The 120,171-nt window shown below is 39.1% G+C and overlaps 5 protein-coding genes across 14 annotated transcripts; 1 reads left to right on the top strand and 4 right to left on the bottom strand.

Moving 5' to 3' along the window:
* Nucleotides 1-13,492: 13,492 nt before the first annotated feature.
* Nucleotides 13,493-43,017, top strand: sptan1 (spectrin alpha, non-erythrocytic 1). Of its 8 annotated transcripts, XM_053478232.1 has the most exons (56): nucleotides 13,493-13,632; nucleotides 16,935-17,174; nucleotides 18,393-18,518; nucleotides 19,681-19,821; nucleotides 20,113-20,393; nucleotides 20,523-20,667; nucleotides 20,760-20,914; nucleotides 21,040-21,175; nucleotides 21,283-21,384; nucleotides 21,563-21,700; nucleotides 21,781-21,891; nucleotides 21,992-22,069; nucleotides 22,168-22,323; nucleotides 22,422-22,626; nucleotides 22,759-22,940; nucleotides 23,257-23,500; nucleotides 23,606-23,728; nucleotides 23,904-24,121; nucleotides 24,470-24,562; nucleotides 24,665-24,799; nucleotides 24,921-25,069; nucleotides 25,825-25,884; nucleotides 27,008-27,206; nucleotides 27,363-27,467; nucleotides 27,841-27,873; nucleotides 27,976-28,011; nucleotides 28,215-28,262; nucleotides 29,725-29,816; nucleotides 29,943-30,087; nucleotides 30,361-30,542; nucleotides 30,770-30,869; nucleotides 30,959-31,156; nucleotides 31,606-31,752; nucleotides 31,834-31,937; nucleotides 32,035-32,197; nucleotides 32,593-32,607; nucleotides 33,948-34,079; nucleotides 34,231-34,368; nucleotides 34,451-34,555; nucleotides 34,658-34,866; nucleotides 34,952-35,072; nucleotides 35,166-35,287; nucleotides 35,944-36,076; nucleotides 36,242-36,340; nucleotides 36,418-36,577; nucleotides 36,669-36,745; nucleotides 37,414-37,623; nucleotides 37,960-38,256; nucleotides 38,353-38,465; nucleotides 38,834-38,851; nucleotides 40,778-40,832; nucleotides 40,964-41,160; nucleotides 41,265-41,318; nucleotides 41,652-41,798; nucleotides 41,878-42,025; nucleotides 42,549-43,017. In XM_053478232.1, the coding sequence occupies exons 2-56, from the start codon at nucleotides 16,938-16,940 to the stop codon at nucleotides 42,672-42,674; spliced, it is 7,443 nt and encodes a 2,480-aa protein (XP_053334207.1). In that variant the 5' UTR covers nucleotides 13,493-13,632; nucleotides 16,935-16,937; the 3' UTR covers nucleotides 42,675-43,017. The 8 variants fall into 8 exon arrangements, with proteins under 8 accessions (XP_053334207.1, XP_053334213.1, XP_053334210.1 ...); XM_053478238.1 differs by lacking the exon at nucleotides 25,825-25,884; XM_053478235.1 differs by lacking the exon at nucleotides 27,841-27,873.
* An 85-nt stretch (nucleotides 43,018-43,102) lies between these two features.
* Nucleotides 43,103-51,011, bottom strand: dync2i2 (dynein 2 intermediate chain 2). The gene is made up of 9 exons (XM_053478246.1): nucleotides 50,628-51,011; nucleotides 49,096-49,356; nucleotides 48,875-48,984; nucleotides 47,809-47,966; nucleotides 47,281-47,390; nucleotides 45,430-45,597; nucleotides 44,294-44,526; nucleotides 44,057-44,214; nucleotides 43,103-43,755 (listed from the first exon to the last, which is right to left on the bottom strand). The coding sequence occupies exons 1-9, from the start codon at nucleotides 50,703-50,705 to the stop codon at nucleotides 43,523-43,525; spliced, it is 1,509 nt and encodes a 502-aa protein (XP_053334221.1). The 5' UTR covers nucleotides 50,706-51,011; the 3' UTR covers nucleotides 43,103-43,522.
* A 2,645-nt stretch (nucleotides 51,012-53,656) lies between these two features.
* LOC128507390 (calcium/calmodulin-dependent protein kinase kinase 2) lies at nucleotides 53,657-87,086 on the bottom strand. Of its 2 annotated transcripts, XM_053478254.1 has the most exons (17): nucleotides 86,920-87,086; nucleotides 69,189-69,838; nucleotides 68,730-68,777; nucleotides 67,204-67,257; nucleotides 66,859-66,910; nucleotides 66,624-66,757; nucleotides 66,497-66,533; nucleotides 65,863-65,884; nucleotides 65,393-65,481; nucleotides 65,104-65,303; nucleotides 64,805-64,858; nucleotides 64,600-64,673; nucleotides 63,022-63,109; nucleotides 62,615-62,746; nucleotides 61,424-61,524; nucleotides 61,120-61,170; nucleotides 53,657-59,187 (listed from the first exon to the last, which is right to left on the bottom strand). In XM_053478254.1, the coding sequence occupies exons 2-17, from the start codon at nucleotides 69,762-69,764 to the stop codon at nucleotides 59,115-59,117; spliced, it is 1,785 nt and encodes a 594-aa protein (XP_053334229.1). In that variant the 5' UTR covers nucleotides 69,765-69,838; nucleotides 86,920-87,086; the 3' UTR covers nucleotides 53,657-59,114. The 2 variants fall into 2 exon arrangements, with proteins under 2 accessions (XP_053334229.1, XP_053334230.1); XM_053478255.1 differs by lacking the exon at nucleotides 61,120-61,170 and having other exon boundaries at nucleotides 86,920-87,085.
* Nucleotides 87,087-88,914: 1,828 nt separating this feature from the next.
* snrpd3l (small nuclear ribonucleoprotein D3 polypeptide, like) lies at nucleotides 88,915-92,728 on the bottom strand. Its single transcript, XM_053478935.1, has 4 exons — nucleotides 92,614-92,728; nucleotides 91,922-92,056; nucleotides 90,576-90,768; nucleotides 88,915-89,229 (listed from the first exon to the last, which is right to left on the bottom strand). The coding sequence occupies exons 2-4, from the start codon at nucleotides 92,045-92,047 to the stop codon at nucleotides 89,162-89,164; spliced, it is 387 nt and encodes a 128-aa protein (XP_053334910.1). The 5' UTR covers nucleotides 92,048-92,056; nucleotides 92,614-92,728; the 3' UTR covers nucleotides 88,915-89,161.
* A 14,045-nt stretch (nucleotides 92,729-106,773) lies between these two features.
* Nucleotides 106,774-118,304, bottom strand: adora2ab (adenosine A2a receptor b). 2 transcript variants are annotated; one of them, XM_053479100.1, is made up of 3 exons: nucleotides 118,025-118,304; nucleotides 112,755-113,444; nucleotides 106,774-109,385 (listed from the first exon to the last, which is right to left on the bottom strand). In XM_053479100.1, exons 2-3 carry the CDS (start codon nucleotides 113,084-113,086, stop codon nucleotides 108,452-108,454), a joined length of 1,266 nt encoding a protein of 421 aa, XP_053335075.1. In that variant the 5' UTR covers nucleotides 113,087-113,444; nucleotides 118,025-118,304; the 3' UTR covers nucleotides 106,774-108,451. The 2 variants fall into 2 exon arrangements, with proteins under 2 accessions (XP_053335075.1, XP_053335076.1); XM_053479101.1 differs by having other exon boundaries at nucleotides 112,755-113,334.
* Nucleotides 118,305-120,171: the final 1,867 nt, after the last annotated feature.

The raw sequence follows: 120,171 nt of genomic DNA, 5'->3' as shown, positions 1-120,171 counted from the left end.
GTAAAAATCACAACGTGTTTTTATTACTGGACTAAGTGTACTAATTTCTCTTTTACATGATTTAGTTTGGTTTTAGGCCCTGACCTGTTTCTACTACTACTGTTGGATAGAGATTTAAAAAAGCAGTTTTGTAGGTCCCATTGGATGAGGGTGTGTGCTAAATGTTATAAATGTAAGTGTAATGATTTAAAGAAACCTTCATTATCTGCTATTTGATTTGTAAGTGAAATGAAGACCTGAAGGTAAAATACTTGATACTACCTAAAGAAATTCATTTGTTCGGAAAAAGAGACATTTTCTCTTTATTCTTTTATACTCTGTGTGGTAAACAAGGTCGCTGTGGTGGATATGAAAATCTTTATAGGGTAAATACTGGGGAAGTGTTGTTTGTGCCCAAGTAGGCTTTTATTAAGCCACATTGATCAATTCCATTTTTTTCTTTTTTTGTCAGATGGGATTTGCTTGTCATGACGGTTCACATTTATAATTACAAATGACTTTTATCTGACTTTAATGCGTTTCTTCTCTGAAACGGCATATTGGTGCGTCATCATTCGCAACATTTGGGTTAAAAACTATCACGAGTTTTAGCAAAAATATGCTTGGGAATTTTTGGAGGATGGCAAACAGGTAGTTGGCTGTGTCTGTTGAGGTCCTGAATAAGGAAGAAATCTAGGCATCTCACATTAGCTGTTTTAGCACTGCTATGTAAAGCCTGCAAAAAGGTAAAAATTTACATTCATTTTAATAAGGAACCCTGTCCAGGAGAGTGAGGCAGTTTCTGGAAATAGTTCAGTCTGTTGAATTCTATGGTTTTTGGCTATTTGCTAAAAAACGACAGTGTAACTGCTGTATTTATATTTCCCCCAAGTGCTCTCGTCTCATTAGATTGTATGGATTATTTGGAATTGATATGATTTGAGCCATTTACATGTACGTGCATGTTATTCACAAGTTCTGACGCGTGTCTTTTTTGTTACACAGTGTCACTCACGACTCCAGACATTCGTTAATTTCTTTGTCCCTTGTTTTGTTTTCAACATCAAAGTACAACGGTTGTTACAGTTTCTTGCATAAATCCACTGGAGTCACGACAAGTCATTTGCTGTGTTCTGTAGCTTCGACAGATTACAGTTACAACTTATTTTACTGTATCTTTTACCTTACAGTCTCACGATATCACGGTCAAAAGCTTGTGTACTCCAAACCTTTCTGTATCCTTCTGTGTCTTAACAGCAACTAAACCTAAAACCAACTTTAAAAAGACAAACAAACAAACACTGTTAAAGATCCATACAGGTAAATCCATATTGTCTACATGTCAGATACTGGCTATATTGGTGCAGTTTTAGTCCAAATTCTCTGGTATGGTTCTAAAGCGGGTTCTCACATTACAGCTTTTATAACCTCTCTAGAGGTTGAACACTTGTCTGCAGAACCATCTACTAAAGCTGCACCAATATAGCCAGTATCTGACATGTAGACAATATGGACTTACCTGTATGGATCTTTAACAGTGTTTGTAATTCAGCTCACACAACCACACATATGTATTTAATCTAGGACTACAAATGAAAGTGACTAATCTGAATTAAGTCATTTCAGGTTGGTACTGTAAACATATCCTAGTGTCTTTTGCAATCACCATTTTTCACCAATAGGTTTAATAATAACTACTGAGCAAAAATTGCACATTGTCTACAAAAGCAAGCAAGATGAATGAAAAATCTGCTTACCTTTTAAAGTCTTTTTAATTAAAAAAAATAGTTAATTTGTATTTCAGCCAAAAATAAACATATTGAGGTTTGAGTGGGGCGGCACAGTGGCGAAGTGATTAGGACGGTCGCCTTGCAGCTCCTGGGTCGAGGTTTCCATTCTTGTCTCGGGTCTAAAAGCGTGGAGTTTGCATGTTCTCTCTGCGCTTGGTGGGTTTCGTCTGTGTACTCCGGTTTCCTCCCACAGCCCAAAGACATGCAGATTAGGTTAATTGGTGTTCCCAAATTTCATGCTGTGTGTGTGAGCATGCATGTGTGCCATGTGATGGATTGTGACCCTGTCCTGAGTGTTCCCCACCTTGTGCCTTCCTGGTCTTCTCGATAAACCCTGTACAGGATAAGCGATATAGAAGACTTTTGAGTGAGGAATTTATGAAGGTACAAGTCTCTCTCTGTAGATGACTCACAATTGCTTACATTACCCACTAAAAATAGGCATGTGAGATGTTTTTTTCTTTTCTTTTTTCTTTGTAGACCATGGTAGTGGAAGCAAGTAGGACCATGTGGGTAGATCATTTTTCCTCAAAGGCAGCCGAGAAACAGCACACAGACGGGTACAGGGAATGTGAGCCCAGAGCTAGAATTGAAAAAAAAAATCCAGTTTAAATGTCCAGCATATAAAGCAGTGTTTGCCAACAAATTCATTTTGAGGTTCATGCTACTTGGGCCAGGGCTACAGTAGCCTAGCGGTTAAAGCAGTAGACAATTGATTGCAAAGTCCCAGGTTCAAACACCACTACCACCAATCTACCACCGTTTGCCCTTGAGCAAGGCCCTTAACCCTCAACTACTTAGATGTATAATGAGATTAAATATAAGTTGCTCTGGATAAGGGTGTCTGCCAAATGATGTTAATATAATTATATTTTTCTGTAAACCATTAAATGTATTAGTATAAGTAATATCTATGTACAGTATGTTTTTAAACTGGTTGCATGGTGGCGTTGTGGTTAGCACTGTGGCCTCACACATCCAAGGTCAAGGGTTCGATTATGACATTGGGTGGAGTTTGCATGTTCTCCCCGTGCTTGGTGGGTTTCCTCCGGGTACTCCGGTTTCCTCCCACAGATTTTCCAGGGTGTGTGTGTGGCCTGTGATGGAGGCCCTCTGTCCAGGATGTACCCCACCTCGTGTCTCCTTGAATAGGCTGTACACAGGATAAGTGGTTTAAAAGATAAATTAATTGTTTTTAAATTATCAGATTGTTTCTGTGGATGAAAAAAAAATGCAGGGGAAACAACCACACACACACACACACACACATATCTTTGGATAGACTCCAGATCCAACTCCTGACTTGGAGTTTCCATCACAGAACAAATACATTTTTGTCACAAATTCAACAGGACATTCTGGTTCAGTAAGGTCAAGGACTCGAACCTAGCACTAGAACCTGAGCGTCGGCGATCTTCGGTACCGCTCGGTCTGTCGCTGCGGCGGTGACGTCACCACCTTCCCCAGGGCTCCTCAGGCAGAGCGACAGCAGCAGCGTTACTTCACTCAGAGACGTGTTTACACCCTGCATTGTGATCCAGTCCCGTATACAGCGGAAAGTACGACTAACGAGGTATGACGCTTTATTATTTGCATTGCTGTGCAATTTGGACAACATAAAACTGTAATTTAAACGAAGGTGTTTTATAGTGCCTGGTTTTTCGATTGAATGGAGTGATCTCACTGTCCTGCCTTCTGCATAGCACAGCTACACCTCTCACACACACACACACACACACACAATTTAATCACATTAACCGCATGTCTGACTAATGTTTTGCAGAGTTTAAAAAAATCCTCAAAAATCTCACCAACATTTTGCAAATAATTACACCATTAAAGGATAAATATGCTAACGGTAATTATTTTGCTGCTAGCTAGCGGGCTAATCCTGTGGGACGGTTACCACTCGACGCTATTTACACATTTTACGTCTATTAAACCAGTATTTGTACAATATTAACCCTTAATATGTTCGTAAAGGTAAAAAAAAAATGCTTAACCATGTCGTCAGTATAATCTAAAGTGGCTCTTATATAATGTGACCGTGTGTGTGTGTGTGTGTCGACAGGAGAGCGAGCTAGCTGGATTAGCTTGTATAAACCACACAGACATTAACGCGCATATCTGTAATAAATCTGTAATATTACAGCTGCACTTCTACAAACGATATATTGTTTTTTACGAATTTGTACTGTAGCCTATGATAAGTACATCTTTGGGTTTTTTAGTTGGTTTTGTACGACCCCCAATATGTCCTCATTTACTGCAGGAGCCGCCCTGCTCATATGGCAGGGAGTCGACACTGAACGATTCGGAGTCGGTTCTACACTTCTGAAACTGATTCGGATCAAGTTCGTTGCGAAAAACGTCATGTGAAGCGACATACTGTTTTAATCCTATTTTAAACAAACACACACACACACGCACACATTACCAGTATTACATTTTGTAGCAGTAAAAAGTTAGCAGTATTGTGCGGAATCGATTTTTACAATTGTGTATTTTCCCAACACCAAGAACTGGAATCGGACAGGAGTCGACTCAGGAGTCGAATAGCAGCTCTAGGTTCTGTATATAATAAAAATATTTAATAATAAACCAAATTGAATGGTTTAGAAAAGCTGTTAAAACGTTTTTAACAATTTAAGCTTTTTAATCTGCATCTATGCTGCTAGACCTGTAAATTTCAATATCATTACATATTTCAATGTTATTTTTAAGAAACAAAGTAGTGTGTCAAATAAAATAATGTCATAAATCTAAATATTATTATAGGTCTGGCCTAGCGTAGATATTATACCACAGTGTGTGTTCTACTGTCTATGTGTAATAGTTAATAGGGTCATAATACAATATAGACAATATAATACACATTACTATATGTTGTGTTATACAGTCTATTATCCAGGATAGGTTTAGTAGTTTTAACGCATATGATGTTTGATAATGTACCACCATAAAAATTCTTTCTGTTGTGCTTGGTACGGAATCATTTATATCTGATGCTGATTGAACAATCACCAGTCACAGACAATCAAACTGAAAACTATCTGGTCACTGATTAATCGACTTGTTCATCTCTATTATAAATGTAAAAACAGTTTAAAAAAATGTTTTATTCATTGTGGTGATACATGAATTGCCACAGAAAATAATCACTACATATATAGTACTTATGCATTGGTGATCTTTGTAAATGATTAAAAAAAGTTTTTACATTTAGTAAAGATTTGATTATAATCTTTATCACCTTTAGTGTATTTGTAAAATGACTGTAAAATGTACTGGTATAATCAGTCCACACAACCTTTAATGTCAATCCTCATTATACACTCAGCAGCCAATTATGTGCATCAGCACAATGTATAAAATCATGCACATACAGGTCAAGAGCAATATTTAGGCCAAAGATGAAAATGGAAAATAAATTTCATTTTGGTCAACAACCTGGGATTGAAGGTGGGGATATTTTTCAATTTGGGCTTGACACCAATATGGTCCGCTGCTGTTGTATCTTATCCACCTGAATGTTATGTGTGTTGAAATGCTTTTCTTTTTACCACAATTGTAAATAGTAAATTTAGTTTTTGTTTTTGGACCAATGCGCGTTAAACTAGTGAATGTTTAGCCTGATCATCCCACGTAATCTGCAGTTAGAGAAATACTCAAACCAGTCCCTCTGCCACCAACACACACGCTCTAATGATTAATGTTAACATTAAGTAAAGCTCTCTAATTGTATAAATGAATGATTTTGTTAATTGTTCTGCTCTTATGGTATAAATGAGCAGGCGTGAAGTTGTTCTTATTAAAGTGGCTGGTGTCTGTACAGTCGTGCACAGAACAACAAACTCGGCCCATTATGTGAAATACTTCTTAGTGAAATTTGATCCAGGCTTTAAAGGATCCTCTCCAAGGGTTGCTTTTCATACACTCAGCATGTTGCATTTCTTTACGTTAATGAAGCGGGGAAATGTTTTATGCTTAGCCATTAGCATGCAAAGTGTGTTATGTGTGCACTTAAAGCTCACAAAGCTGTTTGCTTCTCGCTTAGTGAGCACCAAAGAGCTTGAAATGAACAATCATCTGCTCTTCCTTCCACTTAAAGCAATATAAAAAATATATATACACACACATTGCAATGGACAATCCTCCCCACACTTTTCCTATGTAATAGTTTTGCTTAAGTAAGAGCTCTGAGGAAGGGTGTGGTGGGTAAAGTTGTCCATCTAGAACACAGGGTTCTCAGCAGAGCTCCTGTGGGGAAACAGTGCTTCCTCTACAGCTGTGTAAAGTTTAACCGCTTAATTTTAACACACAGCCTTCCGACACGCAGCATCACAAACATCAGGTGGTGTATAATAGCATTTCATTTTAAACAAGTTAAACAGACTCTGTGCATTCCTACAACCTCTGTGTAGTGGAATGCAGATAGAAGAGTTAATGGCGTCATGTGACGTCACACTGTAACACAATCCTGCACCAGTGATGTCCTCGTATTGAAGCGAGAAGACTCCCTGATGATGTCTCACATCTGTTTCTAATGAGTATCACACTACATCCATATGAGCACTTCCAACATGAGTTAAGCTTGCATAATTCAGCTGTGGCTTTAGTATGGCTTCAGCTCTGCCTAGGTTATTGTGTGTGTTATGGCATGGTAAAGTGTGTTTTAGTGTGTGTGTCAGGTGATATTTAAACACTGTGTTATTTCACTGACTGTTTACTCTAATGCCCTGTCATGGACACAGGCAACCATGTCCAAGTTTATTAAGCCCAAACTGAAGGTAACTTGTGTGTGTGTGTGTGTGTGTGTGTGTGTGTGTGTTTTCTTATTGTGTGCAGTGTGTTTACTCTATGCACAATATTTCCTGGCTAAATGAATTCTATGCATAGCACAATTGAAAGGAATTTCCTTCCTCATTCTTGCATCTTGCGTATCAGGACTGGATCCGACAAGGAAACATCACTGGAAGTTGGTCTTGAGATAACATGCAAATCTGCTCATTGTTCTCGTGTAAAACAGCAGACAGGTTTCAAGGTCTGACTGGTGATACGGTTAGCTACAAGTGTAAAAGCATTGAGGTTGAAATCTTTTCAGGATACAGTCCAGATACCTAATGCATGAACTGATGTGGTGTGAATTTCAGCTCTCTAGAGAACTCCATCTGTCTCTAAGTTTCGGTAATTTTTTTGTCTTATGTTTGTTTGTTTTGAATAACTTCACACATAAATGCAGTTTAACAGTATAACTTGTGTGTTAGTTGTCAGTGCAGCCAGTCCATTAAAGCTTTTGGTCAACTGTTGGACAGCAGAGACAGTGACAGGTTACAGTTTCAGTCCTTAATTGTAAAACAACCATCAACAAATAATGGTCAGAGAATCCAGAAATGTGAGACAAGATCAGGGTCAAGAACAGACAGAGGGTCACGCAATGAACAGACAAAAAATCCAAGACACAAACAAGATTGAGAACCAATAATACAAACCGTTAACCTCAGGTTTCAACAACAAATCAGAACAGACTTCAACTTGTAAAATGGTTTACCAGATGAGGAAAAGATAAGTGCACCCTTCCTACCCAGTTGTGATGTGACTTCCTTGAGAGAATAGCATTTGGCAATTTGGGGTTCTGCAATACTTGAACACATCGTGCCAAGAAGTAAGGATATCTGCAATGACCTCGGAGGAGCTGCTCATCAAGCTGGGAAGGGTCCATATATTTAAAAATTTAGGATGGAGAAGGATCATTCACGAATGGAAAAACCGAGTTTTTCAAGACAGTTGCCAATTGTCGTAGGAGTGTGAGTCACCAGAAATGCAGCCCAGGTTCAGAATTTCTGTTGCTCAGTGATATAATGAAAACCACAAGCTGCTTTATGATCTTAAACCTTAAATGTTTATACTCATGACAGAACAATACTTTAATAGAACTTTGACAAGAACCTCCAACGTATCAATATGGAGAATAATATTTCTGTGACGTCTGATCAAACCACAGACTTTCTGGAACGGTATCTTTTGAACTGATGATGCCAAAGTGGACATGTCTGGGAAAAAAAACAATAATAGCTTAGTACCAAAACGCACATTATACCATCTATCAAGCATGGTGGTGTTACGGGTGATGATTTGGGAAATGTCTGAGACCAGGATCAGCTATTTATACCAGCATGTTCTTGCCACTAATGTGAAGCCATCAGTCAACCAGCTTAAGCTTCACATCAACATCTGAATGCCTAATAAAAAAAATCAAGGTGTTGGAATGCCCAAGTCCAAGTATGGATTTTAAACCCCAGCACCACAAAGTTACCACTGTTGGGCCCTTGGGTTATGGCCCTAAACCCCTTAACTGCTCAGATGTAAGATGAGATAAAAACTGTAAGTCACTCTGGATAAGGGCGTTTGCCAAATGCTGTAAATGTAAATGATAAAAAAGAGAGCTGTGCATAAACAGACGCCCTCCAACAGTGAACAGGAAGTAAGTTTTTTTTAGAATTTCTGCCACAAAAAAAAACATTTACTTTGAGTTATTGTTGCTGACGGTGGTTCACATTACTGAATTATATGGTAGACCTTTTTCCCCCCCACCCGTTTCTGACTGATAAGAAAAGCAATACCAGAAGATATTGAAAGTAGAAAAAAAAAATGGCAGGAACATCAACAATCTCACGTATGCCGATGACCCCACCCAATCAGCCAAAAGTGGAGAAGATCTGGAGTGACTCATACTAAAAGTGCAAGAAGAAAGTGAGAAGGTGGGGTCGAGCTTGAACATCAAGAGGACAAAGGTGATGCCGACCTCTGAAAATGGAGGATGCAGCATAAAAATCTACAATTAAGAAATCGAGCCAGTACAGTACTTTATATTACAGCGAAAATCACTAACAAAGAAGTCCTAGAGGACATCAAGCCAGAGACCTCAGTGGAGGATAAGCAGAAATGATCCTGTTTCAGCCATGTTGTGCACAGCAGTTCACCTGAGATGGCTAGGGATGGTCAGTGAATGTAGAAGAAAAGGTCACACTAGAACTCGATGGCTCGATACTGTGAAATCTGATACCAACACGAGTATGAGAGAACTTAAAGACATGATCAATAGAAAATATGTACATACATGCGTACATACTGTATGTATATATAAAAAAATAGAATTAAATAAGGTTGTACTTCCTGTGCCTGAGGATAAGGTGTGTGCAATCAATAAATGGGGGACCGTGAACGACTGTGTATGTATGTGTGTGTGCTGGGAAATGGAGTTTGAGGCAGCCATGTTTGTAGGCCAGAAAGGATGTTAATTGCAACAAGCCGGATATATTCTCGCTAAAAACTGCTGATTCATAAACGGTGTGTGAAAGCTAAAAATATATAGATTACCATTTATGACGTCATATAAATTTTGTGTCCCTGATGCAATGTTGTCCTTTTAACAGGAAAATAACCTTCTATAAAGGTTTGTCTCCCTAGAAGTCCGAGATACATAAAGTACATGTCTAGGTTATTCCCGATAGAAAGAGCAGGTCGATAAACTGCTTACCAGCATTTTTGTTCAATCAATGTAGTAATAATTAATGGAATATTGTCTGTTACAAAGCCGTGTTTTTTTTTTTTTAAACTTAATCTGTACATCTGGGACACAAACAAATATCTACATCAGTGACGTTTCGAGGACAAAATACGAATAATTTGCTCATTGTGATAAGCCATCTCGTCTAACTTTATCTGTCCATCCCTGACAGAGTATAAGTGATGAGAATGTGTGTGTGATATGTGTGTGATGGGCGTGGAGCGCAGTGCGGTCACTGGGATGTAAAGAGCTGCGCGAGACTGATGTTTCCTCCTCGGACAGAGCAGGACAGCATACAGGGCCAGGACTTGGCTGCGTCCCCACATGCGTTTATCACTGCAGTATTCCTGCGTCTATAAACACCGCAGAAATGGAGAGAGAGAGAGACGGACTTTTTGCCTAGTCATACCTTTCGAGAGGTTCATGTAGCTCTGGAATCACTCGGACGGAGTGCACTTTACAGCTAGACCCCACAGGGGCTGCACGGTCCTTTCTTTATTTTAAAATGATTAGATAATTAGACAAAATAATTGAGGTAAGTCTATATAATCCGATGTAATGCATGTGTGTGAATGTAAACTGCTGCATCTTGTGTGTTTGTGTTTTTCCCTGCATGACTTTGCAGTGTGATATAAAATGAGTTGGATTTAACCACTTGTGTTGATCTGCACCTTGATTTAAAAGCTCTATGATCAAGGACGTCATTTAGAAAAATAAATTTATAGTTTCTTTAAATTAGTAAGTTTATTTTAAATTAACACAAAACAGGCTTTTCTTTTTATTTATTGTATACATCATGTATTTATACTGATGGATGAAGCTTTCCATTTAAAGATCATCGCTCATTCGATAATGCAGGATTGGACCACAATAAATAATGCGCTCGAAATTTCAAGAAATGCATGTTTTTTTTTTAATGTGCGTGTTAATTTTAACATCTGGAAAAGAGGGGAAAAAATTGTGATGATTCATCCTGCACCCAGGGGCGTATGCGCTGCTCGAGTCCTCTTTGCCATTAATATTAATATTTGCTCAGTGCGGGATGTGCGCTATACGGAATGCGGTTGTCTGTTGTTAAAATAAAACAAGCCCGTCCCTCACTTCTTCCTGTTTTAAAAGAAAATACACCAACAAGCGGGGGGAAAAGAACAAGCTTTAAGATGAGCATAAAACTTTTAACAGCCCAGTGTGCATAAATCAGAGTTTATGCAGATATTTAGTCAAGTGCCTCGATTCTTTTAGCAATTTAATCTAAAAATTTTAGTTTTTTGTGAGAGAATTTAGAAAGAGCTTATGGACCAAACATACTTTGGATTAGATTAGATTAGATTAGATTATTGTCATGTGCAAAGTGCATGTACAGAGCCAATGAAATGCAGCAACTCCATTTCCTCAGTGTTTATATAGCCTCTATCCTCCATGTTCTTCCTCCGCACGGTTAGCAGATGTGTTTCCATGGAAACTTGCTCGTTTTCGGGCAATTTCCCAGTGGGAGTGCTGCTCTCGGAGAGATGTGATTCGCTGCGTCAGGATGTTATGATGGAAAAGAAGACACCTAAACAGTATAAAAATGTATAGATGAATAGATGTATAGTGTGTGTGTGTGTGTGTGTGTGTTGTTGTTGTTGCCGCTGCTGTTCTGAGGGAGGTCTTACTTACAGCAATTAACTTGAGCTTGATCAAGGCAAGTGCTAACCAGCAATTACCGTAAAGATGAGTAAATGATGGGATAGGAGCGTAGACTCTGATTGGCCGAGGCAGCCGCTGATTGAAGAATTACATCATAGATGGCTTTTTATATATATATATATATAGTAAAAATAAATAGTGAAGTAATAGTAATAAATAGTGAAACATTACATAAATAGTAATCGTAATAGTAATTCATATCCATATGACATATAGCAAGTGAGTTATCAAGGAAAAGAGGGTTTCAAAAAGGGCCGTGGCATGTCTCGAATCACGTTGGGGCCAAAAATCAAGATGGCTGCCATTTTTTAACGAGCGGGAGTTGAGACAAAAAAATTTTTTTCCTTTCCATGCCAATACCAAAAATTCAACAGTGGCAGTGGTGCTGCTCAAACCCCAGACCCTCCTCCGATCAGTAACCAAGAGCCGTAATCATTTGAGCCAGTGATTTAAAAACAAAAAAATATATTTAGAGTTGGCACTAAAACACATGTAATGACCAATTAAATGCTGGCAGGCAAATGCTTTGGTCATTGATTTGAGCCATTTGATTTGTTGCACCCCAGTATCACAACAACAAAAAAACATTTGCTTTATTGACAGGAGATAATGATGTCACAATCACAGCAACAGTTTGAAAACATGTAAAGGTTGGCATTGGAGTGATTTAGTGGTAAAGCTTGTTTGGACCATTTTATTTAAAAATCATCACAATTTAAAGTGAATCGAGTTAGAGATTAGTGAAGGTAAATTTAGACAAACCAGATTAACCCAGTTTTCATTCATACAGTACTTTCTTTTTTTTCCCCACCAATAAAAAGCACAGTTTCACAAATCAAGCATGCTCACTACTCACTAAACAGTAAAAGATGTCACGCGTGCTGGTGAGCTTCTATTCTGCGACACACTTGTGCAGCGTGGTGTATAAATAGCTGAACTCGTCCTCTCTCAGAGAGGTCATGCAGGACGTCTTTCAGAGGACGAGCTGGTTATCAGGTCACTGTGGGAATAAGAGTCGTCTCTCTTTCTCTCGCTCACACAGGCCTGATTATCTGACAGATGGAGAACATGTCACATGGTGTTAAGCGACTGAGACGTGTTTTTTTTTAAATGCATATAAACTGCAACAGAATCACAACATTGGTTTCAGTAATGATGACGAAGAGTAAATTATAATAAAGTGGAAAATTGGAAGTTGAGATTTGGAAGGCTACAACATAGGATGATGTTTGTTTATTTATTTATTTATTTATTTATTTATTTTTGCTCTATGTATAAGACTAAAATTTAATCTGGAGAATTTTCTATTTTTGCCAAATTTCGACTTAACGAATAGGATGAATTTGCAAGGCTGTAATTTTTCCCAGCTTTCCCCATCAAGTATATGTTAACATGAACAGATAAAATTCTGTTCGGCTAGTCGCTCATCGGCGTAATGGGCTTCCCTCGGTGTGTAACTGTGGGCAGCGTCATCAACGACTTTTACGTCATACTGAGTGTGGCACAGGCTTTTTTTTTTCTTTCCTTTTTTGCCCCTTCTATAAAGGGTCCTCACTGGATATTAAAGCAGGCAGCAGCATCATCGTCAGCTTTTATGTCAAACTGTGGGCATGTCACAAGTGTCCCTCACCACATGTAACAGTAGGCAGCACGTACGACAGGCAAAATTAAGAGTCGATGAAACAATGGAGCAGCGTGAGGAGTGAGTTGACCGGAGTGTGCAGGCGTCATGATCGGGAAATGTCTAGTGAGTAAATGAATGAAATGACTGGACACAAGGTGGTCAGTTCTCAAGTCTCAGTCTGTGGTCTGTTTTAAATTGTGTGTTTAATCAAGGAAACTAGAGGAAAAGACAACTTGATCGTCCACAGCAATAAGTGTGGTCTTTAAAATACGGGCATGCGTAGAAAACACGAACACACACACACAGGAACATCAGTTAGCATAAGCGGCGTGTTTTTGGACTGTGGGAGGAAACCGTATTACACGGAGGAAACCCAACAAGCACGGGGAGAACATGCATGCACACAGACCAGAGTTACGAATCAAACTCGTGATCCTGGAGGTGCGACGTCCCAGTGAAAACCACAACGCTTCTATAATTTAGATTTTTTTTTTTTCAAAGGTAAATTTCAAAACTTTAGGAATTTTCAAAAATTTAGGTATTGTGGTGAAGTGCGTGTGTCATTAAAATATACCTACAATTCATATTGTCGGCTTCCAGCTCTTTCAGTTTAAGCTTTAGGTTTAGATCTTTTATTATTATTTTAGCAGAGGTTATTGTGAGCAGATGGAGGGCGTGGTGTTGGACTTTGTCTCTGTCATCATGGAGCTGGAATGTGAGAGAGAGAGTTATCAGACTGCGCAGTACAGAGAGAGAGGGAGGAGAATATTCTAGAGCTGCAGTGTGAGGCTCTCTAATGGAAGCGAGAGTGAGTGAGCGAGAGAGAGAGAGAGAGAATGAAGGTGTAGGGAGCGAGGGAGAGTCGGGCGAGTAGGAGGAACAGTGTGAGTGGGTGTTATCTGGATCGTGCACACGGCTCGTTATCTGGCTCTAGCTGCAGCTCTTCAGCGCTCCGAAACCAGTTTAAGCAGCGTGTGTCCGTGAGTTTCTCCACACATTTTCTTTTTGCATGTTTCTATTATCATTGCCTTTTTAAGAAACTAATTGTATTATGAGTTTTGAGGTGTATTAGTGATGTTTAACTGGCTCGGAGAAGTTGCAGCAACGTGAGGCGTTTCTCAAGTGACCGTTAAAATGTGTCTCGTCATGCATGTCTCCATGACGTCATTTCAGCTTGAGCTTGAGTGTATTAGTGATGTTTACTGTATTTATTGTTTATTGTGTATTAGTCAATGTTATTATTGAGCTTGAGTGTATTAGTGATGTTTAACTGGCTCGGAGAAGTTGCAGCAACGTGAGGCGTTTCTCAAGTGACCGTTAAAATGTGTCTCGTCATGCATGTCTCCATGACGTCATTTCAGCTTGAGCTCGGTAGGACGGGGTGTGGCGTTTATCTGCATTCAGCCACATTATTAATGCACACAGTTTTGTGTCTCTGACCCTGATCTTTATACGCACTGCGAATCTTCAGCACGAACTGAGTCGAATCCAGGCAGAGATGTGATAAATTCACTCGGTGAAGCGCCACCGAAGATCAACATTATGACTTAAAGCTTGTTAATGGTTTTGTGTGTGAATTTAGCTTTGGTACTGGTGTTCAGTGTTTTAAGCTGATTTTGTTTTTTTGGTGATGTCAAGGGTGTGTCAGGCTCCCAAGTGGTGTGATGGTAAGATCGTAATCATGAAGGATTCTACACAGGGTCAGGAATCGAAGGAAAAGTGAAAATCGACCGTGCTGTCTGGGTGGGAGGTGCTCTCTTTCACCTGTCAGTCATGCTGAGACGAGCCAATGTGGACATCTTTAAAGTCTTGTATGTGGAAGAGGGCAGATAGCATGTTAAGTTGAACTGTGTAAAACAGATAAGTTGGGCTGGATTAACATGTCTTACAGGAAGCATGTGATAGCCTTCACCTTCGCCATTCTGTTATGTTATTGGCTAGGTCAAAAACAACCCCCCCCCCACCATCGCCCTATGCAAGCATCTGTCCTCAGCTGGTCTGAACATTAAACTTACTAAACCATTAGAGTGTGGCGAGATAGACATGCAGGCTCGTCTGATGTCTGTGTGTTTTTACGCTGTGCTGATCACGGGTGTGGCCTGACGCCGTCGTTCTGCAGCTCCATCAAATCGACTGATCCATTTCCTCCATTAGGGATTATGATGCGCTGTGCTGTTTATCTCTGCTGTCTGTCTGACAAGGCTGTCTCACTCTCGTTGCCTTGACAACAGTCCCTCTTTTCATGTACATCATTCCATGTCTCCTCAGCCCTCGTCTTGAATGTCTGCTGGCTGGTTGACTGCTGTAACAAAGCCATGTATTGATTTAGCACAGCAGTGTCACGCCGCTGCCTTAGCTGTGTATTCGTTCCCCTTGTTAAGGATGTGATGTCACATGACTTGTATGCTTCACGCCCTTCCCGGCATATTTCAATTAGGTTGATAGAGAAATATCGTATACCCCACTTGACTTGACTTTAAAATCAAATTCTGGGAAATGACAACATTTCATAATAAAAAGTGCAAAGGTCCAGATGCATCAAGAGTATCTAGAGGACCAGGGACCGGTTCACGCAACAGATTCACACTCCAGCAGATAACTGAAAATGAATTAAATGACTGTTTCTGTTTCTTTAAACTCTAATGTAGCTTTATGTTTAATCTGAATCTGAAATCCGTGTTGGTGAGTACATGTGAAAGGCTAAGGTGGATTTTTCGTGATCCATTTGTCACCATGACATCTGTGGCATTCCTCTATAAATAGTCCTGCAGAGGCCCTGCATTCTACAGCATCTGCTCTGTCTCAGGCCGGGGAGGAGCAAAATATCTGGGATACCGAGTGCAATTTGTGTAATGCAGGCGTTGGCCTTTTCTCTGCTCCATAGCTGCAGCTTACTTGCAGATTTCCTGCTTTAAACCAGAATAAAAGGGGCAGCTGATGGAGTGGTTTGATGGGGGGTGGTGTCAGGAGTAGTATAAATATGTGTGTGTGTGTGTGTGTGTGTGTGTGTGTGTGTGTGTGTGTGTGTGTGTGTGGGAGAGGGACAGGATTTTTCCCAGGGGCCTGACAGCAGCAGTGTCTTTGTGCTGTTTGTTCAGAGTCATGTGGAATTTCCGCTCACACTGCTAGTATACTCAGCTGTTCACTGACCCATTTGGGTTTGTGTGTGTGTGAGAGAGAGAAAGAGAGACTCTGAGGGTGTTTTCACATTAGCAACCCGGGATCATTTCCGAGAATACCTAAAAGTCTGCTTCATTTTGATCAGTGTAAATATAACCGCTTCAGTTACGCATTGCGTTACCTTTGCATCACTGTAATAGAACTGAAAAAGTTTTTTTTGTTGTTGTTGCAAATTGTGATACAGTTTTGCGATATAAATCGAATCAGCAACTAGGTATCTTGATGATATCATATCGAGTGGGCCGGTGATTCCCGTCACTAGAATATATGATTAAATTGTTTTCTGGATATGAAGTAATTTACCGATGCTGTATTTCACACTCCTGAGTAAATCACAGAATAAAGCATGTTAATGCCTTATTCCTATTGCCTTATTTTCTGTTAAGAAGGTGTTACCCTATTACAAAATACAAAAAAAAAAATAATAGTGTTGTCAGTGCTTCAGTAATTATTATTAGGCCCACTTTAAGAGATTTGATTACAGAGCTGATGAAAAGAAATAGTTTGTCTTGTTCTTTTGGCAGGTCTTCTAGAAAAAATTCTTATTTATCATCCAGTGGGGCGGAGCCTGACAAAATTGATATCATGATTTTTTTTTTTCATTCTTTAATAACAATTCTATAACATTTAAATTGTGACATTTTTGTACGTATTTTTTGTTAAATTATGTATCTTACTTAAAACAGCACATATTCTTTAACCCTTCTAGCCTTTATTTATTTATTTGTTGTTGTTTTTTTAATCAAGGGATACGTTTAAAATAAGGAGAGCTATTAGATAACTTTTCACTTGTTCTATGTTATTGATCAGCTCCGTCTCCTTAGCAACATTGCGTACAAGAGCAACGTTTAAGACGAATCAGAACTGGGGTTATGTCTGGGTTTATTTATCGTAAAAACTCTTTTAGTCTAAGTCAGTCAGCTTAACTGAAGAAGTCTTAATAAAAGTAAGTGTCAGTATTACATTTCGAACTGCAACCAAAATATTGCCCTAAAAGATAATATAAATTCCTTTTGGGATTTACAAATATTGGTCTATATTGAGACACGCAGCTTGAAGTAGTGAACCATAGACATAACCACTTTGTGTGTATTTTCTTTAGAGAATGGATACCAGTGGCCTAAAAGTTCTCGAGACGGCCGATGACATCCAGGAGCGTCGTCAGCAGGTCCTAGACCGTTACCGGCGCTTTAAGGAGCTGTCCTCCGTGCGCAGGCAGAAACTAGAGGACTCCTACCGCTTCCAGTTCTTCCGCCGTGATGCCGACGAGCTGGAGAAATGGATCCAGGAGAAGCTGCAGATTGCCTCAGATGAGAACTACAAGGACCCCAGCAACCTTCAGGTGTGTCCCTACAGGGTCCGGGGCAAGCAGGGTCTAGTTTTTTAACTTACAGTACTTACTTTTGGCAAAATGATGAACATTTTCATCCTGTAGTAGTCTTTTATTTGTTCAAGTAATCTCTCTCCTTCCCATTTTTAATGTTATTTATTTATGTATGTTAATTGTAAATATTTCACTACTATTTAGGCCGTCAGGTTTGTTAAGATTCGGCGTGTCGAATACAGTCAGCTGACATGTAAATCCGTTGAGCAATTCAGCTTGATTATAACGCTTTTTTAAAATTGTCAGTATAAGGACTCGAACTCCACGTCAGTTCATCTAGTCTTACAAGAAATATTCTCAACTGGACCTGAGCCTAGTTAAATATTACAGTTTCCTCTTTAGCACATAATAACCTTTGTCCTGTAACCACTCTCGATTTTGCTTCAGGAAAAAGCCTCCTGGGCCGTTTGGGTGCTGGATTTATTATAGAGCATGTGACAGGCAGCCAGTAAAACCTCACAAGAAGACTTTGTTCATTCATATTAAATCTCATTACTGTAGTGGAGATAAAACTGGTTATTAAATATAAAGCATGTATATGTAAAAAATATATATATATATATATATATATATATATATATATATCCTAATGTAATAAAACTATCTTCTATTTTTCCTCGAAACGTCAGTATTTTGTTTTTACATTTTTCGGTTTTCAATCTGATCGGCCCCGGCTGGATGTTCCTCTATTCTGTGCCGAGTGATGTAACAGAAAAGCATTCTTATGGCTTTACATTATAAAAAGTTGCACATGTTAGAAAGCCTCTGATCTGCCTTATTCTCCAAACTCATAAACTAACTCAGTAAAACACTTATTTAACATTTATATCTATAAATAATAATTCTTATTAATGCTCAGTAAAGATTTTTTTAAATTAATGAAATTAGTTTAAATGTTAAACTCTTTTATGTAAAGTATTTTTGTATTGCTGTAAATGCTGCTCTTTATTCTTAAGTAAGAAAACTATTAAGTATAATAATATAATATAGAATAACATAATTACTTGTGGTTACTTTGATAGTGAAGCTGGTGAATAAAGATAAGGTATAAAACTTTCAAGTTCTGCCACCATTTTTCTTTTGTCTTAAGATTGTGAAATGTGATCTCTAGGTGTCGTGATATCAGGTGTTCAGTGGTGATTCCCATCCTTATATAATGTTGTCTGTCTTTCTCAGGGAAAGCTCCAGAAACACCAGGCCTTTGAAGCGGAGGTTCAGGCCAACTCTGGCGCAATTGTCAAACTGGACGAAACTGGCAACCTCATGATCTCCGAAAGCCACTTTTCCTCCGAGACCATCCGGGTAATTCCAACCGCCGCTGTTGTCCTGTGTTGATGTTAATGTGAAGCTCTGCATGCTAATCATTTTAATGTTAAATCATGCTGGTGTTAATCCTGATGATGTAATCCTGATGATTTTAATCAATGCTAATGATTTGGCTCAGTCCTTCACGCCATACCGGACCGCACAGAGGCCAATTGTGAAAAGTGTAAATTATGGAACTTATATCCAAGTAGGTGTCTGGATGCTGTGAAATTTCTGAACCTTCTGGTGAAAAATTTTTTTCTCTCTTCACTGGAAGTATGTGTGTGTTTGTGTGTGCAGTGATCTTTATGGCTGGCTTATACTTTTGCATTTGCATGTATTTGAGTCTCGATATAGAGAGGGTTTATGGGTAAGCATTGTACACAGAGGTGTTCTGTCTAAAATAACCAGATGTGTCATGTAAATATAAACTGCATCTGTAGCCCAGAACAACTTTTTTTTTACTAAGTTAATTGGACGTATCCACGTTTGCTCTCAGATACATGGCTGCAAATGATAATAAACCAGGCTTTACTCTGACTTCTCTGACTCATAGGTAGTGAACACTCCTGTGCTAGTTTCAGGCTTCATATTTATCTCTATATAATGACACATTCAAATGTTTAAATACATATAACTTTTTATTAATATTATTATTATTATTTTTATATAAAAATCTTACACAGGTCAAGTCATTTCGACCTTGATCTCTACTAGGTCTTCCCACTGCTAGTCGCTAATGGTTTCATCCAGTTTTCACACACCTGATAAGTTTCAACAGGTGGCGTCGCTGTGACAACTGTGTGCCTAAAAACTATCTTGAAGTTTTCCTCCTCTACAGGCCATAATAATGCCAGTTTGATTTGTGGTGACGGGAGATGTTTGAGAGATTAAATGCCATAGTTTTATTACTCTTTTGCGTAAAGCTAAACATGACTTTGTCACTTCACCTGGATCCACCCAGTTTGCTAAAACTCATCATTCAAAATGAACAGTCTGCATTTATAACCACGTGTCACCGCTGGTGGTCTAAACTGCTGTGGTAAACTGCTGGGGTAAACTACTACACCTTTTCTTCCTGGTCATAAGGATTGGATGAAGATTGGTCCTGACTTTCCCTCTCTTTCCCGCTCTTTCTGTCTCTCCGTCTGTCTCTCAGAGTCGCTTAGAGGAGCTTCACCGGCTGTGGGATCTGCTGCTGCAGAAGACGAAGGAGAAAGGTGTGCGTCTGCTTCAGGCCCAGAAACTGGTGCAGTACCTGAGGGAGTGTGAGGATGCCCTGGACTGGATCACTGACAAGGTCTCCCTCTCTCACACATTGTTTATACTTTAGTATAATAACGGTACATTTTATTAGAAAATAGACGGGGAAGACAGACATATGGGTGTGTTGATGGATTAGTTGATAAAAGGATGAAGATGAAAGGATACATCAGTAAATAGATTGATTGACGTGATACAGTTGGTTAAAGGATTTGCTGGATGGATAGATGAACGAATGCAGGGGGTGGAAACTGATTTTTCCTACTTAAATATGATAAATATAAACAGAGAGAAGGTATAAACCAGATACACATACCCACTGTTACAGGAAGCCATTGTGACATCTGAGGAGCTGGGTCAGGACTTGGAGCATGTTGAAGTTCTACAGAAGAAGTTTGAGGAGTTCCAGACAGACCTGGCAGCCCACGAGGAGCGTGTGAATGAGGTGAACCAGGCCGCAGCTAAACTGACGCAGGAGAACCACCCAGAGGTCGAGCTGATCAAGAAGAAGCAGGAAGAGGTGAACACAGCATGGCAGAGGCTGAAGGGTCTGGCCCAGCAGAGACAGGGCAAACTGTTCGGGGCCGCTGAGGTGCAGCGTTTCAACCGGTATGTTGCTTAGAAAAGAGCAGTGCTGAATTTAAGGATTCTCATGGCTTCGTATTTTGTTAAGTAATGAAGCATTAGATCTAGCAGGTATAGACTGAAATCAGTGACACTTTTTTTCTTCTTCTGTAGGGATGTGGATGAAACCATCAGCTGGATCAAAGAGAAAGAGCAGCTTATGGCCTCTGATGATTTTGGACGCGACCTGGCCAGTGTTCAGGCTCTCCTGCGCAAACACGAGGGGCTCGAAAGGGACCTGGCTGCCTTGGAGGATAAGGTGTGCATTTCAGCTGCGACGATCACGAAAGCGGCTTATTACACGAACGCACCCGTCGCTGTTTCTGTCTAACCGGCTGTGTGTGTTTTCAGGTGAACACTTTGGGTGGTGAAGCTGAGCGCCTGCAGCAGACTCATCCCCAGAACGCCACTCAGATCCAGCTCAAGAGAGACGAGCTCATTACAAACTGGGAGCAGATCCGCACTCTGGCTGCTGAGCGCCATGCCCACCTCAATGATTCTTACAGGTCTGCGTTTTCACTGAGTGAATAAATACCTTGTCATTTTCATATTTCACACAAGTAAAAATAGTTCACAGGTGAGGAGAAGTCTGAAGGCCAGCTTTGATTGGTGATTGTTTCCTGCTTTCCAGGCTTCAGCGTTTCACTGCAGATTTTCGTGACCTCACCAGCTGGGTGACGGAGATGAAGGCTCTGATCAACGCTGACGAACTGGCCAACGACGTCGCTGGGGCCGAAGCGCTGCTCGACCGACATCAGGAACACAAGGTGACCCCCGTTTTGTTGTTTTCAGCTACATCTCAAATATCTATGTCTTCCTTTTCCAGGAAATATTATAGGCCATATTGCTGATGTTGATGCTGCTGTGGTTTTAGGGCGAGATCGATGCCCATGAGGACAGCTTTAAATCCACAACTGAAGCAGGAGAGGCTCTTCTGAACACTGGACACTATGCCTCAGAGGATGTTAAGGAGAAGGTAGGACCAGCATCACAAATCCTGCTAATGTCTGATCTTAATCCTGCTGTAAACGTCTGATTTTAATACCGTTTTTTTTTTTTATATTCAATGAAATCTACACAAAGGTATTTTACTTAATTGTTATTTGGCTGATTCATTACACATCACATAAACACAAAAACATTTGTGTGTATAGCTGGGTATTCTAGCAGAGGAGAAGGAGTCCTTGCTGGAGCTGTGGGAGCTGCGCAGACAGCAGTACGAGCAGTGCATGGATCTACAGCTCTTCTACAGGGACACTGAGCAGGTCGACAACTGGATGAGCAAGCAGGAGGTGTGTGCACTTTCATTTAAACCAATGAGGAAAGGTTTGAGTACTGAGATGTTAACGTAATTCTATTGTCGTTCTGTCAGGCTTTCCTCCTGAATGAGGACCTGGGTGACTCTCTGGACAGTGTGGAGGCCCTGCTGAAAAAACATGAGGACTTTGAGAAATCTCTAAGTGCCCAAGAGGAGAAGATCACTGTGAGAAACCACACCACCGTTTCACTCAGTCCTATATCCGCAACTGTTTTGAACCTTCATCCTTCATTTTTTATGTTCTGATCTTTCATTCTGTCATTAGGCTCTGGATGAATTCGCCACCAAGCTGATCCAGAACAATCACTACGCCAAGGAGGATGTGGCCACGCGCAGAGATGCAGTACGCCAACCGCAGCACCACTTCCTTATTTAATGATCTCTTATAACCCTCTTATTGTATTTTTATTCACACTGATTCCTGAATCTGAAACGTTTCAGTTGCTGAGCAGACGTAACGCTCTGCACGATCGCGCTCAGTCCCGCCGTGCTGCCCTGGAGGACTCCTTCCACCTGCAGCAGTTTTTCCGTGACTCTGATGAGCTCAAGAGCTGGATCAATGAGAAAATGAAGACCGCCACGGATGAGGCCTACAAGGTGCGTTTATGATTAAGTGCTGTTATCGCCGTATTTTATTTATTTATTTATTTTCTGCAATAATTTTCTCTCTTTCATACACACACATACACACACAGGACCCCTCCAACCTGCAGGGTAAAGTACAGAAGCACCAGGCCTTCGAAGCAGAACTTTCTGCCAACCAGAGCCGTATTGACGCTCTGCAGAAGTCGGGTCAGGAGCTGGTTGATAGGAAACACTACGCCTCTGCCGAGGTGGCCACTCGCATGGACGAGGTCAGCTCTCAGTGGAAGAAACTTTTGGAAGCAACCGAGCTAAAAGGTAACAAGTTACCCGTATGTTTATTAGAACTGTAGTAAGTAGGTTTAAATATTTTGTACTATTGCTGGTTCATTATTGTTAAACTGCGTGCGGTGATATCCTTAAGGATCTGTGTGTGTGTTGTGCCATCAGGCATTAAGCTGCGTGAAGCCAACCAGCAGCAGCAGTTTAACCGTAACGTGGAGGACATTGAGCTGTGGCTCTACGAAATGGAGGGACACCTGGCCTCTGATGACTACGGCAAAGACCTGACCAGTGTGCAGAACCTGCAGAAGAAGCACGCTTTACTCGAGGCTGACGTGGCTGCACACCAGGTGAGTAGTATTTGGGGAGGATGTATTGTGGACGGTTTTAATAAAACTAAGGAAACGTTTTGATTTTAACAGAGAACGCTTGCTTGACAAATCTGTCTTAAGCATCTAAACACACTGTTAGCAAACTAGATTGTTTTCATGTGATTAGCTTAAGTCAAGAGAGACCCAATCTTTTACTCGTTATGTGAGGTGTCTCTCATCTGGTTAGTTTTTAGTACCTAGTTAAACCCTGTCTTATCTGGTTAGTTTAGACTCTTTTAACCAGGTAATTAAAGCTGTGTGTGCCAGAGAAGTGACATCTCATTCTTCTCCACAGGACCGCATCGATGGCATCACCATCCAGGCTCGGCAGTTCCAAGAAGCCGGACACTTTGACGCCGACAACATCCGTAAGAAGCAGGAGGCTCTGGTTGCACGCTACGAGGCTCTGAAGGAGCCCATGGCCGCGCGAAAGCAGAAGCTCTCCGACTCTCTTCGGCTGCAGCAGCTGTTCCGTGACGTGGAGGACGAGGAGACATGGATCAGAGAGAAGGAACCCATCGCCTCCTCTACCAACCGGGGTAAATTTTGAGAATCATGTCGGCGCTATTAGGATCAGGAATAGACTGAAAGTTAAAAATAACAATGCTAATAAAAACTGTGCTTTGTTTCTGTTTCTCCTTCAGGGAAAGACCTGATCGGTGTGCAGAACCTGCTGAAGAAGCACCAGGCCCTGCAGGCAGAGATCACCGGGCACGAGCCCCGGATCAAGGCTGTTACACAAAAGGGAGAGGCCATGGTCGATGAAGGTATATGTCGGTCTTTCTTCTCAAACCGTGCTTGCAAACACCTCGTTCGGTGTGACTGTTCATGTTCTCAGTCTGTTAAAGTTTAATTTTCATGCTAGACAGAACTATACACGTGATGCTGGAAATATGAAGCTGCCGTTCTATTACAAAGTAAAACTGTCCCTCTGTTCTCCAGGACACTTCGCCGGTGAGGATGTGAAGGCTAAGCTGGCGGAGCTGCACGGCCGCTGGGAGACTCTGAAAGGGAAGGCAGCTCAGCGCAGGCAGGATCTGGAGGACTCACTGCAGGCTCAGCAGTACTTCGCTGATGCCAATGAGGCCGAATCCTGGATGAGGGAGAAGGAGCCCATCGTAGGCAGCACTGACTACGGCAAGGACGAGGACTCAGCCGAGGTAAGTGTGGAGAGATGTGTGGGTTTTTGGGGGTTTTTTTTGCTCTTTTTTTTGCTGTTATTTTAGATATTTACATTTTTTGTCTCTTATATATGCGAGATACAAGGCAATTTAAATATCTGCTACCGAAAACATCATAACGGTAGGAAGATTACATGACAAGCCTGCATATTTGAAAGACAGAAGTCAGAGGTTTCTTGTCCTCCAAAGCAAAATTGATGTATAATAAAATAAATGAGATACTGTTGACTGAGACTGTACATGTGAAACACACTACAAACAGTGAGATGTCTGAATTGCTCCTGAGGTGCATAAACTCCCAGTGATTCTGACTTTCCTGCTCCTCAGGCCCTGCTGAAGAAACATGAGGCACTGACGTCAGATCTGAGTGCTTATGGAAGCAGCATCCAGTCCCTGAAGGAACAGGCTCAGGCCTGCAGGGTGAGTAGGTCACCATGTTGTCAAACCATCCGCACATCAGGTCTTATTCCCCAGCCTCAGTCTGTCTAAACCTGATCATGCCTTTGCTGATCTGTCCTACAGCAACAAGTTGCTCCTACTGATGATGAGACCGGTAAAGAGTTGGTGCTTGCCCTCTATGACTACCAGGAGAAGAGTCCCCGTGAAGTCACCATGAAGAAAGGAGACATCCTTACCCTGCTCAATAGCACCAATAAGGTTAGACCTCAAACCACTTCTTGAATGCATTTTGAATCACTCAAGGTTTTTTTTTTTTTAGAGAGACATGAGTGACATAGCTGAGACTGTCCCGTCACTGTATGCCGTGTCTGCTCCTCAGGATTGGTGGAAAGTGGAGGTGAACGACAGACAGGGCTTTGTGCCGGCAGCATACGTTAAAAAGCTGGACCCGACTCAGTCATCCTCCCGCGAGAACCTGCTGGACGAGCAGGGCAGCATCGCGCTGCGCCAGGAGCAGATCGAAAACCAGTAAGGAACCCCTTAGTGCTTTGGAATGAAAGCGCATGGAATTTGATCTAACAACTTAACACTAATTTCTTTCTATAACCTGAGGAAGCTTTCACATACACAGTGTTTTAGTCCTGTTGAATGTTTTTCCTTCTGTTCTTTAGACAGATCACAACACTGCAATCATACTCCCAAAGAAACGAGATCGAACTCTCGAATGGTTCAATTACAGTAAGAAAGGAGGCTCAACTTGAGTGCAAGAAATTAACTAAAACTGTTTTGGGTTGCAGCATCTTTATTTATTTTTTTAGTGGTAGCTGCTGTGTTACAGAGAGTTAGTGCTGCAGAAATAAATGCCATCTTTTCTGAGCATCTGCATCAACAAACAATAAGAAAATGCTGGATATGATGCATAAATGCAACTTATTTACTGCATGTAATTCTCAAGTTAATTAGGCTTGTCTCAAAAAAAAAAAACATCTTTTCAATGCCACACGCACCGTAGCTAAGGTTTGTTCACTTTTTGTGTGCAATAAAAAGCCAAACCAAGAGTTACATTTCTCTTTGACCCAGGCTTGGACTAACAGGTGTGAAAGTCTCCTAAAACTTTTTAACTTCCTCTACTTATCAGCTCTAATCAGCCAACCTACGCAGCCAGGGCTGTGACTCTTCTTTCAGTTTAACTAATGTCTCTGCCTTTCTTTATTCCTCTCCTGCTTCCCCTAATCCCTCCCCTAACGCCTGTGTGTGTGTGTGCTCGGCCTGCCCTGTGGCAGGAATGTGGCCACCAAGGAAGCGTGCAGTGTGTCTGTGCGCATGAAGCAGGTGGAGGAACTGTGAGTAGGACCCAGGCTTGTGCTCTTTCAAATCCATCACACCACATCTTTAACCCTTCATCATCTTCTCCTTCTTCTTCTTCTTCTTTCATTAGACACCGATGCTTCATGTCATGAATCTTGCCTCTATTAACATTTCTATTTCATCTCCTTTTCTTTCCTGTGAGGCCATCCTTCTGCTTAACTTCTATCCATAAAAGGAATAGAAGGCGTGTCTGTTTTTTCGTGAAGTTTCTCTGCTTTTCATCATTCTTTCACTCTTCCCCTTCACCGCTCTGTACATTGTGCATTTTAATTCTAGATTGAAGTAGATTGCATGGAGGGTTATGGCTAAGGTAACCAAGAGGTCTCAATGGAGTGTTAGCATGTCAACTAACTCCTTACTCTGGCATGAAACATTCGGGTGTTTTCCAGATTTCTTTAGATAATGACTGATGTCTTTGTAATAGTCTCTGGGTAGTCTGATTAAGCCGAGACATTGTGACAACTACGACAGCGCCTCATTTATTGCTTTATTTTTCTTTATGCTGTAGTAATTTTTAGTAGTTACAGCTGAAGCTGGAGATGCCTTCAAAAATTTTTTTTAATTTTTCCCGCAGTACATTTGCATCTGCACTGAAAGTCCATGTGAATAAGCTGTAACTAAAGAAAGAGAGCAATTTAGTATAAAGACACTGAAATAAACCTTTGAGTTTGCAGCTGCTCTATCGTCAGGATGCTGTTGTAAAGGATAAACAGCTTTTGATATTCAAAATCTAGAACGTAGAATCACATGTCCTGGCATTTCCCTCTCACGGGGGCCCAGCATCTACATTCTGTACCGTTTACTGTTAAATTCATAGAAGCTCAGATAGTGTTGTGTTACCTTAATAGTAGCTAAAAGCAATCAAGCAAATGTGTAATAAATTTTTTTTTTACTCAGAATACATTTTTTTTTTATAGTTTTTGTTATGCATCAGTAGATTAAATGTAAAACTGCTAATGAAGCAGTAGTGAAACATCCAGTCAGTGTGGAGGAGGAGGACACAATAAATCCAATTCACAGGATTACCTTTCAGCCATAACATCTAAAGATCTGGTTAAGTCCTGAGTTCTGACCTCTGACCCTCCTTCCGTGCCCCAGGTACGGTACCCTGCTGGAGCTGGGCGAGAAGCGGAAGGACATGCTGGAGAAGAGCTGCAAGAAGTTTATGCTGTTCCGTGAGGCCAACGAGCTTCAACAGTGGATCAACGAGAAGGAGGGAGCACTGACCAACGAGGAGGTGGGGTCTGACCTGGAACAAGTGGAGGTGCTGCAGAAGAAGTTCGATGATTTCCAGAAGGTGCGTTCTTTCTTTACCACGTGCATCCAAGTTGTTAAACAGTTGGATAAAATCTGCCTAAATAATACTGAAAAATGTGACTTAATAAAAAAAAAAAATATATATATATATATTTTTTTTTTTTTTTTTTTTTTTTTTTTTTTTGTCCTGAATCAGGATCTGAAGGCAAACGAGTCTCGTCTGAGGGACATCAACAAGGTGGCGTCCGAGCTGGAGTCGGAGGGATTGATGGCTGAGGAGGCTCCCATGGTGCAAGCTCAGGTGATCAACAAATTTGGATTTTTTTTTATTTTTTTTTGCCATCTTGACACTGTCTTAGTGAACACATCTAAGATATCAGGAAATTAGGTGGAATAAATTATAATTAGTATGAAACATTGAGTTAGTGACTTTATACAGTATTTTATGTAATAAATGGTCTGTGGTCAGTAGCGCACTAGACTTGCACTAGATTTTCTCTGGCACGGATGTTGGAGATCATTTTCTATTGGACTAATTCTAAATATCTTCATAAAAGAGTGAAAGTGTCCGTGTCAGAGTGCACTACTAAATAAAATGAACGTGTGTTACACATGGTATCCAATAAAATAAATTTTAATCTATAACTTTCTCTCTCCCTCCGTTCCTGCTACAGCAACAAGAGATGTTGGGTTCAGCTCCTGGCAAGGTCCTTGTCATTTTAGCACCGTGTACACTGCATGCTCAAAGTAAATCATCATTTCTAACAGTCATAAAATTCTAATACAAATATTCACTCCTTTTTTTTTAGGATGAAGCTGACTCTAAAAGTGCTTCTCCGTGGAAGGTAATGTTATTTATCCTTAATGCAGTGTGTGTATTTATCACAAATTTGGCGAATAGGAAGCGAGATGTTGAGTGTGCATGATGTGATTTAGAGTGTAGGGTGGAACTGTGTACATGAATGTGGTGCCTTTTTTGTTTCTTGATTGGTGTGATTTTTGTGTCCTCCTGTTTTTACTCTCCCCTGATTTTTCCAACTCGGTGTAGTCTATTCGCGTGGCTGTCCAAACGACGGCTAACTTTAATACTATCAAGGTAAGAAACATGTGTCCTCGTCGTAGAACATCATCCCATCCCCTCGCTCCGTCATCCTGTCCTCACGCCTGAAGGACTAACCCTGTCCCCCTTCACCATCGTCCTGTGCTCCCACTCTGCTACATTGGCTGTTTCTGTCCGTGTTCGTTACCTAAAACACCACACGCTGATGTTTAAAAGCGTCAGTTCAGCGTGTCTCCAAAAGCTCACAACCTGATCACTTTGCTTGTTCGTTTTTTAAGTCATTTGTTGTCCTGTGATGTCTGTTGCTGTATATGGTGATTAATGCAAGCATTAGAGCCCTAGATAGAGACTGTGTCACTTTGGAAAATGTTCCCTATAGACGTACTGATGACGTCATCAGCTATCTAGGGCTCTTAATATATAGAGCTGTTTGGATGTCCTGTTTTTATCTTATCTGTTGTCTGTATTCAGTCGTCCTTCTCCATGAACCTATGTTGTCAAGCATCGCCTCCTTGTGTTTATGTCTGGAATTGTGTAATCATTACGTCTTTGTTTACACGGGCACCAGCGGTTTAGGGTTTACCTAAAATAAAATTATGGTTTGGTTGTCCTGCTCTGAATGACTTGACAGAACCATTCTATAAATCCAAGCTGGTGTATTAGGAACATTCTTACTGATGTTCTGAAAATTTCCAGCAGGTTCCTAGTGGTCAATGCTAACCGTTACAATATATTATAAAAACTATGAAGTAGAGTTCTTTCCAATAGAGGCAACTAGGGATGGGAATCTTCAGGGACCACCTGAAACTATATTATCATGATGCCTAGGTGCCGATTTAATTAGTATTGCTCTTCTGTTTCTCCCACAATTTTATAAATATCTCCATTTTTTAAAAATATATACATTTTAGTATTTATTAATTTTTTTTTCATATATTTTTACAATTTTGCAACAGTTCTAAACAAAATTAGCAAATGCTTAGGTCCTACCATACATAATGCTGTGCTGCTTGCTATTGTGTGAATAGTTTAGAGCATGCTACAAATGCATCATTTATAAATAAAAACAAAACAAAAAAATTAAAAAAGAATAAAAAAAAAAAAAAGAACATTTCAACATTTGCAACACAAACGATTCACCATATGTAGATTAATCCATTTTCCCCATCTCTAGAGGCAACTTAGTTTTACATTTGTGGCAGCATGATCTTTATCAACAAGATTAATCACCAGGGTTTAAAATAAGGTTTAATGCAAATTATTTGAGGGGGGAAAAAGAAGAATTGCAATTTTGGCACATTTTTGGTTTTAGCAACAAGTGCACTAAGTAGACTTAATTTTTAATTGTAGCATGTAGCTTTGGAAAGCCTGGAATTATTTTAAAAGACAAAGCCTGAACCCTTACGTCTGGTCAGCATGCTGTAACTGTTTTGACTGGGTTGTGTGTACATAAATAGTGTTAAGTGGATACTGATGACTGCGTTCTGGGTGTTTACAGGAGCTGAATAACCGCTGGAGAATGCTGCAGCAGCTGGCAGAGGACAGAAGCAACATGCTGGGAAGTGCCCACGAAGTGCAGAGGTTCCACAGGTACAGTACCAAAGAATCAAGTCCTTTAGATTTTTTTTTTTTTTTTGGAAGATTTGGGTGGACGAAAGTGGAGCTTTCACCAAAATGTTAAAGAAACATGAACATAAGATATTCTGTGGTTTTCAGGGATGCTGATGAGACCAAAGAATGGATTGAGGAGAAGAATCAGGCCCTAAACACTGACAACTATGGTCATGACCTGGCCAGCGTTCAGGCCCTGCAACGCAAACACGAAGGCTTTGAAAGAGACCTGGCTGCTCTGGGAGACAAGGTCAGACTGTAACTCTTTTGGTTGGTTGGTTACATTGATAATAGTTTCTCTAATTAGTCTCAGCGAGCTTTACTTTCTCGTCCTACTCCCTGAGTAAGAAAACTATGGTAGTCAGTCACAGAAAAGAAAAGTCACAGAGTATATCATTACACAAAAAGTACATTACACTTCAATCATGGGTTATATTTTTCACCATCACACACAGTGTCTCCACTGGTTTCTTTAGATAATCTGCTTGTGCATTAAAAAATCTCTCTGTGTGTCCTGTGGCAGGTGAACTCTCTGGGTGAGACAGCCGAGCGTCTGATTCAGTCCCATCCTGAGGCCGTGGATGATATTCAGGAGAAATGCACTGAGCTGAACACGGCCTGGAGCAGCCTGGTGGGACGCGCTGATCAGCGCAAGGACAAACTTGGCAACTCGCACGACCTGCAGCGCTTCCTCAGTGACTTCAGGTGAGGGTAGAGAGCGGCTACATGCTACAACGGCTACGACTTCTTGACTGAACTGTTTTGTTGTAGCTTATAATATAACCAGGTGTTTTTGAGGAGCTCTGAGTAAAGCAGGATGTCGTTACTCCACAATTATTTATGATAGATTTTTTTCTCATGATGTTTTAAGCTTTAAACAGAGCCAGTAAGATGATTGCACTAGAACTTATCCCTGTGTGTCGCTCCTGCAGGGATCTGATGTCCTGGATCAACGGTATCCGTGGACTGGTATCTTCTGAAGAGCTCGCCAAGGATGTGACCGGAGCCGAAGCACTGCTGGAGAGACACCAGGTACCAAACTCGTCGTTATAAGTCTTGTCAGCCGAGACTTAGTGGCCGCATCGTTCACATCTTTAAAAACATTTCTCCTTCTCCTGCAGGAGCACAGGACTGAGATTGATGCACGTGCTGGAACCTTCCAGGCCTTTGAGCAGTTTGGGCAGCAGCTGCTGGCACGTGGTCACTACGCCAGTCCTGAGATTCAGCAGAAACTGGAGGCTTTGGACCGCGAAAGGGAGGATTTGGAGAAGGCCTGGGTGCAGCGCAGGATGATGCTGGATCAGTGTCTGGAGCTGCAGGTGAGGGGGAGACACCACTTTAGTTTATATTCTTTGCAGTTTAAGCATGTAGGCATTTGGGAAAGGGGGATGCAGTAGGGTCCAACTAAAATGTAAAAAAACATCATAATTTGGCTGTAGTGCCTTTTTTTTTGGTCACCAAACAACTAAATGCTAAAAGGTGTAATTCACTTTTTGAACATCTTTTGGTACGATGCTACTAAGAAATTACATTTAAAAACAGGAATTTCACTTTTTCCATTTTTCTGCGTTGTGCTTTTATGGTGTAATGTTTTAAGCTAAATCCCACGACACTGAATATAAATGCTAATTAATAATATTTGCGGACTATGCCACCACTGGTTCACCTCATCCACCAGCGGATAGTGAATATCTATCCATATTTTATATCTATATAATTAGTTTTTCAAGGTCCAGAGCTGTAATTTGTGTTCTTGTGTTCCCTGCAGCTCTTTAACCGTGACTGTGAGCAGGCTGAGAACTGGATGGCAGCGAGAGAAGCTTTCCTGGCCACTGACGAAAAAGGCGACTCCCTCGACAGTGTGGAGGCTCTCATTAAGAAGCACGAGGACTTTGACAAAGCCATCAACGTGCAGGTTAGCAGTGTAACGTGAACAAATCTTAGTAGACACATGCTTTGTCTGTTTTGTCTGGCTGACCCCACACCGTCTCCACAGGAGGAGAAGATCGCCGCACTGCAGTCCTTCGCAGACCAGCTCATTTCTGCCGATCATTATGCCAAACCTGACATCTTTAACCGTCGCAACGAAGTCTTGGACAGGTCAGGGATTTTTTTCTTCCAACCAATAGAACAGGAATCTAGTGGAGCTGCTAGTAAAGTAGAAGTGTTAAGTGTAAATGTGTGTCCTGACCTCCAGGTGGCGCCGGCTGAAGGCTCAGATGATCGAGAAACGCTCCAAGCTGGGTGAGTCTCAGACCCTGCAGCAGTTCAGCAGAGATGTGGACGAGATTGAAGCCTGGATCAGTGAGAAACTGCAGACGGCCACTGATGAATCCTATAAAGACCCAACTAACATCCAGGTACCTGCTGACCTCATCGGCCTAAATATAATCTCAGTCTCAAATTCTATACGTCATATGTTTACCTAGAGCTGGACAGGTTTCGGTGTTTTTTTACAAACCTGCCTAACTTCACCATTACTGTAACTTTTTAACTCTTTTAATCCCATTCCCATGTACTCGACAGTTCTTATTGTTCATGTAGGACTACAATATAATTTATTTATCTATCTGTAGCAGGATTTTTGGATATAGTTTTTACAGACTTGAGTTTATTCTAATCCTAACGATTAAATAATTACCGATTATCATTGTGCTTTTATTTACATGGTAATGCTCCCTGTCTCTCCTGTAACCCCTGTCAGTGTGTACTGAATCAAACTGAACCTCTCTTTGTTCTCGTGTCTTATTTTTAGCTGTCCAAACTACTGGTAAGTGGAGTAGCGTGTTTGCTTGCTAACCTCAGTAGGGTGTCATCATACCCTGGGGTGTGTGTGTGCGTGTGTAGTGGACGTGTGGTAGAGCTCCAGCAGTGTCCCTGCTCCGTGTCCCCAATTCATGTCTCCTTGCGCTGTCTGTCTGCCTGTTATGAACGTATTTTATTTCAGCATCTTCTGCACTGTAGCGCGTCTGTTCCGTCACTGAAGCAGTTTGTCAGCATCTTGTGGTCCGTGTCAGTTTTGGGCTGATTTTGTTCCGAATTTTTGTTCCATACTGTTGATGTGGTGAGGGTCTGCATAACAATTGCAGGGTTAAACTTGCGGAGTGAGGAGAGGATGAGAGAGAAAGGTGACCTGCATTCTGCTCTGCTGTAGTCGTTGTGTGGGTGTGTGATGTGCGATGCTGTAGCTGCTTCATAATGTGTGTCTAAAATATTTGAGCTTCTCCTTCCCTCTCTCTTTAAGATAGTATGGAACAACGACTACATTCACCTTGCAAGCCTTATAGCATATCTCTTTATTAATCTATAATTCAGGGTTTAATTTTTCGTCAGCTGTGAGTTTGTGGAAAATATAAAGTAAATTTTTTTTTTTTCCCTTTTCATTTCATTCCACGAACTTTTTCCATTCAGATAACATAGATGAATGTATAGGTAAATAAGTATTGGGGTTTAAGGTTGTAAATTAGTTACTTTTATATATGGGATATAGTTTCATATTAATTACCGGAAAGAATGTACTAATAATAAGATTAATAGCTAGAAAAATGATGACTAAAGAGTCCCTCTCGGGGATGCTCAGTTACTGTTAGTCGCCATTTTTAGCTCTCCACGAACATTTACTTTTATGGTGTTCTGTGGGTCTGATTTGGCATTTATTACATGAATATAAATACAAAAATCTGTTTTACTAAAATGTTTGTAATCTAACGGGGTTTCTTAGCATGTTTTGCCCCATGGGAACATTGGGAACCGATGCCTGGACGTACACTGACGTTGAATGTCTCTGCCTTTTAGCTGTCAGTCCTGTAATGTGAATGTAGTCCACAAAACAGCTCAACTTCTCTGACCGTTTACAGAGTCACATCTCGTCTTGTTTGCTGTTCAGTAGACTTTCAAATATTCCATCTGTGCTGCTATCCTGCGCGTAGCAGCAGCAAATAGTTTTTCATTTATCAGTCCTGTCTGATGGTGTATTTGTTTCCCCGTCACCACGTTTCATCCATTTACATTTATTTATTCATTTAGTTATTTATTTTTTTTGCTTTACAAACATGAGCAGCATAAGATTATGAAAGTTGTGAACTTCACTCTGATCATCACTGCCTTCAGAGCAAGCACCAGAAACACCAGGCGTTTGAGGCAGAGCTTCACGCCAACGCTGACCGTATCCGTGGTGTCATCGATACAGGAAATGCCCTCATCCAGCGGGGTGCATGTGCAGGAAGTGAGGACGCTGTCAAGGTAAATATGGGTCCTGTTTATGCTCCAGAATGAAAGTATGATGTTAAATGCATTTTAATTTCATCTCAGCTTATGACTAATCAGCCAACAGTGCTCTGGTAAATGTGATTGATCAAGCTGTGTGTGTGTGTGTGTGTGTGTGTGTGCCCAGTCTCGTTTGGTGGCTCTGGATGAACAGTGGAATTTCCTGGTGAATAAATCAGCTGAGAAAAGTCAGAAATTAAAGGAGGCCAACAAGCAGCAGAACTTCAATACCGGCATCAAGGACTTTGACTTCTGGCTGTCGGAGGTGAGAACGGTTTCACAGTGAAATGGTCTTATAACTAAATCACACAGGGTCATGTTTTTTACTCTTTACTCTTTGTCTGCAGGTCGAAGCTCTCCTCGCCTCTGAGGATTATGGGAAGGATCTGGCCTCGGTCAACAACCTGCTGAAGAAGCACCAGCTTCTGGAGGCTGACATCTCTGCACATGAGGTAACCGCACTCACTGAACAACTTTTGAATATTTTCACAGAAAGTCTCTCACACAGTAAACAGTAGAGATCTTCATCACTAACTTTCATTCTGCTGTTCCAGGATCGTCTGAAGGACCTCAATGGCCAGGCTGACAGCCTGATGGCCAGCAATGCTTTCGACACCTCTCAGGTCAAAGATAAACGCGATGCCGTGAATGGACGATTCACTAAAATCAAGAGCATGGCTGCTGGACGCCGAGCCAAGTTGAATGAGTCGCATCGTCTGCACCAGTTCTTCAGAGACCTAGACGATGAAGAATCTTGGATCAAGTGTGTATTATACTGTAGCATATATTGCTATGTTTTCTATTTTTTTCTTTTATTTAACGCACATTTTTCTGATGTGTGCTGACAGGGAAAAGAAGTTGTTGGTGAGTTCGGTGGATTATGGACGTGATTTGACAGGAGTACAGAACCTGAGGAAGAAGCACAAGAGACTGGAAGCTGAGCTGGGAGCTCACGAGCCAGCTATTCAGGTGAGATACTGTGACTCTTTCTCACAATGTCATCCTTCATTGCTTTAGTTACTGGTAGGTCATGTTGAGGTACTCGATGCTTGTCCTCTTCAGTCTGTGCTCGACACGGGGAGGAAGCTGTCTGATGATAACACCATCGGGCAGGACGAGATCCAGCAGAGGCTGGCGCAGTTTGTCGAGCACTGGAAGGACCTGAAGGATTTGGCCGCTGCCAGGTCAGACCGAGCATCCTTTTTATTTCATTTTACAATAACTGTAGCATTTCCTTTGATGTTTTTTTTTAAGTGATTCCACTACAGTGCTCATTTCCTCACACTCCTAAAAAATGACACATGCCTAGTGTATGTTCAGCTGTTGAACAGATGATGTGAAACCAGATCTGGATGTGTAAAGCAAACTGTGCTGCGTGGAAAATATCAAAAGGACACTACAGCATCTTTATGCGATAATCCGGTCATCTGTTACAAGATAAAATTCATCATGAGTTCTTTGCTAGGAGCACACAGCATCAACTAACACGCACAGAGCGATATATGTTTGCAGAGATCAATTAAATCATGGTTGATGGTACTTTTATGTTTGTATCAGTATTGATACAAAAAAAAGGTATTAGTGCATCACCATTACAGTAACAGGGCCGGTCCTCTGCTGTGTGAGACACAGTCAATAATGTTTCAGGGAGTGTAATGTACTGGTATCACTGTCCTGTACATTCATTAGAGCAGAACCTGCTGTCTGTGGAGCTTCACTGTGTAAATGTGAAGAATAAGGCAGACCTTCAACATTTAACCAGTCAGACACAACATTCCCATCAGTTTTACGCCCGTATGGACCAACAGTGGGTAAAATGCTCTGTGTGGTGTGTTTGCAGGGGGCAGAGGCTGGAGGAATCGCTGGAGTATCAGCAGTTTGTGGCTAATGTCGAGGAAGAAGAAGCCTGGATTAATGAAAAGTTGAACCTGGTTGGAAGTGAGGACTACGGTGACACGCTGGCAGCTGTGCAGGTACCAATATTCCTCTCTATTACATTCACCATTATTACATAAAATCAGTTTTTTTTATTAGTGCCTGTTGTACGTCTCCGATACGAGGGACTTCGCCCTTGTGATTGGTGAGTTTATGTTAAAACGGGAATATAAATATAAACGTACCGACGTCTTCTGTCTCAGGGCCTGCTGAAGAAGCACGAGGCGTTTGAGACGGACTTCACCGTCCACAGGGACAGAGTGAACGACGTGTGTGCTAACGGAGACGAGCTCATCAAGAAGGTATTTTAACCTTCCTTTAATCTGTAGTTTTATGTAAATGTTTGTAGCATCGCACTGACACTGAGTCGTGACTGCAGGAGAACCACCACGTGGACAACATCACGGCCAAGATGAAGTCGCTGAGAGACAAAGTGTCTGAGCTGGAGAGAGCCGCCGCGCAGAGGAAGGCCAAGCTGGACGAGAACTCCGCCTTCCTGCAGTTTAACTGGAAGGCCGACGTGGTGGAATCATGGATCGGTATGATAGTACAGTGTGTGTGTGTGTGTGTGTGTGTGTGTGTGTACAGTACTTCAGGTTGATAATCTGCACCTGTTTTGTGACTGTTCAGGTGAAAAAGAGAACAGCCTGAAGACAGATGATTATGGACGCGACCTGTCATCAGTTCAGACGCTGCTCACTAAGCAGGTGTGAGACACTGAAGTTAACTTTGCGGCAGAAATGACACGCTGTAAAAATGGAATAATACAATTGATTACTATATTTAGTTTGACTTTTTTTTATCACAAAATTTTAAATAAGTAATGAATATAACAGTAAATTTGGATGCAAACACCAAAGCAAAAAGCAAAAACTTAATTTTTGAGTAAAAAATTATAAAATTGCTAAAACAAATTTAATTAAACAAAATAGGGATGCACCGAAATGAAAATTCTGGGCCGAAAACGAAACCGAAATTTTTGGATGCACTTGGCCGAAAACCGATACCGAAACCGAAAATGGCTTCATTAAAAAACATGTTTAAAATATTTTCTTTTTGTTTGTATTAAAAAAATGTTGCATATTGCAACTTTGCTGTCCTCATCTGAAACTTTGAAGTTCTTCCAAACCGCCGACATACTCCGTGTTTGATGCGTAATGACAGCGCGAACGAGACGGGAGGATGGGAGAGGCGTGGCGACAATTTCGGCTTTTATTTTCAGCGCTTTCTTACGTTTCGGACGAAACCGATAATGCTATTTCGGCCGAAAATTTTCGGCGGCCGAAATTTCGGTGCATCCCTAAAACAAAATAGTTTTTCCTAGATAATAAAGGATATTTATCTGTACCTATGCACCTTCTCTCCCTCAACATAGGAAACATTCGACGCTGGACTTCAGGCGTTCCAGCAGGAGGGCATCACCAACATCACGGCGCTGAAGGATCAACTCCTGGCAGCCAAACACGTGCAGTCCAAAGCCATCGAGGCTCGTCACGCTACACTGATGAAACGCTGGAACCAGCTGCTTGCCACATCTGCAGCCCGCAAGAAGAAGCTGCTGGAGGCTCAGGAACACTTTAGAAAGGTAAAACACACACACACACACACACACACACCTTGCAAAATACCTGAGTCTGACCATTAGCCATCTTAGACAGATATCACCCATACAGTTCCAAAAATAGCTAAAAGCAAAAATCTTAGCCGCCAAGACAAGTTTGGGTAAATTTAAAAAATCTTTGGGCTACATGTGAGTGTGACGTGTATTGATTTTAATTTGTTACTTTGGTAAAGCAGCTCTCTATTAAAATAACTCTACTAACGTTAAATATTTCTACAGTACGGACAATGAATCCTCACACGTCAGTAATGTTCAGTGAGACGGTTCACGTCAGTAAGTTTCCTGCGTTGTCTCACCCAGGTGGAGGATCTGTTCCTGACCTTCGCTAAGAAAGCATCCGCCTTTAACAGCTGGTTTGAGAACGCTGAGGAGGATCTGACCGACCCTGTAAGATGTAACTCTCTGGAGGAGATCAAGGCTCTGCGCGAGGCCCACGACGCCTTCCGCTCGTCCCTGAGCTCCGCCGAGGCCGACTTCAACCAGCTGGCCGAGCTCGACCGGCAGATCAAGAGCTACCAGGTGGTGTCCAACCCCTACACCTGGTTCACTATGGAGGCTCTGGAGGAGACCTGGAGGAACCTGCAGAAGATTATCAAGGTAAGGAGCTACCAACACACCTGACTGATTTATTACCTTTGATGCACGTTTAAATCTGAATTTAAGCTGCATGCTGTCCGTTTTTATTTCTTGTAGGAGCGTGAACTGGAGTTGCAGAAGGAGCAGAGGAGGCAGGAGGAGAATGACAAGCTGAGACAGGAGTTTGCTCAACATGCTAACGCCTTCCACCAGTGGCTACAGGAGACCAGGTAAAGGAAGAGCACACAGTCGTGTCGTCCTACATTCAGCAAACACGGATATTATGCATGCACTATGTGTCGATGTGTAATCATGTTTCTGCTGCTCATATGTTTCATCGTCAGTGCATGCTTTGCCAATTGTGTGTGTGTGTGTGTGTGTGTGTGTGTTTTGGGAAGTGGGAGAACTCTGAGCTTTTTTTTAGTCATATTAGCGCTAGGTGTGTTTACATGTGGGTGCTAAATGCTGATGATGTCACTGCTCGATGATGTAACTGTTTGTGTGTCTCTCTCTCTCTCTTTTTTCTACCCCTCCCCACTTTGCCCCCTCCCGCTCTCTCGCTGCCTGTCCTGATGCTTGGGATCACTTTTCTAATCAGGACATATCTTCTGGATGGGTTAATATCACATTTTTTTCTCCATATCTTCTATAGTTTTTTTCTATGCCTATGTGTTTGAATGAGATTGTGTATGTAGGAATATTTGTAATAAGTGTTTAGTATGCAGGTGTTTTAGAAAAACATTCAGGAGTAGTTCAGATGTAAAACATGATTAAACAAAAAAAAAAAACGAAAACATAAACAGTACTTTGTTTACTAAAGCCTGGATCAGTTACGACAAGTTTTTTTCCAGTTGCGCTGGATCTTACAGCTATTTTAGCGCATCAGGCTAAACTGGAGACTTTGACCCCGAGGCTTCTGTTACAAATGAGTTACATCGTTTGCCTCATTGCTCCAGCAAACATGTCTACACTGAGCAACTACATTTTAAATAATGTGACATTATGTTTATTCACTTTTAGACAGATCAGTTGTATCTGTGTTTCATGTTTGATTTCTTCCCCTGTGTTTTGTGTTTCTCATTTCTCAATTTGTTTATGCTATATTATTTTTGTCATTTTGTTCCTGGTCTGTGAATAGCATAGCCTATCGTCGGGTTATCCAAGTCTATCAGTATGAAGTCGATGATGATCTTTCTGGAAGGTTTTCTTTCCATTTTGATTCCCTCATCAGTCCCACTACCCCCCCCCCCCCCCCCACGCCCTCCCCACCCATCTATTGGGTTTCCTCATCATGCACTTTGAGTCTAAAACCCACCATTTGAGCTGTGCGTGTGCTCAGTCTTCTCTACTAACCCACCGTGATGTGGCCATGAGGCAAGCAGATGGACCGTTCAGCTTCCTAATCCTGCAGAGCGTGGCTCGACTCCAGCACAGTCACAGAGCATTATTACACCTTTTTTTGTTTTGTTTTTTGGAAAGGGGTGGAAAAACCTTCACACACTAGCTTCAGGGCTGGAAACTGCAAAAATGACTTCAAAACATCGATTCAACCCTAGTGAGATCTGTATTTAAGGCATCGTATTTTAGAGATCTTGTTTGTTCTAACGCAAATTCATCAATTTAATTTCCTATTTTTGGATTATACTGCCTTCTTAATGAATTTAAAATTTACGCTTTCCTGTATGCTAACTATGCAAATGAGAAGTCATCAAATGGAGGTTAGTCAGATGTTTAGTGTGGCATTGGTCCTGTCACATCTGCAGGACAAACTAGAAAGGATACAGTAAATATAAGGTAATGTTCATTATAAGAACATGTGGAAACAAATGAAGCACGAAAGAAGGTTTACATCTTGTTGGTCGTCATTAAAAATGCGATAATTTAATGCTTGAACAAAATCTTGTAGAAAATCTTCCTCAGAAGAGTAAACGGTATTATAACAGCAAATAATGGGATGTTCAGGTGTCTGCAAACTTTTGACTCTATAGTGGCGGTATGTTTTAAACATCATGCCAGTTCTTCACTGTAGAACAGAGCACAGGGACTGTAGCAAAAACAGGAGAAACAGTAAAACCTCTTTACACCTCTAGAGGGCACCATTTCATTGGGAAATAAAACCTCCTGCTACACTGTATATTTTATAACAAAGCGTATCTTAAAACCCGTAGTGTACTTTTTAATTACAGACATTATTGAAAATTTTTTATCAACAGTCTTTAACACAATGAGTTTCTGGCCCTGCTGCCTGTGGCATGGATACGAGCACAGATATGAGCCTCCATTAGCATGACCTGAGTGGCTGTTCTGGGTGCAGTAGTCTGGAATGGCTTGATGGTGTGGGCAAGAGCTATAAATATAGGACAACTGACAGGAAATGACTTTTGTGTCACCAGAGGTTTTGTCAGTAGTATTAGCGTTTCTGCTGTGCTAACAGTGTACAGACTTTAGGGTTACACTAGCAGGAGGTAGTGATGATGGATGTGACGTTGTATTGAGAATCTGCGGTTGTGGCCTCCTCTCATTACCATGTGTATTTGGGTAGGTCCTGTATGGTGGAAGAGTCTGGAACTCTGGAATCTCAGCTAGAGGCCACAAAGGTGAGTGTTGTCATCAGTGAGGTTTTGATATAAAACAGGATATGAGCAAATAAAATTATTTGATTTAAAATCAAAGCATTTTCATTCTCATTACGTCTTGACACTCGCGTGTTTGTGTGTGTATATAATAGCGTAAGCACCAAGAGATCCGTGCTATGCGCAGCCAGCTGAAGAAGATTGAGGATCTGGGTGCGGCCATGGAGGAGGCCCTGATTCTGGACAACAAGTACACGGAGCACAGCACGGTAGGCCTGGCGCAGCAATGGGATCAGCTGGACCAGCTGGGCATGAGGATGCAGCACAACCTGGAGCAGCAAATACAAGCCAGGTATTACACATGCACACACTGACACTGTTCAGGATAGTTTATGTAGAGCTGTTCCACACTTGTGAATGTCCAAGTACTGATAAACACACTTAATTCCTTCACAGAAACACGACAGGAGTCACAGAGGAGGCGCTCAAGGAGTTCAGCATGATGTTCAAGTGAGTACAAAATCAAAAATAAAAATAAAAAAACATTAAAAATAATAATAATAAAAAACAATGTTAAAACAAATGCAATGTTTTAGTTAAAAAAAAAAAAAATTTAGCTGAATATCCATATCCCAGTGTTTATTGACCAGTGTTTTACTTTTATTTATCAAAAGCCCTATTGTGTTACAAACATTCTTACTCATTTGTCAATTCAGATTTGAACAGAGTGTTTAGTTAAAACAATTGGAACACAAGTCAGGTAGAATTTAATGTTTCAGTTAGAATTTGTAAATTTAGATTTACTAAATCCTTTTCCTCTCCGCTTCTCATTTCTCACCCCAGACACTTCGACAAAGAGAAATCTGGTCGTCTGAATCACCAGGAGTTCAAATCCTGCCTGCGCTCGCTGGGCTACGACCTGCCCATGGTGGAGGAAGGAGAACCAGACCCAGAGTTTGAGTCCATCCTGGACACAGTGGATCCCAACAGGTGAGCGGCCGAGTGCCAGCCTTCTGAATCCGCCACAACACGCGTGTTCACTCAGCTCACCTCGTTTCTGTGTTTGCAGGGACGGCAATGTGTCCTTGCAGGAGTATATGGCGTTCATGATCAGCCGCGAAACAGAGAACGTCAAATCTAGTGAGGAGATCGAGAGTGCTTTCCGTGCTCTCAGTGCTGAGAACAAACCGTACGTCACCAAGGAGGAGCTCTACCAGGTACGTCATACACCATTTAGTATTGTATGTCAATGTGACTGGATCTCCAGCAGCAGTGCGCTGATATTAACAGATGATTATGATGATGATGTGACCCGGACTGTGAAAATCAAGACATTTTTGTGATTCACGATTCTCTCCATAAAATCATAGTTATTAGACTGGGTCACATATGATCAAACTGCACATCTGTTAGCCAGGCAAGCGTCCTTATTGTGTTGTATTATTTAACTGTCACTAAGGCAAGTCAGAGCCCGTACATGTGTTGTTTACAGTTAGTTTTATTAATGTAATGTTTATAACAGAAATGCATTTCAAAAAGCTGTTTTTATTGTAACATAAATATCCACATAGCACCAGTGTTACAGTTACGGGTTTTCTTGTAAATGCTTGAAGTGAAAGCTACTGTAAATACATGGCTATATTTTACTTTTTAATCTGTTTGCAGTATAGAGTCAGTGTTAATGTAATTAAATAACCAGATTGATTTAATGTTTTTTTCCTCTCTCTTTCTCCACTGCAGAACCTAACCAAGGAACAGGCTGATTATTGCATCTCACACATGAAACCATATTTAGACAGTAAAGGTCGTGAGCTCCCATCCGCGTTCGACTTTGTGGAGTTTACGCGCTCGCTTTTCGTCAACTGATCCCTGCCCCTTTGCCTGCCAGTGACCAATCGGGATGCGTTTCCCCTCGAGCACCAACACGGCTGAATTGCATGAATCTAACGTTAGCCTTCTCTTTAGCACTCTGTATCTTTATCTATAGAAACCTGATTCACTTTGAGCTGATCTCACACACTCTTTGTCTGTGCTTCACTCACTCTAGTGTAGTGTGTGTGTATGCGTGTTATTCTGTGGTTGTGTTTCCTGTTTAAGTGCTTTGCTTGATTTAGAGAAATCTATACACTCAATGAGCTCTGCTGTAACACCGCTCGTAATTCTGCAGTGTGCATTAATAAACGCTACTGGTTAGAACTGGTGACCATGATGTGTGTCTTGGGTTTTTTTTTTTTTTGTGTGAGACATGTTAAAACATAAGTCATCATATTTCCAGAAAAGGAAACCAGCATGTGTAGAACAAATAGTCTGGTTTTAATTTTAATACGATCTTATCTTCAGTTAAAGCTGATCAACAACGCTGTGAAACACCACAGTAGTTGGCATTTGTTCTTTGGGTCAACATGAATGTTTAAATACAGGCTTAATGTTCGCTAAATAACCTCAATCCCCAATCTATTACATCAGCTTTCTTTTTAGCTCATGTTTTAAAGGCCTTTTTTATTTATTCTAGTCTTAAATAAATTATTGAGCATAGTTTTCTGTCCAAATACAAAGATGTACCACAAAGTGTGGTGTGTGTGTGTGCACATTGTTGTCACTGTTAATTTAAAATTGAAAAAAAATCAACTTCATGTCACGAGAGGATTTGGTATCCTCTTGATTTGTTTAGCATTGTTGTCTCCATTCTGGATTCCACCTTGCAGTCTTGTGTCTCACTCGGATGCATCATCGACAAGCTGTTGCAGCACGGCGCTCTCTCTGACCCGCTGCTCTGTGAACTCGGCACTCAGCTGCCAGATCTTAACCGTACCGTCTGCGTTCCCCACTGCCAGGAGCTGCTGCTGGTTGAACTCCACACACAGAGCGCACTGACCCCCGGTGTCCTGCTCAATGCTGGCCACGGGTCTGAGGCACTTCTGACCCAAATCAAACACCTGCAACACACCTGTGGTACAAACGAGTAACAATATAAGTTAACATTATTGTAAACCTTGTTTTTTTTTGTTTTTTTTTAGAAAAAAAAAGAGAAAAATGGTTGATGAGGAAATGATTTGTTTAAATCTGCTATAATATTAGTTACAACAGGTATTAACAGTTTTATCATCCACAACATACATTGTAACTATAAATTAATAAGGAGGACAACACTTACTAATGGATCCTAGCTACTGTAACAGCTAATCAACATGGATCACCACAAGTGATCTCTTGCAGATAACATCACTCTGCTTCCCAATTTAACCAACCTTGCCCAGTGACTGCAACGAACACTAGGGGCCGAACAGGTGACCACCGCACTCCAAACACATACGAGTCAGAAACACGCAGGGACATCAGGGGACCAGGCTGCAGGACACTGTGGACATTTGCCAAGCCATCTGTCCCCACACTTACAAACAGGTTCCTAAAGTGAGCAGAGGAACATGATGGATGTGTGTTTTTATTAATAGAGCTTTATTAGGTCATTAATCACTAAAGCTGACCTGTGGAAGGGCGAGAAGTGGAGCGACTGGACCGGACCGGCTCGTTGAGAGAAGGAAAACTGTGCAGGAGCATGTAGTGTTACACTCTCACCATTAGGGGGCACAGCTGCCACTGTCTGACTGCTGAAGGAACACTTGAGCACCAGACCCCCCTCTGTGCCCACCAGGAACATGTCCGTGTCCCAGGTTGAGAGCGCCAGAGAGGTCACACCTACAGCCGTGTCACCTCTTACCTGTCAAATAGAGACTAGAGATGTTGTACTATCACAAAAAGTTGCATTGCCCTAAATTTGTTGTCCAAAATCAGTTAAATCAGTTGTGCCCGATAACTTCCTTAAAAGAAAAAAAAAAAAAACAGTCTGACTTTAAAATCAAAAATACAGCTGACGATATCAGAATGTTTCATTTCAAGTTCGGTCTAGTTCAGTACACATAACCACAATCATAAAGAGGACAGATGATCTTAGAAGCCCTTCACAAGGAGAGTAAACCACATTCAATACAGTGCTGTTTTGAAGCATATTAACATAAAGTTGACTGAAAGTGTGATAGGAAACAGTGCATAAGCAACAAAGATTCCCACAAGATGGTCAAGCAAAGCCAATTTAATATTCTCTCTCTATTACTCTTTATGGAGATGCCAATTTTCCAGAAGGACAAAGTTCAATTTAATATAATTAAATTTTATTTATATAGCGCTTTAAACAATGGTCATTGTCTCAAAGCCGAATGAAAAGAAAATGTGCCAAAACTACCACAGTGCGAAAACTATGACTAAGTGGTTTGGTGACCATATTGCTGATATAACTGCTTGCTTGACTGGCCAGCCAACTCACCTGACCTGAACACCACAAAGAAGCTATGAGGTATTGTCAAGAAGACGATAAATGCTGCATTGATGCAGTATTTATTGCTAAAGAAGCTTTGACAAAGTGTGCATAAATTAACATACTTTTAAGAAGTTGGACATTCCACTGTTGTAAATCCTTTTTTTTATATAACTTACATAAGACCACATCTGTATTGTTTATCCCTGAACTACACGACAGCTGACCACCATACATACGCAAATAAATGTCTCGTATAATAATGATGATGATGATAATGATTTGTAATAATTTTTCTATGACACTTACTCTGCTGGCTGATTTGCTCAGGGGGAGCTGCTGCCTGACGAGAGCAAATCCAGCAGTTAGGGTCAGTTTACCTTCTGCTTCACCTACACTCCATCGCAGAATTCGGCCTCCTGAACATGCACTTACAACTGCCATCTCTCCTCGACGAGGCCCTGGGACCCACTTCACCTACACACATTACACACACTTTTTCATCAGTTTCATGAACTAAATCTAAAGGGATTGTTTCTGTTCTGTTTAAATGACAGGTAAGGTTACTTAAATCAGTAAGTCAAGCCTGCATTCGTAAATCAATCATAAGTCACTTAAATCAGTAAGTGAATGACACACCAGTAAATAAATGACATACGCTGAGTATGCATATGTCATGTATACAGTTAGTATGCAGTAATGCATGTTCGCATTGAAGAGTCACTTAAATCGGTGAGTAAATCATAGATGTCATTTAAATAAGTGAGTAAATCGATACGATGCGGGATAGAAATCACTCCAATAGGTGAGTAGATGAATCACACACATTCTTTAGTGTTTTGGATGAAACAAAAAAAAGTCTGCTCCTAATCATAAAATTTACTCTTTTAATTTTTTTTTCAGATTTGTCACACTTAAATTATTAAGATCATCTTCCCAAACCTGCCCTCCCCATGTGAAAAGGTAACTCCCCGCCCCCTTGCTAAATCTTAAATGAACTGTGACTTTTGGAAAGCTGAGTTAAATTTCACTTGGTTACTGCCAGACACGTCAAATCAAGAAATCAAATAAGAACCTGTCTGACTAAGTGAAGCATGCTAAAGGATCTACAAAAGCAACACAATCTAAATAAATTCAAGAACTGTTGAGAAACGTATCTGACCTGTATCAGTTTGGAAAGGGTTACAAAGCCATTTCTAAGAACTTAGGACTCCAGCAAACCACAAATGGAGAAAACGTTAGAGAACAGTGGTGAACCTTTAAGCCTACCAAAATTATTCCAAGAGCACAATGACTCATCCAGGAGCTTATAAAAGAACCTGAAACAACATCTAAAGAAGAACTGCAGGCTTCACTTGCCTTAGTTAAGGTCAGTGTCAATGATTCAACAATAAGAAAAAGACTGGGCAAAAATGCCATCCATGAGATTCTTCCCAAAACCTTTTTTATACTGTGGACTGATGAGATAAAAGTTTTTTTTTTTTAAGGTGAGCGCCTGTAACATCTGGCGTAAAACTAACACAGTGTTTAATAAAAGGAACATCATACAACAGTAAAACATGGCGGTGGTGGTGGTGGTGGTATTATGGTCTGGGGCAACTTTGCAGTTTCAGTGCCCGGAAACTTGCCATAACTGATGAAACCATGAATTCTAAGCTTTACCAAAAAACCCTGAAGGGAAACATCTACCCATCAGCTCATGACTTCAAGCTCAAGCACACTCGGGTTCTGTAGCAAGACAATAACCCAAAACACACCAGCTAGTCCACCTCTGAATAAAGGTTTTAGAGTGGCGCAGACAAGGTCCGGACTTAAATCTAATTGAGATGACCTTAAATTCTATTGCAGGTGTTGCCGCCAAGGGTAGCAATTAGCAATTAGGGGCAATTACTTTTTTCACATAGAGCCAAGACAGTTTTCTCCCCTTAATGAATATAATAATAATTAAAAAACTGCATTTTGTATTTACTATGGTTATCTTTGTGTAATATAAAATGATGATGATCTGAATCATTAAATTGTGACAAATTATTAAAAAAACAGAAAGGGGGCAAATACGGCTTCAACGCGGCATGGTATTGCGTTAAACCTTGAGCTGCTTTTAAAGTGTTTTTCATACTGTAAATATCCTATAATCCATGGTGAAACAGAACTAGTTACCTCATATACTGGCTCTTTGTGTGTATCTGAACACATCCCTGTTTGAGCCAAAACAGGATCCTGAGTGTGACTCGTATCCCACACCATCACTTCTCCACTGTACAGCCCTCCTGCAGAATGAACACAAATGTATTTTTCTTCACCCCGTGTTCCCATCAGCAGCCATCTGGTATTATATCATTATAACGCAATGTTGCCTAAGTTATAGAATGAGTCTCCAGGCAATAACAGTGCCTCAACAGGTTTTTTACAAAATTGGTGTGTATACAAAATTACAAGTGTATTCCATCGCACATTGCTGTAAAGTTATGTAATAGGAAAATAATCAAAGTAATAAATACATAATGTACATATTGTTCAAAACAATTTTGTGATGTTTTTTTGGACCAACCTGAAACAACATGAGTGATTCATCACTTGCTAGTGTGACAGCACAGAGTGTGTGTGTGAGACAGGCTCTCAGCATCATCTCTGGTCTATCAGATGGAATTGCTGTTCAGACCTGTGAAAATGGAAGTGAGGTTTTACCTGCAATCAGAGATGGCCTCAATGGATGGAAGGACACACTCATGACTGGTGTTGTCGTCTCCATGACGAGGTCGGGCATTTTTGGGTTTACTCTCCTACGGTCTAGATTCCACGTGCACACATATGACCTTTCATTGCTCCAGTCACCATCATCGACACTAAAATAGGAGCACAGCAAAAACCATGAGCGTGTTTATGAGAAGACATTTTCAACTTCATGACATAAGTACAATGACAGGTTCTAAATGTGTTGTTTAAATATTCTCCCTAATCTCACGTTTAGGGAGAATATTTCCCTAAGCTCACATTTTCTCGATGTTGAATAATAGTGTCATATCTGTTTAATGTGTAGCTGGTGTTTTCTCAGATATACCCTAGTGTCAATTATAGTTTAAACAAGTGTAAATTGTTAAATGTATTAATAAAACATAGTCCAAATGAGAATTTGTGACCACAGCCACAGCATATTCACTATTTAGTAAGCAGTGAACTACTGAGGAGTTTTCATGACGTGTTGTTTTTCTGAAACCTGCATGAAAGCCTAAAGGTTACAATATTTCCAAAAATACCCATAATGGATTTTGAGATCTGTGGGCACCAGTTTGGAAAAAAGGTTGTTTGTTTAAGGTTGCGTCACGAACACACAATTTATAATTGTAAAAGTAATTAAAACTTCACATAGTGATTATCAGACTGTTTTAACAGACAAGGAATGTGCAGCAACGCCACTCCAAGCTATTAATGTAGCTATAGTAAGGTCTCAGCTCCAACACACTTACTAAACCTGCTTTGGGCAGATAAAACTGTGTGGGTCTTTTGTGTTGCATACACTCGCATTAAAAAAGTTCATGTAACAAATAAAGGACTTTCTTGTCTAAAATAATCTTAAATTAAATGACAAACAGTTAAAATAGAATGTGTTTATTATCATGTGTGATTATTTAAGAATGAGAGAATAGACACTAAGATTTGTATATACACATCACTTTACACTTCAAATTGGGACTAATGTCATTGTTTTGGAGACTTTTAAATTCCAAGTTAGTAAATTTTAAGTTTGGCATACCGTCCATAAGCACACGCTATAACAGAACCAGTGCAGTTCCAGGACACACTGGTGACCTGCAGCCCCCTGTCCTGAGCTCCCGGGTACCCGAGACTAAATAAACATGACACCTGTACAAAAACAAACAAACAAACAAACAAAAAAACATACAGTTTTATTATGTCAGAGCACTAAATATCACACACGGGTGACTGAGCTTCTTCTGTGTGTCTGATCCTCACCGTCTCAAGCTGATCATTCCAGTTCACCTCATATCCATCAAAAGCATGGCTTTTTGAGTTCTTCACCAGCTCCTGGATGACCATGTCCTCTATACGGTGCAGGAAATCCCTCAGCCCGGGCGGGTCATCTGTCAGATCTGAGCTGAGTGTGAGCTGATCAGCAAGGCTCTCTGGAGGATCAGTCTGCGTGCTGATGCTGAACACACTTCTGACCTGCGTCTCAGCCTCAGCTGTGTGAATTGGGATGGTCTGACACGTTTTCTGACAGCAGAAGCAGCAGTTAACAAGCAGTCTTATACATACATACTTTTAACACAGCTAACAAAACATCATGTAATATTTATTCAATAAAATTTCATTTGTATAGCGATTTTAACAATTATTGTAACATACATTGTCGCAAAGAATCTTTACACAATCATAAGAAAATTATGAAAATTTGTAGGAAATGTGTATGAATACAATGCGAACATTAACACTACTCTTCAACATTAAATCTTTCACAAACCCGAACACACCAAAAACTAGAACGGCACCTGCCAAGAATATTTATTAAGACTAAATACACAGTTTTTTCTGCTTTTCTTCTGTACTTATTTCCTTTTCTTTACTGGGACAGACAGAATTCACCAGAAAAACTAATTTTTGCGGTCACAATTTCAACTTTATCTAACTAATATTTTACATATATATATATATATATATATATATATATATATATAAAATACATAACAGAACTACACATAAGCAGCAATCTCAATATCACATCTCAATATCAACTGCCTGCCTACATATACACATCCAAAATTCGCAAAAAAATCTCCTTTCAACAGTTGATATTGAGATGCGCCTGCTATGTATGCTCTGTAAAGCCTTTTATAACAGCTCTAACTTGAGATGCTGTTACAGTAATGGGTCATTTCTGAGGCTGGTAACTCTAAATGAACTTCTTATCTGTAGCAGAGGTAAGTTTCGGTCTTGCTTTCCTGGTGTGGTCCTCATGAGAGACAGTTTGATCCCGGTGCTTGATGGGTTTCATAAATGCACTTGACAATACTGTTCTTGAAAGAACTATTCGAGAACAGCTTAACTTACTAACTGTAATAACAACTGACTGTTGTTGTTGTTACTTAGTAACCTAATTACATATGTGTGATTTCATAGTTTTTTAAAAATCCAGTATTGTCCCAGAATGTAAAAAGTAATTCCAAATGCGTGTCCAAACTTTAAACTGTCACTGTATTGCAAATTGTCCTATTTGTGTACTTATACAAATATGACTTTTTTTTTCATATTTGATATTTTCTTAATAGGTTTCATAAATAAGTATGTTGTTAATAATAATGTTGGTAATTCTAAATTACTACATTAAAGCATGTAAATCAGTATAATGGCTTTATTGTGAAAAGTCTTTTCCAAAACTAAATATTGTGTATTTGCATTCGGCAGTAGACGAAAAAATCATTTGTGAGATTATTTATTATTTATTTATTATTGTTATTTATTATAGTTTTATGATAAATACCACATACCGAGTCCTGAGTGTGTCGCTGCGACTTTTTCCACGATGACTGAAAACTGACAATATCGAGGGATTCGTCCGTGAACATTTCACCGAATTCTAACTTCAACACCTCGAAGCCTGCACTGGATTAGTGCTCACACTACCTGCATACTACACGCTATTAGCTAATTAGACAAACAATGCTATGCAGTTACGTTGCTAATGCTAGCTGGTGAAAAAAATGTTAGCTTTATTGTACTGACGTTATACCTCTCTAACTAGCAATTATACATATTTTATTATTTCCATATAAAATTATTAGTTTCGCACCAAATGCAACTTTTTATTATTATAAAATACTTGCAGTGGTACGCTAAAACCGCTAGCTGAGATGCTAAGACGCTTCCCCGCTACGCAGTGATTCACTGGTTGCCCTGGAAACTAGTTCAAATGAGTCGACTCTCTGAACTGACTCTTTCGGGTGAACTTTGAGAGCCGCTTCACATATGTAAATGCCCTAACATGTCCTCTAGTTAAAGGTTTAGCAAAGTACAACAGGCTCTTTAAGCTAATAATTTCGTATTTTATCTTTAATATTAAATATTAATATAATGGAGGGATGAGTATAATGATTCGTTAGGGAGCTTAAGGAGACGGCTTTTTTTTGGTCTGCTGAACCGATTCATCCGACTCACTGAAAAGATCCGTAATTCCCATCGTTTTAGGAAACCAAAACAAACGGTTGTGTCTCAAATCGAGATCAGATTCGAGTGAGTGCACTAACACTGGATTCACGCGCGCAGTTCAGTATTTGCCCACATATATTAGAATAAATATACAATTTTTTTACCCTGAAATACTGTATGTGTGTGTGACTTCAGTGTTGTGTGATTAACTGTCCAATTTATTAGGTACATCACTTGATTAAATCAGAAAATCACGTGACAGTACTACAAAATCATGCAGATAGAGGTCAAGATACAGTATTTGGTTTATGGTTCACATCAAACATCAGAATGGGGCGATTGTGACCTTGACCTTAGACATTGGTGGTACTGACTGGCTGAATTGAGTGTTTCAGAATCTGCTGATTCATAGTATTCTCAGACATCAAGAGTTCTGCAGCCAAAAACTGCCTTATGAGACTCCACAGACTGCTTACTCTCACTTACTCACTCACTCATCATCTACAGCATACCGATACAGTACATCGCCATGGGGGGCTTGGAGCCTATCCCAGGAACATAGGGCACGAGGCAGGGTTCACCCTCGACGGGGTACCAATCAATCACAGGGCACACACACATACACACACACACAATGGTGAATTTGGTTCGCCAGTTAGTCTAATCTGCATGTCTTTGGACTATGGGAGGAAACCCACCAATCGTGGGAAGAACATGCAAACTCCATGCACACAAATGCAAGATGGGAATCAAACCCAGATCCTGGAGGTGCAAGGCAACAGTGCTAACCACTAAGTCACCATACCACCATTGCTTACTCCATGGTTATTCAAATAACAATTTGTCAAAAGTACATTACTATATAGCCAAAAGTTTTTTGAACACCTGTCCATCACACTTATATATAGAACTTCTTTAAACTGTTGTCACAAAGTTAGACACTACTTTTAATTTTGTGGAATGTCTTTGAATGACTGTAATAGATTGGCACCCCATCCACATTGTACTCTACCTTGTGCCAAGTCTGTGACACTGTAGTTTGAGTGAGTTTTTAAATGCTGTAGAATTACTATTTTGTTTAACTATCATTAAGCAGTTTCACAATTATTTGTGCATGACATGATACTGTCCTTAATGTGATTTCCATAAAGGCACGGTTTACCAAATTTGGAGCAAATAAGCTTGTGCAGCCTGAAAAGAGCCCCAACCTCAACCCCACTGAACACCTTTGGGATTAACTGAAATAGTGGCTGTACATCCGTCCTCCTAACGCAACATTGATGAGCAAATCCTTGCCCAAACAATTTAAGAAGGACTAATGGGCTGTTCAAAAAGCACATATTTTGACCATATTGTGATATATAAATGTTAAAAAAAAAAAAAAAAGGCTTTAGAAATTTCACATAAAATGTGCTGAGACTGAACAAGCTACTGGGTTGAATAGTGAAACATTTCTACCCAACAAGAAAGATGACCAGTTTAACTGACTCATCTTCCAGATAACCTCACGTGAATTAGTGAGAAACATGTTTATGTCAAGTTCCTGGTCCAAAATATGCTCAAAATTTCAGATCATTTAGCAGCTTTCCTTATCCAGCACACTTTACAGATGTGTTTTCTACTTTCTGTCAAAAATGTAACATCCTTTCAAGACACTCAGTATTGGTTGACTTTACAACCAGCTGTGGAAAAGTACTTATTAACAATCCCTCTATCTTTGTCACTCAGAAGAGTATGGATTCCCGCCTGTGTCCGATTCTTCACCAGGTCCTTGCCTCCTTGTTGGTCAATGGAGATTGAAATCTACATTGGAACTACTGTAAAGCTGTTTGTGACAATATCTATTGGACTATACAAGTTGAACTGAATTGTAAACTGAATAATTTAGTAAGCTGATCTGCATTTAATAGAGAAAACATTGTGCAGGCAACAGGATTGAGAAGGGTTTTAATAGTGTTAAGATTTACAAGAAAAAATGCTCAGTGCCACTACATGTATTTTAAAGTAAGGTTGCTGTAAATGTAATACCACATCATCAGCTGGGAGCTGGAATTTAAATTATACAATATTCTGTCAGTGTTTTTCAAAGGAAATATTTAGTTTGGTTTATTATTATTTTTTATATTTTTGTTACTTGGATTGAATTACTGAGCATGAAAAAAGTCCAGAGGAAAAAAAGTTGATCAGTTGCACAACTTTGTAAATAAATTTTTCTACAATATACATTTGATTACTGACTATAGGTTTGAAAAGCTTTAACACTTACAAACTGCACCTTTAACCCATGCTTTTGGGGTTGCAAAAAAAAAAATTGATTGACAGTGTGTTTAGTTTAGTCTGAAAAAAAAAAGCACATTTAAACACAGCAATGGCAAGTGAATCAAATCTTTATTCAGTTTATTCAAATATTGAACAGGATACAATATGTATAGAGTGATAAGTGACTCCTGTCAAACATTCCAACATGCTCGGAAAAGGTAGGTGCTGATGATGATGGCATGCAGTTAAATCCATGTAAACACTTTTCACTACAGGTGCTAAACCCTACGTGTATATGAGTGATATGTCCTCTAGCCCTTTCAGTCAAACCCGGGCACACACCATTGAGATAAAAAGCATACGTATATATACACATACAAACGTCTTACAGCATTTTTGTCACTTTTAAACTGCAGCTCATATCTTGTTGAAAGCAATTCAATCAGTACCAGCTCCATCTATAAGGTGTGTGAGCCAAAACGTAAGCACACACACCTAACCAGGTGACTTTAGACATAAAAGAGGGTGTTTGTTGAAAATAAGTATCCTCTATGGCAAGCTTAAAAAAATTAAATTAAATTCATATCAAACAACAGAACAAAATCTTAATCTAGACTTAGTTAATTGAAAGCTAATAATTCACCAACACCCAAACACACCCACTGAACCTGGTAATTAACAGATTACATGAATCAGCTGTGTCTGAGCAGATGAATCACCAAATGGCCCATCCAGGACCAGAGTTAAAAGCCCTGTTATATGAGATCCTTTTAATATAACAACAAAATGTTCTAGTTTCTGCTATGTTCTGTTGTAGTCAGAACTTAACAAAATGTCAACTTTTACCTTTAAATAATATCCATCACATCAGTCAGTCAGATTTTCTGATTGGAAACACCACTGGAAATCCACTTTGCATCAGGTTACTGGCTTAAACACAGCTTACATCTATATGGATTGCAAGAATTTATACATTGTCTAATATTAAACAGCAGACAACTCTCACAGTCTTTTAGTAACTACTTAAACAATTACTTAAAATGACTTGTTTAAAGTCCTTTTACAATCTGAGAGCAGGCAATGAATGTCAATTTCTTTAAATACAAAGATTTTAGGTTTTAAATCAACCACTTTTTTCATGTTTTATTGCTAATAGTGGGTAAGCTGAAAAGAATATCTCATGTATGCAATCCATAGTATACTCATTGACAAAAGAAATTAACTATTTAAATTAGAAATATTAATACTGTGGTTATTAATGACATCTACCTACAGTGCTTGCCAAAGATACGTTGCCTACTTTAATTAGAAAGTAGCTACATGGCAATATTAATGGACTTCTGAGAACAACAGAACACAGCATTAAGATACCATTAACACACTAATAGCGATTTTCCACCAGTTAGCACCATCCAATAATAAATTCGGAACTATAGCTGAACCACTGTATATGAATTTAATTTGGCCTGGAAGTCGAGTTTTTAAGGTGAAAATTCATATCGCAATACAAATAATAATCCATTACAACCAAAAAAAACGTACAAAGAATCACATAACTTTTGAACGCATGCCGAAAGCAATGTTGGTATCGTGGGGTGACTTTTCGAAACGCATGCGGTGGCAAAATTTTTTTTTTTTTTTATGTAAACGTACTTTGCTTGGCTTTTCACTGACAAACAAGTTTTGAACGGCCCTTGGACATATGCACAACTTGGCCAACGTTTGGTTCAGTTCGTTCGTATGCCAAAAATGCTTTTTATGCTGATGCTTATTTCTTGTAAAATTTCAGGTCTTAAGGTGAAAATTTGTAAAGGCAGGGCAATTGTTTGCTGAGGATCCACTGTATTCATATCTTGGTTGACTTTCTGTACCTGGGAAAGTGGATGTGCTTGCTCTGGAGGGTCTTGGGTGGAAACTAGTGATGTGAGGAGCATGATTAGTAAATAATTACAAGTTTACGATTAAATTTTTTAAAATATGGAATTCACTTATTAAAAAGAAACAAAAAACATCTTTTTGGGTTAAGATGTATGTGTATCTGTGTGTAGCTGCCTCAGATTGGGTGAAGTTTAAATGGTGGCAAGTGATCTATATAAAGGCAAGAGTGCCAATGATTTAAATCTTAACTCAAAATACAAAGGCTGTTAAGTGCAAACTTTGTTTGTTGTTTTATGAAGTGCATGTGGATAAAGGAACACATACTGTGATTTAAAGGTTATTTGACATGAAGTTGCCCTAAAAAATAAAACCTAAACTTGGTCAAACAGTTACTACCGATTATGTCTGTGCCATAGCTGTAATGTCTGCTAAAAAAGTCATGCTTGTTAAACAAGATTCTTCCACCGTTATATTTGACCAATCAGTGATCTCGTTACCCTATAAGAAGGGGGAAATCAAAGTATGTCCTTACTCACAGTACTACAAAATAGAGACCATGTAGACAAAACAAGAGACCATTAACTGAGACGAGATGCACTGTCTGGTGGAAAAACACTGCAGCTAAAAATAAATCCACTTATTACAATCTGGAAACTAGTGTAGCATATACAGTAATATTGTACTTCTTTATAAGACCTTGTTAATATCAGTTAATAATATACACTCCTACACACTGTTGGATATTTTCCTTATATCCAACACCAGAGCCACAAACAGCCTTAAATGCATAGTAATAGTGTTAACTACACAACAACCTGCGCGAGCTTTCAGTTAACATGCAGAAAGACAAATGCAGAAAACCCGACACACTCGTGCTCAAACACGACCCCTCCTCACCATGGAAGCAAGAAACTCTTTAACATCAAGGTGTGTGTGTGTCTGTGTGTGTGTGTGTGTGTGTGTGTGTGTGTGTGTGTGTGTGTGTATGTGTGGCATAAAGGAAGTTCAGTCGCAGGAAAGCAGCAGCCACATGCGCAATGATATACAGCTCAAACTTAACTGATCCTACTTTAGTTATATAGTATCAAAAGTTACAAAGTTACAATGATGAAATGTAAGGCATACATTTATGTCTAAAAATTTCAATCAAGTCATGCATAGATTGTAAAAGTTATTGTATTTCTCTAAAAAAAAAAAAGATGCAATCTATACGTCTAATATTGAAATGTCAATAACTCATACACTTTCAACATGACCACTTTTTGTTTATAAGATGCACCAGCTTGTAATATTTTGGTAAAATGTCTGTTCATAATAATAATAATAAAAAGAAATTGCACATTGAAATAATTAGTTTGCTTTATATTTCCCCCCACCCCCCCCCTAAAAAAATCTAATGTACAATGAATCACAATGTTCCTGTTTTTCAAAATGTACACTGCATGTTTGGTGCAGGACATTTAAGGTAAGCTGTAGTTACAAGGTGAATGTAGCTATTAAGTAATAGAGTAGTAGCATTTCTAAGTCACCTACAAGGGCCTCTTCCTAAACATCACTAGTAAATGTATATAAAATGTAATCGAAGGTTAACTGTAATTTTTAACTTAAAAAAACTTGAACAAAGCTAAACTTTTGGATGATGCTAAACTCGTAGCTGCGTTAGCCCTGTGTACAACAAACATGTCTTGTCACATCGACAACATTTTGGGTAAAAGAACATTGTGGACATTTTGTAAACTTGCTAATAACCCCTCAAACACCTTCCCCATTATACAAACCCAATTTCCAGACCTGACAATTAGTGAGTGTGTTCACATTACAAAACACACACACACACACACACACACACACACACACACACACACACACACACACCACCCTGAATGCGGTTTAATGGGAGTATGATCGGCGGTCAGGGCAAGCCGCTTAACCGTTATGCATTAATGAATATAACACCAGGCTGACATGGTTATAAACATTACTAACACCTCACATTGGCTCTTTAATTTAATCAAACAGCTGGGATTGGGTTATAAACTAAACTGTGCTGTGTCTCAAATCACACGATGGTTCCGTAAACTTATAAGATTGTAAAACTCAATGCTTCTATGTCTGTCCTTTACTGTGGGGGTACAATTAACTTTGAAACTCGTGACAAAAAAGAAGAGTTGACCAAAATTCCTCCACAGCAATGTGAAAGACTCATTGTCAGTTATCACAAATGCTTGATTGCAGTTATCATCGCCAAAGGGTGGCACAACCAGTTATTAGGTTTAGGGGGCAATTACTTTTTCTACATAGGGCCACACAGCTTTTTTACGTCTAATGAATGGAATCATAGTTTAAAAACTGCATTTTCTATTTTACGGGTTATCTTTGCGTAACATTAAAATTAGTTTGATGAGCTTAATCATATAAGTTTGACAAACAGGCAAGAAAAAAAAATCAGGAAAAAATACTTTTTCACACGCTATATGTATATATGGAGTTCAAATACAATAACACGCGATCCTTGCATATTTAAAACTGATGTGCCAGCCATCCTAGACATGAAATATTTTTGTTCCCATAATTTTGTTCATGGAATGTACAAAATTTGAGACACAGCTTTGGGACAAATTGTCAGAAGAGAATGTTTAAAAGGTTTAAATTTGTCTGGAACTCTCCAGCCGGTCATTTCAACCTCAAAATAAAACATGCCATTCAAAAATAAAAAAAAAAGTAACACTACTACTTTACCTAATGTTTATCTGATGCAGCAGCGACCACTATTGCTTGACAGTTCAAATGCGATAATGAGGAATAGTTTTTTTGCACAACGATGCACAAGAACCTTATTCGCTTTTTTACATTCTAGTTCTCTGATAAAGGATTTATGTATAAATATTTTTATACATATTTAATATCAAACCCTGATGGAGATCTGGACATGAGCTGTTTCTCAATCTGTGTTTTTGCCTTTCTTTTTTCGTACTCCTTTATTGACGTCTGTAACAGCGGTTTAAATACCTGAAAATCCTTATCCTACAAACATTTAGGACGATGCAAGCATCTCAGTCACCAAAATCATTCACTGTGAGCGCAGTCTACATGCTGATCTTATAAAAGAGGATAATTGCGGATTTTGTAGAAATAATGCCTGATATGAAGGCTTTTATATCTGCTTTATATCTGCTTTATATGTCCACCATCAGGAGGCGCAGCTTGGCTAAATATCAGCTGGCTGGCCACAACCTCTTGTGAAAATTTTAAGCTAACTTAAAGCTATTAGCCAAGTACTTGTTTGTTTGTTTGTTTGTTTGTTTGTTTTTCACTTCCTGTGTTGAAAAACAGCCAATTACAATCAAAGTGCATCCACCATGTGCTTCAAGAAGTAGCATGATCCCATATAGTAACCATATAGTAAAAGTGCAAGCAGAGCCTCCACACTGGACAGGAGGGGAAATAAACACACACTCACACTCTCACACCCATTTACACTCACGCACAAATGTAAGGAAGAGTGTGTCCTGAGATGACACACAGCGCATGCTGCTGTAAAACTGTACAAATGCATGCAGGTTGTAGGGGAAACGCTCCCTACACCGTCCTCGTGTACCAGCTGCATGATGGCGCTCGGAAACCGTTCCAGATCCCCATCATCCACCAGGCTGGGTTAGAGACACTAAGCCCTTTCAATCAGACATGAGGCATCAGGAAAGCACTTCATCCTCGCCTACGAAGGGCAAGTCCATGCTGCGTATGCCTTCTCCACTCTCTTGTTTCCTAGGAAACACACACACGCGCACACACACAAACACACAGTTCATTTTAAACTAAACGCACACCACAAGCCTAATGAGACGTTCGATGCCATGTACATTCAGCAAACACAACATTACCTTAAACATGGAACAAAGTCTGAATACAAAGACAAGATGTGAAAAAAGTGAAGAAAAAAAATCCCTTAAACAGCTGCTTAACTCACTGCTTCACTTGCTAAAGGGAATAGGAGATATCAGCCATATGATTGGCAGGCTTAGCTTCATCCACTTTTTTTGCATCAAAAGAGATAAAATTGTCCTGAAATTCATGTCGCCCTTTTGCAGTCCGGTTTTTGAAATCCTGAAACTTGATAAATTGCTCCGAATAATGTTCAGGTAAAATTGAAATTTGAAATTTAGGATAAGCTGGCTTTTGCAGTTTATTTCCATTACAGTTAGAGTTATATTCAATCTTACTTTTATAATGCACTAATGATGTATTTCATGGACAATATCCAGACAAGAGGTTCATGAACCTTGTTGCTATACTGTACCTGATAGGACTGACCTGCTGTTTCAGTCTGGCAACTGGTTTCTCATTTTAAAGTGTTTTGTGCTGTTGTTGATTAGTATCACAATTTGACACCAATAAATAACTAACTAAATAATTAAATAAATAACTTAACTCAGTGATGCTCTGTACTTCCACTGTACCAAAACTGTCATGATAGTTCAGACAGTGATAACTGTGATGGAACAGTTACAGATGTCAATGCAAACTATTTAGGACATTTTGTTTTAATTTACAGTGTAGAGCTGTATTGTTGTGTTTTAGTCACTTTCTGTTTTAATTTAGATTATTTGTTTTTGGTTTCCAACTTGTTTCTTGTTAATTAGCATCATTAGTTAAGGACCAGGGTTTTCTCAGTTTTTGGTAAATTACTCATTTCTGTGGCACTGTAAAGTTTAGGATTACAATGTTTAATAAAGACACATTTGCAACTGCATCCTGCCTACTCGCTCCTGACGAATTTGTGGTTTAGTACAGATATAGTCGCCATGTCTGTTCATACTGAGCTACAATCGAGTATGTCAATAGATCTGGAACAGAAAATTCCAGAGTCATGCCTGAGCCTGTGGTCAGCTATGACACATATAACATGCAAAATGCAAACACAAACTAAACTCCTTACAGCATTTTTCAAAAATGGAGTTTATGATGTTTACGGCAGATCTCATGATCTCAGACAGTGGGAACAGAGGGAAATTCATAATTATAAATGCTTTATGAGTCATGAGTTAGACATGACCATCCTGAGTCTTGCTTCATGTGCATGCTCATTCCCATGCCTACCTGGCTCAACAAGTGATGGACAATAAGTTGCGTTTGACTGGAATTATGACATCACTGCTCGCCTTTCTTGTTGCATTTCAACCTGCTCTAATGGCTATCATAAAATTGCATATTATAATCTGTGTAGTTGATATTGCTAAGTTATGATTTTGCTCACTTGAAGCTGCATGTTAAGGTACGGAGTTGAAAGACTAGCAGTCATGTCATATGATAATTTTTGTGAATGCAAGATCATGTGTAACTTGAGCAATAATTGCATGGAGGGTGAAAGCTGCTAAAATTATTTGTACATGAATTTCATATGTCTGAATTGCATAAACATCACATTAAGCATTTGTTTTCTTGGGCATATGAAATAAATGTATGTTGTTTTTTTATTATATATTTACACAGACATGTCCCAGTTTTGCCAAGTTTTAAACATTAACAAGAAAACATTAGGGAAATGTGGTGCATTAAATAAATACAAAAATATTTAATGTGATGTATATATATAATTAAAATATACAATATTCATACAAGATAATTTAGTCAGCTTTTCATTCAGAAACATCAGGACAAGGGGAAGAAGGAAGATTCAGCAAACTAGCAGTTTTTTACCTTTGGTTACCGTGAATGTAGCAGTATCGTAAATTCCCTGCTCTCCCTTTTCTAGAGGGCAGGACAGAGGGAAGCACCACAATCACATTCTAGGTACTGGACTTAAACACAACACAATCCATAAAGAGGAGGGGGTGGGGGGGGGAGATACGGTAAAATATTTTGGACATTATTTTTTGACTGGATATACAGAGTGCAAAAGCAGCACAGGATGCATAATGTGAGAACCTCAAAGAATCCTATAGTATGTTCAGAATACCAGGGCGTATGATTTCCGTTCCAGTGCAGAATGCCAGAGGCTTACGTTAGGCCGTGTCCCTGTGTAGTGGGGCTGCGGTCCTCCCGGCGGCTCCAGTCAAATGGATTCCCGAATGATCGTTTACGCAGCATGGTGCGCACCAAGATCTGCAAATTTTCAGAAAGATTTACATGTGACATAGGATATAATCATATCTACTGTTTAATTGACTAAAAATTACATGATAATGATCCCCTTTAATATTTTATTAATAGAATAATATTTTCAATATTAATATGCTGGAATAAGGTAATGTTTAAAGGTAAATTTAATTTAATGTTTTATATGTTTATGTTTGACAATTGTTCAATAAAAAAAATGTGGAAAAAAAAAATGTTTTTAACAAATGTATTTTCTGGTTTCCTCTTACCTCTCAAAAGTCCAACAATACCAGTACATGGATTAGATCACTAAAAAAACATTTATCTATAAAGGAATATGTAATTTTTTTGTGTTTACATGACAACGTAAACACCATCCAGACCTCACGCCTCCACATCAAACAATACCCTGATTAGGATATGACAAACATTATTTATACCTTAAGTGATACAGGCCCATGAAAGTAAGATGAACACAGTAGACAAAGCATGCACATACTGTAATAATTCAATTTTATTAGTTTGGTCTGTCAAAAACCACTGTGACTTCGCACCCATGGTCGAGGGCTCGAGTCCTGCTTCGATTCCAAGTTAGTGTTTGAGTGTGCATGTGTGTGCTTGTGTCCTGCAATGGGTTGCCCCCCTGTCCAGAAATTACACCTCACACAACCCTGTACAGGATAAGCGATGTAAAGAATAAAGGGGGGTTTGCCAAAACAAGACAGATGAAGATTGATAAGTGTCATTTGGTCTTTTCCCACAGTTAAACTGTCCATTTTTGGGGATCTTGTGCCATATGCACCCTCATATTGCTGTTTTAATTAACAGAATTACAACCTAACCGGCTTTTGCTATTGAAGCCCATCCATCTCAAAGTTGCTTTTCTGCTCATTACGGTTAGAAAAAGTGGTTATTTTAGTTACTGTGGCCTTTCTGTTAGCCTTAAACACAGCTGATTCAACTAATCTGTTAATTAAATGGATGTGTTTAGTTGATTGTAAATTACAAATTCTGCTAGACACTGGCCCTCCAGTAGTGTACCCAAAGAATACTAAAGTAAAATCTAGTAAAAAATGAAGTGTGTGTGTTTTCTCACCACTGTTGCCAGACTGGGAATATGTTTCACTGAGTTCTCCACCTCTTCCTCTGTCACCTCGATCAGACTGGAGCAATTGTCATCCTCAGGAGGAAGAGGCTCCGCTCCATGCCGGGTCACCCACGGGTGAACCTGTACACACATATACACACACTGAAACTTAGAGGGGATGATTTTCTCATCAACCCCTAATTGATAGAGATTCTTTTTGCTTCTAAACTTCCAACCAAGAATGTTGAACAGTTGAAGAAATTAAATTCAGTGTCTATGTGGATTTCCTGTATAAAGCATTAAGACATTTAGTAGCACTTGCTACAATATGTGGTGCAGTTTTCCAGAAATGAAAACTCTAGAAGCAGCAGGTAAACTTTATTGCTGTGAATATTAAGAGGTTTATAGAGACTGGCCTTGATCTGTGGAATTGTAATTCTGTTTTCAGGATTTTTATCCAGCATCTTGAAAAGGAGGTCCTTTAAATCATCAGACACGTCGGCACTGTGATGGAGAATACAAGCAAAATACAAATTAAAACACAAAATACAATCTCTGTACGAATATATAGCTTTTACTGTAAAGTAAGCGGACATGAGTGGTGTGTGTCTGGTGTAATATGGTGGTCACGAATAAATGAGTTCTGAGGTAGTTTTACATGGTTGTCTTTTGTCAAGTGATTTTCTGGTTCGAATTTTTGGCTGTTTCTCGTTTTGAAGTGCCATAGGCTGATCGCCCGCATGCCATACTGAATTAGATGTGTTTAGTGCATAAATAAACATACTTTTCAGAAATTGGATATAGTTGCATTATAAATCCTTTTTTAAATTGATCTTAGGAAATATTCTAATATTTGGAGATAATCACTGAAACAGTCACTAACTGAAACAGAAACAGTTGTATATGAGACTTAAAATAGGGTGAGATACAGAAAAAATCTGCTACTTAGGTGAGGTTGTCGAAGACAGTCTCCATGGCAAGACTAAGCATAACAGCAAGACAGAAGGTAGTTATACTGCAGCAGTGAGGTCTTTCCCAGGCAATGATTTCAAAGCAGACTGCGGTTTTACAATGTGCAGATCAAAATATTTTGAGGAAGCACGAAGAAACGGGCAATGTTAAGGACCGCAGACACAGTGGTCGACCAAAAACATTTAATTCAGCAGACGAAAGACATGTCATGCTTACTTCCTCCTGCGACATCGAAAGATGTCCGGCCACGACATCAGCAAAGAACTGGCAGAAACTGGTGGGACCCAAGTACACCCATCTAAAGATGTATAGATTTGAAGACCTGCAGTCCAAAAGCCATATCTCCAACACAAAAACAAGGCTAACTAACTTAACAGTGCACAAAACTATAGGAACTGTGGTGCAAAATATAGCAGCAGGTGCTCTGATGAGACTGATGAGTCAAACTTTGAAATATTTGGCTGTAGCAGGAGGCAGAGGGCTAGAGAGCAAAACAATAGAGTGTCTGCAGGCAACAGCATGGTGGAGGTTCCTTGCAAGTCTGGAGTTGGGGATTTGGTCAAGATTAACGATGACCTCAATGCTGAAAAATACAGGCAGATATTTATCCATTAGGCAATACCATCAGGGAGGCGTCCCAATTTGATTGAAACGTATTTTGCAGCAAGACAACGACCCCAAGAAGATTAAGAACTATCCTGAACACAAAGAAGGGCAAGGAGTCCTGAAAGTGATGGTTTGGGCCCCACAGAGCCCTGATCTCAACATCAACAAGTCTGTCTAGGCTTATGAATAGATAGAACGATTAGAGGCAGCCTACTTTAAATCTCAAGGTGGTCACAGAAAATACTGATTTGATTTGCATTTCTCTTCTTTTCATTTACTTTCCACATTGTTAATTGATAAAAAGTAAAGTATTTAACTTCTATTTTTAAAAGCATTTTCACTTTACAGCATTTTTCACAGTTACCTAAAACATTTGCAGTTAATTTATATGTGTGTATATATTTATATATACTCACTGCTCAGGAAGCTCCACAGGTTGTGTTTTAATCTTCTGGTGCAGACTCAGTATGCGCTCGTCCATGAAGGGACACTGCAGGACACACATTGGATCAGGCCTCACACTCAGACACATGAGGTGTGGGTGTATGTATATATATATATATATATATATATATATATATATATGTAAAAAATGAGAAAGAGAAGTGATATCTGTCTCACCACGCCAAAGACGAAGCAGTACAGCGTTACCCCCATAGCCCAAACATCCAACGCCTGGAAACATGTTAATGTTTTGCATTATAATCACATCATCATCATCCACTAAAGATGCACTAAATACTTTGACACTTTATTGCAAATCTTTTTTAACTGCAAAAGTTAAAATTTATAAATTTTATTTAATTTGGCAGCATCATTTAAATTTACTCTGTTGTAAATGATAAAAGGTGATATATAGCACTATCATGTCTGAGCTGTGATGCTCCCCCTTTCTCTCTCTCTCTCTCTCTCTCTCTGACCTTGCCCGAAAAGTTCTTGCGGGTCTCGGAGAGAGTCTCAGGAGCGAGGAATGCTGGCGTTCCCACTGTGCTGGTGAGCAGTGCGTCGGCACCCTCAAACTGGTTACTGACTCCAAAGTCAGCGATTTTGATGTGCCCATCATCACCAACCAACAGGTTAGATGGCTTAATATCCCGGTGAATGATCTTCTGATAGTGTACTGTGTGGGAGTAGACAGAATGTCATAATTTCTATTGAAAGCAAACTGACAGACCCTGAATCACATGTTGAGGTGGCTCTTAAACTCACAGTACTCAATTCCTCGGAGCAGGTCCTGGAAGTAGAAACGTGACTGCTCCTCGTTCAGGGGTTTATCAGCAGGGACCTCCATCACTGCGCTGTAACCATACATCAAAAAACACCACTAAGATGAGATTTTTATTATTTTTTTTATTTGAGAGACAAACCTTTTCTTTTTCTTTTCTTTTTTGTGGGTCCTGTGTTGATGGTACTTACTTGCATCTTAACAATATCATGAAATAATGAAGTAATAAAGTAAAAATATGTTTTATTAACACAATTTTTTATCCAGGGTAATTCCTTTAAATATCTATCAAACGGTAAAAAAAAAAAAGTCAACTGTTGTGATTGAGTTGTATCGTAACCAGTTTAACAGTTTTAAAAAATGTCTCTCGAAGGAATAAACACACTACAGAATTCTGTATACAATATATAGTACATTGACTATGTGCATTTAAACATTTGGAAAGTCTACATACCCTCTCTTGACCAGCTCAAATACTGTACAAAGAAAAAAAACATGATAAATATTAGTTTACTTATGTCTGTATAAAGGAGAGGGAAGCAGCATAGCAGCAGCAGTCTGAAACACAATATTCAATAAAGACATTTTTTTATTTCACAAACATACTGCTGCATTAATATGACTATTCTGATAACAAAATAAACTGTGAATTAACTTTGGACAACAAACATTTTGACAAACCTGGTATTCATTTATGAAAACTGATTCATTTATGATTCTAAATAAAGTTACAAAGTTTTGTTTAAACATACAGTGAATATTTAATATGGATTTTAAGATGTTATGAATTTCACTGTGCAATTATATAATAAGTTTAATAAGCTTAAGATACTATTTCTTAATTTTGGCTTAAACAGCAGGAACAGCATTCTGCATGTTCAGTAATAACAAATCCAATTGTGATGAAATAATGATCTAATTTGCTCTTATTAGACTCTGATCAATGTTTTAGATCTCTACCCCCCTTAATACTTATTTATTATCACCCTTCTTTCAACCCTGATGTTTTAACATTTTAACACTATAAGATGATATTTACATCACTGTAAATCAGGTTCCCTGACCCTACACTGTATGTCATTACTTACCCATGTACAGATGGTCCTCACTTGGGTCATCAAGCACCTACACACATACACACACACTAAGATCAGCACTGCAACAGTGTCCTCTACTGGTTATGTGCAGAAAACACACCCCTGCATACTCAAATACCTCCACTAGCTTGACCACATTAGGATGGTCCAGCTTCTTGAGGATGGCGATCTCCTGGTACACCCGCTCCAGGGGGCCTTTGGGCTGAGGTGGACCCTCGGGACCAGAGCGGGCACCTCGAGGAGGAGGTCTTCCTGTATAAGCAGAAATGTGTGTCTGAGATCCAGAATACACACACACACGGTTATACCTTCACCCCACAGAGCTCCCCATCTGCCACATGGCACACACTTACGTGGGAATCCAGCCTGTCGCATAAGACGCTTTTTGGACAGGACCTTCATCGCCTGTGTGTAAATGGACATGGTGAAACAGACAAGACAATTAGAGCAAGGGATTCGCATACAGTACAACAACACCATGGTCAAACAGGATGCATGCTTAATGTATACATGTCAGTGCAAAAGTTTGCACACCGCACGTCAAAATCATGAAGCTGACAAAACTCTTAATCTTTCCTCATTTTTAAATAAGTGGTCCTTGAAAAAATAATACATAATACATATTCAGTTGTTATTTGTGGAGACAAATATATTCTATGGAAACTATAGGAAGACAGGCACGTGCATATAGGACTCACATAGTAGGTGTTGTCGTCTTCATTGTAGGCCAGTTTGACAACTCCGTACGACCCCTCATTTAAAAAGAAGAAGAAGATTCATGTGAGAAACAGCACACACATAAAAGGATTAAACATTACAAAAATTATGAACATTTGTTAGGTTTCTAGAATATTCTGACAGCAGCACAAAAAAAAACTTTTTTAGAGCAAGTAATAAAAATAATGAGGGGGCAAGGGTTACGCCTCTGGACTACTGGTCAGAAAATCCCAGGTTTAAACTCCAGGACCACATTGAGCAAGGTCCTAAACCCTTAACTTCTCAGATCAATAATGAGATAAAATGTAAGTCTCTCTGGATAAGGGCATCCACCAAATAATAATATTTAATATCCATAATAATATTTAATACTGCCGTGTTACGATCTTTCCCCTCACAACACCAGAATGATAACATGTTAAAAAAAAATGACAGACTTATTTATTGCCTCTTATATAGTATAGCTATAAAAATAAAAATTACATATGACCAGGCATAGTGTTTATAAAAAAGAAAAATCTAATTATAAACAAGTATATTATTGAAAGAACAGAAAAGGCTAGTGATTAAGAAGATCAGCATATCCAATCTGAATGATCTCACTTGCTCACTCATTCACTCTCTCTTTCTCTCATGCACACACACACACACACATACACACATACACACACAGCAGGTCCAGTTGGTGGAGCAGATTGGAGGTCCAGCAGGAGCTCCTGAGCTCAGACACTAAGAAAGAGAGACAACAGGCATCTCTCTCCCTCTCTCTCATACTTACAAACACACGCACACATACAGAGAGAGAGGAGAGAGAGAGAGGAGAGAGAGAGAGAGAGAGAAAGCATTGCACTCAGGATCACAAAAGTGTAATAAATAAAATCCTGATTGGTAGATTAATTTGTGACCTCGCACGAGTGTTCGCAACCAAATTTTGCTGCCTCTCTGAATCAATTTAATTCACAATTTAAATCATGTTCTACATTACTAAACAGTGCTCTAAATCAAATTCTAAATCATGTTTTAGATCTAGGCCTGCTCTACACATTGTAGTGTTTTCCCAGCGCTATCACACACACACTTCAATTCAGAAAAGGCTGTTAATTATCATCAGTTAAATCAGGTGTCCCTGGAGCTGAGAAAAACACTACAGCACACACAGTTGAGAAACGCTGATCTAAATCAGTTTTGGTTAATATTCTAAATGAGACTAATTTCTGTTTCCCTTGTTCTTGTGTTTTGCCAAGTCTGCGATTCCTGCATCAATATCCCAGTTGCCAACATTTTTGAAGAAAACATTGCAAATTCTTCAAACTTGATTTTATGTAAATGAAAGTTGTGGTGCTCCCAGCATCCTCCAATAGGTAAGTCATTTGAGGAGGCTTTTTCTGCCTCATAATTTATGATGTCTAGCAGAAGGAGGAAAAAAAAAAACCTATTGAACCACGGTCCATTACATTAGAGTCTGGGAGGTGTTTATAGATCAATAATCAAACAATAACGAAATTACCTTTCCGATCTCATCTTTCAGCTTGTATTGGTTCAGCTGCACACAGTCCTTAGAAAAGAAAAAAACATTTAAAGGAAATAAAAATATTTGACATTTAATCATGTCAAATTACATTGACGTAAATGTTTTAGTCACCAGTAGCGTTTTAAAAATATAGGACCCAGTATCATAAAAAAAAATATAATAATACCCAACGCTAGCAAAAATACACTTTGTCACAGATTAACTACTGTCTGTGCTCTTCATTAGATTTAAATAAAAGTACTAAAAAAATATCCCAGTATTTAAAAAATACTGGGATATATACTTGGCTTCTCCTTGCTATACTTTGCTTGTCTGACAACCTTACTTTGAATAAGTTCATTGCAGTGGAAACATCAACAATTCTGCTTCTAAAAGTCTCCAAATTCAACTTAAGTGTGAAGAGATTTCATAGCTGTCATCAGGCCGCGTGCCTACCTGCAGATCAGTGATGGAAACTCTGTGCGATTCGACAGTGGGCCGACGAGGCAAGCGAGGAGATGAGTGGGGCGAGGTGATGGGTGAGTAGGGCAGCGAGGGGTAAATGTAACGTCCGTTGAGGCCCGGTGATCCGCAAGGTGAGGAGAGGGTGTGCGAGCGCTCCTGCAGTGACAGCTTCCTGTCTGAAAGGTTCAGCTTGCCGCGGTGTTCCTGCGTCCCCGGGAAGAGAGCCTCAGGTCGACTGGTCGTATGCGATAAAAGATCACAGGATGCTGCATGGAAGGGTGGGGGCGGAGCCGAGGCCGGCTCAGGTGTCTCTGAGCTATCCATCTCCTCTGGCTCGTCCTCGTCAACATCGCCCATTCTGCCCTCACTAGGCTCGTACTCTGTCACCACAATGAGGGACTCCATGTCAGCTGTACAGGGGCTCAGGGGCGGGGCTGAGAGCGTGGCACACCCGCGCAGCAGGTCCGGAAGCGTCTGTTCAGGTGTCTGGGCTGGAGGGGTGGATGAGGCATAGCCGCCAGGGGCTGTCGGTTCAGCAGAAGACCATGGGGAGACACAGGGAAACATGGTGTCCGTTCTGAAAGTCTCCCAACCTCCCCTCCATCAGGAACACAGCAAGATGTTCTGAGGAGAGCGAGGAACTAAAAAAAGGTAAAGAGTTAAAAGTTACAGAATGTACAAAACATCTTTCTTCTGCACCTCATGAATTAGAACATCCGCTACAGAGACTTTGTTCCACATTGAAAAAAATTGGACAAAATAAACATTAAAATTTTAGGAGGGAGCTAAAGTCTAGTTGCGGATCCAATATAATACTTAGGCTTTTTTTATTAATTTATTTAATTTTATAAAGCTGTAGGTAAATATTTTGTATGGCAGTAAAAAGCAAAAATTTCCACCAGACTTACTGAACGGTCAGTTAGACTGATTTTCTTCTGACTCAAGCATATGGAGGCATTTTGTGAAAGTCAATAAAGGAAATGCTCAAAGACAGCTGAAAGCAGATGTTACTTTGACTCATGTCTATAAAAAAAAAAAAAAAAAAAAAACAGTAGCATAACAGCAACTGAAAGGACTAAATTTGCTCCATAAGGCCTACTCTTCGTAAGGTTGTGGGGGGGCTGGAGCCGATCTCATGAAACTCCTTTGGACCTCATTTTGGACCTTTGACCAGCTGTCAATCACATGTACAACATTTTCATAAGACCTCACCTTACATAAGTCCTATCACATTGTCCCACAAACGTAGGTACTTATTAGAGTTTATTAGTAGTGATAGTCGTAGAAGCTTGGGGAACACGCAATAATGACAAGTGATATCTAAAAAAAGGTTACAGTGGGCTCATTTCATCCTATTTCCAAAGCTGAAAAAGTGTTTAAAATGGATTAAAGTTGTGGATGGCCACACACACAGCCAGACAACAAACTAGGACCGAAACGATTCCCTGATTAACCCGAGTAATTCTTTTACAAAAAATGATAGAGGCAAAATCTTCTTTGATTGGCTGACAAATTACATAAATTTGATTAGATTTTTAAAAGTATAACTAAATAACTGAGTATTTAAATGGTGGACGTAACGCATTAGATTACTCGTTACATGAAAAAATTAATCCAAGTACTCTAACGTGACAACGCGTTACTTTGTAACGCATTACACCCAACAGTGGTCATGAGACATAATATGACCCTGCTTTGCATGTTCAATACAACTTCACAAAGTTGTCCTGCTTTATAGCTGTTTCTCTGTTCACTTTGTGTGGAGTCAACATTCTCCTTATCAAAAACTCAAACATCCAAAATGCTCTTTTTAACTGTGGTCAAAAATTCTCGCTTGCAATGCTGAAATGCTGCAGAGCAAGAATGCCATCAAAAAAACAAACAAAAAAAACTATAAAGCCCAGTAAACAATAATAAATAAAATAAAGTCTGTATTTGGTGTTACAACGATTTGAGGTACCGTTTATTTTCAAGTACAATTTGAGCAGTTTTTGCTACAAAATTTTCCTACATTTTCCAAATTCCATCCTGCAGAACCACAGACAGTTCTTCTAAAAACTTTGTCAGACCTGCTTTTTTTTGCATGCAAATTCAAATTCAAATTCAAATTTTATTTGTCACATACACAAACATACACAGTACGAAATGTAGTGAAATGCATTATACGACTGCCATTGACCCTAAAAGAGAGTTAAATTTTACAAATAAGAAATAAATATGAATAAAAGAAATACGATAGAAATTAAATTAAAAAATTAAATTAAACTAGGAAAAATAGAACTAAAAATAAAAATAGAAATGTGCTAGGAAAAAAAAAATAGAACTAAAAATAAAAATAGAAATATGATGTACAAAATAGAAATATACTGTGCAAATTGAAATATACTGTACGGTGTGTGCAAATATGCATAGAACAAAGTGTCTTAGTGCAGAGGTTATTAAAGTGTCTTTGTGCACTGGTCCAGGATGTAAACGTAAAACTGTAAAATGTAGTGTAGTTGTGAAGGTAGGTGTGCAAAGTTATTAAAGTGTCTTTGTGCAATGGTCCAGGATGTAACGTACGACATGTAGTGTAGATATGAAGGAAGGTGAGCGTGTAATTGTCCATAGTGTTCATGGATGTAAGAAGATTGATAGATTTGACCAATTATGAAAATATTGTGTAGTTCTGCATAGTGGTGTGGTTGTGGTTGAGAGACCTTATCGCCTACAAAAGCAGAACGCTTTTGTTTTTATTATCTAAAAAAGTGGTCGCTTATATAATATTCTGCTTTATTTTATTGAATATATATGTGTTTTTTCAGTAAAAATTTAATTCAGCAGTCAGATAATCGATAACAGAGTTTGTATTAAAAAACCCAAGCTTTCTATTAACTGTTTGCCCGGTACTGTAACTCTGCTGGGAACATTTTGAAATCTTTCTGAATCACTCTTCCTAACAAAAAAATTATGCATTTGGTTAAAAAATCCACATACATATTGTTCAGAATGTATGCAAGAGTCTCTGTGTCCATTTTCGGATAGCTTGTGTGACCTAGTAACAGTAACTAAGGGGGAGAGAGGGAGAGGGCTGGCCAGGCTTACCAGGTACGAATGGAGCGATTTGGACAAAGGACGAAAATCACCCTACAACCATGTCTTTGGGATCTGGGGTTAATAGAGTACCTAAGGGTCACTCACAAAGCATAGGAGCAGAGATCAGACAATGGAATTCTGAGGCAACGGTGCTAATTACTGAGCTACCCCACCCTCAGAGGAAAAAAAGGTTACAGAAAAGTGAACGAAGTAAGGAGAAAAGAAATGGTTTGACATTACAATTAACACAGAAAGGCCACACAGGATAGACGTAGTCCATGAGAAAGTTGTTGCCAAATAGGCAGGTTTCAGTATTTCAGATACTGCTGATTCCTAGGAATTTTCCACACACAACAGGCTGTAGAGTTTTTTATAGAACAGCGGAAAAAACTCCAATGCAAATAAAATGCCGCCTGGTCATAAGACAAACGGATGACAATCCTTGAGCCCAGCCTCCCACCTGTCACGGGTTCAGGTTGGTGGTGTGTGGAATGTTTTCTTACTGTACAATGGGCTCATTACTTATTGTTTGAGTGTTGATGCTCACGCTTCTTGGTGGTGGAACAGTAGATTCATGGTATGAAAGTATAGCTAACAGATATAAAGCAAAAGTGATGCATTCGTGTCATAAAACAAGGACCAGGATCTTACAGGAATGTTTTGGAAGAAGGAAGAATTGAGGCTGTACTGATTTGAGATTTAGGTCAGTACAGAGGAAAAAAAGCAGAGTCGTCACACACGCAGAGAAGTGTTTTGGTAAAAGGAGAAAAGGGTTTTAACATTATTTAATGGCCTGATTTTAGGATAATCCTCAGAAAATACTAAAATTTTCATTTAAGTAATTCTACATTCCTACAATTCATTACAGTGATGTTAATACGTGTGATGCTCCGTATCCGTTTCTTCTGCTCATTGCTTTCAGCCGCATCATTTTGGCGGGCAGGTTCTCTGTTGGTGTGAAAGATGGAGCTAGTCAGAGTTTGTGTATGTGTGCGTGTGTGTGCGTGTGTGTGTGTGTGTGTGTGTGTGCGTGTGTAGGAGTGGTGTGGAATAAAATCAGGTACAATAAGAGACATTCATCACTCTGGAGGGTTCAGGAAAGAGAGCGCGTGTGGGCAGGACACCTCCTCCTCCATACAGCCTCATTTCTCTTCCACAGAGACACGGTCATTCTTCTGTCCTCCATCATCTCTTTAACCACTGCTTTCACATAGTGTTGAGATAAAGATGCACTGCATTATATTACAGTTACATTTACTGCTCACTGCTGTAACACAGTAACAGCTAAACCATGGTTAGGATCAGCAACATCGAGAGATCACTGTGGAGTGGCTGCATAAAGGCTCTGTCAGCCACTCATTCATTCATTCATTTAATTTCTTTACTGCACTGTGCTGCTGAAATCTTAATCCTAAATAGTCAAAAGATGTTTGTTCATTTTCTATAACAGCAGCCCATATTGTGTCTTAATGCACTCTATTAATGTAATAAATAAATATAAAAATAACTATAATAATAATGATGATATTATAACAATAATGATAACTCTATTAAAATAATGTATTAGTTCTACAGTAACAGCTCTTCTACCAGACTCACACAGTGAAAGTGTTATTATTTAATAAAGTCAAATGTGTAATTGTTTATTTGGAGAAATTTTAAGTCCGCTAAAGAAATACAGCAGAACCGTGGATTGCGTGCATAATTAGTTCCAGAACTTTGCTTGTATATCAATACACTCGTATATCAAAGTGAACTCCCCCCATAAGAAATAATGTAAACCCAGACGATTTGTTCCACAACCCAAAAATATTTTTATTAAAATAAATCATGCAAAATATTAAGTAAAAATAAAACAAATTAACCTGCACTTTTCTTTTGAAAAGTGTAGTAACACAGAGCAGACAGTTCTGTAACAACGGAAAGACATAAAATAGTTATAACAAAAACTAATGACACACTCTGTTTCCCGCGTTCAGCTGCATTGTTCTTCGCTCTTTTGAACATGCAAATCCTTACCATTACTCACTACTGCCATCTAGTGGATAGGTTGATTAATTGTTCACCTATCCAGGTGAACATGGGAAGCAGAGAGCACGTGTGTGATTAATTTTCGACACAGTCTGCAAAAGAATCCTAACTGTCACAGAGAGGAGAGGAGAAAGGGGGAGAAAAAACATTGACTCAGTTGTGATCATGTTACTCTCTGCGTCAAAACAAGAAGCGCATGATACTTGATGAGACGTTTATCAAAAAAATTTTTTTTAAATATGCTTTTCGTGTGAAACACTTGCAAACCGGTTTACTTGCAATCCGAGGTTTTACTGTATCTGCTTTTATAACCATTATGTTGTAAAAGGAACTTGTTATGCTGATGTTTAACAATGTTAAGTGTAACCATACAGAAAATTAATTCCGAATTAAAACAAATTTGCCCTATGTGGTTACTTTACTTTAAACAAGCATTTTGTCTGTTAGCAAATTGCAATAAGTTTTAGGGGGAGTCTGCACTTTTGCTGTACAATTTATTCAATTAAAAGTTTATTTCATTAACTTTTAGTTTTAAGAGTCTTGCTGATTGGCCGAGCTCTCAGAGGCGAGGGATGAGAGGTACTTTGTGCTCCCACATTATTCCCGGCTCTACAGCCAATCGGGCGCGTCTGTGAGCTCACACAAGCGGATGAAGCGGATAGCGCTGTCCTCCAATGTGTTACGCTGCCCCCAAAGGTGCATGAGCGAGCAGTTCAAAAAGATGCGGTCGGCTGGCGTCACGTGATTCGGAGGAAACATGTGATAGTCTTCGGCCCTCCCGACTGAGTGGTAGTAGTAGCCTTAATGTGGAAGCCCCCTAGTGATGGCGAGGAATTGGACATGATGAAAACAGGGAGAAAATCAGGGAAAAAAAAAGAAAAAGAGTCTTAAAAGTATTGTACATTTTGCGACACTCCTGGCTAGGCGTTCTATTTTATTCAAGTGGAAGGATGCCACGTCACCCACTCACGCCCAGTGGCTCAGAGATATTATGTCCTGTTTGTCCCTGGAGAAGATTCACTACTCAATCCGTTATTCAGACTTGAAATTTCAGCAGGTGTGGGGGCCCTTCCTTGGCTTTTTTTATATACATTAATAGTTTGATTCCATTCTTATTTAATTGTTTGTCTGTTTGTTTTTCTTGTTTTTCTTTTTTTTTTTTGCATGCAGAACTAAAAAACTTCCAGCTCCATATGTATGTGTGTATATGTATGCATGTGTATATATATATATATATATATATATATATATATATATATATGTGTATGTATGTGTATGTATGTGTATATATATATGTATATATGTTTTCCATTTTTCTCCTGTTTTTTAGATGCCTGGCGTCTAGCCTTTCTTATGCATGTAAAGCTGGCTTGGAGTCAGGGAGGGGTGGGGTGGGTGCTATAGGATTTATAAGGGGGTCATAGAATCTATAGTATATTGAAACTTTACATGTTTACCCTGTTATATTCCTGTTTAAAATCAATAAAAATATTGTTGAGCCAAAAAGTATTGTACATTAATTGCACTGCGCTGTTATTGATTAATTTTTTCTATTATCAAACCTGGTTTCATTACTTAATTCAGATTTGTTAAAAATGCATTCTGAATTGACCGCTAAAATAAACTGAGCCAAGGGGATGCTGGGAGATGTCAATGGAGTAGGACGTATTTAGCTTGGGCTCTCGCTGAACCCCTGTTTTATAAAATTAATAAGTGCCTTATCTTACATACCAGCACGAGAAATCTGTTTGAAATCTGTGTGAATGTGTTCCTAAATCCGGGAAATAGTTGATGTACGAACTAATGGCTGAAAAACTGCGTAAATACAAATTCGACACATCATCGGCTGCTAGGCCCAGCGCCGCACCGGCCTCGAGTTCCACCGTTACTAGATCGCGAACGAATCCGCCCCCGCTGGACAGCCCAGAAAAGATGGAGGTGGCAGATTTAAAAGCAGAGATACTTCGCTCCCTCAAAACGGACATTTCGGAGGTTATTAAATTTGAGTTGAAAAATGCGCTTGCTGACGATTTCAACTACCTTAAAAACGAAATGCAGGCGGTTAAGGCCGAAATTATGAATAATACAGCGGCGATTCACTCCGAGATAGATCAAATGAGAACCTCGATCAAAGAGGTGGAAAGTGGATTGTCAACATGGTCAGACGAAGTAAATAGTCTACAGACTGTGGTAACAGACTTGAAAGCAGAGGTGACCGCTCTGAAAGGAAAATGCGATGACCTGGAGGGAAGGATGAGACGGTGTAACATTAGGATACTTGGAGTAGCTGAGACAGATGGGTCAAGTTCCACCGTGTCGGTGGCTAGGCTGCTGAGGGAATCGCTGCACTTGGAAAAAGATGTACTTGTGGATCGTTCCCATAGAAGCTTGGCGCCAAGGAGATCGGATGGAAAGCCGCGGGCCATCGTAGCTAAACTTCATTACTATCAGGATGTGGCGGAAGTTCTGAAGCGCGCGCGCGCCCGAGCTCCGTTAAGTTACAACGGGGAACCAATCGCCATCTTCCCAGATTATACGGCAAACGTTGCTAAGGCCAGGGCTGCGTTCACGGAGGTCCGGAAATTATTGCACAACCGTCAAGGCGTCCGTTTCGGTATTATGTTCCCAGCCCGGCTACGTATCTCACATGACGGTAAAGAAAAAGAATTCACAGATGCGGAGGAAGCAAAGAGGTATGTCAAGAAGAACATCATTCCCCCTGAGAAGGACTGAGACTGAACTTTACTGATGTATACGGTACTCCAAGTGCTACGCAGGTACAAGAATGTGAAGGTTTAATTGACCTGAATTGCTATTTGTTTTTGTTCCCTTTGGTTAATAACTTGGTTCACCTATTAAGGAATCGTGATGATCAGCCATGTTTCACTGAAAGATGTTAATGTTCGTGTTGCGTATGGCACTGTTCAAAGTGGAATCTAATTTAATAACAGTGCACGCTGCTTAAAGGGTTTTTGATTGAGGGGTTTGTCGAGAGCCTGGGGGGGTTGTGTTGTTGTTTGTTCTTTTTTTTTGTTGTTGTTGTTGATCTTATAGCATCCCCAACACGCACAAACACTCGATGTGTGGATTTGTTTTGGAAGGGTATAGGGTTCACCCTGTTCTTGTTGGTGATAAAGGGGTGGGTGGGGTTAGCTCAAGTGCCAGACTTATTTTGACAGATGCCCACTGTATCTTGCATTCTTTATTACACTGTAGCATTCCTAATTTTCATGTATCCAGTTATATCCCTATAATATGATAGATACTAATAAAGCTAGAAGAATGGAAGGCTGCCGAGTCAATTTCATGACTTGGAATGTTAAATCGCTTAATCACCCAGTGAAACGCAAAAAGGTATTTGCACATTTAAAGCAACATAATGTGGATATTGCCTACCTTCAGGAGACCCATTTGCGTACTATGGATCTTTCTCGACTTAAAAGCAGTTGGTCGGGACAGATATATCACTCTAATTTTAACTCAAAGGCTAGAGGGGCTGCCATACTTATTAATAAAAATATACCATTTACAATGACTAAAACAGAAATTGATCCATTCGGGCGTTATGTTGTTGTTGTGGGACAGCTGTTCTCGTTTCCAGTCATCTTGGCCAACATTTATGCACCAAACTGGGATAATCTTGCATTTTTTTTCATTTTTTTTTCCCTTTTACCAAATCTGACAACACACCACCTTATTCTTGGTGGCGATACAAATTGTGTACTTTCCCCTGTTTTAGATCGTAGTTCGCCCAAGAGGGTATCACTGTCCAGGTCGGCTCGCTCAATTAAACTCTTTCTTAAAAACTATGGAGTGGCTGACTTATGGCGGTTTCGCAATCCTACCTCAAGAGAATACTCATTTTTTTCCCCAGTTCATAATACCTACTCCCGTATAGATAATTTCTTTCTGGATAATAGACTTCTTCCCCTCGTTACTAACTGTGGTTATGAAAGCATAGTCATTTCAGATCACGGTCCCTTAGCCATGACAATGTGTATTCCTGATACACAGACCAGCTATCGCCCTTGGAGACTAAATCCTCTGCTTCTGTCAGAAAATAATTTTATAAAATTTATTTCTTCTGAGATTGCATCATTCCTCGAGATAAATCAAACGCCAGGGATGTCCTCTTTAACTGTTTGGGAGGCGCTAAAAGCATACTTAAGAGGCCAGATAATATCATATTGTGCAAATAAAAATAAAATTAACACTATGCGCCTCAAAGAGCTGACAGATGAAATACAGAGGATAGATATGCTTAACAGTCATACGCCCTCTGTGGATATGATGAAAAAGCGTATATTATTACAAACTGAATTTGATCTTCTATCAACGCGGCAGGTAGAATATCTCATTTCTAAATCACGGCATACATGTTATGAGCACGGGGAAAAGGCTGGTCGATTACTTGCTCATCAGTTGAAGCAAAAAACTGCCAATCAGACAATCTCTGCAATTAATGATGAGCAGGGCTGCAAGAATACTGATAGCTTAAAAATTAATGCATGTTTTGAGAACTACTACCAGTCATTATACACCTCTGAGGCTTATGAGGACCCTCCTTCCTTGGAGGACTTTTCTGGAAAAATTCACATTCCCTCCGTTAATCCAGAGCTGGTTGCTGGGTTGGAAAAAGACCTTACCGTCGAAGAGATTAGTTTAGCCATTAGATCTATGCAAAGTGGCAAATCACCGGGACCGGATGGATTCCCAACAGATTTCTTTAAAAAATTTTCGGACCAGCTCTCTCCTTTATTGCTTTCTGTTTATGAAGAATCGCTCCTACTGAAATCCCTGCCACTAACTACGCGGCAAGCAGTTATCTCTTTAATTCTTAAAAAGGATAGGAATCCCCTAGAGTGCAACTCATACCGACCGATTTCCCTTTTAAATACTGATGCCAAAGTGCTGGCTAAGGTCCTTGCGCGACGTTTGGAGGGGGTTTTACCATCCATTATATCCCCAGACCAAACAGGGTTTATTAAAAATCGTTATTCTTTCTCTAATGTCAGGCGACTTTTAAGCATTTTCCATAGCCCCTCCCCGCCCGGTGTGCTGGAGATAGTTCTTTCATTAGATGCTGAAAAAGCATTTGATCGGGTGGAATGGGACTATCTTTTTGATATTTTGGGGAAATTTGGTTTTGGGCACAGATTTATTGCTTGGATCAGACTCCTTTATACAACTCCGCTAGCTGCTGTCCGGACTAACAATAATATATCTGCTTACTTTGAGCTCCATCGTGGCACGCGACAGGGCTGTCCTCTGTCCCCACTCTTGTTTGCAGTAGCAATGGAACCGTTGGCCCTAGCCTTGAGGCAAAGGGCTGATATCGAGGGCATTCAGCGGGCGGGGCTGGAGCATAAAGTCTCATTATATGCAGATGATATGTTGCTGTATCTATCAAACCCCAGCTCAAGTCTTCCTAAATTGTTGAACTTACTTACCGAATTTAGTAAAATATCTGGATATAAAATTAATGTTCAAAAAAGTGAATTAATGTCTATTGGTGATAAAATTAATTTGTCTTGCTTAGGCTCAGTCCCTTTCAGAATTAGTCATAATAAATTGAAATATTTGGGTGTTTGGATTACACGCAGATATAAAGACTTATATGTAGCCAATTTTCAGCCCCTTTTATCTAATTTGAAATATGATTTTGAACGTTGGGACAATCTGCCTCTTTCACTGGGTGGACGAATTAATACAGTAAAGATGGCTATACTGCCAAAGTTTTTATATATTTTTCAGTGCCTTCCATTTTTTCTAACTAAATCTTTCTTTTCTAAACTGAATAATCAAATATCATCATTCATTTGGAATAAAAAACCGCCAAGAATCAAACGAAGTATATTACATAGACCGCGTTCAATGGGGGGGATGGCACTCCCGAATTTCATGTACTACTATTGGGCAGCCAACATAAGACCAATGTTCTACTGGATAACTGAAGATGACTCATCCCATGCTTGGCCCGCTTTAGAGGCGGCGGCAGTTAGACCTACTTCGTTAATAGCTTTATTGTGTTCTAAACTACCATTTACACAGCCCATATCTAGCCTAACCTCTAACCCAATAGTTATACACTCAGTTAAGATCTGGAACCAAATCAGACGGTCCTTTGCACTTAAAGATCTATTACAGGCTGCTCCAGTTGCAAAGAACTTCATGTTCACCCCATCAATGATGGATGAAGCTTTTGATGTTTGGGCTAAAAAGGGTGTGGTTTCATTATCTGATCTTTATATCGAGGGGAATTTTGCTAGCTTTGAGCAGTTGGTACAAAAATATGACATCCCTAATTCGCATTTTTATAGATATCTTCAGCTTCGGAGCTTTGTGGCGTTGAACTCTAATTGCTTTCCATCATTACCTCCTGCTTCTCTATTAGACTCAATTTTTGAATATAAATCAATCGGAAAACAAACTGTAAGTAGGATATATGAATTACTTAATAGGCATAATCTAGAGCCACTTAATTTGCTTAAAAATAAATGGGAAACAGATTTGGAGGAACCTATTTCAGAAGAAATTTGGCACAATATAATAAAAGGAATTTTTTCGTCATCCATCTGTCTTAGGCATGCTGTGATACAGTTTAAAATTGTTCATCGCTTGCATTGGTCCAAGACCCGACTCTCTAAAATTATGCCTGATATAGACCCTATATGTGATCGATGCAGACAGTATCCTGCCACCCTGCTGCACATGTTTTGGACATGCCCGAAGCTTCACACATATTGGGTTACCATCTTTGAGACCTTCTCCAAGACGTTTGGAGAGAGGATAGAACCATCTCCATTTATTGCGTTGTTTGGTGTGGCCCCAGAAAACATAATTATTAACAAAAGGATGAACACTGTGCTGGCCTTCGGATCTCTCCTAGCTAGGAGGCTGATTCTCTTTAAATGGAAGGACTCTGCTCCACCGACACACACCCACTGGATAAGAGAGAGTATGGGTCAACTTAAGCTGGAAAAAATTAGATATACCGTTAAAGGGTCTACTGAGAAATTTTATAATATTTGGCAGCCTTTTTTAACTGTCATAGTAGATATGGATGCAGATAAGGCGGTAATGTGACAAAGACAAAGAAAAAGTAACAGAATGGGGAATCTTTATTAGGATATGCTACCCTAGGCTTATAATACACTTGTTTCCATCCTTTTTTGGGCTTCTGTATGTATGCATTGTATATATATATGTCTGGCGATTGGGGAGTTGGGATGTTTGACTTTAGTTTAGTAATTTTGTATTTCTGTGTTTGTTTCTGTACTTTTATGATTGTATTTCTATGTATGTGTTATATATGCTGCGGAAACTAATAAAAAAACTTTGAACAAAAAAAAAAAATAAACTGAGCCAAATCACATTATACTTAGTTAAAGATGACTGCTGACAGGTTTGTGTTTGCATCAAAAACAGGAAAGTAGGAAAAGATATAAACAGCGGCATATGGCGATGAATAACTAAATGACTTGGCAGTCCAAACAGTGAGTGTTTTATGTAGACCAGCTGACAATTATCCTGTGGCTTGAAAACTGTTTTCCTTTTAAAAAAAAAAAAAAAAGAAAGCGGATTCCACTTTTTTCACCATGAATCAGACTTTTCAGTTTAAGGAGAACCATAAATCCTGTTAAAAAATTCAGGGACTGCAGTGGATTTGGGTTAAAACCATCAGATTCATCCCACTTGTCCAGGGATAAATAAATAATATAAATTTAACCACAAGGAAAATATTAGGTTATATATATTAGGTAATATTAGAGTGCAAATTTGATTTGTATTGCAAATTTTTTAGTATCACGATTTCATAAATATCTCAATTAAATATGAGTTTTCTTTTTCAGATATTGTTACAATTATACAATTATTTACCAGCTGACATACAAACACATATAAATTAAAAATGGATTTTAAAAAAATAGATTTTGGAGTCTGTTTGGAGATACATGTATTGCCACACAAAAGAATCATAATATATAGTCGAATTGACTCCCTCCACTCTCACAATCTCTAAAAAAAAATATCTTACTGTTTATAATAAAGCACACCTGGCAACTCTGAAAAGGAAAATGCTTAGTCGTGCATTAATGATGCTGCTGCTCAAACAGTTTGAACATGTCTGAGTGCTGAACAATGCAGAAGAAGCGAACAGTCATTTTAATTACTGTCTTTTTATCATTACCATGAATGTTACTGGTTAAGTATTAAAACGAAAACTTTGTTTTTAAGGAGTTTTGTTAGGAAATGTCTAACAAAAGTAATATTTGTTATATATTTGTGATATTTGTTAGCAAATATCTCCTCCAGGTCTGGTTCCTGTCTTTTGTGCACATACACAGCCTCTGGTTTTGTAAGAGGGAAATAAACAAAGTGGCACTGACCACACCACACAACATAACATAACATTCGCCAGGTAAGGCTTCAAGCCTCTCGGTAGTACTAAAAATAGACAGATGGATTTGCCATCATTCAGAGATAGATTTAAGAATGATATTACTGCCTATGCAATAAGCATGTAAATGGTAGGGGCAGTGCAGTCAGCAAACCTGTAAAAAAAATACAGAATTTTGAGAAGTTGTCTACAAGTACCCCAACCTGTACCTGTTGCCTGAAGCCTGTGCCAGGAAATTGGGGGCACAAGGCGTGGCACACCCTGGACAGGGTGCCAATCCATCGCAGGACACACACGCACACAATTTTGGAAACAGAAATTAACCTAATCTGCATGACTGTGGGAGTACTGGAGGTAACCTACCAAGCACGGCGTAGAACAAACTCCACACAAAAGATATCAGACAGAAATCAAACCCTCGACCCTGAAGGTGTGAGGCCACAGTGCTAACCACTACGCCGCCAGGCTCCTACAGATACAATTATGGATGTTAAAACAGTTGACAGAAAATAAGTCTCATCTTAATCATTGCAATGGTTTCCATCCCAAACAAAATTACCCAGTGACCCGCGTAGTATAAAGGCAATAAGTGAATGAATATACTCACGATGTTGCCGTTTGATCATGTGAATGCATGACTATAATTCGGCCCTGTACTCTGTTCTGTTTTGGATGCTGTGCTTGTGTGCCTGCATGTCGTTCATTTAATAAAATGTTGTATTCATTTTGGTCAGCTAGCCCAATTGTTAGTGTCCACTACTTTGGCAGTCCATATCCAGGTGTTTGGGAGGTGAATTCAGGGGCTCCTGAATTCGTTTGGCTTCCGAGTTCATGTTAAGTTGAATACTTCATATTTCATTCCAGAGGAAATGTGAATGCCGTTTTATCTTTGTCGTTTCCTTTTATGACACACAATTTCATAGACTTTAAACGGCTTCCAATTAAATTGACTTCACACACTTTGGAAAAACTGCTCTCTTGTGTTCAAGGACCTGGGATATAAAATTATTTTTTTGCACATTAGATTTTTAGAGAGTCTATGGTAACACTGCACGTATTATTGTCTCTTTTAAACCATAGACTAGTTGAGAAGAATAAATAAGCCAGGAGCAGACAACTACGGACATTCCTGAGAAACACACTGAGGTGAGACAGCCAGAGAACAGGCCTGAGACAGAGCCATCACGTTCCTATAACATTCCTCACCTTGTGTTCAAACAAAAACAACATTTCAATTTCCATCACCCACAGCTTCATGTGCCTTTCTGCATGCTGGGAACAGAGAATAAGTCACACAATATATCATAGTGCGATTCCAAGTAAAACACAAGGGTGCTTATCAAAGGGTGTTACATTTTGTTTTGCACAGTTTAGGAGACATTTTAATGCAAACTGATCCCAAAGCACAGAGCGAGAACCGTCAGGATGAGAACGAGCAGAACATTGTGTAGTAATGCAGAGATGTCACTGAGATGTTGCAGAACCGCAGGAGCTCTGGTTTGCTGAGTTATTTTAATCTGAAGGCAGTTTCGCCTTGCTGCATGACCTACTTTTATCTCTGATAGATTACAACATGATGCACATCCTATAACTATCCTACACACACCATATACTGTACTCTCAGGACTGTAAGGATTTGGGCAATTTTTGTATTTTTGCCTTTGTACATTACCACAATGGATGTGAAATGTGAACTTTCTGCTTTAATTCAAAATACATATAGAATACACTGGTTAGGAATTATAGCCATTTTATTTTCAGCTACTTAGTTTTCACAGACTCAAAAGTAACTGGAGAACTGACTGATAAGTAGCCTGATGGTCAGGTGTGCTCTCCTGATTATTTCATAACAAAGAAAGGAGATAAAAGGCCTGCCCAAGAACTCTCATCATGAAGCTCAATGAGGTCTTAAAGCAAGAACACTCTGAAGAATTTATGTGTAAATCTACCACTCAAGAAAGGAAAGGCCAGATTAGAATCATAAAAATCCTACACAGGTTCTGAGAAAAAATTAACCTTTACCAAAATAATGGAAGAGAAAAATATGGAGAAGGTCAGGAAAGGCTCATGCTTCAAAGCACATCACCGCATCATCTGTCATATATGATAAAGGAAGTGTTATATGGCATGGACACCAGTGAAACAGCTACCAACAGAACTGGTTCACTGGTAAGTGTTAATGATGTGATAGCTGGTAGGAGCAGCAGGATGAATTCCAAAATGTTCAGAGCTGTACCATCTGCTCAGGTTCAGACGCTGCAAAGATGATAGAACAGCTCTTTACTGTATAGATAGACAATGACAAAAGAAAATACTGCAAGAAGCCCATTTTAAAAACAATGAAATGTCCTCATAGAGCAGCTGACCTCAGGCCAGTTGAGCCTGCTGCACACTTAAATAAGACTAAAACTGAGAAACATGTGACTTTATCATACACACACCATACACATGCTCTAAACATATCCTACACATACTGTATAAATACCGCATACATATAATACACATACCATGTAGATGCCCATACATTATCCTACACACCTTGCATAGATGCCCAATACATATAATACATATAAACCGTATAGATACTCCATAACATATCCTGCACATGCCATATAGATACCCCATATATATCCTACGCATACTACATACCTTGCACAAACCATATGGATCCCATACATACCCTACACATACCCCATAATTTCCCCATATATATCCTGCACATGCCGTATAAATACCTCATACATATCTTACACATGCCATATAAATAGCCCATACATATCCTACACATGCCTTAAAGATGCCCCATATATATCCTACGCTTACTGTTTGGATACCGCTACATACCTTAAACAAACTATATATACCCCAGTCCTTGCACATTCCGTATAGATCCCATACATCCCCTACACATACCCCATAAATATCCTGCACATGCCGTATAGATACCCCATACATATCCTATACATGCCATATAGATACCCCATACATATCCTACACATACCGTATAGATACCCCATACATATCCTACACATACCATATAGATCCAAAAATTTTCTTTTTCATTTTGTGAAGCTGCTTTGAGACAATGACTATTGTTAAATAAGTAAAATTAAATTGAATATCCTACACATGCCATATAAATCCCCCACACATATCATACACATGCCACACATATAGACATACCACACATATATTACACATGCCATATAGATACCCCACACATACCTTTCACATACCATATAGATCCCATATATATCCTATACAAACATTGCACATACCGTATAGATACCCTCTGCTTACTCTACAACACCATATATAATGTCTACTATGTTAATAAACACACACTGTCCAATTTATTAGGAACACCTTTAACCAATCACATTGAAGCAGCTCAATGCCTAAAATCGTGCAGATACTCATATAACGCTTCAGCTAGGGTTCATATCAGAAGATTAGGAAGGCATGGGGGATTGTCTTCACACACTGTTTATAAATCACCTCTAAACAAACTCCATCACTTCCTACATTCACACACCTTCGTGCAATTCAGAAAGTCTCTTCCGTTCTGGAAGACTTTCTTTCAGAAATTAATGCATCAGACACATTTACATATTTTATCCTGAGACTTAGCGGTAAAGAGATTTACTTAATGTTCATTTGAGAGCTGCTGTTTAATTCAAACCTCTGGTGAACCAACATATTTTCCCGAGTTGACGTTTAGTGAACGCAGCACGACGCCCCTGAACAAGCTAACCAACATCTGGACAAACTTAAATTTATCATAATAGACGACTTTTTATAAAATAATAAATAAATAGTCACAATAATCAGTCATACAATTAAGTACGTGCAAGTAAAGACAACATTTCGTGAAGACTGTTCAGGACTTTGTTAGTACTGTAGGAAGCGTTAGCTAGCAAGCTAACATCCTGATACAGATTCTAGCACGGGATGAAACCGAAAAAATAACTACACCGACATTCAGAGAACCGAAAACATAGATTTGGTGAGAGCAACTTACATATCAGGATAATACTTTTAATATTGATCTATATTAAATTTCCCTCAACACTAGTGTTGTTTTCGCTAAACAGACTAGCTCTTATGAAACAGATGTTGAGAAGAATCCGCCTCGTTCAGCTAACGGAGGATAACCGTCTCACAGAGAGACAGAGAAAGCGCTAGTCTTTGGACATTTAACACGTTTGTTTTTACCTCGTTTGGTCAAAAATGTCCTCTTAGGGAAAGAACTGTCCTTGCATATGATACCCGCTGTGATGTGCATGCAGAGAGGATGAGACGAGAGCAGCAGCATCCCCCGCTCTTCCCACCGCGTCCGCGCTGTTAAACCTCACCTCACCGCCAGGGAAAGTGAACGCACCTCGGGCTCGTCCCACTCTCTGAACGCGCCCTCGCACACTTCCCCTTGCGGAGGCGATGCAAATGTCAACCGCTCACTATTAGAACTGCATCCTATTCCCCAATACAGACTGTTATAATTACCTGCTGATTGACCAGTCACGTGACACATCAGTTGAATTATTATTGAACCCCATGAATCAGTCAGTCTCAAACCTTGTCTATCTATCTATATGAGGTTAAATACTATTTATAATAAAAATTTTATGTCAAATACTCGATCATGCACAGTATGATATGCAACGGAATTGTAAATATTGTACTGAGAAAAATGTAAAAATAAATAAATAAATAATTGGAATGAATGTAAAAATCTACATTTTACCAATATGCACTCAGTAGTTCATTGTTTATAACATGTTCATTATTCTGTGTATGTTGAAAGAGACTTGGGGCACGAGGCGGGGTACACCCTGGAGGGTGCAAATCCATCGCCGGGCACACACACCCACACTACAGGCAATTTGGGAATGCCAATTAGCCTGTATGTATTTTGACTGTGAGAGGGAACCCACCAAAGACAGGGAGAACATGCAAACTATGCACAGAGACTAAAGGCAGGAATCGAACCCGGAACCTGGAGACACAAGGCAACAATGCTAACCGCCATAAAGGTGCTGCAGAAAAAAAAATTATGTATGGAATAAAGTGGTGTGCGTCTGCAGCAGTGAAAGTTTAAAAAGTCAAACAATTTATATATATATATATATATATATATATATTTTTTTTTTTTTTATCTGACATGCTACTTATTACTTAAGTCCTTTCATTTACAGCATTTGGCAGACACATTTTCCAGAGCGACTTACATTTTGTAACTTATTATACAAAATGAGAGTTAAGGGCCACTGATATCCTACTGGAGCACAGCCAGCCGTAGACTGAGACCACAGGGAAGCACTACGGGAGGTCTTTTCTTCATGCGGCCATCAAAATTCATAAATCGTGCTCCTTCTGTAGGGAGGGGAACCAAAATAATGGTCACAGCCTACAAAACAATAGGTGCACTAGCCTTATCTCAGCAATTTGTAGGCCCGAGTTTAAGATCATGTGCAATATTACTAGTCATTGTTGCTATGTAAATTCTACATTAGAACCTGTTTTTTACTATCACTTGCTGCATTTTACTTTGTTGGTTGTTGTATTCTACTTATTTCCCTTGTTTAGTTTGTGGATTTTTTTTATGCATTACTTTACTTCATTGAGTGTATAACTTTTTAAATCATGTTTTCACTTGGAGCAAGATTTTCCTCTGGGATTAATAAAGTTTTATGTCATCTGGTCTCAGGAGCCCAACAGTGGTAAACTTGGTGGTGCTGGGGTTTGAAACACCCTGGTATTCATTCTGTTGACCTTATGCAGTGCCTGAAGGGCAGGGGTAGCTCAGTGGTTAAGAGGGTGGACTAATGATCCATAGGTGTCGGGTAAGTGTCAGGTGTCAAGTATTACGGCATTGAGAGCTTGACCAATGACTGGGTGAGGGGCAATAAATGTAGAACTAAACAGAATCCGTCTGTTGGAGTAAGTGTTATAAACTATAAATGGTTGTACATGCTGGTGATCTGATATCTGATAGGCCAACCCCACCTTTACAAAGACTGTGTAAATGCATCCGTAAGAATACAATGGAGGAAAAATAAAAATAATAAAAAGGCAGTGGTGAAACAGTGTCAGTGTATGGCGAGTTCGAACGTTGTCTGGGTGAGAGGGAAGAGATCAGTCATGTCAGTGTGACATTAGTCAGTCCTGGGTGTTAGAAAGCGAAGGAAAAACATAAAATACACCAGAAAGTAAGCTGTAAAACCTTTATTAAATGTGTGTTGTATTCCAAACTAACATTATAGAAAAGTCAAAATAAAGCAACTCAATTCCTCACCGTGTGAAACATCCTTATAGTGTAATAATAATTACACCTTTTAAAAAAAAAAAAAAAAAAAAAATGATGGGGCAAAAGGAATATAAACCTAAAGTGGGGCACGAAAGTAAAAAGATCACAGGGGAAAAAAGAAAAGCACTGTACAGAGAGTTCTGGAACCAACTATCGCCTTTTCTGGAAGATGTTTCCTCTTCCTCCCGGCCCACCCCGGCCTCGGCCTCTCGCAGCCACTGCAACAAAACAGAGGTAAAGTGGTCACATTTCTAAAACTACATAGACAGCAGCTTGGCATGTTTACTAGAGCATAAGAAGATAGGTACTAAATGTACTAAATGTAAAACACTTTAACGCCCCCTAATGACCATGTAGTCGTACAACTACAGTAAATGCAATGAAATGGCCACATTACAATAAGAAAAAAATGGGTTGACAAGATTAATCTAGCTTTCAGCATGTAGAATGCCTAAGTTACATTTACATCAACCTGTCATGTAAGAATCTTAGTCAAGCTAACATCACTTCAGCAGGTTATCATTTTAGTGGTCAGCTATTCAGTGTTTTCCTAATGTAAATCCTGCCTATTTTAGCTCTAAAATGAAGAGTTAAAAAACAAAAAAAATTATATAATATATAGTACAGTGTTATACTCAAATAGTATATACTAATAAAATAGTATATAGTATAATATAGTAAAATGACTATTCAGGTGACATTGGAGACTGCCTGATCACTGCCAAACAGCTTGATTAAATAGAAACAAGCATAATTCCCCAACCAACACCACCTCAAAACAAAAGAACTGGAAAATCAGCCTGACTCAAATTTCTCTTTTCAGTTCTTGACAGCCTGCTTAAATCTTTTACTTTTATTGGCTTACTATTAAAGTGGCATAGTTAAAAAAAATAAAAAATAAAATAAAATAGATAAACCTGGAGTGTGTGCGCTATAAATAACTGACTAAGCCTCCATTGCAGAGAATTTTGCTTAAATTTCTCATACACTTTTAGGTTACATCAATAAGAGATTTGTTTGGATGTTGCTTAAATCAGCAATTTAGCCCACTTTTATCTTGCAACATCACAATGCAATAAAATACACCAATTTATTTAGAGCCTGTCTGAGTTCGAAGTGTGTATGCAAAAGATAAGCTTCAACAGTACAGCAACCATGACAATTTTATGATGGACAAGATTATGCAACAATATGCATGATTATTTTTATAATCAAATGAAATCTTATTGAATCTCATCTATACAGAAAGCACAGATTTTAGAAAAATCACTTCTTAAAGTGACCTTTTTGTTTACTAAAATAGACAATTTGAAAGAAACAGCAATTAGTTTATTACCTTTTAAATATGATAAATATAATGCAAATAGTAAATATATATCTAATAGTAATTTCTAACGAAAATAAAAATATAAAACTATGAATTTATTGTAACTGATATTGTAGACAACGCAGTCCAAACTTTGAGAAACACTGCTCAAGCACTTATATAATTTATATAACAGCAGTGACCTCATCTGAGACACCAGTATGGTATAAACTGTGTAATAATGATGACGTGCTTTACCTTGAGCTTTAAGAATTGCGGCTTTGCCCCGCCCAGCACCTGCTCCCTGGTTCTTATTCTTCACACTTTTCAGCATGGGAGCATTCTTCAGCATGTCCGGCAGAATGAGGAAGCGAATCTTGCTGCCCCGGATGTAGACCTGCTCCAGCTGCGCCACACGACCATCGCGATACGTCACTGTGATGTTGGACATCTAAAACAGAAAGCACAGTTAGCTTTTACTACAGTTTGGTAAAAGAAAAAAAAAAAGAAAAAAAAGAAAAAAAAAAAAAAAAAAAACTATGCCATTGTAAAATATAAGACTGCAATTATGCATACTATTTACATAATTTCATACTCCTTGCTTCCACTTGTGTTGTGATGGATCTTACTATAGTGGAATAATAATTAAAAAAAACCTGCAAAGCAAATCCAGAAAACTATCTAGACATGTAGTATTGATTACTTTTTTGCCTTTTTTCTTTTAAAGAGGCCCCTGACCAAAGCTTTCTAACAAGAACATGCAAACAAAACAAAAAAAAATTCAGTGCGCCATAAAAGCTTGTAGCAAAGCCTTTAACTTGGATGAACACAGAATGATAAGGATAATTGTGACCTGAGAGAGTGTGAAAGTACACGCGCTCAGAAAGCTACCAAGCATTGAGAGCATCACACCACAAAAAAAAAGATGATTTCCATTAAATGTGCATCATTAGGCACAGCCAAAATGTTCAAGATGACGTTAGACTGCAGCAATGCACACAGATTTCTGGGATGGCTTTTATAGACCTGAAACTGCCATAAACAGTTTTGTACCAAGGCTATAAATCAGTGAAAGCTGATTCAACAAAATTGACTTGATGAAAATTTTCTGCTAAAAGTGCACTTTTGACCTTATAGCAGACAACTACAGAATGGATTTATTTAAAGTCATGTTTATCTGGTCGAAAGCCGCCATTCAATGAGGACGTGTCCCCTTTTAAGTCTGTTTAAACACACAGTTTCTCTCTCATATTGTCGAGTTTTTCCTTGCTCATTAGGGACCAGCTTATGTTGCTAAAAATTTATAAATTTTTCAATTCACAGTACTGTGCAAAGGTCAATTAGTGTAGATTAAATAAAAAAAAATTGGAACAAATATTTTATTGTGACAGCCTGCAATGTTACTAGAGACACCATATTTAAAAAAATTGTCTTTTTATGCAACAACCTCATTTCCCCTCTCGTCTGCTCCAACCACTCAACCTCATCAGTATACTAATCACTGGCCTGATCATCTGACAGATCATGTATGTTGCAGCTAATTAACCTGCAAAATCAGATTGTGCCGCAACACTGCTGGCTGTGACGCCGGATGTTTGTGTTACCTGGCAGTTCATGTTGTCCTCTGCTTCAATGAGTTTGCCTCTGTAAACCTCGCCGGTGTTGGTCTCACAGGTAACGATGTGACCCTCAGCTTCATGCAGGACTTTAATGGGGACTCCGATAGACATGATGGAAATCTGCAGAGCAAAGAAAGGAGATACTGATTTTAAAAAACTACACTGCTCACTTGAACACAAATTGTCATCTGCTATGCCTGAGGAGAAAAAAATAATTCCTATTAGGATGTACACTTTTAGATATAAACAATGATTTTGAGCTTCAGGCATACGTTAGATTTATATATAGTGAGAAGTTATCCTTTTATCACTTTTATCACTAAATGTGAGAACATACGCTTAATAAACCAGAGGATTACATAAATGTGTAATTAGCCAGTTTTGCAAAGTAGCCATATAATTAGTTTAAACTGCATCCTAAAATATTTTGTTCTAGTGTACAGCAAGCAAACCAAGTTTACATTTAAAGAAATAAAATATTTCCTAAAAACATTTTCTTTACACTAAAGCTTGCATTAGCTCACACACAGCAGCACACTAGGGTTTGTGCTAACACGGCTAGCTAACGTGGCTAATTTCATTCAGACCTCATTGAGCCAATAAACACATATTCACCGTTTAAAACTCTTATTCGTACATAAATCATATTCTAATCATTAAAACGCTTTACTTATTACCTTTATTCACTCCGAAACGAACAAGATTTCTTTATAGTTTCCAACTCACACGGAAGCTGCAACGTGAGTATTTGTAACGTTTTCCCGCTCCCACAATGCAGCAGAGAGGCGGAAGTGAGGTCAAACCCGGAAATGTATCTGTTGTGTCATGGGAGTTGAAGTGAAAAGCTGCTGCAGTTTTGTGTTGTTTGATTTATACCATGTTTCAACCTTACTTCAGTCTTCCGAAAAGTAATTTAATTAAATTAGCTTGTGTAGGGTTAACTGTGTGTATTTAAAGGTTATTGGTCACGATTTCACTTTCTTGTGTAGGAACTTCAAGAACTAATAAAGTCATCCTAAATTGGTTCATCATCATCACCCTAACTGTTTGAATAATTAATTTTTAAATCAACTGCTCAATACGTTGTCTATTTAAGCATAACTCAGATATTGTGCTTATTTATGAACATTTGATTTTATAATTTATTTGATTTTATAATTTATTTGATTTATTAAATGATGTCATTAGTCTTTGGATGCTTCCGTCGAGGGGTCGCAGCAGTGCGCCATTCAATCCACACAACAACTTGGCACAGGTTTTATACTGGATTCTCTTCCTGATGCAAGCATCCCATTTTATCCAAGCTTGGGACCAGGACTGCATCCAGTAGCTGGAGTTTGGGCATTGGCTGGGAATCGAACCCAGGCCTTCCACACTCTGTATTTGTACACAGATGGAGGTGAGAATTTAAACCCAAATCACTGAACATGAGATGTAAGTGATTCCACCTATTCAGTGTTATATAATATCCTGGGTCAAAGGTTTGTTTCCCACCTTGGGTCTGTGTGAGTGGAGTTTGCATGTTCTCCCAATGCTGGTGTGTTTCCTCAGAGTATGCCAGTTTCGTCCCACAGTTAAAAGACATGCAGATTAGGCTTATTGGTGTTTCCAAATAACCCGTAGTGTGTGAATCATACCCTACAGGCAATTTGGAAACACCAGGGGGCCTGCGATGCATTTCTTTGGTCCTCGGAGAAAATTGTCTAATGATAGAGAGAACTATTTGTACACAGACTGAGGCGAGATTCAAACCTCAAACCCTGGAGGTGATAATGGCTGCAAAAGTCTTCGCTCTTATTAATGTTATATAATATAATATAACATGGCATATTAGAGGATGGCAAGTGGTAAGCACTGTTGCCTTGCACCCCCAGGGTTGAGGGGAGTTTGCATGTTCCCCCTGTGCTTGGTGGGTTTCCTCTCACAGTCCAAAGACTTGCAGATTAGGTCAACTGGCATTCTCAAAATGGCCGTTGTGTGTGTGCCCTGCAATGGATTAGTACCCTGTCCAGGGTTTATATATGAATAATTTTTTTATTATTATTATCATTATTTTAGTATGACATTTACTAAACTGTTTCTTTTTTTTTTTTGAAGTAAGTAAAAGTCTAAAATACTCAATTATTATAGTCAGTTATCGGAACATCACCAGTACAGACCAGTAGACTTCCTATAAATGGCCAACTAGCCATGTGTTTCGAATCAGTCAGAGGTCATTAAATGTTTGGAAGGATTTACAGTAGAACCAAGTGGGGCTTTTATGATCTTGTTTTGTGATGATGCATGTAATCAATGTGGTGTAATGAATTACTTATATAAGACCATAAAGCTTTAATTATTTGCACAGGGAGTCAGTAAGTAAAGATTTTATAGACTGCTTGGCCTGAAATAGCATTTTTTTAATGTTTAATATGATGTGTAAGTTATTAAAGCATAATTTAGGTGACTATTGTGTAATACATTACTGTTACACTGTTTAAATGAATAAAACCTGTGAAAGTAATAAAATAAATCTGAGTGGGTGAATATGAAGAAGCTTGGCAAGGGATTGTTTTGTTATTTAAATATAACCAGAAAATGGACATTAAACTGTTGTGTGAAGAAAATGTGGCCAGTTGCGCTTCCTGATTAAGGTGTGATTATGTTTATAAATTAAAATAGTAAAATATGTTATTTGAAAGCTTAACTTGAGCAGCAAAACTATTTGCTTTACACTTTTTTTTTATTAAGGCTTAATGCGAATAAATGTAATTTATATTTTTTGGTTCCGAGGTCCTAGAAAAAACACAACTTTTTATTTACTTGGGTATCATGCTAGGTGTAAGCATCAGTTCAATATATAATTTATTTGTATTGATCTGAGGTTAAAGAAATACAGACTGTCTGGACAGTAACCTAAATTCTGATCGATGCTTCTGTCTCTCTTGTTGTCGGGTAAAGGAATAATATCCAGCGGCATATGTGATAAAATCCATTATGCTATAGTGCTGTTGGATTCTGGATTCTGATTGGTGAGCTGGTGTTGATTAGTTTTCTGTAAAAACTTCACAGCTGTAGGGTCCCAGGTTTAATCTTAAAATTATATACATTATATACTATATTAATACATTCATACCAGCATTTTATTGTTTTTGTAGTAACAGCTCATTCATTAAACAGTTAAACTCTGATAAAAGTTACAGAGTTGAAAGGTTAAAGCTAAAGATTAGCTGATCAGCTTTAATGTAATCAGTGATATTATTATCTTAGGTTGAAGCCCACGTACAGTACATGTCTGCCTACGTATCTTTCTGTACAACAGAAGTCTCTGTGTAAGTTATTAATACAAAGGAAAAATTTTGGAAGTTTTGTAAGGTTAACTATCTTATGTTTTTTTGAAATATAAAGTAAAAATATTCGGTTTAGATTTTCTAATTAAGATCTATTAGTGCATTTGTTTGTTTAAATTAAACAAGCAGCTTATTAGTATCTTATTTAAAAGTAGATTATTAAATCTGGCACATAACTGTTTATAACATTGCTTTTACTCAACATTTTGATTTCACTTGATGCAGATTAAACTTCTGACAGTTATCTAAGTACTGCAAAACTTTTAATACACTCTATCCAGTGGTCGATTTGAGAAGCACCCACAGTTTGATGCACGCATGGTATGTTGTAAAAACTTGCACATAATTGCTTAAAATTTCTCTTCTACTCATCATTATGGTGCAGGTGTCATATCAGGCAAATACCTACAAACTGCCAAACTTTTAATAAATTCTGTCTAGACAGTTTTGTGTGATGTTGTGACAAATTCTGGCTAGACAGACATACATACATACAGATGGACAGAAATAAGAATGGTTTCTGGTCCTTCAATGTATGAAACATAAAAATATCATTAAAAAGAGCAGGCTCTCACCAATGTACAGACAAAATCTCTCTTTAAATTATGTAGATTGATTAATCTGCAAAGTCAGTGCTTCAGGGGTAATGCTGTATCTCATTGGGGGAAAATATTAGGTGAAGGGGTGCGGCAGACCTGGAGGCTATCCCAAAGATCACAGACCACAAGACACCCTGGCCATGTCAACAAATTGCAGGACACAAGTATTCTATACACGCCTCCGAGTGGCGCAGTGGTAAAGCGCTCGCCCTATCATCCGGAGGTCGCTGGTTCGAACCCCGGGTGATGCTGTTTTCCTCTCACAGCCGGAGGCACAGAGAGAGCTGATTGGCCGAGCTCTCTCAGGGGGGAGGGATGAGAGGTACTTGCGCTCCCACATTAGTCACGGCGCTACAGCCAATCAGGGGCGTCTGTGAGCTCGCGCACACGGTGGGAGCGGCTAGCGCTTTCCTCCGAGTGTGTTACTCCGCCCCTAACGGTGCGTGAGCGAGCAGTTCGAAAAGATGCGGTCGGCTCGCGTCACGTGGTTCGGAGGAAACACGGGATAGCTTTCGCCCTCCCGACTGAGTGGTTGTAGTAGCCTCGATGTGTGTGGGAGCCACGACTAGATTGGGGAGAAAATCGGGGAAAAAAGAATTGGACAGGACTAAATAAAAAAAAAAAAAAAAGTATTCTATACACAACCACTTACACAAACTCTGTCTTTGGACTGTATGTGTGTTCGGAGAACAAGCATGGAGGGAACATGCAATTTCTATGCACACATGACTTGTGGTGAGATTCGAACCCCAAACACTGAAAGTGCCACTGTGCCATGCAACTGATCTAAACACTAAGCTACTGTGCTGCCCTACAATATAACCACACATGGATACCTATGCCTTAGACCTTAATAATATCATAATTATATTATTAAATATTAAACAGTTAAATGTCTTTTTTGAAACCATGTTAAAATCTATACAATTTCCTGTTTACAGCAAATAAAATCATTAAGCTAAAAGATGTTCAGCGTGCTTTTCATTGCACTAGGTTAATGTATGTAAAATCTGCACAACCAGCATGCCAGAGGGCGCCCTCACCCTTCTTCGACATTTCAATTTCCTCTTTTACCCCTACATAAAGCAATGGACATTAACACTTTGGTTTAAGCGTTGTTTTCTGCATAGTCAATTTGTACCTTGTTTTGCCCTAACCTTGCCCCTTTGTTTTGGTATTGCGCCTGCCTTTTGTTGCTTTTGACCTTGGCCTGTCCTGGCCTCTAAATTGACGTTTGTTCGCTGTGCATTTCCTGGTATCGTTCCTGCCTTTTGTGACCCTGGTGTTCTGTTTATTAAACCTTGTGCGCATAGATCCTTATAACCTGTCCCTGAGTTCTCATGTCACAGAACTTGACAGCGCGCCTCGACACTGGAACCTTGCTATAGACACTTGGACAACTAGGATCTTGATTTTTTCCGTTAGAATGGTTTAGCATCATGACTTTCTCTAAGCTGTGACTCCCAGGATCTACCAAATGGCTTCACTTCCCGAACTTCAAGCTGCATTATAGAAGGATGTTTGTGTTTGTGTAGTATGATGATGTGATTGATGATAAAGTTCAATTTTAAACCTTATGTGTAAATACACTGCACATTTTTTGTCAGGTTTCTTATAGGTAGAGCTTAATTGGAGTTTGGTAGAGACTGGTACTAGAAGTGCACTGGGTCGTGCAGTCCCTCTGTGCCTCAGTGGGGTTGGTTCCTTGATCAGAACTCGAACCTGAGCCACCATGGTGAAAGCAGGACATGCTGGCCACTACTTCACCAAGGAACATAAATACAGTACATTGTACACTATCATTGCTATTTTTATGATGTTGCTGAGATTATTACTGTCATTAATTTCAAAATGTAAAGATTTCTTATGCTGGTTTATAGAAAAGCTTTTTGGTGACAAACGTCTTCAAAAGCAGACTTCAGGCACAAAACCTCTGATTGGCTAAAGTCGAAATGGATGATAAGTGTTTTAAACATTGCACCTGTGATGTGTGTTGTGTTTAAACGCTTCATTGGCCATCAGAACACATCAGGTGAGTTTGTTCAACACATATCTTAATACCGACCTTGAGAAAGTGTAACTTTAACTAAACTTTAAATTTACGAATTTCCTGTTCTGTGCTCAGCTAGAGAGACGAACACAAGTCAGTCGATGTTGCTGTAAATCTTAGGGACGTCTCAGAGTCTCATTTCAGCAGTTGTCAGTAAACACTGATGTGTGACGTTCCCTGCCTTGGACTCACACCACAATAAAGACATCAGTGGAGGGAATTCAGATCACAGCATGAGCTCCTTGAACACGATATCTGTCTTATTAAAGGACTGGGGCTGTCACAGTCCAATAACATTCCAACAACAGTGAGGATTGAAAACTCAGTCTTTATGCATTCCACCTTTTTTAACGTGCACACACGCACCTTCTTCTTTTTTTTCTCTTATAACTTTTTTCACAAAAATGAACGATAAAAAAAAAATCCATCAGGGTTGCCAGTTCTGCTGATTATCCCCATAACTATATTATGTTTACAAATTCTTAATCCTTGTTTGTTGAATTAAATCAAGGTTTAACATCAATGCCTAATGTTGTTTAACAAAAGTGCATGGTGCATTAGAAATGTATATAAACTCCTGTTTATAAAATGTTGGGATATATTTGACCAAAATCAGGTTTGCATTGGTTAAAGTTGAAGGTTGGATTTACAGTTTTTTTGTTAGTTTGAATTTATTCATTCATTCATTTCCTTACACCCAAGATCACTTGGCAATTCTGCTAAGTGTAAGGAGATTTTTTCATAGTCATATGCAAAGTCTGTTTAACTAGAAAGGTTCTTATATACTGTTAGTATATTGAGCTGTACGTTTTTGCTTCTCCATGAAAGCATTGACTTCCTGAATATAATTAATAGGGTTTTCTGTCAATAGATGGCTTTCCTGACCTTAACCTCATTGAGAATCATTGGGATGTATTGAAAAAAGACTTTACGCAATGCTCCGACTCTCCCATCATCAGTACAAGATTTTGCAGCAAGATGAAAATGAATCTGAATGGAAATAAATGTTATAACATTGTACACATGCACACAAACACACACACACACAGACACACACACACCGTTTATTTCTACACCGTAAAACAATGATGAAGGCATCTAAAATATGCAATAATCTCCTTTGAACAGTTAATATTGAGATGTGTCTGCTACTTATGCTCTGTAAAGCCTTCCAATCTGATATGCTGTTAATTGGTAATTTTGGAAGCTATTAACACTAAATGAACTTCTTTTCTGTAGAGATAAGCTTTGGTCTTGCTTTTCTAGGTGCTTGGTGGGCTTTGCAAATGCACTTTACAATACTGTTCTTGCAAGAACTACTCCAGAACAGTTGATCTTAATGTTGTTGTTACTTAATCACCTAATGCCATATTTCATTTGTAAGAATATTTAACAAAAAAAAAAGCCAAAAGGAAAAAAAATGTGGATGCAATGCTAAGTACCCCCTTACCCCTTGCAGCCAGGTGCTGCTAATCATCAGCTCCTGATTAACTGGTCAAGGGTGGGTACAGAGTCAATAGCCATAATAGTGCTACTAGAACTAATATACAAATCCATATTATGGCAAGAAACAGTTAAGCAATGAGAAAAGACAGTCCATCATTACTTTCAGAAATGAAGGTCAGTCAATCTGAAAAAATTGAAGAACTTTATTCTATTAAATCTATTCTAATCTAGTCAGTCAACAAGACCATCGAACACAATGATAAAACTGGCTGAATATTGTCCCAGGAAAGGAGGACCAAGTGCTACCTCTGCTGCAGAGGATAAATTGTCCAGCTGTAGAAACTGCCGATTTACAGCACCTTAGATTAGAGGCCACATAAATAAAAAGGTCTCTGAGCTCAAGTAGCAGACATATTTCAAAATGCACTGTTTCGAGGAGACTGCATGAGTCAAGCCTTTGTGGTCAAATTGCAGCGAAGAAACCATTACTTCAGAAAATACGCAGAAACGGAAGAGGCTTGCTTGGGCCAAGAAACACAAGCAATGGACATTAGATTAGTGAAAAACTGCCCTTTTTGTCTGATGTGTCCAAATTTAAGATTTTTTCGTTCAAACCTCAATGTCTTTGTTACAAATAGAAATGAATTTGTGGTTTCCACCATGAAACATTAAAGAGGAGGTATGATGGAGTGGGGATGCTGTGTTGTTGACACTGTTGGGTGACTTAGTCAAAATTGAGAGCACACTTAATCAGCATGGCTACCACAGCATTTTGCAATGACATGACATGCCATCCCATCATTTGTTTTTCAACAAGACAATGACCCCCAAACACATCTCTAGATTATGTAAGAGCTATTCGTCTAAGAGTGATGAAGTGCTGCATCAGATGAAATCCACAATCTCTAAATCCAACTGAGATCCAACAAGTACTCAACACCTCTGGGTGTGCAAAGCTGTCTTCAAAGCAAAAGTTGACCATATAATTCCATATCATAACTCAAATGTCTTAAGTATTAATTAACAATTTTCAAAATTATATAAATAAAGGCACCCTGTGTTTTTAGCACAAACTTTCCTTTTTTATTTTAAGGTATAGTTTATTTGGATGTGCCTAAAACATTTGCACAGTATCATACTATTTACATACATGACATACAGGTAATCCCACAGATGAGTCAAATGCCTCTGATGAATAGTTGTAGTCCACAACATGTGATGATCTTCCTGTTTACAGGGTGGAGGTCCAGAAAAAGCAGTGATTCTTCTTGTTGCAGATGTTTTATTGAAGAAATGTCACTAACTGTAACGTCACACACATACAGTATTTCAGAGTCCTGATATTAACACCACTGAGAGCAGAGGAGCAAGGAGATTAAATCATTTAAGTATAGTTTCAGTCACTGAGCTTTTTTTTTTTTTTTGGTCTTTCTCATAACAGAACCCTAAGTTGACAAAATTGGAAGTTAAACTAGAGCTAGTGTTTGTGATGCTCCAAGGTTGCTCCAAGCCTCCTGGAAAAAGAAGAAGAAGATATAAACAGCTGGAGTGTTTCGAATGTGCAAGTAGTAATGCCAAAAATCTTTGCACAGAGCCTAATTATAGATCAGAGATAATCTTCACTATAACTGTTTGTCTAATTTAGATTTACATGAGAACATACCATCGTGACCACTGCGGATAACCTAATGTCTGTTCTTGTTATTATCTCAAGGAAATAAAACCCATGATTAAGGACAGCATCATAAAATTCAGTCTGTACCGAGCTCTTAAAATAAGAGGAAACAGTTTCTACATTACAGCTGTCTAACAAGGTCATCTTTCTCAACTTAATATCATAATCATTCTCATGAGCTTGTATTTAGAAAATGTCAGTCAGTACATTATCACTACCAACTATCTCACTAGATAAGGACAGATAGCTTTTTTAATGTCTCATAAATTTACATAACTCTTGAATTAAATAACCTTGATATTTACCACCATCACCACCACCACAAAGTTACTCCTCAGTGATAGAAATATAATAATTAGGTAAACAAGATGAAATACCTTCTGTGTATCTGTGCCGCATCTGTATGATTTACAACCCGCAACATCACGCTGAACCACATTTATGGCCAAATTACACCTGAATCATCTCATTGGTTTGTGCTAGTTTGTTGTTAAAGGTAAGATGGAGTACTGAAGGCAATGACTGTATGCATTAGTGAACAACGTGGTGTCATTTACTTCCACTGTGTGAGATTTCACAGCCTGTTTCTGGTCAAATTGAAAGTCTCCATCTTGACTGAGCTTGCACAGTAGATCAAAATTGGAGACGGTCTGATATGAAGATATGACTGGTCACACAGTGGGCATGCTTGTTGTCCAAAAAAAAAAAAGCACCTGAAAAAAATACAAACAAAAGCAAAGAAGCTTAATCAAAATCCTAAAAAGACACTTAATTTGCCAACCTCAATTACTAACAATTAAACACAAGGGTGTTAATGGTGCAGTTTTGTTTCTTTGTTACTTATGCAACCAGATATAGCAATAGGTTAGTGTTTGGTGGCATAATGATTAGCACATCCAGGGTCAAGGGTTTGAGTCCTGCCTTCGGGTTTGTATTCATGGAGTTTGCATGTTCTCCCCATGCTTGATGGGTTTCCTTTAAGTTTCCACTGTCTACAACTATGCAGATTCCAGGTTGCTCATAGTGGGTGGGTGAGTGTGTGGATATGTGTGTGCTTGTGCCCTGCAATAGACCGACACCCGGTCCAGGTTGTGTTCTCCCTTGTGCCTCATGTCCCCAGGGATAGGCTCCAGACCTAAGCGGTACAGAGAATGAGTGAGTGAGAGGGTTGGAGATGGAGCTTGCAATATCTCATAGCTATTTACAGCTTGCCCATCTTCACTGCAGAAACAGTCTAACATCTAATAATTAGAGTCATCAAAACAAAATCTGAATGAGAGGTCTATGAGAATCCCACACCCAAAGTTAAAAGTGTATGTGTCACATAAAACATGCAAAAACAGATGCCGTACCAAGCACCAGAACAGAGTTGTGCAAAGTCTGCAGAAAAAGAAGTAAACATTTGTGTGAACATGGTGTCTGTTGCCATTTCCTGTGTCAAAGATCAAGTCAAAAAAATGGCTAAGGACGGTTCCAATACATAATTATTAGCAGAGATGTGCATGAGACATCGTCTAGGACAAAACAGAGACACTCAAGCACTGATAAACTGGAGTAATACTGTATGTGCCAGAACAATACAAGCAAACCAAATTGCCAGTACTGCATATTGACACAACAACGTTATAGTGGCAGACACTAGGAATATATGTCTATAATCTAAGGATTACTTAAAAGTTGTTTATTACTATGCTAATCCCCCCTAAAATAACACTTGTGGGAAACATATTAAAAGTTCCAAATTGCGTTGTGTCACAAGTTGTGTCATCACACGCGTGTGAAATTCCTCTTTGCCAGACTCGTTACCAAACACTGCTATACGTGCAAACACTGCTACAAGTGCAAACACTGCTACAAGTGCAAACACTGCTATACGTGCAAACACTGCTACAAGTGCAAACACTGCTACAAGTGCAAACACTGCTACAAGTGCAAACACTGCTATACGTGCAAACACTGCTACAAGTGCAAACACTGCTTCAAGTGCAAACACTGCTACAAGTGCAAACACTGCTATACGTGCAAACACTGCTATACGTGCAAACACTGCTATAATATGCAAGCAGCAATTCTAACTTCTGCATTGCACTGTTTAGCTACAGAGCATTAATTATGGAGCATTCCTGGGAATATCGTCTTTATCCTGCTGATCAAATGCAAAGTCTGTACAAATGCTTTTTTTTCCCCTCAAAGCAGAACGATGTATCAACTTACTAAAGTGACTCGGTCTAATGTATTAACCAAATCTCTACAAACAAGAAATGATTAGCGAAAAATTATGTACTGGGATAGAAAAGCTCTTTTCTAATTCCCTTTTATTCCTCAGGAAAATGAGTGAGACTATATAGGAGTACTATGACTGTAATACAATTTTCCAGTTCACTTAGAGAAATCTGCAACATTTACAGAGACACTGACGTTCGTGCCCGTGCACATTTACATAAGAGCAAAGCAGATCCATCTTAAGAATCTAATCTAATTTACCAGGGGAAAAATGCAATAATTCATGCTTAGTATTTCTCATAGAGTTCATATAAAGGGCATTATTGGCATGACAATAAAATGTCTTTAAATGGCAGCAAAACCCGGAAAGATTTAGTGTTGGATTATAGGGTGTGACTGCACAAAGGGTGAAATATTCACTGATTCGGAGAGCAAAAGGTTGCTGGATACTTAAGAAGACTGAAATGTTGGACTTAAGAAGTCCAAATGAGGACACAGCATAAAACAAAAGCTAAAAATCTTCGATAATGTTAAAGATGTGGTCAGGATGACAGATGAATCAGTAAATTTTGTTGAAATAAACTGGTAAAAGACTTGGGTAGGTGTTGGTGAATAAATCAGTAACTTATCGAACAAGTGGGTAAATAATGCAATAAATGAATTCATGAAATGGGATGATTTGGTAAACAAATTGGTGAAGGAATTCGTGCACAAATAAATTATTTAATGAGAAATTTGTGAAATGAATAAGTGAATGTATTGGTGAACATTACCAATACATGGAGGAGTCAGTGAATTTAGTTATATAGGGCCACCAGTGAGTGACTTGTTCAACAAACTGGTCAATAAACTGCAGAAACAAATCAGTAAATTAATCAGTAAATGAATCAGTTTGGTGGATAAATTGGTGAGCAAATCTGTAAATAAATCAGCAAGTGAATCAGTCAACATGACCTATTTTCCGTTGGCAGGCACCCAGAATCTGAGTATATATAAAAAGCCTTAGCAGTCTATCAGCCACTAGATCACCAGAGCGATAAAACAAAAACTCGTCCATTCTACCTGTTTGCTGTAAACTGTCTGTATAGTTCATCTTCCAAAAGATGTTTTTATTTCACCTGTAGCAAAGGCAATGCATTTTATGAAGCGGACAGTTTTAACGCACGTCTCTTTCCCACCACGGTCTCATAATGAGGCCAAAGGGGAGCTAATGGCACAATAAAAGGCACCATCACGTCCCTGTACATCTGATTTGTACCGCATTAGAATGAACCGCTGGCGTCAGTCGCTGCTATCTAAACACAATCGTCACCCCTGTGTGTGTGTGTGTGTGTGTGAGCATAATAGTGCATAATACTTATTTTTACAGTATCAAGCTGTCATTTATTAATACACTATTTATGAGCTACAGTTTACTAAATGTCTTTTAATGCAGTTAGGATCAATGTCTATCTGACTGAAGACCTTTGTCATTGTTATTTAGTACATTTCTCAGATAAAGGTCGGCGGCAATGGAGGAACTGCTCAGTTAAACACCCAAGTGGAAAAAACAGTACGTCTACAGTAGTATTTTTTCAGTCAGATCTCCAGTAAGATCATGAAGAAGCAATAAAATCCTTTTTTTAGGCTAATTAAAATTCATCCATTTATTCGTAGTCGGTAAATCCAGAATCTCTGTTCTGCTAGGTGGGGAATTTACAATGAATGGAACTCCAATCTATCACAGGGGGGCACTTACAAACACATTCACAAATTCACTTATTTTACACATTCACAAATGAAAAGGTCCTATATTTTACTATTTGTATAAGTTCAATTCGGTCTCAGACCCTACCCTAAGTACATCTGTTAATGTATTATTTAATGTTGAAATAATCTTCAGAAACATTTCTGCATAAAACAAACTTCTATAAAGAGCAGTAAAGAGTAATAGGATAGTCAATATTTGTCACACTCGCTCCTTTCTATTTTTATGCAAATCCCAGGAGCGTACATTAGGTTTTTTGTTTCCATCTGAAAACTGGTCTGTCTAGTGTTTTTACATACATATTCTATATTCACATTATTCACATTTTGCATAACAGATGCCCTTTGATGGCTATTTTTAACATACAGTAACCCCTGTTACAACTGTAGCTGTGAGACCTCGAAGCTGCTGGATCAGCTTCTGGTGCACTTATCACCTGCACTAGCATGTCATTCATTGTACAACATTTAGCTCTGGTCCACTAATCTGCCTGGATTAGCAACATTCCAAGAATTCATATATTTACTACGACCACACTTGTTTTTACCTTTTGGATCACTCCTCTTGGCTCTTGGCAGTCCCACACTATGCTACTCCAGCAGTGTTAGCGACTGGTAGACATGACAAATAGTTAATAAATAAAAGATCAATTTACTGAAAACAACTTTACTTAAGAGCAACGTACAAATCATTGGAAGCTAGCTAGCCAACAGGCTATTAGTGAGTGTACCTTCCAGATCTGTTTCCTTTCATAGAGCAAAATAAACTGAATTTTATCCTAGCTAAGAACGTTTCTCAAAGTGACTTAATAATAAGCTATGTATAAAAGCAGTGTCACATTTGCAAATGCACTGGTGTACTACGGGCTGATTTTCAGCATAACCGCATTCTTGTTCATTGTTAATTACAAGGTTATTAAAAAAGGTTTAAGTGAATAAACTGAGAGCTGGGGATAACTCCTGACAGAAAAAACACAGACACGTTATACAACATAGGCAGAAATAAGTAGTTACCACAATGTAAGCGATGTTACAAACATATGGTAGACTCACACAAAAGCATGATGTGTGCGGTGCTGTTGTAACAGCGGTGTTGAGTGACAGCCGTGTGATGAATGTTACTACCTCAGTGTTGGGTATTTTCCATAACAGCATGTGGTAAAATGTTTTAGTCATCTTATGCTGTACATTTACTCCCCTGGAACATTCCCTATATCCCTTAAGTTACAAACAGTTATTTCCAGCCAACAACCAACCCCATAACCCCATCCCCAAACCCCCCCGCCCAAAACCCCCACCTCTCTCTCTCTCTCTCTCTCTCTCTCTCTCTTATGCAAGTAAGTAAAGTTCTTCTTATAACTGGTAAATAAATGTTAAATAACAACACATTTGTAACTGTGCTTAGATGACGCGGAGCACCTGCCACACACGTTTTTTCTGAAAATGCTGTTACCATAGAAACCACAGCTCTGGTAACCTACTAGAATAAACCCATTATTATAAACCTGAGATTTGCTCCTGCATGACTGTCATCAGTCATCAACTTCTGACCAATCCAAAAAAATTTAACAGCGCCGTGTTATAAAATACAATAATACAGTTCCTTAAATACATTTTTAAGAAAAAAAGTCAAAAAGTATTTTTTTTACAATGATCGCTCATACAACAAATGATCGCTCATACAACGAATTGTACGTGACAGAAATGTTTGTTGCTAAACCCTAAATTTTCTAAAATAGATAACTCATTAACTTTTTTCACTTATTTTTAGTTGAACATAAAATTTTCTAGTCATTGCAAGTTACAGCATCAGTAGATTTACAGTAAGAATGCAAGTTCGTTGAATTAAACAACTAAAGCATTGAATTGAACTAAAGCATTATGTATGACTTTGTATGTGACAAATAAAATTTGAATTTAAATTAAATATGAGATCTTTACACACTGTAATGAAATCAATTTTTTTATTATTATTATTTGGTGAAGTTCAGAACCACCCCAAAAAAAAAAAAGGTTTCACAGTCAGTAGTGTCGGTTTGTAGAGGAAACTTCAGAAACTTCATAGAAGCCTTGACAAGATTGTGGCAACACCAAGCTTTGTTACACACAAAATGTGTGTATATCCGTCCATCCATGTACTGTATTGTACTAGCTATTATACTGATAGTCAACAGAGTGCAATTTTACATGCCAGAATGACATTGCTATGAACCACTTCATGGTTTTTTATTATTTTTTTGAATGCAACTTTCCTCATTATACCTTACAACACCTCCCAAAATGGTAACAGCGCATACACACCAGTAAAAATAAACTTTTGAGAGAAATACGTCACCTGCAGCGCCACCCTCCACCTAAAACATCCTCCCCTATTGCTGCTTGTGGCTACACCACCATGCTTTGTACACATTCGCGGTAATGTTTCTTATGCCTTACCTAATCACACTAGCAAGTGACAAGTCGCTTGTGGGTTTACATAAATAGATGTATGTGCTATAGCAGTATGTTTGATGTAAGTTTTTTCTTCAGTTTTGCAAGTCAAACAGTAAATGGGACCTAGTTGTAGAACGGAACTACGGTTTATGCATGGGGAAGTGAAGAAACATCACCCCCCCCAAACACACACCACTGGACTGGTCAGAGCGACCGCTAGTACCAACTGTTTCATGCTGTCACGTTAGCATCATACCTATCATAAAATGTCCTTTTTTGGCAGTTCCAATAAGGGACTGCTACAGTAGACCATCCAATCAGCACATTTGTTTTAGCATAGATATTTTAATCTGGGTTTTGTATGAGCGCTAAGGATGCCCTGCATCCAGTGGCAGGATTTGGGGCATTGGCTGGGAATTGAAACAGGAACTTCTACATCAGAGACTAAATGCTTACCACTGAGCAACTGATGCACACAATGTCAAAGCAGTAGATGAAACCATAACTTAAATATTGCTTGTCAAAGTTATTGGAATCACAGCTCTATGCTACATATGTACAGAAAGGAATTATTATTGTGTTGGTTTGTCACTTGCTAGAGGTAGCATAGGTTATGACTCTTCAAGAACTTACGGGTTGTTCCCTTCTTATTAAGAACCCCAGTCAACATCCATGACGTCCAAATTCCCAAACTGTCATGATTAAATAAACAGACTACGTGTTTGCCAATAACTGTGGGCTTTTTGAATAGATTCATTGGAGCATAGCTCCTGTTACAGAACTAAAAACCTCTAAAAACTACTTGTAATCGCGAGAGATGTTGTAAATTCCATCTGATAAACCTGACACGTGAGACGTGCCGCAATTTAATAGCCATGTTCATCCGGTTCCCACACAAATGTAGGTACAAACAACACAATGCTTATCTGGCTCCATACAGTACTGAGAATCAGGCCTCAGATGTGTAGATCACACAAGGCTATATGTTTGTTTTAACTTGGCTAATGTCATGCTTCATGAGACCTCTGTGAGCTCCCCTACATGGTTTGTCCTTGTGGATATGGAACTCAGATTGACATTACTGATAACGCAGCAGTCCTTCACCAGCATGATTTCCGAAGGAATTTCGTTGCTGATTTGATCGGGAAGTGCAGCGGGAATGCTGGACTCAGAATCTGATCTTGAGCTCCAGTCTCTTTCTGTGCAATCGAGTTCCTTTACAAACTGAAGATCTTTCCTAGGATTTCGAAGTGGCACTTTGCCGTTAGTCATGCTGCCAAGAGATGGCTCAATGACGCTAATCCTGGTAGAGGTGTTGCTTTTGGTCAGCCTGTCATGCCGCCTGAAGACATACTGCTGTATAATCCTTCGAAATGTCAACCTGAAGTCTCGGATTCGGTAAGCATAAATAAAGGGGTTCAGCAGCGAGTTCGCGTGTGAGAGAATAATGGCGACGTACATGATCCAGATCGGTGGGCGGGGACATTTTGGACAAAAAAGCGTGAAGCAGTTGATGATGTGCAGAGGAAGCCAGCAGATAGCGAACAGTCCAACAATAATGGCTAGAGACTTTGCGGCATGGACTTCTTTCTGCAGTGTCGAGCGAGTTGCCGAAGTTGATGACGATCCCTCGCTGTGGCTGTACGATGTCTTGTGCTCCATCTGCCTCAGCTGGCGGCGAGCCGCCATGAATATCCGAACATAGATGACCAACATGATCACCAATGGCGGAAGGACACAGACAAAGAAGTTGAAGTATACCATGTAGTCCATCGTGACCACACTCTCGAACAGACACTCAATCAGGCCCGGGGGACACGTGCTGTTGGTGGTGTTGGTGATGGGCATGTGCCAGCCAAGCATCGGAGTTAGTCCAATGATGAAAGAAAAGATCCAGCACAGACAAATGATGGCTTTAGCTTTCTGATTAGTTACCAGGCTGTTGTATCTGGAACACACACACACACACACACACACAGTCAGAAAACAAATCATTTATTTTGGAGTTCAGGTATATCATATATTACAGATGAACAGTCTAGAAATCTAAGCACGCTTGACTACTAAGAAAAGTAAGCAAGGAGCCCATTTTCTTAACGAATCTATCTATCTATCTATCTATCTATAACCTTTTAAATGATCATATATTTTTATTTTAATTCACTATTATATACTTTCTCAGTGTATTTTAAAAATAATTATAAATTATCATAAGGTCTATAATACAGGAGTGTGTTATACAAATAATATAGGCAGAATATATTCAGATACCACTTTTCTGTATGTAATAAATCAATATTTACAACATACATAAACAGTGTTACAATAATTATTTATTATTGACGGAAATTATTTGCACTACAGACTTCACAGCATTTATATGCAATTCACCAGATAACAGGATGGTTTGTGCTGCTTCATTTGTTGACCGAAGAGTGCAAAACACAACGTAGGAGTTTGGAGAAGTCTGTCCTACTGACAAACCGAAGACAGCAACGAGGTGTTACTGTGCGGCAGTGAAGCTACACGCGCTAATCCGGGGTTGTCAGTAACATACTGCTGTTTATATACGACGAGAGACGGTTGATAAGAATTGCGCCGGTGTTGCAGGGACCTTTTGTTCTGACCAGTGCGTACAACAACCAGCTGTGCTGCATAGATCTTCTCCCAAATGGCCTCTGCTGGCAGTTTCTCACATAATCTAGATCCTCGAAGGAGACTCTGAGATCTGCTTCCCAGAGGAGAGCAGCACAGAGGTTCATTTAAACTGACATACTCACACATTCAAGAGAGCTCAGACCCTGAGAACTGGCAGAACATCACCTAATCAACACCTCCTGCAGCACTAACGCTTGACCTGGACACCTGAACCGCATGGAATTTCTCCTCACACACAGGAACAACTCAACCCTGATTATCTCATATCTCAGATTAGAACATGAGAATCTGGTTTACCTCAAGATCACTTTATCCGGCTTTCAGCTCGGGAAATATTTGTGTCAGGCTTCTGAAATCCTGCAACGTTCAGGACATGTTCAGAACAGGATGGATAAATATAGCATTCTTCAGACAGATTCTTCTATTCAATTCAATTCAATTTTATTTGTATAGCGCTTTTAACAAGTGTCATTATCACAAAGCAGCTTTACACAGTCAAAAGAGTTATTCAAGTTTGTATGGAATGTAAATGTGTATGAATCAAACTGGTCAGATAGTCCCTGATGAGCAAGCCGAGGGCGACAGTGGCAAGGAAAAACTCCCTGAGATGGCAGTAGGAAGAAACCTTGAAAGGAACCAGACTCAACACTGAACCCATCCTCATTTGGGTGGAACAGAGAGCAGGAATTGATCTGCAATCATACTGTGTGTTAGGTGGCAGGCAGTTCTTCAAATTCTCAGTTCTTTCAGTTTTTTTTTTCCAGGAAATGTGCCCTTTGCTGTAAATCCTTAAAGCCTCTATTTAGAACCTTATATCAGAACCCCTGTAGGAAGAAGACTCTAGCCTTTAGAAGCAACAAAATCTGCCCGCTTTAGTGAGTGTGACTAAAGTAGCAGACTGACAGAGGAGAGCAAAACCTTTGTCCACAGGATGTACTATCTCAATATTATCTTGCTGATGTGTTTGCATTTGAAAAGGAAATGCAGTCACTAATCAGAGCTACAATTTGTTCGTTATGCTCTATCAGCTATTTTCAATAAGGAGATAATATGGAGTTAGTCTTAGTTTATTTAAACACACACAGAAATGCTAGCGCAATAACTATGCTATTACTGTATTAATCTCTTCTATAAGCTATGTCTATAAGCATTTTTTCTTTACTACATTGTACACAGATTTTTACACCACAATAATCATACATTATGATAAATGATATCGAAATTAGATTATTACCATAAAAAAGTAATTCAAATTTTAATATTTAAAATTTAATTTAAAGCATTGTTCTATCATATTAAAAAAATGATAAAATAAATAAACAAATAAATAAATAAACCTAATGACCTAAAGTAGTTTTCAAAACAAAACAAGACCTTTGTGTCATTTGATGTAGACATGGTTCAGAATAAACACATATCATTTGCATAGCACCTTACTTTCACATATTCTAAAATTATATATCCGTATACAATAATTCAAATATAATCAAATAAATATAAAAAACTACGCATGCATTCAAGTGATACCGCATATACAGGTACGACCATAAAACCCTGGACATTGACAAAGCAATGATTATTTAAGCTTTCTTGTACAGTTTATTCAGATATGTCGAATCATTGCGCAGTGCAGAAACTACAACGCTTTTTCATAGGTCGTTGTACGGTTGCTGTATGGCTGGTCCCATCGAGGAGGAAAATAAAATGATAATTTGTAAATCTTTTGCAGTTTGGAACCATATATATCACCAGACACTGAGCTTTTTCCATGGTGCTACTTTGCCAGGCCTTTACTGCAGCTGTCTTCAGTTCCTGCTTGTTGTTTTGGTGTTTTGCCATCAGAAAGGGAAATGCATGCTCAGTTGGATGCAGGCCAGTTGTTTGACTTGGCCATTACAGAACATTCCATTTCATTGCCTTAAAAAAGTTTTAAAATATGCTTTAGTGCATTCTGTACCCTTATGCACCGGCCAGTGGGTTTTCAAGAGTTTGGCTGGATGTGGCCAGACAGATTAAATATTATCTTATAATATTGTCCTTTAATTTCCTTGCATTCTCTTTGACTGGCAGCTAGGGTGGTAACGATACTCGTGGTGCAAAAACATGTCTATGTGTATCATAGAAAAATGCAATATCAGCCTTCATGAATCAATTATGCATGTAATGCAAATGCACTGTTTACAGAGACAGAAAGCACACTCTCTGTTTCAAAAACTTTCAGTAGCTTTCAAACACCACCATTCTACATCTCTTTGATCTACATTGCCTAAGAAAATGCAGCATTTTAGCTGACTTTTAATCTATCTCTGCTCCAGAGCTCATTTTGCTTCAGTCAAACTTTTTCAGTGTCCCCAGGTCAGAAAGTCTATACCGCTTTATCTTGCATACGGGATCTTGGGGGGCCTAAAGCCTATCCTAGCAGACTTAGTGCACGAGGCAGGATACTGTACACCCTGGATGGGGTGCCAATCCATAACCAAATCAGACATGTCAATAAGTAGGAGACGATTTATGCTGACAGATGTTTATATGGATGTCAGAGACGTGAAAAAATGTAAAAACGGACCTACTGCCAACAACAAGAAAATAATTTTGTTTTGTGATTCCCTGTCTTGTGTTAAGAGTTTATAAAACAATGTGCTTGCAACAAGGGTGTTACCTGAGCGGGATCTTGATGGCGATGTAGCGGTCAACTGCTATGGCCAGCAGGCTAAAGATGGAACTCTGCGTCAGCACGAGGACGAAGCATGCGATGAACAGACAGCCGTGAAAATAACTGCAAAAGCCTGTGCTGATAACGATGGCGAAGGGGATGGCGAGGAGGCCCACGGCCACATCCGCTGCCGCCAGGGAAACCACAAAGTAATTGGTGATGCTCTGGAGATTGCTGTTGAGGCAGACAGCCCAGCACACCAGCACATTTCCAGCCACGGACAGCAAAGCAATCAGCAGCTCCAGGCTGATGTAGAAGGCGTTTTCACCTCTATCCATGCCGGGTGCTTTACGGCGGGTGTGGTGTGGGACTGCAACCTCCCAGTGGCACTCATCGCTGGCCCACGGAGCTCCAGGGTCAAGGACGAGGACAGTCTGAGCAGAAGGGCTGAAGAGGCTTCAACCCTCCTTCCTTATACTGTGCATTAGATGTAATCCACACTCTTGTTTTTCAGCCTTCTTCTTCCTTTTTTTTTCTCACAGACTGACGTCGGGAAACAGAGGCTTCAAGAGAAGGTCAGTAAACCCTGCAGACAGAACAATCACATCTGGAAGATCAGCCTTACTCCAGGGGTCGAAAAAGCAATGAGTCTCTGCAACAGAAGGTCATTTTCCCACCATCCCAATCCAGACCGTCCTAAAGGCCAACAATACAGATGTATTTTAAGACACAAATATTTTTTGAAATATCTGCAGTTTGTCATAAGACCAGGAAGTGTGCATTCGACCTCTGCGGCAATCGGGCTATTATTGGCTTAGCAATGCGAAAAATGAGTCTTTTATACTCATTCACATGAATCTGTTTGGCGATGCCGACCTGAGCTCTAAAATGAATCAGGCTTTCTCCTCACATTATAATTCATTAAATTACACAATGCACTGTTGTTCCTGTTACTCAATTATGTGCCCCAAACAAATAGCTCGTGTCCTCTGATAGCTCATTTGTGCTTCTCTCCCTTCGATTTCAAAACCTAGCCGCAATCACAGCAAGACATGCTATCATGATAATGCCTTTTATCTGTTCCATGGGTTAAAAAACAAAACAAAACGGGACAAAAAGAGTAAAACAAATAGAATTGCTGATATGTTCGTCACTGTGCTTTGACCCCTGTTAGGTCATTTTAAACCTAGAAGAAAAAGGTAACCCAATTCAGTCACAGATTAACTATGATTAAGATCAGATCTGTTTTATTTCATAGTATGTTTGCAACACCATGTGCTAAACTGTTTGCAGAGTTTCAGTTTCCTGAGTTGAAAGACTGGGGGACTTTCCAAAAATTAGTTTAACCAATCTATTCTTTAAAAAAACTTAATAGAGGAAACCACTCTGCCAACTTAATGGTACATGGCAGGTTAGCACATAGACCACGCTCTTCTGCTTCTTTATTGCTCGTCCCCAGTAAACTGTAATAAAGAAGCAGAAGAGTGTAATCTACAGTAAGGTATGTGTTAACCTGCTATGTATCTATGCTTAAAGCTTGTGCATGTTAAATAAAATGCTGGCATTAAATGTTGCTTAAAAGGCTCTACAAGTGTGTGACTAGAGCTTAACATCTTGTATGTGTTTCAAGAAAATCTATATCCTTACAAACGTTTCTCTCTTTAAAACAAATTCATTTGATGATTTAGGTTTAAAAAAAGTTTAATGCATTTTACAGTCTTAAAGAAACATGCATATGGTGCATAATAACTTATTAATAACTTATTAAAATAAGCCTATAGTGACGAGAGGTGGACACTGACCCATCCCACCCCCGTGGGTAAAATTTAATGAGCTACTTTTTAATTCTACTTGATATAGTAGTAATAATAACTATAATAGTAACTTTACTTGTACTTCAGTAAAATTTCACTGAAGTAATAGTACTTGTAGTTGTGTACCAAATTACATTACTCTTTCCACCTCTAGTAGTAACAGTGTTATAGAAAAATACATATTCATATTACATATTCATATTCAGGGCTAGATCCCTGTATTTAAACAAAGTTTTGTTTCTCACACAGATGTACAGTATAGTATGACCGAAAAATAGAATAGAAACGGCCTTTATTCAATTGTATTTGTATCTCGTCCTTGATATTGTAGATTTCCACCTAAGAGCTGTTGCCCTGCACTAATCTCATGTATCTTATTCACACTCTGTTCATACTGAACATCATTTCCAAACACCTACTATTCTGGGTGCCACCCAGAAAATGACGGGTTTCTTTTTGATTTCTTCATCTGTAGTAGTAGAAGTTCCTCTCGTGTGTTATCACTAGCTTGTTCACTAGAGATCATAGTCTTTATTCAGTCTCATATAAAGTTGTCATGTGTTCAAATATGATAGGAGTAAAACTAAATCAACATAAACTGACATAACTGTGTTGTACTTTACACATGTCTTTAAATCTCGTTTACTGACACGATCCTTGCAGTAACAAGTTGAAGACTTGTTTAAGAAGCAAAAAGTATTTAGGACATTGCATACAAATGTATATAGCGGAGATCAGAAATGCATTAATTTTTTTTAAGTAGTCAGTGGATGACCTTTTCCCTTCTGTTTTGTTGCAATAGGCGAGTGAAGGCTTGTTAAGGTATAGTAGCACCACAACTGCACAGTTGGGGAATCAAATTGACAACGAGAGCTAAATATGAAACAGTGACGATAACAAGATTTCAGAGTGACACTTCGGACAGACACACGCGCACACCCTTTTAGGGATGACATCACCTGACCTCTAATTTTCAGCTTAACTCTGAAACTCTGCACTCAAGCCAATTTTGAGATTAACCCAGATTCAAAATTCTTCTAAAGGGCTTACGAGAGAACTGGGACAAAAAGTAAAAACCTGAACAATGTTCCTTTATGCCAAATGCATCAGTTGTGGCATGTTTTTACACACACACACACACATATATATACTTGCTGTGAGTTGTCTTTCGGATGCTCATGTCGAGGGGTCGCCACAGCAGACCGACTGATCCGCACACGACTTGGCACACATTTTATGCTGGATGCCCGTTCTAGTGCAACCCTCCCATTGTATCCAGGCTTGGGACTGGCACTGCATCCAGTGGTTTGGGTTTGGGCATTGACTGGACTATTATTTTTTAAATGGCAGGCAGATTTTGGAGCAAAGCACAATCATGTTTAATACAGAATCATCTTTTGAGTCCAACTGATTTGCTTATACATTTAGTAAAGTTGTTATTATTATTATTATTATTGATGATAATAATAACACTAAAGCAAGAACAATAATAATAATAACAAGAACAATAATAATAATATATATTTTAATAATTACATAAATTGATCATTACATTTTTGAGTGTTTTATTATTTTTGGATATGTCAGGTAAAATAAAAGTTATTATTACTTTTAGAACATAAAAGTACATTTTTACCATCACCCTGAATATGGGAAATATGTGGCAAAAATGTAGAGCTCTCGAAATGGGCATATTATAATTTTTTGGTCATAGAAACAACCAAAAACAACAATAAAAACATGTGATCATGTGTTTCTTTGCTATTTTTTGGCCTAAGTGACCCTTTTTTTTGTTTGTTTTTTTGCTCAGTCATAATTGAGTAAAATTTTTATTAATGAAATTCAGCTCAACATATTGCCTATTTTGTGCTGAAAAAATGATACGTCATCAGGATATATCGCTCTATACTGCACAATACTGGGCCCTATATATGTTTTTATTTACAAAAAAAAAAAAACGGCAAAACAAATACTGGCTTAAACCCTCCGAACTTTAAGGGCTACCATGGCACTGATGACTATCTCTCACATTATATATTATTATATTCAGCACATACTTTACTGTCATTCCACATAAATTTCATAAGGAAGCAGGGTCGTTAAACGGCAGCATTTGGGGTAAAATTTTATCTGTTTGGACATTTTCTGGAGGGCATGTGAGAAAACTCTTCCATAATTCAATTCCTCTAACCGCTGAAATGTGAAAAACAGGACTGTATCTCCAGTAGGATCAGGATACTGGGATCCACTATAACAGTCTGCTAAACTATTCAAAATGTAAGCTTTAAAAATACATATTTAACCTGAGTGAACCATCTCCCCTGTCTGTCATCACTTTTTTGAGGGAAAAAGAAACTCAAGGATTTTCGTTTTGTAGCATTCCCTGATTTTATTTATTTATTTATTTTCAGATTGTTGGTTCCCCAAGCAACATTTTTTATTGTTGATGTTACAAAGGACTGATTAACAATTTCCCATCATAAAAGTCATGTGGAGCACACATGTTTAAAGCATTTTTCAGGCAGACAAACGCTCTGAAGCCATGGGGTTATTATATCCAGGGGTTATATGACGGCTTTTATTATTAGTATTATTATTTATTTAGAGTCCTATTCTCATGACCATGATAAAGAGTTCTATCAACTACTATCTAGTTATAATTATTATTACTATTATAAAACTTAAAAAAGCATGAATAATTATTGTTTATTTTTTGTGCTTTATCTTTGAACCTGGCTGAGTGGAAAGTTCAGGAGTTAAAGGAAAAGCTTACGACTGGAATACGGTAATATAATGGCCCATGTTTCGTTTCTAATTTAGATTTAATTCAATGTGTAAAATTTAATCTGTACAATGGGAAGCTGGGAAAACCGTTTAATCTCAGGCTGCATACGGTTTGAGATCCTGCTCTCTAAAGTACCTTTTCTGTTTCTTAGCATTCATCTCTTTGACATTTGCAGTTTCAGAAATCAACTAAGCTCTGAATCTCCCTATCAGTCTGTCTTTACGTCTGATGTCTCAGAAGCTCTCTTACTCTCCTGACATGCCTTTGTCCTTCTTGTCTTTTACCTGTAGAAGTCGTTTTAATCTGTACTACTTTTCCCAGGATCTCCCAGGAGTGTCTTTAGTTTGCCATTGCTGTTTTACCTATGTAAAAGTCAACATTGTGGTATAACAGCTTCAGGTCAGAGAGGGAAAAAAACTGCATCCTTGTCTTCTTCTTCTGAATATTCTTATGCTTATTAAAGGACCCATGCAGTGAGCTTTCTATGTGTAGATCTAGTAATGATCAGAAGTTTCCTTCCTCTATACAGATCTACCTTTATGTTAAGTTTGAGTTTTTCTCTATGAAACTCCAGAATCTGCACATACACACACACAGAGAAACTAAACTCCAACTTTCTGATTCAATCTGATAAAAGATAAAGCACAATAAAGATACTGAACAATAAACACACGTACCTGGGTGTATACAAAGAGCTCTTGAGAAAAGAAAAAGAGAGAAAAAAAAAGGGATCGCAGACTGTTAAAGTTTTTTTTCCAACATAAATCCAGGAGGATGCGTTAGATGGAGTTCATGTGGAGGAGTTCTCCTCTGAGCTAAATCCCATGTGGCGTCAACTTCAGCGCGCGTGTTTGTGTGCGCGCGCGCGTTTGTGCGTGAGGGGGAGAGAGAAAGAGAGAGAGGGAGAGTTTCGGAAGCTATATATAAGAGGCACACAAACCACCCCCCACCCCGCAACACACACACACACACACACACGCTGCAGGCTATATTGTGTCAAAACACGCACCCACTGTAGACACAGGGTTATATATATAAATTTTCCCCTTTTTTAAACAATAGCTGACACGCCTTGTTACACAAAAGAAGAAGTGCTAATAGAGGAAGCATTAGCAACGATCTTAGCAATAGCCTGCTCGCGTGTGTCGGCGGTTAGACGCCGCACGGTGCAGTGTGCTGGAGAGGAGAGGAAAGGAGTGGCGACGCTTTCGGCTCCTCACCACATCACTGCCTCATGGAGTTATTGTACCAGACTCTACAGGGCTTTTTAGTCTCATGGTTGTCGCTTTGACATTTCCTGTTTAAACAGCGTGTGGTTTGGCACGTAGCTTGATGCGCCTCAACCCCTTCTGCTTTGCTCCTGTGCATTGATCGCATTGAACCCTGGAGGTGCCTAGATCTTTATCACAGCCTCCTCCTCACACACACACACACACACACCTTTATTGGTGATTAAGATTAAGCCTTTGCACTCTCCTTGAGTCGAGGTGAGGTGATGTGAGGCGAGGTTTACTGCGGGTTAATCGTCCTCTCGATACAGAACCGATACCGAGAGTCGATATTGAGAGCTGCGGTATATAAAATGAGACCTGTGGAGAAAATGGATTCCCGGGACTGCTTCTTAATTACTTCCCACAAAAATCATTAGTATAATCAATAGGTATATTCATAGCCAATTTAATCTGGAGGCGGCTCGGTGACTTATTTATCACCCAAATCAGGATGGGTTCCCTGTTGAGTCCGGTTCCTCTCAAGGTTTCTAAACAGATAAAATTGAATTGAATTAGCGATCAGCCCGGTCGCCTTGCATCTCCTGGGTCGAGGGTTCGATTCCCAGCTCGGTATCTGTGTGCTTGGAGTTTGCTTGTTGTCCCTGAGCTTGATGGGTTTCCTCCGGTTTCCTTCTACAGTCCAAAGACATGCAGATTAGGCTAACTACCGTTCCCAAACTGCACTCAGTGTGTGAATATGGGATTGATTAGCACTCTGTCCTGGGTGTACCCTGCCTCATGCCATAAGTCTTCTGGGATAGGCTCCAGACCCCGTGACCCTGAATATAGGATAAAGCTGTATAGACGACAAGTGAGTGAGAGTGGGTTTAATCTGGTTAATTCCCATTTAGTTTGTTTAGATGCTACTTTTTGTTATATTTATTTGGTAGTACTTGGTTGAAACCCACCGATGTAGCCCACATTGACGCAGCAGGCAGTTCGATCCTGTACCGGTCTTGCATCTAGTGGCTGGGGTCAGATTAATTGTATTTTGCTTGCTTATTATTTATTTCCCTTTTTAAGTTTTAGATACTTATCTTAATATATGGACCTTTACAGGAATCAGAACTACATCCCCAAGGCATTTTAGGTGCAAAACATCTAGCAAGCCACTTTGTCTATACTATTAATTATAGGATTGTGAGGGTATTGGAGGGACTGAGGGCACAAGTTTCAAAGTAAACAAGGAAAACCCTGGAAGGAGTGCCAACCCACATACATATGGGCCACAGACAAGATTTGACCTTCCAGTCTTGGAGGTGCTTGGAGACAGTGCTAACCTCTAAGACACTGTGCCATCTTGGGTAAAAACAAATGAATCAAATGGTAAAAATGTCCATCTGTGCTGGTTTAATTAATAATGATTATATTTCAGCGCAACTAAAACAATTAAACCAAATTATGATCATTCATTTGTGTTAGTGTGACTGTTGATTTAAAAAGGAATGAAAGTAAATAGGAAGTTGGTGTCAGCACAATGCCCACTGAGACCCACACACACAGAAAATATGGCTTCCTTATTAAATAAAACCTTTGACGTCACTTTGGTTTAG

Source organism: Clarias gariepinus, chromosome 19, assembly GCF_024256425.1.
Source record: "Clarias gariepinus isolate MV-2021 ecotype Netherlands chromosome 19, CGAR_prim_01v2, whole genome shotgun sequence".
Classification (NCBI taxonomy): domain Eukaryota; kingdom Metazoa; phylum Chordata; class Actinopteri; order Siluriformes; family Clariidae; genus Clarias; species Clarias gariepinus.
The sequence above is the reverse complement of the archived record's forward strand: the minus strand, read 5'-3'. Positions and strand labels throughout refer to the sequence as shown.

Bases quoted from the DNA above. Each gene is read 5' to 3' on its own strand.
- dync2i2 (XM_053478246.1), bottom strand. From the start codon at position 50,705: ATGTTCACGGACGAATCCCTCGATATTGTCAGTTTTCAGTCATCGTGG. The intron at 44,215-44,293 runs GTCAGCTTTAGT...TGCTCACTTTAG, and splicing joins CACTTCTCGCCCTTCCACAG to GAACCTGTTTGTAAGTGTGG. The intron at 43,756-44,056 runs GTTGGTTAAATT...TTTGTACCACAG, and splicing joins CGTTGCAGTCACTGGGCAAG to GTGTGTTGCAGGTGTTTGAT.
- snrpd3l (XM_053478935.1), bottom strand. From the start codon at position 92,047: ATGTCTATCGGAGTCCCCATTAAAGTCCTGCATGAAGCTGAGGGTCAC. The intron at 90,769-91,921 runs GTAACACAAACA...TTTCTGTTTTAG, and splicing joins AGGACAACATGAACTGCCAG to ATGTCCAACATCACAGTGAC. The intron at 89,230-90,575 runs GTAAAGCACGTC...GTTTTGTTGCAG, and splicing joins CGCAATTCTTAAAGCTCAAG to TGGCTGCGAGAGGCCGAGGC.
- LOC128507390 (XM_053478254.1), bottom strand. From the start codon at position 69,764: ATGTTTCCCTGTGTCTCCCCATGGTCTTCTGCTGAACCGACAGCCCCT. The intron at 66,911-67,203 runs GTGAGTCCTATA...ATTTACACACAG, and splicing joins AAGACGACAACACCTACTAT to GCGATGAAGGTCCTGTCCAA. The intron at 64,859-65,103 runs GTCAGAGAGAGA...ACATGTTTCCAG, and splicing joins GCAAGAACTTTTCGGGCAAG to GCGTTGGATGTTTGGGCTAT.
- sptan1 (XM_053478232.1), top strand. From the start codon at position 16,938: ATGGATACCAGTGGCCTAAAAGTTCTCGAGACGGCCGATGACATCCAG. The intron at 18,519-19,680 runs GTAATTCCAACC...TCTGTCTCTCAG, and splicing joins TTTCCTCCGAGACCATCCGG to AGTCGCTTAGAGGAGCTTCA. The intron at 22,941-23,256 runs GTGAGTAGTATT...TCTTCTCCACAG, and splicing joins CTGACGTGGCTGCACACCAG to GACCGCATCGATGGCATCAC.
- adora2ab (XM_053479100.1), bottom strand. From the start codon at position 113,086: ATGGATAGAGGTGAAAACGCCTTCTACATCAGCCTGGAGCTGCTGATT. The intron at 109,386-112,754 runs GTAACACCCTTG...TGTGTGTTCCAG, and splicing joins GCCATCAAGATCCCGCTCAG to ATACAACAGCCTGGTAACTA.